At 41.3% G+C, this 144,179-nt stretch overlaps 5 protein-coding genes across 6 annotated transcripts; 3 read left to right on the top strand and 2 right to left on the bottom strand.

Moving 5' to 3' along the window:
* Positions 1–36,060: 36,060 nt before the first annotated feature.
* Positions 36,061–42,776, top strand: erlec1 (endoplasmic reticulum lectin 1). The gene is made up of 14 exons (XM_084561572.1): positions 36,061–36,449; positions 36,610–36,714; positions 37,981–38,061; positions 38,186–38,263; positions 38,351–38,414; positions 38,513–38,559; positions 38,660–38,883; positions 39,003–39,144; positions 39,220–39,381; positions 39,453–39,512; positions 40,493–40,617; positions 40,713–40,790; positions 40,932–41,007; positions 41,956–42,776. The coding sequence occupies exons 1-14, from the start codon at positions 36,312–36,314 to the stop codon at positions 42,025–42,027; spliced, it is 1,452 nt and encodes a 483-aa protein (XP_084417698.1). The 5' UTR covers positions 36,061–36,311; the 3' UTR covers positions 42,028–42,776.
* Positions 42,777–43,624: 848 nt separating this feature from the next.
* gpr75 (G protein-coupled receptor 75) lies at positions 43,625–45,638 on the bottom strand. Its single transcript, XM_084562132.1, has one exon. The coding sequence runs from the start codon at positions 45,570–45,572 to the stop codon at positions 43,929–43,931; it is 1,644 nt and encodes a 547-aa protein (XP_084418258.1). The 5' UTR covers positions 45,573–45,638; the 3' UTR covers positions 43,625–43,928.
* A 1,536-nt stretch (positions 45,639–47,174) lies between these two features.
* On the bottom strand, positions 47,175–73,391 carry psme4a (proteasome activator subunit 4a). Of its 2 annotated transcripts, XM_084561390.1 has the most exons (47): positions 72,703–73,391; positions 71,232–71,372; positions 70,753–70,869; positions 68,289–68,345; positions 66,839–66,883; positions 65,234–65,383; positions 64,266–64,329; positions 64,097–64,171; positions 63,662–63,784; positions 63,486–63,578; positions 61,813–62,078; positions 61,499–61,685; positions 61,291–61,380; positions 61,132–61,196; positions 60,497–60,647; positions 59,934–60,032; positions 59,763–59,832; positions 59,592–59,659; positions 59,285–59,500; positions 57,794–57,951; positions 57,534–57,629; positions 57,362–57,417; positions 57,197–57,253; positions 57,035–57,090; positions 56,682–56,780; positions 56,474–56,536; positions 56,286–56,381; positions 55,968–56,099; positions 55,664–55,873; positions 55,314–55,450; positions 55,087–55,140; positions 54,870–54,999; positions 54,671–54,752; positions 54,415–54,568; positions 54,250–54,319; positions 54,033–54,158; positions 53,787–53,939; positions 53,440–53,544; positions 53,245–53,336; positions 53,021–53,152; positions 52,709–52,917; positions 52,447–52,532; positions 52,209–52,337; positions 51,550–51,705; positions 48,994–49,156; positions 48,755–48,888; positions 47,175–48,649 (listed from the first exon to the last, which is right to left on the bottom strand). In XM_084561390.1, the coding sequence occupies exons 1-47, from the start codon at positions 72,897–72,899 to the stop codon at positions 48,515–48,517; spliced, it is 5,544 nt and encodes a 1,847-aa protein (XP_084417516.1). In that variant the 5' UTR covers positions 72,900–73,391; the 3' UTR covers positions 47,175–48,514. The 2 variants fall into 2 exon arrangements, with proteins under 2 accessions (XP_084417516.1, XP_084417517.1); XM_084561391.1 differs by lacking the exon at positions 68,289–68,345.
* Positions 73,392–74,294: 903 nt separating this feature from the next.
* Positions 74,295–113,507, top strand: wdr27 (WD repeat domain 27; the record flags this gene model as incomplete). The annotated part of the gene is made up of 24 exons (XM_084561185.1): positions 74,295–74,671; positions 75,321–75,462; positions 75,644–75,768; positions 76,031–76,144; positions 76,258–76,309; positions 76,546–76,616; positions 76,696–76,810; positions 76,889–76,985; positions 78,495–78,586; positions 79,211–79,275; positions 80,198–80,310; positions 81,232–81,305; positions 85,730–85,799; positions 85,967–86,035; positions 86,131–86,234; positions 86,519–86,608; positions 87,300–87,421; positions 88,730–88,863; positions 90,257–90,354; positions 90,904–91,025; positions 92,913–93,010; positions 96,348–96,450; positions 100,142–100,240; positions 113,394–113,507. The coding sequence occupies exons 1-24, from the start codon at positions 74,534–74,536 to the stop codon at positions 113,505–113,507; spliced, it is 2,421 nt and encodes an 806-aa protein (XP_084417311.1). The 5' UTR covers positions 74,295–74,533.
* A 13,649-nt stretch (positions 113,508–127,156) lies between these two features.
* thbs2a (thrombospondin 2a) lies at positions 127,157–140,917 on the top strand (the record flags this gene model as incomplete). The annotated part of the gene is made up of 21 exons (XM_084561653.1): positions 127,157–127,238; positions 127,397–127,950; positions 128,383–128,467; positions 130,692–130,891; positions 132,139–132,279; positions 132,366–132,459; positions 132,816–132,983; positions 133,736–133,912; positions 134,256–134,429; positions 134,987–135,114; positions 135,227–135,379; positions 136,390–136,608; positions 136,688–136,795; positions 137,514–137,673; positions 137,776–137,894; positions 137,973–138,207; positions 139,176–139,403; positions 139,499–139,770; positions 139,846–139,943; positions 140,123–140,262; positions 140,883–140,917. Exons 1-21 carry the CDS (start codon positions 127,172–127,174, stop codon positions 140,915–140,917), a joined length of 3,555 nt encoding a protein of 1,184 aa, XP_084417779.1. The 5' UTR covers positions 127,157–127,171.
* Positions 140,918–144,179: the final 3,262 nt, after the last annotated feature.

Raw genomic sequence — 144,179 nt, 5'->3', positions numbered from 1 at the left:
CCTTGCTTGCCATTTAAAAGCCAGTGAGCTTGGCTGATAATCCCTGTCAAAGGAGTGGGTCTGATCCCTGAGCTTCAGTCGCTATTGATTCCCTGTTTTATTGTTCTTTGATTTCCATTTTAGTTATTTAACAAGCGGATGATGGATCGGTGACCTTCAGCTCTGCCCTGTCTGCCTTCACTCCTGTTTCCTAAACTCCTGTTTGTCTGCCCTGACTAAGAGTGTTTTTTTTTTTTTTTACTCTCGGCCAGGAACCGTCGCCCCGTTGTTTTTTAAAAGCGCTAATTTCAAAAGTAAATATCGCCAGCTCGCTCGTAAAATCCCGACCTGTATGGCATCCATTTTAAAGAGCCTGAGCGTGAATGCTTGGCATGAATAGCAGAAATGAAATGAAGGTGATAAGAGATGTTTCATGCACCGATAGTCTCCGCTGTGATAGTGAGCTCAGGGGTGCAGAGCCTAATCCATTGGATTTTAGGTACGTGATGGAGAAGATTAGAGGGAAAACTGGTTCTTTTTTTTTCCTGAAGTCTTCCCCTTGCTTGCTATTCCCCACTCGTTCCCCCGGGGGCCATTGTGGTGTCAGAAAGACTGATTTGCTTTTATATAAAAGAGATGAAGGAGAAATCATTGCAGCGTGGCATTAAGGAAGCTGCCTGAGTCACCTGAATAAAAACAGTATACAACATTTAGATAAATCTCCAGCATTCTGCACTGGGAATTTTTTTATTTTTCATTTTTTAAAAAGGGATTTCTCAACATACGACACACAGCGCGGCGCAGTCAGGAAGATGCAGACAGTAATTAGTTGTAATTTCTTTTGATTCTGATTTGTTTTTACACAGGGAGGCAGCAGAGAGAATTATGCATAAGACATCATATGAGAGACGACTAATAACACGTTAAAGGCAGCTGAGAACAAGTTTCCCCGGCACATGCGCGGCATATTTATCACGATGGGCTCATGGTTTATTCAAGCTGCCATTTCAAAATAAAAGCTTTCTTCACCGGGCTTTGATTCTCCTAGAGGAAAGGTATTCTTCTGGGGTTAGCGGCCTTAGTTTTGACGCCTTTTGAAGGGGAAAGCCACAGGTAAAAATAGAGGGGAATAGTCTGATCAGCAGTTAGCGTCATGGCATGCGTGTGTGAGCTGTTGCCTTCATGTTAATTCATCAGTGACACTCACTGTATCTAGACACCCAGCCAGATTTTGCCTGCAGTCAGTAGCGCAACTTGGGTGCTAGCGCTGCAGCCGGTTGCTGAACATTTGCTCCCAAAATGAAAACATAATAATTCATTGGGTGTCCCCACCCTTCAGCTTCCCCGTGTCAAAATCCTTGCTGCTGTACACCTCATTGCCTCCCTGTGGGAGCAGCAGCAGGGCAGTCTCTGTCACATTTGATTACGGCCTCGAAGGCAAAAAGCAACAACATAATAACCTTATCAGTAACAGATGATTGAGATCTTCAAAGGCTCTGTTCTGCCTCAGTGCCTGTTCATCAGACTGGCCGGGGATGCAGGCTGATCAAAGGCCTCCAGAGCATGGTAGGCTCAGCAGCCCTGGTTCCCATGGACCACAGTTCATAACCAGTCAGCCGCTGAGACACGCTCACGCATTGCTACTGACAGGTGTCACGCATTAGCTTCCTAGGTGGTGCATTCTGCATGCTGATCAGGGAGAGTCATTATTATTTGATCTGCAACGCCCTTGGTGTCAGACACAAGTGTTCAACTTTTTTAAAATCTGAATGATCAAGTATGAGAGCGACGCATTTCTCAGATTCGACGTGCTTTTTTTATATAAATATCATCATCTCGTCTAGAGTGATGCTGCAGTGATGGTGCCAACTTGTCTGGGATTAGCTCCATTCCTGCATGACCCTTAATAACAAGTAAAAGTAATTACCAGGTAAAGAAAGTGAAAACAGGAATAAATGAATGTGTAACGAACTGAAACCGGATAATTAAAACTATTCGCACTCGTGCAGTTTAAAACACTTTTTTAAAGACATTCACAGATTGTTTTTTTTTTGTTTGTTTTCTCTGCTGTAGTGTGCTATATGAAATCCATTTTTAGTTGACTCTCAGCTCAGTCACAAGCCAGACAAATCAGGACTTGCAATGCACTAATGAACTTGCATATCTGTTTTGGTTTATTCTACAAAAACAGTTTGACCCCATATAGATATTTTTTGCTCTCTTCTGCTCACAATACCTTTACAGAATCTCATTGTGTGGAAAATTGTATTCATACTCATGTTGGACCCATTTATACTGAATTTAGATCGGTATTACAATTGACATTTGGTCCTAAATGAGTTTTTCCTCAGACTGGGCAGAGGTCAGATCACACGAGGGTCACAGCTGACTGGTTACACATCAAGTAAACAATGTAAATGACACGTTTATTTAAATGTATGGGGCAAAGTGTACAATCTTTTGGTAAAGGTCACCGGTAAAGGCATTTAATTACACACCAGCATAATATTGTTGCTAGATTTTACTGTTTTTTTGAGACTGATTGAGAAACTGAACCTGTTTGCCATGTGAAAAGCTGAATTTTTCCTGCTGCATTATGTTACATATTGAAGGCTTTGACTAAAATACCTAATTGCAGTTTCAAACATCAACTTATATTTGTATGAGACATGAAACTATTCCTTTTCATGCTACACTAAATTCCAAGATTATGTACCATATTTGAGAGAGGACCGGTTTTGCACGCAAGTAGGTATCCGTTTTCCGAACAAAAGCAAAATTATGAGTTGAAGAAATGCTGTCCCATCTGCAAACATTTTTGCACAAACATCTTTTATTTAAGATGCCTTCTTAGGCATCTTTCTTCTCAGAGGATTGTTGGCACAGATTTTCTTGATATAGCTGTTCTTCAGACTGCTTGCCTCATCTACCCCATAATCCCTGTAATCTGCAGAAAAGGAAATCCTTTTATATTTAATTAGAGAACGCGCATCGGTGTCAGAATCTGGTGATCACATGTTACATTTATTTTTTCTGACATGTCTTTATTACGCATCACCACACATGTAGCCTCGGTGTTTGCTCTCTGCAGCCCACGCTGCAGCAACTCTCCCTGCAAAAGCCGGTGTTTGCCAGTGGCTCCCATCTCCCTGTGTCACTACACTTTAAAGACATAAAGGTTAGCAGTGCGTAAGTTTGAATCCAAAAAGACAAATCTGCAGAGATCTGCAGCTGAACGTTGTACTTCACTGCACCATCAAACAAGTCAGTAGACTGGTAGAGCAGCACTTTGCATCTGTAAATATACTGGAGGTTTCAAGCCGCTGCAAACACTGAAGCCATGCATAGAAATCCCGTGCAATATAAGTTTGCTTGGTTTACTCTGCAACAGTAGTGTGAACCTGAAGTACACAAGCGGAGTGAAAGTGTAGTTATATCGTTGTTTACAATTCATACTACTTCCACAGATGATTTAAGTTAGGCACAAACATTAATCTCACTTTTTGCAAGTGCATTTTTTGCAGTATATTATAAAATGCAGACCTCTTATTGTTGAGATGATGCAATGCATGAAAACCATTAATCTCCATCTGAAGCATGTTTTGATTTGGACTATATTAAGAAAATAATTCAGATAATAAATTACATGTGTTTAAAACAGTGCACAGTGTATGTTAACCAAGTTTATATAAAGTATTTTGAGACATTGTGAGACATTGCGTCATTGCGAATAATTAAGCCATTACCTGAAGTGCCAAAAACTGCAGTTCCTCAAACGTCCACTTGAGGGTGTCTCTAAAAAGTGAGTCAATCCCCATAGACCTCCACGTCAAAATGTAAAACTTTACAGCAGAAATAAACATGTTTACAGCATGGTACAAAAACTGGTTTTGGTCTTTACACATTTTGTTTCTCCATTCGCTGTACGGAGGGTGAATTTTTAAATCACTCGCCCGCATAAATTACATCAAGGCTTTAACTTATGCATTATTAAGGCCGTTTATTAAGGCCGTGGCTGCTTTGAGGTGGGTGCCATCTCAGGTTGCTAGCTGTCTGTCCTCAGCTCCACTCACGTCCCAACCTTTTTTTTATTGCATTAGCAATGGAGTAAGGCACGTCTGAAGGTTTGCCCACATTTAAATGCAGTCAGTGTTTCTGGCTTAGCAAACATTTAACCCACGTGACTGAACAGCTGTTTCAGCTTCTAGAGAAGACGTTTCTCTCGTGTGTGTGTGCATGTGCCTGCTTTGGAATCATCATAAAATCCTCTATCCATTTTTCTCTTACAATGGCTAAAAAAAAAAAAAAGTTTACACCTCTGATTATTATTACAGCCATGCAAAACAAAGCCTATACCTCCACCTACACATGGTTCAGACGGTTGTATGGAAACATGGTAATTGTCAACTATTACCAGAAGATAATCCATTAGCCTTCTATTAAATATTATCAATTTAACTTGTCTGAACATTAAAAAACAATTCTTTGTGTCTTAAAAGTCGCAAACCCAAAGCAAGAAACACATACTTATTAAAGGTCTGAGACATAATTTATTGCTGCCTCATTCTCAGACAGACCTTTCAGAATCTCTCACTCCCTCCCTGCGTTGAAACCTCTCCGCCACAGTCATCTCACACGTAAGAGCTCCACTGATCTGAAGCTGTGAAAAGCCCTTATTGCTCTTCCGTTGCCTGTGCGTCACCGGGGAATTTCCATGTCTCAAATAACAAAATACGAGAACAGATTCGGGCCCTGTGAGAGTCCATCCACAGTGAGCATTGAGATTATGCTTATTGCATTTGACCAAATCTTCCCTTCTAATTGAATTAATCTTGATCTGTGGCTGTTGCTCTCAGTTGTATGTAGTTGTTTTGCATTCGGCGCAGTAACAATTATTACTGTTTGGTCAGCTTAATTTCCACATGAAGAGAAGAATAACGAATGTTAATGTGTGCCTGCGTCTCTCCGCAGCACATTTATATAAGATTTATTAAACAAAATGCTGAATGAGTTCTTCCCACTGTATTTCAGACTCCGGGTCTTTTTGTGATTGGTGTGAGAGGCTGGCTGCAGGGGGCCAACCCTCCGTAGTCAATGTTAACTGGGAGTTTGCCGCCATTCCTGTCCGCTCCTGAAACCTTGATCCGAACAGATATGCCATGCTAAAGCGGTTGCATTAGACAGACGTAGCCAGGGCCTGCGGACATCTCATTCCTGTTGGAGCCCATTTCCTCAACACGAACACTGCAGCTACCAGGAATGTGCAAAAGAGAATATCAAATGTTATTACAGAAGAGGGATTTTAGTTGCATGGTCGCCACAAATACGACTATAAAGATAGAAAATAGAAGAAATTTGGGTTATTTCCCGACAATTGTCGACACGAGAAGATTGCTAACACTCTCTTTCCTAGTGCATCATGCAGTGAATATTTTAGGATGATCTACTATCTTGAAATGCCACCCTAAGCTCTATTTTCATTATATAGCAACTTACTACAGCTTAGTTTGTGAATCACCAATGGAGTCCTGTGATTGCTTATCTATATTTAATAACCCCCTCAACGCCTCATAACTGCGAGGCTGGTGTCTTAATTGTGGATTTAACTGGATGTAAAGTTTCCTCTAAAGTAAAATTATCTGTAACTGAGGACTTGACTGCCCGGAGAATAATGATTTGTGACAAGTAGTTTCCTAAAATGAGAGAGAGAGTGAGAAAAGAAGGCATCACCACTACAGTAATTGGACTTTACCCACTTCTGCCGTGATAACATAACGTTTCATTATATTACTTAATTTTAATCTCATACAGTTTGTATAAAGCAGTTACGTTTGCCCTTCTGGACAGTACATGACTTTGCAAAGACAACTCCAACCTAAGTTCCAGCGTACACTACCAGAGTTTTTGTGTTCTCCACAGACCACTCACAACGCCAAAAAATGTATTGGTAGTTAACTCCACATGTTGTAAACATCGTGCCGCAGACCTCCTTGCTACTGTAACCCTGTAAGACCTAATCCATCTGGGTGTTGCATGTTGCATAAGGTGCGTGATGCAGCATTGTTTCTCATTAGTATCCAGCGTGTTAAAATGCCAACTGACAGCAGTCCTGGGGGATAGCTTTGTGCTGCTCCCTTATTTATGTGCCCACTGCAACTCAGGAACATCTCATCCTACATGCTCTCCACATCCCCCATCTTTATACATTAAGCTCAACCTCTGGAGCACCTCTGGCAAGGCAGAGCTCGGGTATATTTGTCTACCCACTCAGAGAGGCGACGACGAGGTCGGGGAAGGTTTTCAGACATTTCGGGTTTTATGTAAATGTAATTCATGACATGCAAAAACATTCATCTGAGGTTGTCTTAAAATAACAACTGATACTGTTTGAACGAGACGTAAATCTGCTTATGCAGACGTGGAAAAATTAAAAGTAGATTTGTCAGAAAGCTTCAGCTCCCTCGGAGGAGATGTTCTCGAATAGCCGGGTCGACTCAGTTGCTGATTGCCGGCGGATGCTTGTATGTGATTGGTGCTGATCAGGTAGGGAGGCCGGTTGGCCTCATGGAGAGGGTAAGAAATAAGGCTGATTTACTTCTGATTGCCATGTGAGCTCCAGCTTCGTTCCTCGCCTTGCATTTGACTGGACCAAACAAATTGATATGCTGTAAATGAGTTGGTCCTAGCAACCGCTGTAGCAACCACAGCTTAGGAACGGTTGGATCTTAGTTCTTTAGCATAAAATGTGGAGGCTATTGGTCAGCTAGGAGCAGAAATGAAGCCAACCAAGACTGATTTAACTCTGGGCTCAGCAGTGTTTAAAATACACACAAAACATGAATAACCCACTATTTACAACCAACATGTATTATTTGCCAGATGTCACTGCAAAATATGTCATGGTGAACCTAAAACAAAGCTAAACTGGACTTGAGTTTTCTTGAAGACTCATCCAAGTGGCTTTTTCAGTTAGTGCAAAATGTTCGATCTCTCGTTTCAACTGAACTTGCACCTGTGTTTTTTTCTCTTGCAAGCAGAACTGATGCAAAACAAGGACCTAATCGATGACATCAGTTACGTAAATGTGTTGACTGTGTTGGCAGTGATATTTGTCTGATTCTTGTTGGTGGTCAGTCCGGGGAGAAGGAACCCAAGATTCTCCACTCCAATGGCTAGCACAGTGCATCTCCAGTGCATTTGCAAGTTGCACCTATAAACCTATAAAACTAAAAAATGTAGATATTCAGTAAGATTTCCATTACGTGAGTGACCTTTTGCAGATGAATACAGCAGAATTACAATCAGCACAAGCAGCTGAAGTTAAATTTATACTCTAATACCCTCACTATCCAATGCATTCATTCATTCATTGTAACCGCTTGTCGCCCGGAGGGTCGCGGGGGGGCTGGAGCCTATCCCAGCTGTCACTGGGCAAGAGCCAGGGTACACCATGGACAGGGCTCTACCTAATGTAATTAAATCGTAAATTAAACCTTTTCCAATGAGGCTGGCATTGCAGAAATCTTACTTATTGTACTTAACTTATTTTAGGTGAATAATCAACGAATCAAACTAATAAAGTTCAAAGACGTGCAGATTTATGGTATCACTTCTCAAAGAAGTTCTGTTTCTTTACTAAACCCTTGAGTTGTTTGTCAGTCGGAATATGGCAGGCAGTCAGTTTCACAACAGTTTTGTCGGGATGCCTCTACCAGAACACCAAAGGATTCAATTTTACCTGCTGTCACCTATTTCTTTCCAGATATTTGATTCCAATCCTTGATTGATCACTGTCAGTGGAACCGGTTTCTGTTCTGTCGAGGCAGCTCGTTGATCATTCTGACGTGGTGTGACCAGTCGTCCAGATGCTCCTTGTTGGGACTGGGCACAGTCCATTGCCACTGCTGATGCTGCAGTGACGAGCTCAGAGGATACTGCCAGTATGCTGCTCGCTGGCCCTCCAGCAGATGACTGTTCTCGCTAAATCGAGCTGTAATTTGCTCGATTTGGAGACTGTCAGAGGGTCCTCCGCCCACCAGCTCTTCCAGGGCTGCTGCAAGATTAATGCCGCTATAAACAGTCAACTGGAGCAAGTTAAAGTTTGCATTTGACTGCGGTGTATTGTATAACCCGTGCTATTTTCAAGGTATGAGTATAATGTGTGCAGAACAGCAGAAGTAATTAGTGTCTTGGTAAAATTTAGTGAAAACAAGCAATAGAGCATAAACTGGATTTAAATAGTAGTGCGTGAAGAAGTAATGTTTTCCTAGTATAGCTTGTGTCCTAATTGTGACAACCTCGTGATAGCATTGGGGACGTTGAGTCTGTTCTTTGCAGACTCCTCCTGTGCGTTGCCGTAGGCTCTGTGTCTGGATCTGACAGGGAGGTCCTAAGTTTATGTGGCGTGGCACCAGGGTAGACACACACCATTACTCTGAAGCCCTAGGTTCACGCATGAGCATCACACACAGCCCTCATCCTGCCTCCCCCAACTGATGGCCTCCTGGCTCGCCAAAGAGAGGGGTTGTCCTGCTTTCCTAGCCTCATTGATTCTCGAGGGTCTCCATCAATTAAATCTGATAGACTTTCAACTCCAGTGAACCCGGCACAGCAGCTATTCAGAAAAACAGGAGGGCCGCTCGAACCTGAGAGACCACAGGCTCCTTCACGTGAACGTAGAGAGACACGTTGCTGGCTGTAAGCACATACGAACCACGGGCAGGAGGCTGCAGACATACATTTGATCTTGCAGAGTAAATCAAACACTACGAATACAAAGGAGCTACACTCCATACTCGCAAATAGTATGAATTGTTATTTAAATGGTTGACAGCTATTTCTTTCTAATGAACCATGCTGCCTTGAGGCAAGACAAGTCAGTATTCAGTTCACAGAGCCTACCTCATTTGAGATCAGAGGGAATGTGCAGATCATGTTTGCTTCTTTTCAACACCTACTTGCCTCTGCGTCGTGTTTCACACCGTGTGTGTGTTTGCGGAGAGTTAGCTGCCAAATAAAACTGGCATGTTTGGTTTTTGATTTAGCAGCTAATGCTTGATACAACAGTGACAGCTGCAATGTAGATTCTACGTATTTAATATAGGTCAATGTCACTCATTTGTACAAATCCTATTCATTCATGACATTTTTTTTCAATTCCCACGTATCTGATGCACTTATCTGAGAAATTTATTAATACTTAATGTCACTCATAATAAATTAGTATGGTAGGTTATAAATCACTTGCAAGGTAACTGCTAATTGGCTTGCCTTGTGACAACACATGATATAATGTATAAGTTAATTATTCGCCACTAATTTTTGTTTCCTACAAAGAAAACTTACTGAACAATATATTAAACTTTATATTTATAGTTAAACGAGGCTGACAGTACTCTATATTTCTGTCAACAAATCCTATGAAAGCTCATAACCGGTATTGTCAGTGTAGTAGAAAGCCTGTTATGGCTTCTTCACTCATCCACTCTTAAGAACCACAACAGCTTGCAAATGAGAGATGATATGTCTTTGGCTGACATGTTGTATTATTATTTTCAGATGATCTGAGTGACTCACACTATACCGTATACCACACTGAGAAAAAAAAAAGGCTGTTGGATCTACTTGAAAAAAGTATGTACATTGGTTGCATATATTAAAGTTATGTTTCCTTAAAATTATTTATTTACGTTAAATATACTGAATTACTTTTTGTTAAAGAAACATGACTTTTCTATGTTAATTCAACAATTTATTTTAATGTTAAGTGTATTCAATTACTCTATGTTAAACATACACAACTTTTTTAAATGTTACTTTAAAGATTTTTATGCTTGTTATATTCAGTTATCATCTGTTAAAGCAACATAAGCTTTTTACATAAATTACACTGTTGTTCTGTTAAATCTACCTGACCCGGACAAGTAAATCTTACACTATTAAGTTATAAAGCTTTTACATACTTTGCTCATCCATTGCATGATAAAATTATTTCTGTGCACTAATTTCTGTTACCTAAATAAATCCATTTTGTACATCCTTCTGTCTGATCCAACCGAAGCTCTTATTTACAGCATTTACCATGAAATTTCCAAAAACAAATAAGACATAAAGAAAAACTTTTACTTTTTACTAGTGATTTTATTTTGTCAAAGAACCCTGCAAGGTACATTTTGGAAGAAAATGAAAACACAGCATATATGCCACAGATAAAGAAAGTATAAATAAAAGGCAGTGCAACTATTTGTCCAAACTCCAGTACAACAGCAACAAAAGACCAACCATTGTCCATGGCAACAGCTCACCCACAGAGTCTGTTTTGGAGGACTTGGGCTTTCTTAGAGAGCGTGCTTTCGCCCAGCCTCATCACAACTTTCTGAAGGACTTCAAAAAACACTTCAGTTCAGGAGGGTAGCTGAGGTTCAAAGCATACATTAGGCCAAATAACATGGCAGCATCTAATGCAATGTTGTCCAGATCATGCAGTACCATCTGCCCTTCCAAGACAACCACAATGTCTTCAGGTTTACTGGTAGCATCATGTCTAACGACATATATTCCCCCACCACAGTCTCCTCAATGGATCCTTGGAATGAAGGCTTCATCTTCTGCCTGCAGAGCGCACAGTCACAAAAGTAACAAAGTGAGATCAAACAAAACACATTAAATATATACACCTGAAACATTATACTGAATGTCTGCACTAATAATATACAAATCTCTGAATCCCTCTGAATATTTTATAATAATCTATTTACGCTATTTCATCCTCCATTTATTCCAACGCGGTTTAAAACTCGTGCATGGACACAGTGAAGTATAAACAGGGAATGACGTTACACTTTCGGGTTCTGTCCAATCGGAAACAAGAAGTGTTGGTTGTTCCAGCCATTTCCAAATGTTGCTGTGTCTTTTGAAATGTTGTGTTTTGACCTTCAGGGCCACCGTACTAACTGGATGTGGAAGACAGGAATCCATGTGATGAATATAACTAAATGTAAATAACTAGCACCTGTTAGCTCCTCCTTGTCTCACTATCGGTCAGTTATTAGAGCAGTGTACAGTTTCCTCATGTGCTGAATATGAAGCCTTTACTGTGATATCTATCCAGCTATCCATGTATCCATCTATCTATCCATCCATACATCCATCCAGCTATCCATCTATCTATCCATCATCCAGCTATCCATCTATTCATCTATCTATCATCCATTTATCTATCTATCCATCTATCTATCCATCAATCCATCAATCTATCCATCTATCAATCTATCAATCCATCTATTCCGAATTCAATTCGACACCGAGGATCTGAGGATCCTATTCCCATAGTACTAGGATCCTGGCCTGGATTCGATCCCTTGTCCTTGGATGCTATCCTGGATTCAAACCATAGCCTGGATTCGATCCCTTGTCCTTGGATGCTATCCTGGATTCAAACCATAGCCTGGATTCGATCCCTTGTCCTTGGATGCTATCCTGGATCAAACCCTAGCCTGGATTCGATCCCTTGTCCTGGGATGCTATCCTGGATCAAACCATAGCCTGGATTCGATCCCTTGTCCTGGGATGCTATCCTGGATCAAACCCTAGCCCTTGGATCCTAACCTACAAACTATTAGTGAGTCCTATTTAAAAACTTTTGCTGGTAACTCGATGACGTCATAATGATGTCATCACGATGTGGCCTATTGGCCCCGCCCCTTACGGGCATGGTCATGTGATGTCATCACGATGTGGCCCATTGGCCCCGCCCCTTACTGGCGTGGCCAGGTGTCACATGCACGTTAGCACGTTTGCACGCACCAGAGGCAGTGATGGTCCTCTGACACCCGAGGCTCCAACACATGCACGGTAGCTCATGAAGCGATTGTATCGAACCACTGTGCCGAGGCGTGGTTCGGTCACGTGACTAGTGACGTTTGAAGCACTTGAGTGACGTTCGAAGCAGTTCAAGCGCTTCAGCGGGCAAACGAATCACCTGAGGTTCGATTTGTCATGTGAATCACCTGGTGAGATCGAGTGTGTTCAGGGATATCCCAGATATTCTATCCCTATTTAATGGTGTTCATTTAAATGTTTCTTTGCAGAGTAGGTTGGTTTGTTGCTGTTGCTGTTGGTGGTAGTTGCTTTGAGAGTTAGTTAAGTATTTTGTGGAGAATCATTGTAAATAGAGATTAAGAGAGAAATAGATAACATAGTTAGATAACACTAGATTAGTAGATAGACATAGTTACATAAATGGCACCATTTCAATGGTTCATTACATAATATACGTGAAGAGTATATAGGGTTACACTCTGGCATGCCAAATAGGAAACACGGTCTTCAATAACTAGTATCCTTATCATTATGATTTTTATTATTATTTTATCCACTTGAAACCATACAGTAGTCTAGAGCAATCAAACATAAATTTGCTGTACAGTCCTATTTTTCTAACTCTCACTCATACTCTGAGTCAGAAGTGCATGTATAGTTTTAGATTAGATTATGATTAGATTCAGATTCAGATTCAGATTATGAAGTGACAGTACATTGAAGATGTGGAGTGGTTCAGCTCTGGATGGACCTAGTGTGCCCTGAGAGATCGTCAGGTGTGCCGTGGGAAATTATCCAGTTTCACCTAATTGATCTAAAAACATTTTTTGAAAACAAATTAATTATTATCTGCAAATAATATGCCGTTGTCAAGTGTCTGTGTATATATATATATATATATGACTTTTTTCTTTGTGTTTATTTGATTCCTATTCAAGACACTTTGACAAGAATAACTTTATATTGTTAATATAGGCTACACTAGTTTCATTTTTTTTTTAACATTTTCAGTTGGTGGGTGTCTTGTGATTTTTTCAATGAAAATAAAAATGTACCTTGGCTCAAAAAAGGTTGAAAAACACTGACATATACCATCCTGCTACTGTAAATACCCACTACTGCAGCCAGCGAATGCACCATTTACTCATTTTCAAGTGGTATTTGCTGAGTTAACATTAGTTTCTTGTTTTTGAACCTAAGTGTCACAAACAGCAAAGAGAAATTGTAAATTATTGTGAGACAAACACGCCGGGTCTTCTAATTACATTTGTTTGGGCAGTAGCAAAAATACAGAATATCAGCCAGCATCATGCCTTAAGAATGAATGCATAACAATTTTGGAAAACATACATGCAGGATGTAGGCGCCTGTTAGTACGTGGATTCTTATTAGCGGCGAACAAATGAGATCATGGCTGAGCTGCGTAGTGGCCATTTCACTTTTCAGATAAGGGAAAACCATTTACAGTCAATGGGAAAACATGTAGCCAGTAACAGTGATCAGTACAGTCAGAAATTGACTGTGTTTTTCAATTAGTCCAATTTATTTTTGCGATTAATCTATCGATTATTTTTGCGATTAATCTATTGGTGATTTTTTTTATTAATCTTCTCGTCTCGTCTCGTCTCGTCTTTCGTTGAACTGCTCATGCATAGCGACTCTGGTACATCCATGTTAATTCTGATCCTCCTTATGTATGAATGAATTCAAAATTAGCTGTATTTTTTGTATTTATAACAGTCTTTATTGTTCTGTGTATAGTACAACCCGCATACGGCTCAACAGTTGGGACTATTAATACTGAGGTAGTGAACAGACATGAGGAGTGATGGGTTATTCATGTGTAAACAAACATGGCATGTTTGCTCAGGGGCAACCTTTTGGAAGAAATGTCACTCTGAATCGCAGCGATTGTAGATGACACATCCACTCCCCTTGCAGCGGCAGACCACAGCTAGATTTTGGTGCACATATATCCAGAGTGATCCCTGTCTTTGCTGAGCCGCACGCGGGAGAGTGAGGAGAGTGGTTGTGTGCCCAAAATGAGTGGGCAGGAGGCTAAACCTGCAGCTTACCAACATCTCACCAAAGCCATTTCTGACGGTTACGATTCACATGAAGAAGCCTGTTTCCCCCCTGGTGAGCTGAGGCAGGAGAGAAAAGAGCTAGTGCGAGGCCATCAAAGAGCCATCGATCGGGTCTGCTGCTCTTAGAGCCCAGCGGAACAGAGCCTGCTTCTTCTTCTCCTATACTGAAGACGAGGCCACCGCTCTCCTGGGTGGTTTCCAAATGTTCACATATGGAAAATCGAGCACTGGCTTTGTTTCACTTCCCTTGTTAGTTGCCTTGGGTCAGAAATTGCCTCAAAATTATTAAATTGTTTAACCACATACAAATCATATGTGTACTGTAACTGAGGAAGCTACACCCAGCAACCAATAAAACAATACCAGACAGTTTTGAAACCACTTAAACAAAACACAAATTAATATGTCTATAAAACAGCTGTTTTCTGCAATTTTACAATAACTTTTTAATCCGAAACTAGTGATATCGGATTGATGCACTTAAATTATTTTCTTCCATTATGTCTGGTTAGTATTAGGGCTGTCCACATAAAAATATATTTTGATTAATTTGACCCCACCTCATGTAGCCATATTGCAAAAATCTATATTTGTTCTATTGCGTTTCCTCCTCTGCCTCAGGACAGCTTAATGCTACGTGATATTACGGGATCGCATATAAATAGCACACCGCTTCTGTCACAGTTTGTGTGTCATGCTATGCATTTTAAGCTCTGGGTTATAGTTAGGGCTAAGGACCAAGGTTGGCAGTCATTCGCTGTGAATGCATGGCAAAAAAAAACAAAAAAAACGGCAATAACACAGAATGCCTACTGATAGCACGCAACACGAGTTTGCCTCGTACTCATATGCTATAAGATCATACCAGGCTGTCTTATATGACTTAAGTAATTACACTTAAAGCTTCTGCAGACAATATGTCTCCCCCTTTTGTCAGTGAGAGTAATTACACAAATACTGTAAGCCTGCATATGACGTATGCCTACAGCCGTGATTTTTTTTTTTTTAACCTGGAGCATCACTAACTTCTCTTTTTGTATTTAATTTTCTATTTTATCTTATTTCCACATCCTGACCCCAAGAGACGTTACATTCATAGAACCTTGGTTACATTCATAACCAAGTCAACATTATTTGCTTAATTGGTATTATGTGAAATCATCTGACAACTGACAAGGGCTTGAAAGTCCTGCACAATTGTCTTTATTATTATTATTGTTCTATATTGAATGTTTAATCCATGATTCACTGTTCACACTACTCTTAAGATTGTTTTTTCTTCTTTTATTGATGATATAGTGGAACTTTCTTTTCTGCAACAAACAGAGCATGGGTCAGATGGCATGGATTGCATGTTAGGAGCTGGAGTTCAAGAGTTCATGTCACAGTAGATCACATGTGTGATTTATCTCCTCATGTTCAAACACAAGTGCGAATTTCAGAGGAGCAGCACCTATTAATATTGCAGCCTATTATCCTTTTGAACATTAGATATGAAAACAGAGAGAAACCTTATTAGTATATGTGTGGAAGTTTGCATCGCTGCTGCTGATTTCTCTTTCTGGATATTTAATTAATTGCTCATATTTAATTCCTTCTTTGACCATGTGTTAAATTCAAACCTCTTTACCAACATTTGAGAGCTGAGTGACTCTGGACTTCAGTGTGTGATATTGCTAAAGCTTATTATGCACTTTTTGCATTTTAGCAGTTAGAGAGTGGGAGTAGATTTTTGGAGTTGGAGCTTTATGAACATTTCATAGAAATATGCTACTCTCTTCCTCAGCAACATGGTGATGCCAGGAAGTGACAATGGCTGTTGGTGTCTGGGTCTTTGATCCTGGCAGGTTTTAAGCACAGCAACAGAGTGTTCATCCAAGTGCCTGCGTCTCTGTGTATCCTCGGCTTCACATTTTTTTTGGTGGCGCAGACAGCTTTTGCTGCCACTAAAGCTGTTAAGTACTTTCTCCAGTATCATTCCTCTGCCTGTCCAAGCAGATTGACTGACAGAGCCTGTCTTGGGAAATTTAAATTGTCATTCAACAACTTTTGCGCACTGGCAGCCCTACGGCAACAAGAAGTCAACAATTTGATTCAGATTCAAATCGCTGCTTGCATGCTGCATACGTCGATCGGGATCAACTGGTAGAACGCAAAGGAAGTGCAGGCAGATACAGAACAACACTCAAGACAAATGTTCAAATTTTTATTTATTTTTTTATTGCAACATGGCCTCAGTTCATCGGCAACAACAACATCAACAACAACTCAAGACTACAGACTCATGATCCTATGGGACCACTTGCAGCGGCTGTCGTGGCATGGTTAGTCACCATAATGTCACATCGTGTCTCTATGGCGTTAAATAACTAACTAAAACGAAACTTGAACATACATCAGAATTATTTTAACTACCTCAAATGACAGAAACCACCCTTTGAAAAAACATTTATTGCCGTGTACTTGAGTGTTTTAGTTTGACCCAAGTCCCATCCACTAACATGGAGGAGGTGGTGTTTGACCTATACTGCAATCAGCCACTGGGGGACTCTCAACTCGTTTTAGCTGCACTTTTAAGGAAATGTCATGGCGTCCAATCTTTATACAGGCTATGGCTTCAATTTGCCCTTCCGAAATCCAATAGGTGACGTCACGGTGAGCTTGTCCGTTGTATGTACAGTTAGACCTCAGACCTGGAGGTCGCCGCTTGAACACGCCTCATAAACTTGGACTACATTTCCTCATCAACAGCCCAACATTGGCAGGTGACCAACTGGTGCGTCACAGCCCCACAACACTGCCCATAACTGCCTCATAAATTAACAGCAAACACAGCCCATCAGTTTCTTTTTTATCTCATGGTGTATGAATAAAATTTGTCTGGAAAGTTTTCAAAGAGGTGACCTCAAAGCATCTCTCAATCAGTAAATAATTCCATTCGAGGTGATAAACAGTAGAGAGCTGGCTTTTTGCAGCATTCTGTCAACCTTAATGTTGATCCTAGGGTCTGAATTATATCTCCCTCATTCAGTATGACATCCTAATAGCACTGAGAGTGATCCCGTATCCAGTGATAAGACTGTTTTGTACCATACAGCCCCTTATGATGCTCCCCTGATATTGGCCAGCGATCTGCTTTTTGCTTCCTTTTACAGATTAAATAGAAAAATGATGCAGTGTGACAGCGAAAGGCAGCCTCTAGTCCCCAGTAGTTCACTACACATTAAATGAATAGATATGTTATCCAAGATAGAGGCAAAGTTGTGGAAAGAAAAGAGACAAGGATTTACATTCCACGTCTTGTGGACTAAAAGATCTTGTTTTATGAACATATATTCACAGTTTGAGTCCAACTCTATTTATATTAAAGCCCAAATTCAAAGCAGATGTAGATGTTTAAGCAAAAGTGTCTTTTAAATTGAAAGTAATGCAGAAAAAACAAAAGATGAATTATTCATTAAACAGTTGTGTACATACTGCAGAAATAATGTCTGTTTAATGGGGCCAGTCTCGGAAGAGACTGGAAGGTTTTCCCCTGACACACTTCCCTCTGTCCCCAATCCTGCTCTGTTTCTCTGAAGGCGAGTCGTACCTTGGAGGATATGAAAAGTAGCTACATGTGAAAATTGGTTTTTGACACAAGTAGAACTTTCCAAAGTGAGGTTTAGTCCTTAAATGAACTTGTTAAGAAAGTTATAACTTCATCATGTATTCTTTGTGTAAAGCAGACGCCCTGACCAAACTCATGGCACACATCTAAGTGGTCGGCACTTCTGTAGGAATCTTTTCAAAGAAGCTGAGATGAAAACTGCAACAAAGAAGGAAAAAGAAACCGTCAAACAACCTTTTTCTTGCATTTATACTTGTGCTGTGGGTGTAACTCAATATATGATAGCATGCAGGTTTAATGTGAGTACAAAAGACAATAATGAAAGATTCACAGCATTCAGATCATCTTCTAGCAGGAATGTGTATTCTTAAATGGAAATCACTCCAGTTGCTATGGTTTTAGCTCATCTTAAACATGCTGCACTGAGATGTTGTTTGTGATGGGATTAATTGTTGTTTTCTGTCTCATTGTCAGTGCTTTGATTTAAAAAAAAAAATAATCTGATGCTAATGCTAATGTAAGTATTGATTTAAGAGAAAAATATTAAAGAAGGTGCACTAATCGATTGATTAAATTATCTAGTTTTAATGGAAATAGTTTTAATGCATGGTTTGGTTCCATTGGAGTAAAGGCTCATTGTTATTGAATTTGTACAACAAAGTTACAATTGGTGTCCACCAGTCCACTCAGTTTATTCCAAGGTCTTTTTGTGTGGTCACTACCAGAACAAGTGAAGAGTGGTTTCTGGGACTTCATGGCAATACAATCAGTTTACATCACTATTCTTATTCAGTTAAATAGCTATTTGCTTGGAAGTAGACTATCTCTATCTTGAAATGAAATTACTCTAATTTTATTTGTCAACAGATAAGGTAGAGGCCACATGTGTTTCCAGTTGAGGGCTTTAACAGAGCTGTTCCAGTAAGAAACCACATAAGTGACTGTATGACTTTGGTAGGGTACTCCCTTTATTCACCTGTTGGTGTGTGGAGATCTATGTCATCATCCAACTCCATTGCCTTTTTGGAGCCAGGTCAACGTCGCCGATGTGTTTTTATTCTTCTGCTTTTTCCCATCTATCCAGAAATTTTTGTTCATGATTTATGGCCTGAGATTATGCTTCTGCAAGAAAAAGAAGAGGCAAGCATTAGTACCATTATGAATCAGTAAGAGAGGGTGTGGACTGCTTGTGACAACTTCTGGTACGACCCGGTATGACAAGAAAACTCCCGGTATGCCAGAGGTTAAAACTGAGAAGGTACTGCTCAAACCATACCAACCCATTTAAAGTACTGCTTGTAATTTATTTATACACACAGCGGTCATGTTCTGCATATCTAAGAAAATGTCATGTTGATGTTTCAGAGAATATTTTATTTCTTAGTAATAGTTGTGTGCTAGCCCTCCTTTTTTGGGCGAATTCAGTATGGCTGCAAATCGCTCTCGGATCGTAATGCTCAGACTCTGGCGCCAAACTCGCAAGTAGCATCAGTTTGGCCAATGCAAGGAAGTGGCAACACGTTGTCCGTATTTATAGTCTATGGTTGAACTAATAAATAGCAGCCATCTAGTGGTTACTGGTGGTACTGTAACCACTAGTATTGCCGGTATAGATTTGGCAACTAACTAACTGATCCCGGCTGACAAAGAATTAGATTTTGTGTTTGAGTTTTTGACATCAGAACCCCTCCGTGTTTGAAGACCTTTCAATACAATAAAACCTCTGGATCTGTGTTCTGGTTTTACGCATGTGGTTAGGCAATTACGTACGAAAGTGTGCACCCGTTGTTGTGCACAACAAGTGGCAATGTTTCAAGACACCCAATGGAAAAGCACTCTCAATGTTGACTATGCAGTCTTAAATAAATTGACTAAAACTGAGCTAAAGGGAAAATTCATAAAAGAAGCAGGAGGGAAATAACAACTTACGTTCTGCCACTTTCCTTTAACAGTGGGAATATTGCAAAGTCACTTGTAAATTAACACAATTTACACGAGTTGAGCCTCTGGCAATCGAATATCACTACCATCTCATAGAAAGAAAGAAACACATGCGAGTTGACAACCAGTTCAAATGTGTAAAGAGTTTATTGTCTTTGCATGCAGGCATTATGTTTAGAAGACAGGAGGAGGTCTTTGTGAGATACTGAATAACTGAGGCACAGATCATTAAGAGAGAGAGAGAAAGAATGGTTTGATTTAATAGAAAGGGGCAGCACCCCTAAGGAACATATTAAGTAAGACACATTCTTATGTCTCGAATTTAGTACGGTATTTAATGGTGTATACTAATGGAGAAATTTGTCACAGTGATCATTCCACTACAAGCCTGATGATGCAGGTGATGACTCTTTGTTTTATCATTAGATGGCACTGAACCAGCTTTGCACAATAGCAAACAGCTGTTAAACACATTTAAAGCGTATTCAAGAAAACACTTTGCAGGAATGCCTCGCATTTATCCGGTAACGTTTTAATGTCCCATTAATGATCTTTTGGAAACTGCTGCGAAGAGGTACGGTAGAAGGAAAGAAAATTCCTCGGGGCTCGGACAAAAAACGAAGAGGGTTTCTCCAGCGAGAGGGAGCGTCGGGGGCCAACAGTGCCACCACGCTGGTAGAATTTACACTACTGTTCAAATAAGATTTATTATTTATTGCTCCTTTAATGTCAAAGCCAGACTCAATATGAAGAGAGAGCTCATTTCTGAACAGTGTGCCTGCACTGGCATATCTTATTCATTAAATGTCCCCTTGTTTTGCTTTGTTTTCAGGTCCTCCTCAACCAGAGCTGGGTTTTGTTTTCCCTGGCGGGTCAGCTGGGCTTTTCATTCGTGAAGCCTTTGGCAATGTGCACAGTGCTTAAGGGAATTATAGTATTGTCAAGGTTTGGAGGTGGTGTAGGACCCAAATGCAGAAGAGGACGGGACTAGGCAGGTATGTTAAACAAAACGGCTTTAATGGAAACTAACAAACAACAGGTAACTGAAAGCGCTGCACATGGAGCAGGGAAATCCAAAAACTCAAATACAAAAGAAACAGGTAGGAACTGGAAACCAGACGTCAGAAGAAACATGCGGGGAAGGACAACAGGACAGAAGTTCCACATAACATGTGAGGATTACAGACGACACGACAGAGAACAAAGGGAAAAGCAAAGTGGGCAGAGAGGTGACGAGACACAGGTAAAACTAATGAGGGTGGAGCACACAAGGAGAAACCAATGAAACGATCAAAGGGGGAGAACAGAGGAAGTAGCACTAAACAGAAAACCAAGGAAGAGCTTTACAAAATAAAACAGGAAACTCAGAACAGGTTCACAGGAAATCTTTAAACATGGAACCATGACAAGTGTGTGCCCTTTATACCATGCAAATCCCTAAAAGGCCTGCACATTATGTGCTCATCCACCAAGAAATACTGACATGGTTTCATACAACAGCGCAGGAATTTAGCAAAGTGAGAGTAAACCCCACACACACATATGTTTATAGTCTTGGCGCCTAAATTGCAAGAGTTATGACTAAGTTTACATGCAGAAAGTTTTGCAGTGCTCCTTAAAGTGTTTACATGGCTAATGAAAGTGAATATTCCACTAATGTTCCTGTTTACATGCAGCAGAACTGTTGTCAGGACCAGCGTCTGGCATTTTAGGCCATGCAAAGACAACCTTCCTCTTCCATTCCTTTGACCTTGTTCTGGAAAAAGTTGGTGTCGTCATATTTCTGCAAAAACTTGTAGCCTGTATCCAAACCTTTTACCATAAGTTTCTCCTTCTGACCAGAAATGTGGTCTTCTTCTTTTGGGCATGCATCTCTACCCCAGCCTTGCAAACCGTTGGTTAGTTAGTTGGTTTGCACACAGCACAGAGAGCTGTAAACAGGAAAGAAATACCAACTAATATCTGCATACCTCACATGTCTTCACTGGGACGTCAGCGCCAATCTAAAGCTGCCGACAGTCAACGCTTAATGAGCTAGACAAAGAGGGAGATCACACAGTGTAATTTAATCCACATTTCATTTTGAACTAAAAATAACCATGAATAAATCTGTGGTCTGTATGCAGAGTGGCGGCTGCTGGTTTGGATGCAAGTGAGGTAGGAGATGTGAGGGGAAGACTAAGGATAAACCAAAAAAGGTAGACGGTGTTGGCTAAAGAGAGCGATATAGAATAAGAAATGAGCATAAAATAAGTTAGAGCCAACCTGCCCTGGTGGAGGACATGAGTTTAAAGAGCTCCACCCATACCTACATGCATGTAACCAAAAGGATAGGCCAACACCCCTCTAGTAATTAAATACACATAATTTAAGAAGCTCAACTCAGTCTAAAGAAATATTATAATAGAATGTGCAAAACCCTTTTATCGTATATGTACTGTATGCGCTTTCAAGTATTGTGGATATCTTCTCGTACATGCCCGTCTCCCTAGAGATTCACATGAGCGGCAAGTTGCGAGCACGTCTGTGTGCAGGATTTTCCTGGCAGCTGCTCTCATATCACACACATGACACACAGCTCTGTACAGCTGTGATCAAAATTAGCATATCACAAACTTTCCCTAGGGTCCCGGAGCGCTCAATAAATCCTTCCTGAGTGTATCTAACAATTCTGTTATTGATCCCGAGACTTCACCGGGTCTTCAAGGAGGTAGCTGCTGAATCTTAGCGGCAGTATCGCGTTTGACAGGAAAACAGAATCTGAATTAGATGAGAGTGGTGTGGACTTACAGCGGGGAAGCTCACACTTGGTATCAAACGAAAACTGAGAATATGTTTTTGCTATGAAACCTAAAATATTGGTTTATATATATAAACACACACACGCACTGATCAGGCATAACATTATGACCACCTTCCTAATATTGTGTAGGTCTTCCTTGTGCCTCCAAAACAGTTGGGACTCATCAGAGAATGGACATGGTCCTTCTAAGGGTGTCCTGTGTCTGGCAACAGGGTGGTGTTAGTGGGGGGGCCTTTGTGGATCAGGCTTGTTTCAGTGCATCCAACAGATACTTGATCAGTTTGGGATCTAGTGGATTTAGAGGCCAGGTCAACACCTTGTGCTGTTTTTCATGTTTTTTGAGTTGTTCCTAAACCGTTTTTATGTGTGTGTCTGTGTCAGGCTGCATCCTACTGGGGATGGCTGCGGCCATCAAGGAGTGTCATTGCTATGGGGTGGGGGTGCCTGGTGTGGTCTAGGTGGGTGCTACATGTCTAAGTAAGTAAGTTTCCCAGCAGAACATTGTATTGTTACAAGATGTTCAATGTTGTTTACTTCTCCTGTGAGTGGTCATAATGATGTGGCTGTCTACGGTGATTTTCTATATCCTGCCTAAAATGAAAATATGACAATATTCCCAACTTTAACAATGCTTTGAAGAACATCTCCCAGTGTTCAGCGTGCGGCGATTCATCTCTGACAGCCTACATTCCTCTCAAGGTCACCTCTCTTAGCTTCTAATACATTTCTGTGTCCTTACCTGTCTCTCGTTTTCTGCGTAAAGCAGTCCTTTTTTTTTTTTGTACAACGTCTCCTTTGGTGCCTTTGTACTCCTCTGAAACCAGCTGGCTGTTATAAAGAGATTAAACTGTGAGCAGCTCCCTTCATCACATTTGTGGCTCTGTGATGATGGCAGCCATTAAAATGACTTCTTTCCCTAAAGCTGCCACATAGTGTCACTTGGAGAAACTCAAGTCACGTGCCATTGTTTCTTAGCCGACGATGTCCCTGTTTATTTTTGCATTCAGCATCAGTGATTGTCCTTGCGTGCAACATAACATTACCAATGTATTTAAAAGTTTGTGAAGCCTAAAATGGTAATTTTCCGAGACGGACATTTCTCATTGACATTGTAATGCTGTCTGTGTGTGTGTGCACTCAAGCCATTTCCTGCACAGCTGCAGCTTACTGCCCAACGATTGCAAGAAGAGCCGTGCACGTGCAAAGGAGCTCGACTCCGTTTTTGTATGCAAGCCCAGAAGAGTTCCCCGTTCACCACAGTATCTGCAGCCATGAGATGTAATTTGCTTCCCTTTCACCGAGCGTAAAGAAGACTTGCTCGCTGGCTGAGGAGATGAGAAAGGCGCGGTGCCACATGGCTTCCAGTCGGCTAAGTGAAGAGTGTCAGACCACTGTTGGCAGCCTTGGAGGAGGCAGCTGTCTTCCAGTCACTCAGGAAACAAAAGTTTCCTCCAGATGTTCGGGGCGCTTAGAGCTCAGTCTGAACCGAAGCAATTTGAATATGAATTGGTTAAATGCAGTTGGTTAATTTCAGTAATTGTCACATTCAGCTTCAAGTATTTGCTTTCCATTTGAAATTGCTGCATTCAGTTAAATCCGATTGAGCCACTCAATTGAAGCTTGATAAATTCATATTTATGCAGGTCAAATTCAATTTGTGCTCACACACTGATCTATGTTTAATTTAAATAAAGTCTCAAATCACATCTTATCACATTAACAGATATTACTGTATTTAAACTGATAGATATTTAACACATTTTGTGGCTATAAACAGGCAGAAAACGCAACTAATTTATATTAGTTTTTGTTCATTTTTGCTTGAACGAGCTTCACTGTGTTGATAAAGACTGAATTCTCCATCCAATGCTGAGATATTTTAATATTTTTATCATTAAAGTCTTTGGTATTTTAGCCTTGACCTCTGACTTCCCATTTATTAAACTGATTTGCTGTGGCAGAGAGATGTCAAAACTGAAGAACAAATCAGAATCAGAAAATATTCTAATTTCTATTTCTGATTCTTTATAAGATAATTTAAACAGTGCAGTAGTTTAAGTTTAAATGCACAACCCTTCATCCGGCATTGTACCTCACACTTTTTCCCCTTAACGCCCTTTCACAGCCTCCAGCATGGGCACAAACTCCATGGCATCCAGCCACGGGTTATCTGTGTGGGCGGCAATTGTAACAGAGATAGGAAAAACATACTGTAAGAGGGCGCAAGACTGCTCGCAGTAAAGGAGGTGTTACTCTGCTCTGTAATAAAATCAACATGACATTTGGTATCATTACGGTTTATTGTTTGCCGCGTGTCTGAATTTAGTCGTCTTCTCCTCTTTGCCGGCGGATTCCTGCTTCAGTGATTGCTGAAAATGGGTGTTTGTTCTTCTCTTTCATTCAGGTCCTCAGACATATATTTTTTGCATTTTATTTCTTCCATCATCAGCTCCATTGTGCTTAGACAGCCTTTTTTAAAAAACGCAATATGTTTGGCTACTCTGGCTCAGAAAATACACCAACAAAGAATGAAGCGGAGCCAAAAACAACCCCCTGTAAATCTTTTTTTGCGGACTGACTGCATGTAAGACATTGCGGATGCTGCTGCAGGAAGACTGGACTTTGTTTCAGCACATTATACATTATACATTATACTGTATTTTTGAATAATGATGGGTGAATCATGAGCTAAAAGTATCTGCTCAGCAGGTCATCTGTCAGGGTTGCTGACAGTACCAGCTGGCCCGTTTGGGCTGCCAGGGGTACAGGCAGGTTAGAGGGTGGGCCTCCCACAATCATGGCTCTCCTTTCTATATCGGGGGCTGGAAACACAGCCAAGCCTCAAGTTGCGGTGCACTTTCGTCCAGAACAACATTAGCACATCCAAAAAAAAAAAAAAAAAAAAAAACAACAGAAGGAAAGGAGGAGCAGATTAGCAGATTGCCCACGCAGCCATTCATGTCCTGCACATTACTGCAGGTCCCGAGTTCAAACTGGGTCAAGGATGAAATATCAGAATCACAGAAGATACGAGATCAAAGGTGCATGTGAGTGAGTGTGCATGTGTGCGTGCGAGTGCGAGTAAGTAGCCGGTAATGGTATTTTGTGGTCAGTCAAAATGATGAAAGTGTGGAGATGATAAAAAATTGAAAGCCTCCTGGACATTACCTCCAGGCACCAGAGTGGATTCATGTTTTTTTTTTTTTTCTGATTGGTTATCTGCGGTTATGTCCTCGAATAGTCCCTGCCATCAGCATGTGTGACAACCACAGGACAGACAGAAGAAAAAGAGTGCACGACTTTATCCTGTCCTAAAAGTTCACTGTAAAAGAGAGATTCAGCTGAAAAAGAAAAACGACTCCAACACAAGTCATTTTTACAAGATCAGTTACCTCAAGGTTTAATACTGAGTAAAGCATTTCTGCTGTCCAATGAGGAATTACTAAAACCATTCAGCAAAGGTGCGACTGTCTATGACTTCTCATTTAGAGTAAAGCTTTTCTCTAATTTACCGTAACTGACTGAAACATTTAATTATAATCAAATACAAGGACGTGCTGTCTTGTTAAGTTGCGTGTGCTTAGTTCAGTCTCTCACAGAGGACATCTCATTTAGTTTAAGATTTATATACGTGCATTGCATTTTAATGTGGGAAATTAGTTAATTTGCTTTGTTTCCAAAAGTTTCATGAGACTGATGCCTCTCATCCCTCTGTTCCATTTATGCAGAGCTGATATACAGCAGGAGCCTGCTAGCTTAGCTTAGTTTAGCATAAGACAGGAGGAAATTGCTTAAATACATGCAAATGCCAGCAAGCTAAAGGTCACAAATGAACACGCTTTATCTCAATTCAGAGAAAATGTTAAAAACACAACTCTGCATGCCTGGTTTAATCTCTGTTAGAAACACCCAGGGAGATACAAAACTCCATTTATCCCTGCAAACCACTGGTTTCCTCCTCCAGGGTAAGTAAAGTCAGACTTTTTAAATTTTTTATAGCAATCATTTTGGCTAATATTTCACCAATATTTTATGACATTAAAGGGGAATTAACGTTTTTTACAACCTGGACCTTATTTCTGGCATAAAATACGATCGTTTACTCACCCATATAACTTTGGTGTCATTTAGAGTCGCTCGACGATATCGGACGGTATTTAGATCCGCGTATATCCATATAGTGGGAGTGACTGGGGCACCGAAACGCAGCCTCTAAATAAAGCATTATTACCAATATTTTGTTATGATACGCTAGTGCTATTCCCCGTTGAGTCCGGAGTTACCTGTTATCTATTTGCGGACGTGCAGCGGTTTGTTGTTCTTTGGCCAACAACATGGGTGTCTCCGCATCCTCCTTTCAACGAGCTCCTCATCCGTATACTCTGGCTCAGAACGGTAAGGACATCCATCATAAACAAAGTCGTCGTCCACGCGGCGCTCAGAGATGACATCATCCAGGTTGATGATAACAGGTAACTCTGGACTCAACGGGGAATAGCACTAGCGTATCATAACAAAATATTTGTGAAATGAACAAGTTTCTCAGCAGATAATGCGTTATTTAGAGGCTGCGTTTCGGTGCCCCAGTCACTCCCACTATATGGATATACGCGGATATAAATATCTCCCGAAGGACTACAAATGACACCAAAGTTATATTGGTGAGTAAACGATCGTATTTTATGCCAGAAATAAGGTCCAGGTTGTAAAAACGGTAGTTCCCCTTTAACTAATATATATAAATTATTAGAATGGCTTTCTTGGAAGCTGTGTTTAAATTTTGTCTGGCTGTATCCCTTTCCCAGTCTATGCTAAGCTAAGCTAATAATCTCCTCTGTCCTTCTTTGCACTCATGCTAGAACACTATTTAGCTTTGCACCTTAGTCTTGGAGAGAAACTAGCTCAAAGTCAATTAAGTCTGAGTGAGCACATTCTTCTGCGTAACCAGGCCTGTGGGAAACAAATGAAAAATACGTAGAGAATCTCTACTTCTTGGATAATCTATTTTATTTCTCAGCAATACCAGAAAAGATCCTTTTCCCCACTTCAGAAATTAAATCTCATTGTAATAAGCCAGCCACCCCAAAACCCCATCAAGTCGAAATTACATCTTAAAAGCAGGAGTCGCAGCCAAATCCAACACCTTGAAGGAGGGCATGATTAAGTGTGTCCAAAAGTGAGGCTCTAATTTTCCCACAAAATTACCCGCCGTGAGACACTTTCTGGAAGATTTAAGACCTGACAATTAACTTTGTGATGTAACGACACCCTTCATTAGCTTTAGTATCTGAGGCCTCTCTCAATAGATCATTTTAAGAAATAGAATAATCATGTCGAGTAGGTGAAACCGCCCGGCAAGTGAAATGGGTGAGCCGGTAAGGGAGGCTGGAGTTTATTTTGGCTGCATATCTCTGCATCCCATCCTGGCCGCACTGAGGTGAGAAGCCAAGCGAGTCAGTTGTGAGGGTAGCCCAGGTAAAAAAAAAAAAGAAATAAATAAAACTGTGGTTGCATCATTAATTTATCCCAGTTTATATCGTGGCAAAGAGTTCAAAGCTTGCTTTTTTGTTTCTGTGTGTCTTCTGTCTTCCCTCCGGCCCCGACCAGACCGGCCTTTTGGACACTGGAGGCAGGCGGAGTAGCGGGTCAGAGTGGAAGGGGAGGCAGCATGGATCCTGCCAGTCACACAGGACCCAGAAGACTGAGCGGCCCGGCCCGGCAGGACCAACTGGCAGATGGCTGCCTCAGGATAATGACCAGGTGACATCTGCAGAGTGAACAAGCCATCAGGCTAACAGACTCACCTTGACCCACCGGGGAAGCCAAGCTGCCCGTTCTCCACCTCCTCATCCTCCCCCTGCAATTCCCCGAGGTTACACCCTACTACACGAGGAGTATAACTGAAGTTTATTGATTTAGTAAGTTTCTCAACTACCCCAAAAAAAGAAGAAGTGTGAGAATGTCCTGAAAAAAAAACAACAGAAAAAAAAACATTAACAGATTTTATGTGGGTGTTTTGAATTAAATTTTCTTTTATTCTCCAGAGATTCAGTCAGTGAGTAAATTTGTCTCTGCGCCATTCTTCTTTCTTTTCTCTCTCTTCTGTTATTCTAACTAACCAAAACTCCTTAAAGACATCAAATTATTGTCAGATAAACCAGACGAGTGGGAGCTGAATAACATCTGGTAGCAAGAATACGATCGAGTTATGAATTTGTTGTTTTTTTTCATAATTTTCCTCACAGTCTGATGAGTGGTTTTGTTTTTTAAAAAGACAACACTCGCCTTGTCTAAAGACTCATACACATCGACTGCGTGATGCTGAGCACAAAGGTCATCCTTTGACAGCGCTGAGATCATGAAAAGGTCAGATTCCCCGTGCCATTTGGGAAAGAGGCAGTGTGATACCGACCTGCCAATATAATTTCAGCATGTCTTTTTCAAGTGTTAACCCGTACATTGTTTACCGAACAGTTTACCGCGGCGGTGTGACTGCTGGCAAGCAGCGGTTGGGGGATGAAGTTGAAGGAGAAACTTTGGGAGGCTGAAAAAAGGGAGCGGGGCGCCGCTGAATGAAAATGAAGCGAGAATGGCGCGGCAGCGGCGGCAGTTGTGCACACTAAGCAAAAATGAAAGACGTAGCGTTTTGTGTTTCGGTTTTCAAGTGTGGAACAGACGACTTGTCAGAAGAAGGAGTCAGAAGACTTGAAGGGATTTAGGGCCTCTTGAGGGAGACCTCGAATAACTCACAGCCCAAGATTGTGCCCAGAAGTGCTCCTGAATTCTTTGGATAACGTCCCGGATGATGTGTATTATAGAAACCTCTTGTCATTTAGCAAATTCAACTCAGTTAGAGTCACTCTTTTAATTCGTAGAAGCTGTAAAGAGCATTAGCACAAAGTGTAATAAAGAAGAACGGTCTGCATACTAATTACACTTATAGCTTATGTTATTTTGTGAAATGCATACAAATATGTGTGGTTCATTAAACCCGTTCACTAGAGGATAGGAGAAAAAAAATACCAGTACTATCTGATGATAGTACTGTGATATTTGGAATCAGCCACAACATTATAACCACAAACGGATGAAGGGAATAACATTGATGATCTCACTGTCAATGTAAAGTCCTTTTGGGATACCAGGTATTTACTTGGATGTTACCTTGAATCGAATAAGCGAAGCAATGCACACGCCCCCAGCCATCCATATGACCCAAACGAAAAACTGATACATCATATTACCTTCTTCCATTGCTCTGTGGACCAGTTCTGATGCCTATTGTAGGCGCTTTTGGAAGTGAACCTAAGCATTTGCACCCTGACTGGTCTGTGTCAGTGCAGCCCCATGTTAAACTGTGATGTCTTTTGTGTTCTGACACCTTTCTATCACAACTAACCGTGAACCTTTTCTGCAATTTGAGCTACAACAGCTTGTCTGTTGGATCGGACTACACCGGCCAGCCTTCACTCCCCAAATTCATCAGTGAGTCCTGGCCGGCCATGCCCATGCTGACCACAGCAGACCAGGAACACCCCGCAAGAGCTGCAGTTTTGGAGATAATCTGACCCAGTAATCTAGTCATCACAATTTGTCCCTTGTCCAGGACACAGAAATATTGCTTCTAACACATCAACTTTGAGGACAAATGTTCACTTGCTGCCTAATATAGCTCCTTTACTGACAGGTGATGACAAGATAATGGGTGTTATTTACCAATCATGTCATAGCTAATGTTGTATAAATTAGTTTCTAGACAAGTCAACTATAGTCAGCTATATGGTGCTGTTACGGGCTGCACAGTGGCGAGGTGGTTATCACTGATGCCTCACAGTGAAAAGGTCTCAGGTTCGAATCGACTGGGCCTTTCTGTGCGGAGTTTGCATGTTCTCCCTGTGTCTGCGTGGGTTCTCTCCAGGTACTCTGGCTTCCTCCCACTGTCCAAAGACATCGTTAGGTTAACTGTTGATTAACCCAGCAACCCTTCACAGGAACAAGTGGTTACAGAAGATAATGAATTAATGAATGAATGAATGGTGCTGTTGCACCATTTGAATTTTGTTCAGTTGGACTAGACTTTAAGACAACAATTTATTGCTAGCCTGGTTTGTCAGAATAAGAGTTTGGTAAAGCTCCATTTAGATTTCATTTTGAGGCTTGTTTCAACAAAGAAAAAAACTAAATATACCTTGTCATGCAATTGGACAGTCCTATCCCTCCAATCAGAGCCCTTTTGTTGTTCACAAAATTAACTCCATGGCGCTCAGAAGACGTGTATTGGTATGTTGCTGTTACTCTTACGTCCATCACCTCAAAAAGTCCACTCAAGCGATTTGACTGGCCCAGCAGATCTTTGCCAAAAGAAATAATCAGTTGTCAACAGAACGGTTCCAGACCAACTTTTCTCTGCAAAAAAATGTGCGGGCGGGGAAGTTGGTCTGGCTCCCAGGTTAGCATCGGTTGGTCATCAGGGACTTGTAATGTAACATTAGTATAATACCTGCAGTGTCCTCATGTGGCCTTGATCCATCATTTTTAAAGCTGTATTAATGTGAGACATGTATAATAGATTACTAACGCACAGTATATGTGCACATATCCATGATAAGCTGCAGTTTTAATATTAATATCTGTTGTACTGCAGTGTGTTTTTTCTCGCTCTGTAAACACCACGTCTTGGATGCAAGTGCTGAAGGTTAAATGATATACATTTAACTTTTTGGCTCCATTGCCTCGACTTGTTTCCTCTCAGTTGTCCGATGCTTTACACATCAGCTAAGTGGGAGACAGCGGACTCATACATAAAATTGAAGAAGCCATCATCTCTCACATATCTCAGCCAATTAAACCCATCTGCGGTCCAAATTGGTGCCAATGAAATCCTGTGACTGCGTTCAAATGATGATGGATTGCGTAGGGTTTCTTTGCATCAGTCACGCAAGAGCAGAATATAAATGACTCGGTGGATGCAGTACATACTGTACTTCTCCTAGGCGAGATAAAGAGCTGTGTTGAGAAACGGATGTGAATTTATTTACTCTGTAAATAGCTAATGTGGGCCGTTGTGGACGGTTCCTTCTCTGGTATGATAATTTAGAGGAATCAATAAAATATACAGAAGCTTCCACCCAAGTGTTATTTGTCTGGAGGCAACAAAGTTGGGTCAGAATTTAGATATGCATCAAAATGTATTCGTTTTCACAAAGGCCTTTTGTTTATATTGATGTTCTGTTTTCTGATTTCACCTGATAGAAGAAGGATATAGCATGAAGGTGTTCACAATCCTGTTGCTTACTTACTGATCCCGCTCACATTTTTCCACATGTCTAGCTGCCGAAGTGTTGATATTGATGAAATTTCAGCAGAATCTCATTTTCCATTCTCCATCCAGTCAGTCAAGAGCTCTGTTCCTCACCTTGCAGTATTTGTGCCATTCACTGTCAAACTGTGAAGAGCCACTAAACGACTTTCACTCAAAGTCCTCCCGGCTCCACCAAGCTCTTATGGCTTATACATGCTGCTTAGGGTGCATTTTCAAAAAGTTAACCCACTTTTTCTTCTTGCTTATAGACAAAAAAAAAATACACTTCTGGGGTTTCACTGACTTCTCTATTCAGGACTCTCTCAAAGCCTCAGACAATGCTGACGGTATTTACGTAAACATCCATGGTCACCTTTGAGAATAGTGGGATGGTGCTGGTTTCGTTTTCATGAGGCTTCCCAAGCTGGATGTTTTCTGAAAGACAACCATTGCCAACTTTACATTTCTGCAAGGATTGGATCAGCTCACTAAGACCCACATACACGGATCAGGCATTTGCATAATATTGTGTAGGTCTCCTTCGTGTCTTCAAAACAGTTGTGACTCATCAGAGAATGGACATGGGTCTTCTGAGGGTGTCCTGTGGTGTCTGGCAACAGGATGTTGTTAGTGGAGGCCTTTGGGTCCTATGGGTTGAGGGGAGGGTCCTCTGTGGTTCATCCCACAGATACTTGATCAGTTTGGGATCTAGTGAATTTGGGGGCCAGGTCAACACCTTGTGCTGTTCTTTTTTTGAGTTGTTCCTAAACCATTTTTGTGTGTGTGCCTGTGTCAGGCTGCATCCTGCTGGGGATGGCTGCTGCCATCAAGGAGTGTCTTTGCTATGGGGTGGGGGTGCCTGGTCTGGTCTAGGTGGGTGGTACATCTCTAGGTCACATCCACATGAATGAATGCCAGGTCCAAAAGTTTCCCTTCTGCTGTCAGTAGTTTTAATGTTGTGGCTGATCGGTGTATACAGTCTAGACGTAACATCTGTCAGCATTTCACTGATGTAAAACTGTGGCTACAGGTTTATACTTTATGCATTTTAATTGCGGGCTCCGTTCCCTCATGATGCATCCAAGGACTGTGGGTTGTTCTGTCTCTTCCAAACCCCCTCCCCTCTGATATTCTCATATAAGAGTCACAGGCCTCAGTCACAGATGAACATAGCGAGGACCAGCTCTGCGAATATCTGGATGCCGTCCAGACCCATCCAAACAAAAATAATCTCTCATTACCTTCTCTGCAGGGGTGTGCAGAGCAGCATTCTGATTCGCTGGCATGCTTAAGCATCCATTTATTTCATGTGTCACTGACTTGTTGTTTTGCTTGTTTGCAGCATTTATTCAAGTGCTAGCCCCTTACAAGATTGGTTAGGCCTCTGGCACAGCGTTTTTAGTTTTGAGTAAAGTACAACAGGTGATCGAGGGACAAATGCGCCCACGCTGCACAGACACAATTAGGAGTGTTTGTTCAAGCCTCAGAGTAATATTTGTTTCCACGTATTTATGTTTTTCCTGTGAAAACAGAGCTGCAGCTAAAGCCTGTCCCCCGAAAAGGCCAGTCTGCTCTGAGTGGTTGGCCCTGGACAGAAACTGCTCCAACATGTTTGAGCCAGGACCCAAAGGGAGAATGAAGGACAAGTTCATTGGACACAAAATTAATAAACACCCCTGAGTGCAAGATGAGTCATTAACATTTTTAAATCATTTTTCAGACAGTAACAAAGTCTAAAGTACGGTTCAGGACCAGATGCTGGTATATAGAAGAGGTTTAATGTAAGACATTGTATAAAACCGCTTGAATATGACTTCACGAAGACTTTAAGCTTGTAAAGCTACCAGTCTGCTGAAGAGCCTTCACAACAGCGGTTATTTTCATCACTCCACAGCCTCAGTAAACAAATCAAGAAGAAAGGGATGATGCAACGTCGATAAATTTGGGTGCAAGATTAATGAATACCTCAATCAAACACAAATTATTTATGGAGCCGTATGGAGTCCGGGTTTGAAGTGGGAAATTTTGGGAAAAGCATTTTGAACAAGCCGAACCTATATAACTTAAAAGGAACTACAAACATGTGGAACTGCTTTACACAAATCAATACCGAATGTCATTAGAAAAACCTAGCAAAAGTGCCCGTATCGATTTGATGTCTGACATATTCTATGTATATTTTTAGGTGACAGCTCAGGAGATATCTTAATCTTTGCTCGAGACCTTCAAATGCCAGGATTCATTTCACCCCCGCTCCCTTTGGAATGATCCTATTATGGTTGGGGAGATGACAGTTGTATCAATTATGCATAATGTGAGGGTGTATGGAAGGCATCTATGCAAATCAAGTTCACCCCACCGATGACAGTGAAATAAATGGAAATGCTCATTTCAAAGAGGCGAGTTCAGGTGAGTTCCCACCAGTCGAGCTCCGGGAGAAGTCTTTCAACAACCAGGGAGGATGAGACGCTTTTGACTCACTTTGACTGGTTGTATCTCAACTACTAATTCCTTTGTAGGTTTCGGGACATTCGTTAGTGGTGTTATTCTTATTGAAGAGATCTATCTGTCTATCTATCTATGGCTGGTGTAAATCTTTCCATCCATATGTATGCACATAGGAGGCAGGTATTGTGTGCCTATAAGCTGTATGTAAACAGAGGAGAGCGGTTGCAGGAGGTGGATGATCCACTGGCGTGTTCTCTTCCTTGTATCCCTCCCTGTTCCTCCATATCCCTTTTCTCCTCCTAATCCTCTCCCTCTTTGTCTCAAAATCTCTGTTACAGTCTCCCTCCTTTCTTCTGGCTCTCACCATGCTGCACATTCTCACATCAACAGCTCCACCATCAGGTGGGGAAAAAAAAGAAAAAATGAAATAAATAAATCCCGTCTCAGGGTTACCGTCCACGGCTCCGTCAGTCCAAGGCACCCTCCTCATCTCCTCCTCCCCGACAGTGAAATGCAGCACGGCATATTTTTCAGGGTCTGTGTTTTAAATTTCCTGTTAGCTGTGGGCTGTTTCCATTTGAACTCCTCAGGTGGAGGGACATTACTTACTGCCTTTCAGTAGACAGCAATGCTGAATCAACAGAGTCACAGGATAATAGAATAAGGACGCTGCACACTGGCACAGAGATGCTCCTGTTGCTGCTTCTGTGCATGTCAACCTAAATAATACTTGGTAAATCAGCTTCTCAACAGGATCTATTATACAAACATGCTCATTCTGACTTTTACCCTGAGTCTAAAAATAACTGTGAGGCATTATAAAATATTAGATCAGTGGATGAGGCACATAATTGAAACTTCCGCTTCCATCCACTGGGAGGCAGAGAGGAGACGAGATGAGCTCGGTTTAACCCTGCATGATCTGGAAGCCAGATATTTCAGTTAAGGTCTCATCAAAGATCAATAACAGCTTCCTGCAGCACTGCCCTCAACAAAATGTGGTGACATTTCACGAGACAGGCATTTGACCAGTGAAGACAGCAGCAGTCAATTCACTTCTTCCACTATTCAGGAAACATTTATATATTATCAATTACAAAGGGACCTTTTTCAACAGTTAGATGAAATACTTCCTTCATTCCTGCATGACCAAACTAAATCATGTGTACATTGATAGGCATTTAAGACAACCCACGCTGACCGTAAGTAATAAATAAATAACTGAAGACAATAAATGAAGATTTATCTATTTTCACTTTATGGTTGATTAAATATAATATAGACTTCTGAAACTCACACGGTTATACCATACTGTAGTTAGTTTCTTAATAACTTTATATTATGTATTTCACTATTCATTAATGCCAAAATATCAGCTGTGTTGTGACCTGCCTGTGCCTCAACAGCAGAACTTTCATTTTCATTTGCATAATAGATTCAGATGCATGAATAGTATCTTAAAACTGCAAGTAGCTGCTTCCACCCTGCAAGTCCAGTTGCCTTTCTTTAGCTTTTTTGTATATAGCCTGGCCTGGATGACTGGCCATAGTCTTGACTATGAAAAAGATGAGATGTTTACAGCAGCAGCTTTACATCGTCGGACTGCTGAAGAAGGCCAGACTCAGACGATAGCCTCTCACCCGGGCCTACAGAGGACTTATTGATTGCATTCTCACTAGCGGCATCATCGTTCAGTCTGGAAACGCTACTAAGGTCGAGAGAAAAGCTCTTCAACGAGTCGTCAAGACCGCGGAGAGGATCCTCGGCTCTGACCTCCCCTCCATGGACACATTATACACACACAGCGTTGTAGGGAAAAAAAGCCCAAAGCATCCCCAGCGATGAACATCATCCAGCTGCCTCTCTGCTCAGGTGGAAGGAGACTCCACAGGCCAGAGAGCATCAGCACTCACCGGTCACACTTCTGCAATAGTACTACTTACAATTTTTACCTTTGTTTATTTATTTATTTTTCATAAAAAAAGCTGACTCAGGGAACTTCACACAAGAATTGTACCTGTTCAAATGGCATTGAAGTCTATGTAGCAAACGTTCAACGCCCGGTGTTGCCGCCAGGGGGCGCTGCCGTTATTTCGGCCCAACGCGCTACCGGAACTCGACGTGGCAAGTAAACGTTTCACTTCCTGTGTTTTGTTCTGTATTGACATCCGTCTCACACAGTCATATGTTACGTCTGTCAAACCGGACTTCTCCTCGGAGTTTGTACCATCTTTTAATTCGTCTTCCAGTCAGGTGTTGAGGTTGTAACTTGTACACGAGGAGCGGGCTTGCAGGAGCTCCGCAGCCGGGTTAGGAGAGACGATGTCTGGGCTGCTGTTGGTGTTGGTCGGGGGGCTGCTGGAGGTCTGCAGTGGCATCTCGGCAAACAGAGGGGGGTATCCCACCTTTTCGGACGAAGTCCCCTTTAAAATCACCTGGCCAGGCGCTGAAGTCACTCTGGTATGTGTTATCATTTAGTAACGTTTAGTTTAGTGTTTTTATTTGAGCGAGAAAGACGCTGCAACAAGTCCCGGAGATGTTACTGTCACTTCTCTTAACCTGTTCATTTAGCGACGACGAGTTTAAGTTGAAGCAGCTAACGTGTGTCTCTGGTTTACAGCCAACCTCGGGGGCACTTTACAACGAGGAGGACTTTGTGATTATGACAACAACGGAGAAGGAGAAGTACAAATGTCGCTTCCCTTCTCTGTCAAATGGAGATGAGGTATGAGGTGTCAATAGTGCCACCTGAATATGTGAAGACTGTGATAAAATGATATTTTCTCTTAATAGAGTTAGTTATAAGCACTCAAGGTCTTTGGCATAAAGAGAGCAAGCATACATACAATACATCACTGTTAATGGTTTGGTGTTTTACAAGAGATGATCAAACAAGCAAAGTTGGTGGATTATTCTGCAGATATCTTATATTTGTTCTCTGTGTTCCACCGAGTCCCTTTTTGTCTTTATTCACATCTGTTGCAGTGAGGTTGTGCTCCACAGTTTAAACATTTTGCTGATAAAAGTGGATGCATAGATCATGTTTGGCTGCGTGAGGCTTTATTTAAACACTAATTTGCCATTTAAATTTGACGCGACGCTCAAAAACAGATTTACATGACGTGCAGCGCTATTCTTTTGTCGTACCAACATAGCAAGGAAGCTCTTTACGATTTCATGTCGTCTTCTTTACCCAGAAGAGAAAAGTGTTGCTCTTAAGTACAATTCTGAGATACTTGCACTTTACTTGTGGAGAGTATTTCCATTTTATTTGCTACTTCAGTCTTCATCCACTACAATTAGATTTTAGATTTTAAGATAAAGATGTAACAAAATGGAAATTAGGCTCAACTTTTAGAACACATAGTTAAAGAAACCACCGGTTTAACTTCTCTATTAATAATCAGTGCCATTTACTCTTGCATGTCAGTTCATTAGGTACACTGGTGAAAATGAATGCATTCCAACATAAGGGTCATGCACTAAATCTCCCTTATTGACGCTTATAATGTGAAACTGCATTGGAAATGTGGTAATCGGTAATTAAACACAAAAGCGCTGGTAATATTTAGCCTAGCCCACTGACTAAAATGGGGTTGTCAAAATAATAGAAACGTGTCGGTACAAGACGGTATAATTCAACAGTACTACACACTGCAGCCTCCATAATGAAAACAGTTGAATTAACGGCTCTCTCAGTTATTTGAAGCAAATGCAGAACACTATTAACTTTATGAAGCTAAGATTTAGTGCAGGACTGTTATCTTAAAACCCATTTATTTTAACTAGTGTGCCCAACGAAGTGGCAAGTTAGTGTATATTAATATATCAGCCATGTAGGTTTTGCTGCTAATACCTCTGTATTTGTACTTTGTAATGGAGTTACAGCCGTGTTGGTACTTTTAATTCAGTAAAGGATACGGATAGTTCTTCCTCCACTGGTTGCTGTGCTGCTTTTTCTCGTCTCACACTCTTCTTCCATTTGTCTCAGGATGATGATAAAGAGTACGCCGGGCCCAGTCCAGGCGAACTGCTGGAGCCGCTATTCAAACGAAGCAGCTGCTCGTACAGGGTGAGACTGAAACTGTGTTCAGTTAGAATTTACGCTACGTTAGCAGACCATGAAAAAAAAAACATGTTTATTTTGCTGGGTTGCTGAGGCTGTTTGCTCAATTGAAGACTCACTCACTTTGCAGATCGAGTCTTACTGGACGTATGAAGTGTGCCACGGAAAGCATATAAGGCAGTATCATGAAGAGAAGGAGACTGGGCAGGTCAGTGATGTTTACATGTTTTATGTGACGTGAATGAGAAGCCAGCAGCTAGTTCAGTACTGACGATAATCATGTGTGTCTCCACAGAAGATTAGCGTTCAAGAGTACTTCCTGGGTAATATGGCAGAGAAGAGCCAATCAACAGAGTCAGGTGAGTCTCTGTGGTTGTCGTTGTATTGATAGTATTTGTACACAATACCGTGTGCGGTAGTCTTTTCTTTATCGTGCTAAACTAAGAATATTTTTCAGATCACGTTGAAGAAACTGAGAATCTCAAACCAGCAGCAGAAACTAGAGTAAGTGCAAAACTGAAACTTCACCAACCAAACCGAATCTTCCAGACTAGGGGCTCGGTCTCACGTTTGTTTCCTCTGTGGTTTCCTGCTGGTGATTTAGGTGCCCTCTAAGAATATAGAAGGTCAGCTGACTCCCTACTACTCACTCGAGATGGGAAATGGGACTCCCTGCGTGCTGAAACAGAACCAGCCTCGCTCCACGTCTGTGCTGTACGTCTGCCACCCGGAGGCCAAGCACGAGATCTTGTCCGTGGCCGAGGTCACCACGTGTGAATACGAGGTGGTGGTGTTGACGCCTCTGCTGTGCGCTCACCCGAAATACAGGTAGATGTGACAAAATCATTTAAATGTTGATAAAGCTCTGAAACGCTGGTTTACGGTAAATTTTTGGGTCGTATGTTTTTCATCTCACCGTTTTTAAACCTGACACATATTCCTCCCAGGTTCAAGTCCTCCCCGGTGAACGCCATCTTCTGCGAGGCTCTGGCAGGCTCCCCTTTACGACCTCAGCGGCTCATGCAGCTGGACAAGGAGCGAGAGGACCTGCTTAAACCACCATTCAGCGCCGCCTCCGACACCAGAGAGGTGAGACGCCCGCAGAAAATAGTCCGCTGTTTTTAAAGCAACCCGTGCCTCATTCATATCTTTGACGTGTCACAGGAGGACGTGACGCCGGTTCGAGAGGAGGCCTTCACGTCCACTCACAAACCCATGACTGTGGGAGGGCAGACTCAGGTCACCGTCGGCACCACTCACATCTCTCGCTTGACGGATGACCAGCTAATCAAGGAGTTCCTCAGTGGCTCGTACTGTCTGCATGGGGTGAGGCGTGTTCCTCGGCAGTATTATTAACTTATATACCATATGTGTAATCATCTTAATGTGTGTTTCAGGGTGTAGGCTGGTGGAAATATGAGTTCTGTTATGGAAAGCATGTTCATCAGTATCACGAGGTAAGGATGCTAGTGCGAGTGTGGACGAGTCTGAGTCATTAAAAATCTGAAGGATCAAATGTACTTTCAGTATCAGTTTAAATTGGAAAAACTCTGCAACTAACAATGGCTACCTTTCAAACTTAACTGATTAAGTGAGATAAACTACACTGATCAGGCATAACATTATGACCACTGACAGGAGAAGTAAATAACATTGACCATCTTGTGACAATTCAGTGTTCTGCTGGGAAACTTTTGAACCTGACATTCATTCCTGTGGCTGTTACTTAGACATGTGCCACCCACCTAGACCAGACCAGGCACCCCCACCCCATAGCAGTGACACTCAATACTCGTGATGCAGCCTGACACAGGCAAAAACGGTTTAGGAACAACTCAGAAAGACATGAAAAACATCACAAGGTGTTGACCTGGCCTCCAAATTCACTAGATCCCAAACTGAATGAAGTGTTTTTCTCCCCCTAAACATTTAATTCATTCAGTGGAAAAAGATGACCAAGACCGATCAGTGTTTTCAGAGCTGCTGCCCAGATTTAATCCTGCTCCGTTCGTCTTTTCAAACCATTGCTTGAGCAACTTCTTGTTTTGCTACCGCCATGTTTCTGTTCCTCCAGGAAACTTGTCACATCACCTGATGTTCGCCACATGTGGTGCTAACATGCTTAGAAAGAATAAATTAATCTCACTTAAACGTTCAGATCAAGTGCTTACGTCCCAAAGGCGCAAATATTTTTCTTCAGTGTATGTATATATATATGGCCCTGAGATCTATCCGATAGAATATTTCTGTCTGTTGTCACTGAGGTGGTCCATGTAAATGTTTTTATTATCGATCAGACGGTCTTCTTCTCAATTTGTCATTAAATAATAATAATAATAATAAAAAATACCTCTTTGGGGTTTGATGAAAAAAAAAATGGCCATTTTTAGATTTAATTTGTACAGTGTTAAAATAAAAATGTCATTTGTTGTCTCAGGACAAAGAGCAAGGAAAGAACATTGTGGTGGTGGGAAACTGGAACGCAGAGGAGCACACTGACTGGGCTAAGAAGAACGTCGCCCGATCGTACCAGCTCAAAGATGACGGAGTGCAGAAAGTCAAGTAAGCCATTGAGATTTTTTTTTTTTAAATCCTCCTCTGAATGCAAATAAAACTCTTAGCTGTTCTCTGTGTGTGTGTTTGCTCTTCTTTGATAGGTTGGTTTCTCATTTTTACGGCCACGGGGATGTTTGTGATTTGACAGGGAAGCCCAGGCAGGTCATCGTCAAGCTCAAGTGAGTTGGAACAGTCATGTTGATGAAACTATATTGCCCCGTGGTTTAGTGCCACGAGTGTTGACTGCCCTGAGTCAACACACGATTAAAGCAATATTTTACTGTTTCCCCTTTGATTCACCTGTATCATGTCTGTGGCAGATGTAAGGAGTCTGAGTCTCCCCATGCTGTCACCGTCTATATGCTGGAGCCTCAGACTTGTCAGTACATCCTTGGGGTAAGTTAACTTGTATTCACTGAGTCACAGTCACTGAAAAGAGGCTCAGTAGCATTGCACTGAACTTGAGCTAAAGTGTTTTAGTTTTATGGCTAAATAAAAGGAAAATAGTTAAATATATAGAAACAATTCACATCAAGTTCAGGGGGATACATGTGTCAAAAGAAAGGACAGCAGATGTTTTATCTTGTCAAACAGGGATTCATTTATAGCATTGTTGATTGTTGAATTGCACTGCTACAACTGACCCTTTGTTGGCCTTCTGATTGGTCCGCTGACCACCAACCAGAGGGCTCCGACCTTTTGTCAAGTCCAAACGTGCTATGTTAATGTTGTTAGGTTAGATAATGTCCTGTAATAGCAAGAGTCCAGAGATACAAGGAGGTGAGACAGCTAATTTTAGCAACCATGCTAGCGTTAGCAGACACTGGAAAAATGACTAGTCCTTTCACCATTTTTTAGTTTTTATGTTTTCTTTATGGCTATTTCCTCCTCTGTATTTTTATGTTTTTGAAGAAGCAAAATTACAAGTTTTAATTTAATTAAGTTTTTCTGTGGGAGTGGACCCCTGCATGGCTATTGTTTGTCCAACTAAGCAACAGTAATATAGGAAGTCAGGACTCAACATAAAGTAGGAGCCCTCTGGTTAAAGGTCAGCAGACTGGTCAGAAGACCAAAGAAGGGGCAATTGCTGTAAATTAGTTATTAGTTATTAGTTCACCTGTCCTTTTCCCTCTATGACAAGTCAAAATGAAAAGATCCTTGAGTGATTAATTTATTCAGCAATGATAAAAGACACTAAAATGCTCTGATACTACCTAAACTGCACACTTTCCACAGAGAGAATTGAATACAAGGGAGGAAGATTAAAGGTTCTAACTATTCTCGCAGTGTCAGATGAAATCTAGATTATTTTTATGTTTATTATTTAATTTTAATTTTTCCCAGGTTGAGTCTCCGGTCATATGCAGGATTCTTGACACCGCTGATGAACACGGACTTCTGTCAGTCTCCAGCTGAACTGACACATTAAAGCAACGGCGCATGAAGGACAAGCAGGGACGCTTATGAAACAGAAGCCTGCTTGGAGGAAGAGACGAGACCCCCGTGACACTAGCGCTAAAAACCAAAAACTGTGGTTAAACTTGAACCTGAGGCTGGACTTCATGTATCCCTGGAGCGTAGCCCCAGCCTGGCCCCGATCTGTCTGTGCGGCGGGCGATGCTTCAGCCTAATCCAGCAGGGCAGCAGACTAAATGCAAACAGTGAAAACGGGGCAGACGCCTCACTCCACAAGGCAGTGGATTTATTGCCTGAACTTCATATCTATGCTTCTCTGTGTGTTGAATAATTGCAAGCGAAGGAGTGATTAATCAGGGGATCTGTAATCATCAGGGGAATCAACAATATTCATGGTCGTTTTAATGTCTTTAAATGTCTGTGTTTGTGTGTGATACGAGTTTATTAGCTGCTTGGCCGTGGCACTTTGTAGATATGAAAAGAAAATAATTCTAAGGACGTTCTGCAGCAGGGCGAATGTGTGCTGTGTTAATTTACAGGATGAGTGAGTGTAACTTATGCATTAGAGGGTGCTGTGGAGTAACAACAAGAGCGAGTGACTGATTCACATTTCTTATTAGTTTGTAGGATGTGCCGAATGTCTGTGGGCGTGTTCTGTGGTTTTATGAAAATGAACACTGGGATCCTGATCACTTCACTGGGGGAAAAACCAATGCGTTTGCAGCAAAGAATAAAACATATGAAACCTCGTTTGTAGTTTTGCATCAACCTACAGGGGGAAAAAAAAAAAATGACTTGGCAGAGTTATAAGGACACCATAACAACAAATGTCTCTGCTTAGGGATGTCTTACTAGTTATCGTCACCTTTAAAAATATAAAAGTGTCTTAATTAAGTGACCTTAATTAAAAATGTGAACACCGATAAGTTTGCCTCCTGCATTTGTCCTATTGAATATTTTGGCCACAAGAGTGTGCTGATGCTGTGGGTGTAGCATAAGCTCCACTCATTCAACCTTTTGTAAACAAAAAAAAGGTCTGCAACCGCTTATTATTTTCACTATAGATTAATTTGCTCTCTGTCCTCTTTTTAATTGTTCTGTGCAAGAAAATATTAACATCCTAATGTATTCTGAATATATTTGCAAAAGATTAAGGTGACTTCTTGACATGTTTTGTCTGAGCAATAGAAAAATCCTAAATTTAAATCATATGATGAAGAAATTCAAAAGCTGAAGCCGGTGAATTGTTTTGCTTGAAGCATTACACTAATGATTAATCAACATTCACTAATTAATTTCTTGTTTTAGCTGAAGTTTAAGAATAAAAGCACAGCTCTCCTGCACTTGCCAAACATTTATTGTGTTAAAAAGTGTATGAGGCTCACAAACACATTTTTCTTAAGAAGCAAACGTCCATCGGGGTGCAACCAACATGCCATTCGCAGCCATGTGTGGTCCTGTGCAGGGTTTCACAGCAGCCTCAAGCTTCAGCTACTGGCGTCGGTGCTGAGCGACCAGTGAGGCCAGCAACTGCCGCCTTTGGCTTCAGTGAAAAACCTAGACTTGGGTTATTATGGCACATGCGTGCACAACATAGGGGCAGATTCATGTGAAATTTGTATATCTCTAAGAGCAAAGAAATAATAATAATTCAATAACAGTACATGACTTACCGGAACAGACATTTTTTCATTACAAATCTCTTGCTTGTGTTTAGTGTCCATGGCAAAGCTTATAATTCTTTAATTAGTCCACTCTAAGAAAACTTAACATGTCTTTCAGCTGGAGAAGAGAACAAAATGTTAATACTGATTTCAAACACATAACACGGGCTGTTTGAACGGTCCTCTTTTGATTCACATTTGATTTCAAGCCAAGGCAACAGCGTCCAAACCGTTCGATTAGACTGAGGGAATGGGAATCTGGTGCACCGAGGTGCTTTCAAAGTCTTGCAGAGTGTCTTGGTGAGTGTGGTAATGCATGGCTACATAAGACTTGGCAAAGGCAAATGTCTGAGAGCTGACGGGCTGCAGGCTGGTCGGGGAGCTGGGTCCTGCAGAGGGGCTGCTGTTGTATATACTGTAGTAGGGCTCAATGCGGGTGTTGATAGGTGTAGAGGTACTTGGGAGGCGAGGTTTGCGCACACCTGTGGCTCTTGGACTTCCGGCGCAGTCCCTTGAGTGACTGGGCCCACAAGCCTGGTCTACCAGCCTCCTCTGTGGCTTGGGCGACAGTACGTAAGCCGAGTTGGTCTCATGGTGGGAAGATTTATTGCGATTGACTTCCAGGCTTCCCTTCCCCATCGCGTGCAGGCGAGTCTTTTGTTTGCAGCAGAGGAAGCCCAGAGCAGCCCACTGAATGCAGCACAGCACACGGCGGCGGAGACCTGCGCTGTTGCGTGAGTACACGAAGGGATTGATGCCTGACTTGAGAAAAATGAGCACAAAGCCGCACAGTTCAAACTGGTAATGTGCGAAGCTACTTTCTGGTGATAATACGTCCTGCGACAGCGAAACTCCCATTGGCAAGCAGCAAAGCAGCACGGAGAACACTATAACTACACAGGTGACAACTGCCTTGGAGTCTTTGGCTGTGGCTAAGTTGACCGTAGAGACCAGCTGACAGCAGGTGGCTCCTTGGGCGGCCCCTGGAACTAAAGGCTGACTGGTCCTGTTGGCATAGGAGTGTGTCTGTACATTCTGCAGCTTGTTGTAAGTCTGGTTACGGTACAGAGAGGGGCCTTGAACAGCACACTGCATGCTCTCAAAGCCGGCTGCAATGAGCGGAGGAGGGGGCGGAGGGCATGTGGCATCTACACTGATGATGGGACATTTCCTCACTTGCGCATTCTTCCTCAATGTCTGAGCAATCATGAGATAGGACACAGACACCACAGCTACACAGAAGGCAAAGTCTGCCAGGTAGACATACAACACCACCCTGGCCTGTCCACCACCCAGGCCAAAGTGGGGTAAACAGGGGCCGTCTCTGCGGGGGTATGCCCGCATGGTAAGGAGGGCAGCCATGGTGAAGCTGGACGTCCAGAGCAAGGCAGTGAGAGCCAAGGTGCAGGGGAAGGAGGCGGTGCGGTTCGGCTGCTGCCCCAAAACCATGCGAAGCCTGTGCAAAGCGATGACAGCCACCGTCTCCAGGGACATGATGATGAAGCCCGAGCTGGTCAAGTGGAAGGCGAAGCAAAAACTCTTTGACACGCCGTCCCGGCCGCCTGCGTCCAGGAAGAGAACCAGCGCAAACATCGGAGCAGTCACACAGCAAATGAACAAGTCGCAGAAGGACAGGTTGAGGATCATGAAGTCAAAGTTGGTGCGAAACTTGCGGAACGCCGGGTCGAAGAAGGACAGGAACACCACCAGATTGCCATAAGAGCCCAGGAAGAAGATGAAGATGAGGAGGAGAGAGCAAAAGGTCAAGGTAGCGGTGTGGATCACGGCCCAGCCTGGGGGTGTCTGTGGGCCCAGGGTGACATTGAAGGTCTGGTGTCTTGGCACATCCACCAGGTCCGATGGTGTAACCGTGGTGTTCATTGTATTCTTGACAATTTATAAGGATTCCACGGTCGTCAATTTCAGCGTTACTCCTTTACACAGAAAAGGTACATGAGGATATCTGCTGCCTCCGCCATTGCTGCCACCTTGGTAGAGAGCTACAAAGGATACAAAGTCAGCTGTTAGCTTTACTGTGCAGTGGATTGCATTTAATGAATTCGCTAAGAAAAGGGAGCAATTATTTAATTTACAATTCAAGGTGAAATGGAATAGATTTCTTTAGAAAAAAATAAAAAAAAAGCTCTTAAATGCTAGACACAACCTACAAAAGGCTATGCACCACTGCATTTGGCCAATTATACCTTACTCCCCCTCTCTCCCCAACACACACACACGCACACACACACACAGCGTCTGGTGAAATCCAGAGAAAATCCAATGTTTCACTCTTTTCCAAATGTATGCCACACATTTAATTAATCTATAAAAAATAAAAATTACCACCTGTAATCGATCGCGCGTCCATCATCATCACCATCGTTTCATACAGTCCATCTTATTGAGCGCACCGCGGCTTTAGGGGGAAAAAACGCATTTCACCAGCATCTCATCCAAAGCAGAGCAGTCTGTTGACGAGCACCGATATAAACGTACGTTTCCTTACATGTCTGTGAGACTCTTAACACGGATTAAGCGCAAACAGATAGCAGCATTCTTGTTTTTTTTCTTCCTTGCCGATGAATCCATTCTAATAGAGGAGCGACGGCCACTGGACGTGCGCTGAAAAATGAGTATGAAGTCACTGTCTACGTATCTGAGCATGAGCGTAACCACTGCATTCAAGTACAAATTCACCTCACTCATAATAATACAGGATTTATTTTATTTTATTTCATTTTATTTTATTTTAAATTTGCGGTTATAATCTACAGTCAACGAATTTGAAAAAAAAAATAAATAAATACCACTGTGCCATATTTTTGAGCGATATCACCGCAGATTTTTTTTTTTTTTCTCTCCATCTTTTCACCATGGCAACATACTGCAGCTTATGCGGGAAGTAATAAATAAAGTAGCAAAAATATGGCGACATAAAACCGGTTCAGAATTATTACTGCCGTAACAGAAACTAATGTGCTAACATTAGGAACATAAACCCGCAACTAGCTAGCTAAAGTTGTTTACAGCGGTTGTTTTGAAACGTTAACCAGGCGCGTGCCATGCAAAATTTTGAACTGAAGCAGCAACTGCCACGAAAATAATTTAATAATTTATTTTTTTCTGGTTGTGAGGTCCTGTTCGGTATAAAGAATACATCAAAAAATAATTTACAATATTATCTTTTTTTTTTTTTTTTTTTTGTATGTGTATACCCACTACCGTCCTTGGGAGATGCAGCTCAACAACGTGGTTGCTAGGCGACACAAAGAGCGCCGTTTGTCTGTGAGCTCGTTAATAATAGTAGGGACAGTAATCATGTGCCATACAGGAGGATACACTTTCAACATGTGTGGATTCAAATAATAATAATAAAAAAACAATATTGGTAAAATATCACAATACTACAGTTACAATTATTTCTGTATATAATAAAAAAAATACTGTTACATATTTATAAAATCTTTATATCATCAATAACTGAGACAAGCAATAATACTGAGATTTCCAAAAAAAACATGCAATGGTTAACTGGACTTGCCTTTGGTTTCTTGAAGTCGTTTCCACACTCATCAAAACTATCTTCTTCAGTTCTCAGGACTCAAGTAAATCCAGTTGCCTTTATTGTTGATGTACCATGTCAAAGTTAAAAGAAAACCCTCGAAAGCAATTATTCATTTTTTTGTTAAAAACAATTTATTGTAAGCTCTGTGGACAAGCAAGCAGTGTATCTAAAAAAAACAAACAAAACAAAAAAATAATCACTGCAGTTTTGGCACTACACTATTCGTAAGTGAGGTTCTAAATGCTTCAATGCTTCGCCTGGTTTCAAGTCAACAGGGGAAAACATACGCAAACCAAAGTAATTTTGTCTCACCTGTGTGGTTTTCAGAAAAAAAAAAAAAAATGATGCTGAGGATAAGTGGAAACATATGGATTTCTTGCACCGTGAACACATGACATGGTGATCTAACTGTCCTCAGGCCCTCACAACAAACGCACCACACAGCACAGCAGCGGGGAGCTTGAACTCTCCCTTTCTTTGCAATATTAAATGAGAATAGGCTCTGTCGCTAACAGCTCAGCCGTCTACTTCATGCTCATACCGTCTATGAAAGGAAAAAAAAAATGAAAAATTAGCACTTCAACAAAAAAAAAAGCAAATAAATAAATGTTTGTGCACATTTTCTATCCATGATATATATACATGCGCGATGCATATAATCATGTATAGATCAAACAGCCACACAAACACTGCATGTTGCACGTTTAAGTCTGATCTATAGAAATCATCGTTTTCTGTGTGTTTTCACTTCACTATTGGAAGATAGTAAAGAGTATGCCCTACACTGGACATTGCGTTGGCTCAGAGCTGATACTTGGGATTAAATCCTGAGAAATGTGTGGGACACCGGCAGATGTCTTCAAGCATCCCATAAACGCGCACACACACACACATACACACACCTGTGTACGTGCACACAAACAAACCAAAAAAAAAAAAGGAAAAATCTGTACAGTAATGTTACAAACGGCAGGTCATTCGTTCCTGCTATGATTGATCCTTAAATATTAAGTATAGTAGAAATGGAAATGAGCTAAATACATAAATACACATCAACTTAATCTTTCTGTGTGCCACAACACTGCTCCATTGTGTGCCACTCTTCTTCTGCAGCTGCAAGGATGCTTGTGTCTTTTTTCAGTCAGGAATTAGGGTCTCCTCCCCAGTGCACGCTGGTGTCTCTACTGTCTGGTGTGTTCCCAAACTGATGGAAGTGAAACACAAACAAACATCTTGTGCCTAATACCTTTACCAGGTATTAGGCATAATAACAGGGGGAGACAAGCAGGTCAGTGAGGACCAGCAGCTGGTCATCTGTGAACTGCTGCTTATGTTGCTGCCAGTTGTCATGGTGAGTTCGTCTGAAGTTCGACAGAGTTTTCTTTACGGTCATCTGAAAGGCGACAAGGTTGAAATTAAGGACATGCAACAACATACTGTAAGGTAGAACAAAACGTTTCCTATTGGACATGCAACAATATGACTTGATGACACATACTTCAATGGGCTGTGTGTCATTGAGGTGAGCACTTAGGTCCATCAACAGCTGGGGCATCCAGGTGGGCACATCATACGGGCTGGAGAGAATACAAGCACTCAACCCCAGAACACCAGCATGGCGGCGCACCAGGTCTGCAAACACAAGCAACAGAAAGAATTACGTTAAAATGAGCGTGAACCGCAAAGTGAGTGTATCATCTTGTAGTCGTGACTAATCAAAACTCCCAAGTTCTTTACCAGCAGAGGGTATGGTGTCCACTATAGAGCCGAGCTCCCGCTTTCTCTTCTTAGGCAAGCAAGTCTTGCAGAGTGCCTCAAAATGTGCCTGCATGGGGGCATCCATGGACAGGAAATTGCACTGAAGGAAGCCACTGAGTGTAGTGGCAGCCATTTCTCTTACCTAGAAATAAGGGCAGATGGGAAAGTGTATTGCGTCACGCATAATAATCCACACAGGGTTTGAAAAACACATCACTGGTTATAAATAATGGCCACCTCGTGACATATTACCAATACCAATACTAAACAACAAATGGGATAGCTCCCCCCTGCAACACCAGACTTAATATAACGCCTCACCCTCACCATCACCTTCCACAGTCACTGTTGCAGACAAGTGGCTTGTAGCCACACCTCACACCAAAACCATCACCATCACTTCAGCTCAGATGAGGCTCCGTCCCAGCAAAGCAGCCGGCCCAGATGGAGTGTCGATTACTCAGGGCCTGCGCTTCTGAGCTGGGGGAGCCCCTCCAGCATGTATTTAACCTGAGCCTACACCTTAGGAGGGTCCCCAAGAAGTTACACCAGAGGGAGATGAACGTCTACAGACCGGTCACCCTGACATCCAGCATCTTGAAGATCATGGAGCGGCTGCTGCTCCATCACATCAGGCCCCAGGTCCGCCACGCTCTAGACGGACTGCAGTTTGCGTACCAGGAAAAGGTGGGGGTGGAGGACGCCATCCTCTACCTCCATCGGACTCTCTCACACTTGGACAAGGGGAATGCTGCTGTGAGGATCATGTTTTTTTTTTTTTACTTTTCCAGTGCATTCAACACCATCCACCCCCTGCTGCTGAGAGACAATCGAACAGATGGAAGTGGACTCACAACTCACTTCCTGGACAGTGAACTAACTCACTGGGAGACGTCAGTATGTCAGGATGGTGGAACTCCACGCCCAGAACTATTGTCAGCAGCACCACAGGTGACCGTGCTCTCCCCTGTCCTATTCACCCTGTACACCTCGGACTTCAAGTGCAACACAGAGTCATGCCATATGCAGAAGTTCTCAGATGACACTGCAGTTGTGGGGAGTATCAGGACTGGACAAGAGTGGGAGTACAAGAACAACTTTGTCTCATGGTGCAACGCGAACCACCGTCTGATCAATTCAGACGGTAGAGGATTTCCGGAGGTCCAGGCCCCACCTGCAGCCCGTAACCATCAGCGGGGAGCGTGTAGAGGTGGTTCAGACCTCTAAGTACCAGGGTCTACATCAGGATCACAAACTGGACTGGTTGGCTAACATAGACTCAGTATACAAAAAAAGGTCAGAGCCGTCTCCATTTCCTCAGGAGGCTAAGGTCGTTTAACATCTGCCGGAAGCTGCTGGACATGTTCTACCAGATTATTGTTGCCAGTGCCCTCTTCTACAACGCCTCCCTGTGAGGAACCAACTGCTGATACTACTGTATGTTTGAATTATTATATGACTTAAATATCTTTCATATCTGTTTTTATGTGATGATGCTACTGTCTATCTATCTATCTATCTATCTATCTATCTATCTATCTATCTATCTATCTATCTACCCTGCATGTGATAACTCAAAGTAAGGAAGATTTGCAGAAAACACAAACATCATATTATCATAAAAGCAATACTAACAGCTACTGCAGAAGAAGGAAGAAGAAGAGCTCTTCTTGGATATATTTCTTCTCTAAAAGCAGGCAGCGTGTGTATTTAATTTTTTAAAAAAAATATTAGATTTTACTTGATTTACTTTAGTTTACAATTCAGAAACACAAATATGTTTCTTGTAACTTTGCTCTGTATATTTTTAAACACAAATAACAAACAGGTAATGAAAGCTACTCCTATTCTGGCCTCCATGGCATAATTTTACTTACCGACAACCTCTTGCTGACCACAGTGAACACATAATAAAGCAGGGTGTCATACTAGAGTGTGTACAGTGGGCAGCTGGATGGAAATAGCAGCCGACTGGGGACTGGGGTGAATGTGAATATGTGGAGATGCTTCTCAATATAGAGAACTAAATGGTCTGAGGCACATTTTCTCTTACGTTATATAATCCAAACATTAAATAGAAAAAAAAAAAAGTGCCACATAGCTACAGCCTATAATTCAGGTTTAGGTTACTTCAAGAGGCCAAACAAAAATGGCTACTTCCATCCCCCACTTCTTCTTTGTCTCTAGTCCATCCCTCTGCCTCTCGTTCTCATTCAATCTGAACGTTATTGCCATGGCAACAGATTACTGCAGCCTGTAGTTTCCATAGCAACCACTAAAGAACTAAAGGGGGGGACGGGGTAAGGCAGTGGAGAGCCAGGAGGAGAGTGCTGAATCACTACAGTGAGGCTGAAAGACGGCGAGGGTGCCTGCTAGCATAAACAAGCATGTATCGGCCAATAGCTTGGTGATTATTATATAATCAGAACGCCATGTGTTTGCTCATCTCCCAGCCGTCTTCCAGTTACTGTCAGTGCCAGACTCACTGCATGTTTCAGCATTTCGGCACAGCCGTGAATGAACGGTTGCTTTTACCTCCAGCTGCTCGTCCTCCAGCAGCCTTATCACCAGAGCCCGCACGTTTTCCACTGCTTTCTGGTCACTCATGAATGTGAACAGGTTGTAAAACACCATGATCTGGAGGTATGTGAGCACCGTGTAGCGGGCATGCCAGGAGCTGCTGCCAGCAATCTGTAACACACAAAAACAAATCAACAAACAAACATCACACATCCATAACATAATCTGAGCATTTGTTTCTCTCTGTAGAGCTCACCACCTGCGTAACTACATGTTCAGATTTATTGTAATGAGCTCAGATTTGGGAGAATTCCACTATTTTTTTATTTTTATGTAAATGTAAATTTGTTCCTATTGCTACAGGTTGTGCAGAAGAAAATGCATGCTAATGTATGTCCAATGAATCCTCCACAATAAGGTTATAGTTTATCATTCGTTTTCAAGGAAGCTGCTTAGTCAGTGTGGAGAATTACTTAATATACTGACTACAAAACATTACATCAAAGCATGTCGTATATTAATATAAGAAGACTCGGTTCAGTTGTCAGTCCCTTTGAACATTTCTTCTTTTTACATATTGATCTTATAGGATATAAGATGGTGGATGTCTGTACAAAAGCCCAGTCATGCGTGATGCAGGTAAATAATGGAGTAACAGCTGCCAGATAACTCACCTCCTGCAGGGCACTGAGGACCATGGGGATCTGTTCTGGGTAGAGGAGACCCTGGGACATCAGAGACAGGCAGGTCTTTGCATCCCTCTTAAGTTCATCGTAACTGTCATCATTCTCAACTGGAGCAATCTGGAACAGAGGACACGAGGTAGGTTAATGCTCAGGAAGATGCCTATGGTGCATACATTACATTTACGTTGACAGTGATGAAGCTAGTGGATCAAGGAATGTACTTCACCTTGAAGAGCAAGGGAAGGAACCGTAGTTGTTCCGGGACAGCAGTGGAGAAGGAGCGGCCAGCACTTGCAATCAGCCACTTCAGCACTGCAAACATTTGAAAACAGACATTTTTACGTTTAAAGAACGTTTTACTGCGTTAACACTGTGTGTTTGATATAGAGTCTTTTTATGTTCCGAAAATTTACTTCTATAGTTCCTTCCACCATTCATACAATAACCAGTGCTTCTTGTGGGTTAACGGTGACATATGCTTGACATACCTGTTTTTAATAACTTGATTGCTTGTGTCCTCTCATCCTGCACTCCCACCTCATTCTCCTCAACCACATGGTTCTGGATCTCCTCATCGCCCTCAGTTAGGGGCTTCAGTTGCAGAAGCATTCGCTCTGTGAAGTCTGAGATGCGTGGGGAGGTGGTTGGCTGAGTGTATGGCAAGCGGACATCAATCATGAAGATGTACGTCAGCACGCTGGAGGGAAACAGAGAAGATGGGATGAGACAAAAAGAAAATATGAGGCTTAAAAATTTAACCTCAAATGATATATTCACTAGGAGTGCAAAAAGGACCTCACCTGCCGATCCGTTCCCGCACATTCTTGTAGACCTGTGTGAGTTTGGGCTCCAGGTATTGTAGCAACCTGTGCAGGAGCTCTGGTACCCGCCACTCCTGCTGAGCCAGACCTCCCTGCAGCACATAGAGTCGACTGGACAGGAAAAAAGCAGCACATCATCACAGATTCTTAGTCTCACAAACAACAGGAACATCTGCTTTAGACGGCAACGTGTGTGTCCTCACCAGGCATCGACGAAAGAGCCGCCCTCTCCGTTGACCGGAGACTCCATTAGCATCTCAAACAGCCAGTGAAGCTTGCGTGGGTCTCTGCTCTCCTGTTTAAGCCAAGAACAGTAGTCATTTGGAAGGAAGGATGAGTAACACCAGTTTAAGTACAAGTTGTGAAAGATGATAGATATATATGACCAAAAGACTTACACATGCTGTAGCTATGCAGGTGCCCCAGTCTGCGTAGGTTTCTACAGTGATGTTTGAGAGGGCAGTTCGGAGCAAAGGGCACAACAGCTTCCAGAGGCTTTCAACCTGTCAAAGAAGTGATTGCATTGCAAAAGAGGAATCAAATAACATCCGATGTGGATAACAAGAATAGAACCATAGTTGGTAGGCAATTAGGTGTGGTTATGTAGTCAGTGAATGGCATTCGCTAATATGGCTACACATATAATTATAATAAAAATGTTCCTAACCTAGATTAATCTAAAAGAAACTCCAAGAGATTGACTGAAAGAATGTGGAGGTCCAGCCACCTTGCTTTAAATCCATACCTGTGAGTAGCTCCAGTGCTTGGAGCCTCTGATCAGTCCAGAAATGATCTCCGCAACACAGCGCTGCTTGCTCTCATGGGAGTCTGCCACTAGGCGTTCCATATGGGGCCGCAGCAGAGGCAGAAAGGCATCGTTGAAGTTGCGGAACAATCCCTGGAGGTTCAGGAGAAGGCTAATTAGTTTCTGTTATTCAATTAATTTGCATCTCACCCCCTGAATCTGAAACTACTGTCGGGGAAAGCTCACCTTGAACAAACAGAATCTGCGAGGGCTGAACTTGTCTTTGCCCTTACGGTCCTCAAGAGAGAGGAACTCGATGAACTGGTTGATGAAGACCGGGTCGGAGAAATGGTCAAAGATGATCTGCTCCCGCTGTTGAGAATAGCATGAAAAATGATTGTACTATATGCAGTTAACATGATTTTATACTATTATATGTGCTAACTTGTTTTTGTGCGCAAACCTCTGTCATTTCCTCTCTGGTCTTGCTCTGCTGGGGTTGCTCCTCAAGTGGTGCATACATCATCAGTTTTCTAGAGAACGATTATGAGGTGAGAAAGAAAAAGAAAGGTGAATTATCTTAAAATAATAATACCAAAGAGAAATACAGGCATTATAAAATAAAAACCTTGGCCAGCAGTAGTATCCCCAGTGAGTCTTTTCCACAAACACACACTGATCCCAGTCCTGCTGTGTTTGTGGCAGTTTGCTGCTGTTATACTGGAGCCACTGGTTGTCTGGTCGGTCCCCTGCTACAATCTCAGTTGGTTCCTTTACTCCACCTACCAAAGATAAGACCAGATTCGTTATATGATTTCTTAAATTAATATAAAATACAAAAACTGCATAATAACACTAGAAAAAGAAAACTGTATAACGCTTACAAAGCTCAGAGGGGCTGATGGGGACTTTCTTATGCGGTTTCTTTATTTGTTTCATGATCCCTGCCACAGCTGATATCGCCACCTAATGGAGAAACGGAGATATTTCATATAAAATGTCCACAGAAAAGGCAGCAGCACATTCATAAATTACAGTTTAAAAACAACTACTACAGTGTCTCGGACATTGTTTATACCACACCTTACGGACGTAAAGAGAGTCATGGTTGAGGTTTTTCACAAAGAACGTAACGGCGGCTGGTGGGAGTTGCTGGTCGTCTCTTAGCAGCAACGACAGGAATCCTATTGTGATGTGTTCAAACTTCCAAGGCCTGGGATATTGATAAAGCAGAGGTCACAGTCAGTCATATATGAGTATAGAAATGCTTTTATCCAACGTATATATTAATTTAACCTACATGTTCCTGTTGCCGAGGCTCTCCAGCAGATCACCAATGAGCTGTTTGTATTTCCTAAAAGAAATGTAGAACAAATATTAGTATTTACATGTGTTAGGTAAGCAAACCTCTTCTGCACACAGTGAGGTTTGTGTGCAAGATAAATGCATCTATTTGACTGGCGCAGTGAGCTGAGAGGCAGCCGGTGCATTGATGTTTTTTCGTCTCATTGGCAGTGCAAAACTTACTTGACGGACTCAGAGTTCTTGAGCTCCTGACGCTTTAATCCGTTCTCTGCTTCTTCGTCTGAAAGAACAGGTTCCGAAGGCAAAGGCTTTCCAGTGGTCATGAGTAGCTTGGCCAGATCACAGCACTCATCAGGAATCTACAGGGATAAAGAGAGAGAAGGTGAATTAAGTTTAACTGGGCATCTGTACCAAATCTATTACTTTGTATTTTCATTAAAGAAATGGACATTACATTACGCTAAACAATTTCATCACAGCAGTGTTTGAGATATTGAGCTTCTACTTCTACTACTAGACACATATCCCTGTTGTTTTTGATTCTGTGATGCACGCCTTAGCGCCAAACTCACAGAGAAGTCGATGCCGATGGTTTCATACTGCCGATGGATTTTGTCCGCAAGGTCATCGAAGAGCCGCACTATGGAGGGCTTCTCCAGAGACATGGCTGAGCTGAGGCCAGAGCGAACAATGGCGGGCCACGTCAGAGAAATGCACTCCCAGTCGTGCAGATTGGCCAGACACACTCCACTGTGATTACCCAGAAGACAGTACAAGGCACCCTGGAAACAGAAATTGCATAAAATATACATTCCTAAACATGTACACATAAATAATTGTGAGAGATTTTTTTTGGTGCAGAGAGGACTGTCATACTTTGAACTGCTGCTGAGTGACACTGCTGTTCTCTGGGTTGAGGAACTCTAAGACGCTGGGGATCAGGTCTCTGCAGCAGAAATTGTAGGTTCCCAGTCCAGTGAACAACACATTCTGAGCTCGGCTGCGCACCTGGTGGGTAATAAATAGTCTCAATTAATAGGTTACTATATAATGGCGTATTCAAGTGTCTTTCCAATTTATAATGTGCAATGGCTATGCGGCCTTTTACCTAAAAACAAAAAGCTAATAAATATATTGATACACTGCCAATCCCTTAATAAAATGCTTTACTAAAAGGTTTTCCGTGGGACTCACTTGACTGTAGGTGCTTGTGGAAAGCCTCAACAGATCTCTCATCAGCTCCTGATGAATGCTCCTGTACTGGCATCCTTCCACCGTCAGCTTTCGCAGCTGATACAGGACAAAGATTCAGAGTTGTAAATGGTAAAACGAGAAGATACTCAAAAATTTAATTTATCCATCTACTACTAATATCTACTGACCTCATGCTGGAGCATGACCCTGTCTATTAGAAGAGCTCTGATGTGCTGCTTTCTGCCATGAAGCTGCAAATACAACAGAAAGGAATTAGAAATTCTCAATTGCTTGCTTTAAACACATGACATCAGCGTCTTTAACGTGAATGTAACTTTTGACGATGGACTGTTTCCAACATTACAAAAGTAACAGAAGAACCACAAATTATCTCACTCTGTTTTCCATCGATTTCTTCACAAGGTTGAAGCTCTTCCAGCGGGAGTCAAACTCGTGCTTGTGAGAACCTTTGAAGTGCAAAAGGTCGCTGATAATCTGGGAAGTACAAGAGACAAAAAAATATTGATTAGTGTTGGGGCGATAGGATCAATACATCAACATTTGGCAACGGTCTGAGTAGAGAGTACGAGCGATTCAAGACAGTAGACGGAATCCAATTTAAGTCATTAAGCGCTGAAGCCTCCACACTTTCCCACACAAGATATAATGACGTACCAAAGCTCCTGTGTGGCTTTCAAAAAGGTATCATGTGAGTTTAAGTTTTGCTTACTATCTTAGTGACTGCTCACCTTGATGATGGAGAAAAGAGACTTGGTGTCATCTTCAGAGTGCTCCAGGATGTAATCTGCAAAAAGAAGAGAAAAGGGAACTCAAACGGCGTGACAGACACCTACAGTATACTGTGAACTTACTCGCCAATGTGAGCAAATTATGAGAGGGCAAATACATACGCAGCAGCTTTCTCATCACTCTGCAGATAGCATCTCTGTAGTTCTCTCTGGACTCATCTGCAAGTGGAGATAATATTACATTGCAAGATTTTACTCCAACAAACCACATATTGTGAAAAAAATAGCTTTAACAGTTTAACAGTTGTTAAAAAATTACTTGCGTACCATACACCATTCCTGTATAGAGAGTGGTCTCATCTAGATTCACCATGCTCTGAACCCTGCAAGAAAAAAAAGGCAGCAACTTAAAATTTTAACAAGTTTGAAAACAAAGATTTGTTTTTTTGATTTCAGGACTGGTATACATTTCTTTTATTAAGTGAATGCATCTACTTACAGATCAGCAATGGGCTCTCCTTTCAGTGGAGGCATCAGACTCCCAGCTCCCAGGAGGCAGTGCTGAACAATGGTGAGGCTCTGTAGGACATCATCTCTGGAAAAAAACACAAATGATCAACACACACATCTATCGTGTATATACAGGAATTAAAGACCAATCAACATAAATAAAAATGGACTGCATACAGTCAACGGGCAAGTGACAGAAATCTGAATGATCTCTGTAGAGGGAACAGAGGGGCGTTCAGAGTCCCTTACCTGCTCATTTCCTGTTCTCCTTGTGCGTATCTCTGAAGGCGTTGAAGCTCTGGCTGGAGGATCAGGTCCAGTATATAGAAAGCCAATGAGGTTTCCTCAGCACTGGGTACATGCCACCGGATATCCAAATTCCACAAGTCCCCAGGCCGACCCCAGTCCTGAATGGACAATAACATCAAGGAAACAAAGATATGTGAATTTCTAACGAATTATAATCTCACAATTACTCAGTTGTGGAAGTTGAAGAACAATTTCATGAATACACAGAGATTTTCAAGATTTGATACGCAAAAGCCATCCCTGAACTATATACATTTTTCTCTTGTCAACCACATACTACTTTTGTTTATAGGCTTGTTATTCCTCTTGAATGAAAGTTAATAAAGTAAATAATTCTTTACATGACTGAATCACTTGCAACCCGACAACTGACATCCCTATGAGTGTTTAATGACCAGAGATGAGTGAGATCATATAAATTGATATATGATATGTGATACGACATGTTAAACTGACAAAACTGTATGAACCATAAGCGTATGAATGCTGAAGAGATCAAGCTGAAGTCTCAGGAGCTCTGAAAGCTACCAAGCAGTCAGTGTAGCTATCTGTGTATTTAGCAATGATTAAAAGAGACTCTAAGGAGATGTGGTTCCTCACAGGATGCTGATTCGTAATGAACAGCATTTCACTGCATTTATAAATATCTGACTATATTATATCTGACTACTTAAAAACTGATACACATACTGTTACGCAATCCTGTTACTAGCAATTTGGTAACCACAAATGAGACAACTAATCTCTCCTGCAGTGCAGGAAGCAGTAATCCAGCCAATTGATCTACTATCTACTCCCCGTCTAAGCATGAGACTTAATGGGATCAAACCATGGGCTTCCTTCACTGACTTACTGCCTAAAGAGAGGACAATAAATCAAGCCAGGTCACAATGCACGCCATGGAGGGATGTCTGATTTATCTGCTTTAATAACAAACGTCTGTAATTTTTGTTTTGTTTCTGAAAAAGTTCCCTGATGATCAGAGCAACTTTCGGTTTCAAAGAACAAAAAATACCCGGCAGACATGATGTGGGATGTCCTGTTTTCTTACTCATAATGCACTACTGGGCCCAGCATTTGGGCGGTATGTCAAAATATTTCAACTGGCCACCATCCAATAACGCAAAACAGTGCGTGGGACGTTTAATGGCATTCATTGCAGTGGTCCAAACTGCATCAGAATTCATGGTTAATAGGCTTAACAGACCGACACTATTGTATAGAGCCTGGTGGCGTCAGATGAAGAGTTTGAAACTGCATATACAGCGCCAAATAATATGGTTCAACTGCAACTGTCTTTGAATTGTACTTCAAAAGTTATTTATTTAGGAGACGGAGCACTAAATGAGCAAAATTAAACAAGAAAAAAAAGCAGAAAAACTTTCCCAATCCCAGAAGGAACACGATTATTGACTCAGTCAACATTAGTACCTTGATGGGTAGGTAGTCGCTGACTGGTTTGTGGAAGCCTCCTGGCACACTGCAGTACTCGGTGGGGTAGAGGAGGGCAGTGGAGCGGAGGATGTGGTGCAGCAGGTTGCAAGCTAGAATGTAGCCCTGCTTACATTTGAGGTGGAGCGTCAACTGCAAAATTTGGACCAGGTCAGAACGATAGGGCAGGAGCTTGTCACCGTCAACCCGAGTCACCTGAGGTGCACATGTCAAGAAAGTGAATATAGAAGAAGATAGACAGGAAGGGATTGTAAATACAGGAGATGTGTGATGTGAGTTAATTCACCTCGGAAAGCAGCTGGAGGTTCCACATCAACTCCTTGTCAAGCTCCTCCTCATTCAACACTTCCTCATCTGTTTTAAAAGAAAAGTCTGTGTCAGGCTAATGAAAGACTAATAAAGCAAAGCCCTTTGGTAACCTCTTCTAATATGCTTAAGCTGTGTGTTGATCACTTACTGACAGCAATGTGGTTTATGGCATTGCAGCAGTGCGGCACAAACATCTTGAGGGACTCTGCAGGGTGACACTGAAACCAGGAGCACAGCAAGGATGAATATACTACATTTACACAAGAAGTAAAACATTTTTTTGAAACTTAAATGATGATTCTGGATGGATAATTCTCACCTTGGAAGCAGCTCTGCACATGTCAGCCACCATTCTTCCAGCTACACGTGTCTCAAAGATGTTGGTGGTTGCAAAGTTGAACACTTTTTCCAGAGCAACCTGGTAAAATATTAAAATGTGTGTTCACATGTTTTCATACGGTATACAGTGTACATACAGCATACATAATATATATATGCATGTTTGGATCACATCAAGCAATAACATTAGAGACATCTGTTTGGTCCCTATTCACTCTGCAACATGGCAACAACTCAAAACATACAGACTGAGTCATTAAAAACTATCTTCAGCATATGAAAGAACAAGTAGTGCTGCAACAGATGGTATAACCCCCCACAGAGCCCTGATCTCAATGTCCTAGAGTGAGTCTGATATTACAAGAACTGTGCAAAGTTCGCCTACCTGTGCGTGTGATAACCTTGTCGAGGTTTACGATATAGTGATGACACCAAATTTTGCAAGAAACTGACATTTTCACTTCACTTTATGTGCCGAGAACGTTACAGCGTTATATGAACACAAATGAGTGAATGTGGATCGAGACAAAACTGAGTCCTAACCTTGAAGATGTCCAAAGAGCACTGAGTGAGGATGGTGCTGAAGGTGGAGGACAGTCCGAGCTCCACCAGACTCTCTAAATGAGTCATTTTCTCCGTTTCAGTTTCCTCTCGAGTCTGTTCCAGAGTGCTGCTGTCGATCAGGGCGAAGCATCTGTAATGAAAAAACACACACGTTGAGATACGTACGTTACTCTCGAATACAGAACAGAGAACAAACTGCTGGTTATGAGGCTTGAACAGCTCAATGAAGTCAAATTATAAAATGGTGATTTATAATTCTACATCTGATCCCACCAACAGCTAATTTATATGTTCAAATAAACTAATCTTAGAGAGCATTTATTTTGCTCTACTACATCTACTTATTATTTAACAAAAGAAGAAATGATTTTACAGATCTGTCCATCCTCTCTGCTGTAAACTAAAAAGTGGGAAAATACATCAAAGCAACAGAGATGTTCTCTCATACATGATGTGAATTCAGTTTTAGCTAAAAATGTGTTGACCAGTATTTTATTACAGGTAGGCGTTAAGTGGGTGATGCAAGTGACACAGGAAGGTAAGACCTATCATGACTGCGTTACTAAATGCAGCTGCTTCACATGACCTGTCTTTTTCATCAAAACTCCACATACCTGTCCATGAACTGAAGAACAAAGTCTTCAAACTCAGCTGAGGCTGAGCACATCTCTCTTTCAATCTGTAAATTGTACAAGAAATATGTAAATGTTGTAGAGGGATCATTTAGCAGCTATTTCAATAATGAAAATGTGAGAAAGATAACAGCAGTTCACCTCTGTCAAGTCGGTTCTTTCATGTAGGGCAGACGAACAGTCCACCAAAGGCACAAGAGTCACAAATGTAGCAATAAACTGGAATGTGATCTGTGGGGACGTGAATGATGTTTGTGTCAGATTTAACAAGTTTAACCAAGAGCACAGCCACTGTAAATACAGCGAGATTTCAGCCAGGAGATAAACTTTTAACAACGGTGGCACTCACCATGCACTTGCTGAAGTCATTTGGATCGACGCCTGGCAAAGCCCTCATGAGGAGGGGCAGCATGTGAGTGGGGCCCTCAGGAAAGCGCTGCCCACCTGACACTAGGCTCCGTGCCACACCAATCATGCAGCTCAGGGTGGCGGTCAGCTGGTGGGGCTCTGTTAGAGTCTCCAGAGCAGGGTATGTTCTATGGTGGAGGGAGAAAACAATTAGCCCTTTGTCTTTCATTTCAGAATGTGTCCCTGTCCCAGAAAACTGGCATCAGTGCTGCAGTTTACTAAAAGGGATAATTCTCTAGTTCAGTCCAAACTTACTTCTCCAGCACGGGAGGAATGACCAGTTCAGGCCTCATCAGAGCTAGGTTTTGCAGGGCCTGGGCTGCGTCAAGACTGCCCGTCTTGCTGAACATGGCCAGAAGAACTGGCTGCATCATGCTCTTCACAAAGTCTGTGATATCCTCCTCCGTGAGCTTGTGACTGTCGGGTATCGGTGTTAGCCACGTGGGCTTTCTGTAGCGCTCTCTGTGCAGCCGTCGAACCACACTAGCTGGGAGACGCTGGAGCAGCTTCATGAGCTTCATCTGGACATGAGGACAAAGGGACAGAAGGACAGATAGATGACAAAGGGGTGACACAGAAGTAGGCAGTGTGACTCCATGTAGATGAGACGCAGATGACAAAATGAAAGTACAAAGAAAAACCAATGCACTGCAACACAGTTTTGCATCTTTGTGGTAACTGCCTGTAATTGTAGGCTCACTTTAGTAAAATCAGTTGAGTTACATGAATGAATTATATCATAAACAGAAGATTTTCTTTTCTTTTCTCCCAGTGAATGCACTTCTTTCTTAGCCGATTACAAAACACCGTTTACAGTGTTATAAAACTAGAGCTGAACATCTCATCCAAGCAACAGTCTAAAATATACACAAACTCATGCCTGTTCTTAAAATAAACATTTGTGTACAAGGACACGTTGCTGCCTAGTGCTTCAGATCTAGTAGAGGAGGGGGGGTCCACAAAACAGAAAGGCATGTGGTCCTGATGCCAGTGACCTTTAATAGCGCCGCAACCATCTCACTCACATGGCGTGCCGTTATTTCACAGCTAGATACCGATGTAAACCTAGGCAGCCAACAAAAGGAAGTTTCCTAGAAAATGACGATGAGTGACTTTGCTCTTTGTCATTGTAAAGGTTGACGCTATGCGCCATGCTCTGCTGCGCTAACACAACACTGGAATTACAGGAGGTACAAAGCGGACGAACAAAGTTGGAAGATCACAACTCATGTTTTCCATGTTAGATCTCAGACTCTCAAAGCAGGTGTTTAAAAAGTAAACTTAGGAAATATAGATGTCTAACCCCATTGTGTCACTTAAAAATGTTGTTGCTAAGCTGCCAGTTATAATTAACAGCTGCCCGCGTGTTCAGACATCCAAAAGCAACTGACTCCAAGTCATTTTCAACTGATAATCAACACAGCATTGACAAGCACATGAGCAACGCTGCGACAAGGTAGCCATGCAATCGATTTTCTGAACTGATTCGATCCCAATTCACAAGGATTCGATGTTTTTTAAAACAATTTTGCTTATTACTGAAACAAATGACACAAATAATGTTCTGAGATTTTAGGTATTTCCACAATATTTCACATCTGTCATACGGCTTTGCTTTCACCCAGCTCTTCAATGACGATTTTGAAATCCAAAATTTTGTTGCGCAGCCTCGTGAGGCCAGTCATGCGAAACCCTCGAGCATTGAGATTTCTAATAAGAGGATGCAGGATATGGCATATATTTAAAATAATCGATCCAAGGATTTTGTGAATTGATAATGGTTACTGTGACGATTGATTTGATTCGGAAAAATCGGTTTATTACACCCAGCCCCAACGCTAGCATCAATGGGCTGTCTAATAAAGAACCATTCTTCACGGCTCCTTAAATTCTGCAGAGTCATCCACAAGTGATAAGACGTGACTCACCAACCAGCGGCCGTGGTTCGATGGGTGGAAGAAGGATGTAATACTGTTGAAAAGGCCACTGAGCTGTGCTTGAGCTTGCTTGCTGGGTCCTCCCTGAAATTGGAACAGTAAAGAATTTTTTGTGTACACTGATTGTAAATACCATAGATATGAATACTTATGATCACTGAGCTAACCAGGAGGGACGACACCCAAAGAACAACATGGCTGATGTCGTAGGCATTGGTGATGTATCGTGGTACCATCATCTGACTGGTCCCCACAGGGAGATTCAAACTCCTCAGAATTCTTGTGAAAATCTGTGATGTGAGAAACAAAACAGTGTGGGTTTAACATTTTTTATTATTTTACTCGATTAACAAACAAGTCAAAGAACGCTCTTGACAGTTCACTGGGCAATCAGGAGTGTATGTGTTTGTTTATTAGTGCTGCTGCATGTTCTAGTCACTCAGTAGAAGAACAAACATGATGCAAGTCACTTCCCCCCCCTCCAAGACACTTGATAGTTTGTTTCTCTGTCAAATGGCAATGGCCATGAAATAGGAACCATGCGATCACATGAGAGCATGTGCAACAATCCTCAAAACAAACAGAAAAAGAGGGCAACAAACCTTTGGGATATATGGGTCCCAGTCAATGTAGCCAATGTTATCGTTGGCTAATCGTGCAAAGAGGTTGACCAGATGCTGCAAACATGTAGGGCAACATGTTACACGAGGAAGGCAAAAACATCTGACTGCTCTTGATTTGAAATATTTTTAAACACACTGATCTACTCACAACTTCCCAGCTTGGAAGGTTTTGCACAGCCACCCACAAGCTGATCATCTCATCGAACCACAGCCTGCCAGACACACAGAAGATTATGAATAGTTCTTAAATGCTACACCTGAATAATTTCCATGTCAATGCAGTTTGTTGATAAAATAATAATAAGTGCATATAACAAACATACAGTTGTATTCAAAAGTTTGGGCAAATCACAGTTATTGAAAATGAGTAAATATGTCCCCTACAGTGAAAAGACTATGTAACTTTACATGACACAATAACCTTTTAAAATGCAGACACCATACTATATGAGTATGCTCACTACCCCACTCCATTTGGCAGATACCACAACTTTCAAATAAAAGTCCTGACTCGTGGTTGGTGTAAGTTTCAGAAGCAAAGACCTTTTTGCCAGTGGCCTTAAAGAGGATGTGTTTAGTCATTTAAGAATGGAAATACTTCTTTGATGGCAAACACTTAGACTTATCACAACAGGAAGAAAAAAACACAGGTGCAACGACTGCTCGGTTCCTTTAACTATTCTTGTGAAAAACCTAAATGAGGACTGCAGCTATCAATAAAACACATGTGGTTTTACAGTAATGCCCAAAATCTGTGTCGCGAAAAAGAACTAAAATAAAACGAAGTTGTGTTTTAACTGTTTTTAACAATAAAATCCATTAAACAGGAATCAGTGTGTATATTTTTATCTAGCCAATTACGAACCCTCGGTTCTCTTTTATAACACTCGTTTCAGTGTCTCATTAGGGGATATGCCCCCTCATATATTCACATGGGCGCTTATTTCATTGTAGTTGCAAGCCTTGAGTGGCCGTCACGGCGTCTGTATCTGTATTTTTGCAGATGACTGGCACAACATTTCTCCACAGACTGTTCTTTACTGTATCACAAGACCAACCAAACAAGTGATATCTTAGATGTCATCTATAGATATGAGAGGGTGAGCAGTTTCTTACTTAAAGCCTTTGTAATGCAGCTCCGGAGGCAGAGTTGTGGGTAGAAAAAGTTCAAAGTAGCTGATTGCTCTCTGCATGGTGACATCAAAGGGACAAAGGAGTGGCCTCCACTCATCCAACATCTCCTGAGTTGCAGACTCCGAAAAGTATCTGCATGAACGGAGAAAGAATGACAATTTGTTTGTTTGTTCGTAAAAGTCAGCCAATTACACAAATGCTTTTACTCACAAGCTTATTAAACAATATATATGCTGACACCTGAAGCATCAACCAGCACAGCAGCTTAGACGGTGCTACAAAGATCGACAAGCCTCTTAGGTCACTTACAAGTCATGTCCTCACACACCTGAGAAAGCTCACCAGCTCTGGAGACTGGCAAGCAGACTACGCTACATTCATGCAACTACACAATAAGACTTTGTACACATTTTGAACATACTATGCATCGACTTTAACAGTGTATTGTGTAACCAGAGTTTCTTGTTTTGTGCATTAGTTTTGGAAGAGGTGATCTGGCAACGAGCCAACGCAGCTTGCTTTTTATCAGCCGTGATGAAACCGTGATGTGCTGGCGAAGCAGTTCATGATTAACACACACAGTTGCAATAGCACCATAAAAACGCACCGCACACCGCGTGCTAAGAACTTCACGGGGACTTAAAAAAAAGGTGTTGCACAGGATAAACCAACATTTAAACTTATTTCAAAACCATGTTGAGTTTAAAGAACATAGGTGACACCTGAGAAAGCTCATCAGATCCTGAGACTGACAAGCAGAGTACGCTACATTCATGCAACTACACAATAAGACTTTGTGGTGCAGCTCTAAAGCAAAAGCATTCAACTCTGCGTTCATTTAGACCATCTCTGTTATGTTTTTGTTTTACAGACTGAAATACTCATGAAGCAGCAGCTACTGAAACATCAGTGTAGGAACACAATGTCCCACAGAACTGGAGATTACAAGTCATACACCTGGAGCATTTTTAGCAGTTGGGGTAAATCCTGTGGTTCCAATGGGATCGCAGGCCCACAGAGGGATTTTCATGCTCCATTATGTGCTTGTCTAAACCCTGCAGGTCATTATAAGTCAGCTAGCCTCCCTAGAGATTCAACATCCACTGGAGGCTTTGAAAAAAAGGTGTTATTTCCCTCTGCCTCACTGCTGACACAGTGTCTCAGCAGCTGACCACAAATCACTCTTCCTACTCACAGTGACAGGAAACTCTAGTACAAGACAGAATTAGATGAGATAATAGGATTATTTGCGTAAGTGCACACCAAGGAACGAGTCCGGGTGCTTGCCTAAGATATCTGCATGCGCATAACTATGAACGGAATCAGGGACCTGCTGGTGGAAGCAAAGATTTCTGCTGATAAAGCATTTTTTAGTGAAATCTTAAACTGGGCTTCTTTACCCACATCCATTATTCAAGGGTTACCTTTCAGCACAGATATACAACTCTTCATGTATCCATGCTAATATATGTCCTTTCAAGGTTAGCAACATATACATATACAATTAATGAATTTACAGAAACGTACATTACTGCAGGAGTCTAAGGCACGGGGCATCCATGGACAGATATATCAACATGTACTTACGGTCTGCAGCTTTTCACGAGTGTTTTCAACACGCTTTCCACAGAGCTACGAGAAAAAGAAAACAAACAAATGTTATTAACATGCCAGTGAAGCACTGATGTTAGTGACAAACAGCCTTCACGCCAATGTGATTCGACTTTAATTGCATGCACACAGAAGTTTCCCAACACACCTGACAAGAGTACCGTGAAAGAGAACATTTTATGGGGGTGGTGTATAGTCATGGCATTGTAATAAAACTGTACTACGACCTAAGATCCCTGTGGAGAAAGTAAATGTTGTAAATACTGGCTGGTTTCATGTTAATTTACAGATTTTTATGTTAATTGTTCCCTAACTGAACATTGTGTCTGCTGTAATAGGTTATTAGAGGTGATTCTGGATTTGCTACTAATAATAAAACATCTTACGCATTACAGATTCCTGACATGATTATCTTCATATATAGGGTGCAGATGCAGGACTTTGGTCACATAACCGTGTCGAAAGCCCAGGACGGATATAACCACAGCTTTTGAGCTCCCTGCCCACAAACCCCACCGCTCTGCTCACATGCAAGCTCAAGCCATGCCCTGCTGGAAATGCCCTGCGAATCCCGCTCGACAACTGGTTATTTACCTCCACCTCGTTCAAGTCGTCATGTAGCTGACACACTTCACATTCAGTACTGAAACAGTTGCCGAGTTATGTGCGAGACACTGCAAGCCAGGCGGTAACTGTCTAAATGCATGGATCTAGCCCAGTGTTTAACACCATAAGCCCACAACACACAGGCCACAGACCGGGGGGTTAAACACATGCAAATCCAACAACAAGGCCCAGTTGCATTGGGTGTCCCATTACACAGCGTTCATACACTGAAAGGAACCCCAGACTGAACTATATGACCTATGTATTTGAGCGTAACTGAAACCTCACACATTCCAGGAGGGGAAGAAACGTGACGAGAACTTGGGCTCCTATTGATTACTGAAAAGTGCCGTTTAGTAGTGCAGAGATGGATCACTTCAAAGCAAACTTAGAGGGCGAATATGGAACAGAAATAAACCTACATAAATGTTGAGTGATTATTAATGTAAATATTAATAACACTAGTTTATGGCATGATGAATGTAACACAATAAAACATAAAACTTCTTAATAATATAGAATAGATGAAAACTGTGAGACGAAACCACTGAAAATAATCTGAAAAGGAGCTATTCCATTATCATTCTCTCATTGCTGATATTGGGAATAGGTGGAGGATAAAAAAAAAACTGTTAGCTGCAGTGCGACAGTCTCCAATATGGGTGAAATGTTAACATTGAATAAGTCTTGATTTTTTCTTCTATCACAAGCTGTACATGGGGTGTCCAGTTTTTGTTTTCACATGCAATGTATGTACAAAAAAAAAAGTGCCTCAAAGGATGAATTCAAAGTAAAACACAAAAAGAAGTATTGTCCTTACCACCTCTGAACCAATTTTAGCATTACGTGTTTATAGGATGAACGAGGCCGTGGAGAACTGAATGTAAAGGGAGACAAAGGCATAAAGAACACATTCAGCACACGACGCAGAGCCAATCACTCCAAATATGAACATACTATGCATCAACTTTTAACAGTTCATTGTGTGACCAGAGTTTCTCGTTTTGTGCATCAGTTTTGGAAGAGGTGATCTGGCAATGAGTCAAAGCAGCTTGCTTTTTATCAGCCGTGATGTAAACGTGATGTGCTGGCAAGGCAGTTTGTGATTAACACACAATGTTGCCATAGCACCATAAAAGAGCACCGCGCACTGCTTGCTAAGAACTTCACAGGGACTTTCAAAAAGGTGTAGCACAGGATAAATCAACATTTGAACTTCTTTCAAATCCATGCTGAGTGTAAAGAACATAGGTGACATTGTGATTTGTAAATCGTTGTGACGGATATGCGGCGTGAAGCATGATCCACTTGTTCCCCCTCATTTGATCCGTTTAAGCAAACACAAAGATTTTATTCAAAGTACTGAAATTGTGACCTCAAATATAACAAGATTTGCTTTTGAAAATGTACATATTACATATATAATAATGTGCAAACTTAACTACGCATATAAATATACCCTCACTTGACAAAACATTAGGTACACTAAGGTAAGTACACATTAGATAAGTGAAAACGAATGCATTCTAATATAACAGTTCTGCTCTTAATCCTCCTTGATGACTGCTATAATCTTCCGTTTATGTTTTAACAGCATCAGAAAAAACAGCTCTGTCGGTTATTTTGAATACCATAACTATCCTGAAGCTAAGATTCAGTGCAGTACTATTATACTAGAATGCATTTGTTTTCACGAGTGTACCTAATAAACTGGCAAGTGTGTGTAGATATCCATCTATAAGTTATCAAAGCACAACAGACTTGGCTAAGTGAATGATGAAGAGCCTTGTTTTCAAAACAACTGTTAATCTTGGGACAAGGTTTAGTAACATGAGTGAAAGGGCAGCCAACGTTAAGTATCACTGACAGTGGTTTAAATATTTTTACAGTAAATAAAATCTGAGTAATGGAATTGCAAAGGAAAATGTTATATTAGACGTGAATACGTGAAGAAAGCCATAACCACTTCAAATATTTCCAAATGTGGATCCTAAAGGCCAAGTTATGAAACGAGTTCTTTAGATTTTGGTCAGCCACATCGGAAGGCAGTGTGAAAAGCTGGACATCATGTTTAAGGGATAATTGAATTTAGTACAATAAAGCCTTCTCTGGTTGGAAACGGGAGCTTCTTCCAAGCCACCAGACTCCATTGACAAAAACAGTAATTTTACCTCACAGAACATGAGTTGGTTGGTCTATCGTTGTGTGAATCTGGTGCTTTAACACACTAATTTGGATGTAAACTATGTGTCACTAGCTCTGTGTCAATTCTTATCAGAATATGAGTCTGTTAACACGCCATTTGAATATCATTACGAGGCAACCAATAAAGAGAAAAAATATGCAACTGGACAGTCCTACAACCAACCGAAGCCAATTTGTTATAGATAAATTCAACTTCACAACGCCCACTGAAACGATTTGATTGCCCAAGTGGACCTTTGCCAGAGCATAATCAATTTGCAACTGAGGGGTTCCAGACCAACCTTTGTTGGTTCCCCTGGCTTCCAGGCTATGCTAACACAACAAAGTCACACAATGACACAATCAACCGACCATTGAGGCAACTCCTGTCTTCTGTGTGGTTACTGTTTTTTTTTTTTTCAAAATGCAGTCTGGTGGTTTTGAAGAAGGCCAACCTTCATACAACTACTTCCTTTTGCAGTCAGAAAAGACTGACTGACAGCCAAGGTAAACTGGTCATAATATTCTAAATATAACACACACTTATACTGACATTTTTAAATTTTTTTGAGGTGGCCCTTCAGCGCAAATACGTTTTGGTGGTGATCTCATTCACAGCAGTTCCTCGTTTAGCTTTCATGCTTGCACTGATGTCTGTTTTCCCAAACTGGTTTGTGCCAACCATCATCTACTGACTATGGACAAGAAACCCATACAATCCTGCTTCAAATAACCCAGACTACCCCAATTAAAATGAGCATATCGTCCATTTTAAGACAATATCTTCAGGGAGAAAACCGCAGTGTTGCAACTGGCTGCACACATAAAAAATGCTACAGATAGTCGAGGGACGAAAGGTCAACAGCTGTGTGAAGTGGGTGTGAATTGTCACACAGTTCCCTTTCTTGTTGCTACTGATAAGGATGCTGGGATGGGCTTTTTCGACCATTCGACATGCAGTTTTCGTGCTGCCTGATATAGATTATCTAAAATTATGTATTTCATGAGAAGCACAAATAATAATTAATAATTTATATGTAGTGAATACATCAATAAAAAACAAATAATATTAACAATATCAATAAAGAATACAGGCATACTTGGGAAACCAGTTGAGGCCTAGATGCTCCGTCTTGGAGAAAAGAATCCTATCGTACAAATCATATAGTGGTCGCCACGGCAACTCAAGGTCCTCCCTTGACAGCAGCTCTCTTTTCCTGTTATAAGACATACACATAGATGAGAATAAACCCACAGATACTATGTCATACTACAAAAAAAAAATCCACAAGATTACATCATATGAGTTCACAGCATTTTTATCATACAATATAAATTTTTGGAAAAAGCAAAAAGAAAAGCACGCACAAACACAAATTTTATTTTTACTGCAAAATGCAAGGTGTGAAATAACTGAACTGCATGTTTAAGATGCACAGGAGTTGTGGGGTAAAAACCAATGGGGCCCATTGTTACTTGAGGAGGCTGATAAGAAGCCGAGCAATGCACGGTGTGAAATAACTGCATGTTTAAGATGCACGGGAGTTGTAGGGTAAAAACCAATGGGGCCCATTCTTACTTGAGGAGGTTGATAAGAAGCCGAGCAAGGCCCTGCATCATGCTGATCTCCAGTTTGGGAATCGTCACTAGCTCGTACAGCAACTTGATGAACAGCACATGGTCTTCTTTGCTGAATTTCCGCCCATACAGTCTCATATACCTTAATAAGAAGGACAGTTTTAGGAATAATTGCTCTACTTTTAATACACATTGTGGATAGTCTGAACCCCAGGAAGCAGAATGAACCACACAAAAACAAATGAAGGAACAATATTCACATATTTAACAGGTCAATAAATGTATATATATATTTTTTTTTTCTTTAATACCACAAATAAAGCAGAAAAGTCTTTGTGGGGCCTTTAAAACTTATAATTAATGATGTTTCTATTACTGTTAAAATGCGAAAACACCAGTAAACAGAATCTGGGTCATCCCCACAGTAAACTTTCCATCTCTCTGAGCCGGTAGTGAGTCACTCTTGGACAGAGCAATGTGCCAGCACTGGGGACTGAAACGGATTACCCAAAAAAAAGAAAAAAAAAAAAGTCCAGCAACCAAGTACAACAAAATTAAACAGCACTAAGTAATCCACTGTCATATTCTCACATCATTTTTCCATGTGGGGTATGACTCATAATCAGGTGAAAGCTCAGAGCAAAGGGTGGATAAAGTATGTTTTAAATGTATTGTAATTCACTGTAAGTGTGTTCTGAGCTATTAGTTTGACAGTAAACTTATAACAGACATGACAATAAACCAAAGGCTGATTCCTTGTACGCCAAACATACTTGGCAATGAAGTAAATTCTGGCTGGAGCCTAATGGAACCATGCAAATGGGATCTTCTCCAAAAACACTGCATATCAACAGCTGCGTACAAATAAGGAGACGGCTGCATGAAACTTATTACTCGAAGGACAGTGATTTAAAGTGTGTTGTTTTTCCTTTTTCCATAGTTTATTAAAGCTGTTGCCTGATTGAAAAAGAAAATGTTCAATAGTAACAATGACCTACTACTGTGCTACAGTGACTTTATATATTTTTGTATTACTTTTATTCTATTGTATTTGCTCTTTCAACTAGCAACTGTAACTTTAGGGGAGCAACAGCAACAAAACCATTTCCTTGAAGGATTAATAAAGTATTCTGATTCTGAAGTTGTGTGTTTGACACTCTAATGTCATCATTATGACAGCAGCGTCTGGGCATTAATATATCTATATAACGTTTCACGCATCATTTAAACACACCAGGCTACAAAGAGGTACTGTGACATAATCATCATTGACCAGTGTGTGGTCAAAACAAACTGTTAGCCAAACTGTTAGCCAAAGCAGCAGATCCAATTATACCGAGCATTACGACACAATGTTGCACAAATGTTTGTTGACGTTGCCTAATCAGACTGCAAGTTGAAAACATTATGAATGAGTAAGCAATTAACTGTTGACGCCACATTAGGACAACCAAAAGATTTGTGTTACTTACGTGGAAAGTTTCCTCGTCCAAAACAGGACACCGGGCCATATCTCTCTGAGTTGAACGGCTCGGCCCAAATTTCCTTTAATTTTACTCAAAATATCCCTGGACTCATCATCTAGCCTGTCCGCGTACGGAAGAAGTTTGTTGTATACGATGTCTTTTTGAGGGACAAAATCCAGTGTGTCAGACGGTGCCCCTTTCATGTTACAAATTCCAACCGGCTAGCTTCACTATGCTAGCAATTTCTTTTATTAAAAAAACTTCACCGTGCACGTTGTTATGCTACCTGACTAATAAAAAAATAAACAAGCTAGCACTCCCACGGCTAGCTTACCCCAATAATGAAGAGTCGGGTTGTTGTATGACCCACACAGAGACTAAAGTTATGTGATTCACAAGTTGATGTCACGCTAGCTAGCTAACCATCTAGCCTGAAGTTAACTTAGCTTCCTTTAGCAGAAAAGGTGTTCGGGGTCATCTTATAAAGATATTAAGGTTAACGAAAATCACGACTTCTTTCACAAGAAAAAACGCCTTGGCACTTGAATTCCTCGTTTTCTTCTAACGTAACGCTAAAAACCCGGCAGCCAGCTAACGGTCCAGCTAAAGTTAGCTCCCTACTACAAAAGCACTGTCATATCCCAAGGACTGTCAACGTCGACTGATTCATCCAACTACGGCAAAGCAGACTGCAGACGACACCCAGCGACCCGCTACACAACACCACGTCATATCCGCCAGCGGTTTTGAAGAACTCCACTTCCCAGAATGCCCCTCTCCATTCATTCTTTTTATAAACCGTTAGCCAACAGGATGACTCGAAATCCACTTAACTCCTCGTGTCCTCTGATGCCTTTTCTGCCGTTGTTTGTTTAGGTCAAATAACACCACAAACTATACTTATTACAATTCAGTTCAATGTATATTATTTATTTGCAAAACTATCCATCATAAAACAGTTGCAACACACAATAATAGTAATTTGAGTGAGTGAAATGGTGAAACGCAGATGAAGTCACTCTAATGACAGCTTCTCTGGAGCTATAAATACTTTAAATTAATTGCAAAACACACATGCGCACGCATTAACTAAACAATCCTTTCAAAACTGTTGCTTATTCTAATGAGTATCAAGATTAATTGATACAGTTTTCAGAGTCTCTATCCACAGTGCGAGACAATTCATTCAGCCATATATTTTGGACTTGGAATTGTTTTATTTATGACCAATTTACAACTATATTGTCTTTTGAATTCTCCTTACTGACCATGTAGGGTAATAACCATACAGTCAATGGTAATAAACGACGGTAAAACGTCCATGAGCGCTGATAAACATAAGTGGACAGTGACCGCCATCTTGCGGTTGAACGGAGAAGTACAAGTATTGACGTGTCAATAGAGAAGTCTCACTCTACCAGTGTTTCTAAATACTTTTGAGGTCAAACGCACTGGAGCCTACTTTAAATCGGCAAAATGTATCCTTTACGTTCAGAGAGGTGTATCATAAATATATATTTCTGAGCGTTTAGGATGCCAAACATTCAGGAGAGACTAACCTAGAGTTAACGACCGCACGTTTACCTGATCAGGTAGCTTTTTTTCACCAAATCTAGTGCAAAGGTCTGGCTTTCATAGACGATCTGTCGTAGCGGAAGTCGCTGTGGTATCTTAGCAACCTGTAAACCAAACGCCGAAGAAGTCTCATGTCCTAGTAGCCTACAGTTAGCTCGACGTAACACAGTTAAGTAGACCTTTGCACAAGACAAGTAAATTAAATGGAGACTGTGGTTAAGAATTAGTGGTCAGACAGGAGTTAATTAGCTTTATTTCCGAGATGATGACTGAGAAGCTCAGGCTGACCGGTGATAGTCTCCTGTCACACCGGCAGCTCGCATGCTGCCACTCTTATTGTGGCATACCATTACACGGCAAGGACGTAATGGTTTACAGTAATGTGGACGTACGGCAGAAGGTTTGTAAAAACATTAATAATATTTTTTTTCTGGTTCATTTAGATTTCTTTTTGAATATATGTCTGTTTCACTATTACTGAATGAGGCAGCATAATGGCGATTGAGCCAATGGCCCACTTATAAAAGTATGGTAATATTTATTTATTTGTATTATTATGGACTGGGTGTCTGTGGCGACATTCACAAGAATAAAACTGCATTAAGTCACTGCTAATGTAATCTCTGTAAACAAATATTTAGCTATGAATGCACAATAAATCACTGTCAGATGGAAAAGGGTTAAATTCTCAATGAAAACAACAATAGTTTGCTTTGCCGAACCCAGTTTATGGGGACATGTGGTATTATATTGTAACTGATGGTATCACCATGCAGTAACAATTATATTTAATCAGCTAGCTACCATACCATGGGTGCAATCAATCAATGAATTTGTTATTTGCACACACGTGTTATTTACATCATCCTACAAATAAAAAATACATAGCATATTGTAATATTTGCTCATATATTGTAATAAATATGATGCTTAATCAGTCATCAAAATATGGCTTGGTGTTTAGTTCAAAATGTATATTTCAGGAGCCACAGAAAGCACGAATATGTGAGAAGTTCTGGTGTATTTTACTGCTGTATGTTTGTTCACAGCCCCTGCTGCTAACTGGCCACCACGGTGACATCAGTGCCATGGCTTTTGGAAAAAGAAGCGCACCTGTTATCCTCTGCTCTGCCTCTGCTGATTATATCATTGCCTGGGATATTGAACTATGCAAGAGGAGAACACAGGAGGGTAAAGGAAATAACGTGTTCAGTCCATTGCAGTATAGAGTTTGCTGCACACGTAACGTCATATGTTATGCTGAATGACCACTTTCCTGTGTCAAAACATTAACAAGCCTGCCACCTGATGAAATGTTCCCAGAAAGGTTTCTCATGTTGGCTGAGGTATGGACTGACTGATTTGTTTGCAGGTAAAGTCGCAGCCGGAAGAGTTATTGGGACTTTACTGGGCGAAGTCGTCCATGTTTCCTTTTGTTTCTCTGATGAACGAGTGGCTGCATGTGCAGGAGCAAATGTATACGTTCTCAACTCAAAGGTACAGGATGATTATATTTCATAGCTTTTGTTTGTGTACATAGACACTTGATGAATATGGTTAGGCTCAAGAGTTGTCTAAATAGGCTGTTGCTCGTATGGATAACAAATGCAATTAAATACCTTGTTTCTGCGCACTTTGCTGCAATTATGGTTTTGGTGTTTTAACATGTCTGTTAAAAGATGTGTAGTATTTCTTTACAACAGTTTAGTACCTGTCAAAGGTCAGCAGTCCAAGTTTCACTGTTTGGTTTCCCCATTAGAGACAGGAAGTGATCTCTACCTTGACTGGCCACTTGGGGCCTTTAACATCAGCAGAGTTCTGTCCCTGGAACAAAGATATTCTTGTCACCACGTCAGAAGACCGCACTTTCAAGGTACTCACTTAAAATTCAGACCTTTGATTTAGTGATGATTCTTTCACAGAACAAATACCAAATATTGATCACAGCGTATTTGATTTTAAAGAATTTGTGTTATCTATTTTCAGGTTTGGGATTTAAAAACTGAAGCCATACTCTACCAGTCATTTGTTCTTTCAGGTATGATGTCACTAGTTTAAATCATGTTCTCAGTAACAGTTTTTTGATTTATATGGTGACACATTCACTAGCATTAGGGGGATCTAGTCAAAAGGGTATGAGTATTCAAATATAGATTTCAAGTATCACAGTTTTTAAATGTCACTTGAAATGTCCAAATGATATGTGTCGTGCAGTGGCTTCTGCAGAATGCCTTTCCAGAATCACTGAAAATATTAAATCCTTCTATTTCTCAGCCTCTCCACTGCTCAGTGTTCTTTTTCTGGAGGAGGACAAACACCTTGTCACTGGCTCGACTGATGGACAGGTCGGTGACTAAGGCACATAGCACTCAAAAGCTCGAAATCCGGAAATTGCACAAACTTTGCGACACCTATTTGTTTTAGGTGTGGTGCTTTTCTCTACGCGATGACAGCAAGTGTCACCTGGTGACCAAAATGGACCTTCCGAAGATGGAAAAAAGACATCAAACGCACAAAGAGATTGAGAGCCATCGAGCAGGTGATATTGCTAAACATTAAATATGTAGCACAGCTCAGTGAACTACTTTGACTATACGTTTTGGATATTTTCTTTCAGGAGTTGCTGAACAATCAGATGAAGTGGAGACCTCAAAACCTGTGCTCAAAATGGCGCTATGTAGTCCATTTACGGACACTAATACCGAGCAAACAAAGTAAGTAGGGCATCTGGAGGAGTTGCAGAAATTATGATTTGATGCTGTAATGTTCCAGGATTGTTTCCTTTGAATTGGTAGACTTACATAAACCCTTACAAGATGGATGGATAAGTAGATGGAATGGTTGGCCAAATTATGTTTTAGAACTGTGCTTTATTTCATTCATTAGTCACGAGAAATCTCTCACTTTCAAGGCTCCACAGTGGATTAATGAACCTTATTATTCGACGTAACCACGGGGAAGAACTGCTTTTCTTCATTTGTGACAGGGGATCTTAGCGTTGAAGCATGATACTGTCAGCACTGTAACCTTTCTCAAGGGCTCAGTTTTGTTCCTATTTCTGAAAAAAAAAAAAAAAAAAAGGTACAATTTGTATGCGAGCCAGGAAAATATTAGAAAATCTATTCAAACACAGTTGTCATCAAGCAAAACAGAACTAGCTGCATATTTCTGCCATTAACACGGTATAGGCGTCACAAAGAAAAACCTGGAAAAACACCAGATACCACATCTTTGTGCTGGGCTAATTGCTGCACGCACTCACACAGTCGCAGAAAACATCAAGAGGAAACTTCACACATCACAGGAAACTGCGTATCATAAACTGCTTCAGACTGTTAAAACATCTGATGTTATGACAGGAAGCAGGCACTTAAAGAGCACAGACATAACTCTCTGTACTTTTTGGACCACTGTTTAATTCCTTAATGCTGTGAGGAGGGCGTGTGAACTCGCCATCTACACCATCTTACTCTTTAGAGTAAAATCCTGTTTACTTTTTTACTGGCTTCTATTTGATGGGCTCTCAGGTATCAGTGCTTCATAATGTGTGTTGGAGAGTGAAGAAGAGTAAAGGAGTAAAAAACAAGAGTAAAAATGCCATCCGTGTTCATGTTGGTACAGCATATATATTTAAAATACAAATGATGTTTATAGGATTACCATCTTAAAGCCACTGGGTGTAGAATTCAAAAATTGCACTTTGGCGCCCCCTAGTGAGATGCACAAAAAAGACATGAACACATCAATTCTTTCCACGTACGGCCTTGGAACAATTTGAATTAAAATCGCACACCTAATGACTTTAATCGTCTCCATCCTGCACAGGGGCACACGCTCAGCATGGAAATAACGATGCACTACAATGTAAAAGTCGTGTCATAAAAACTTTGCACAATATTATAAACTCAGCATGTAGCTCAGAGTAGGAAGTGGATAAAATAACAGCACTCCTTTCTACTATGCTGTATGTATGTGGCAGTAGTTTCTGTCTCGCTGGGTGGATATAGTTTAGACTACATCAACTGAAAGGAAACTTGAATAGAAACGTATAGCCTTAATGCTGTTAATGCTGTGCATGCCTTGCCACGCCATCACATCAGTATGTTTTTCTTTGTGGTTTCGTTGTCTTTTCCCGAGTGATCTGGAAAAAAAAAAAAAAACGCTTTTAAGGGAAATCCTGTAACATAGTTTTTCCATATGTTTTCTGTGTGGGGCCCCTGTAGAGACAGCAGCTGGTTTTGTATTGGAAGCGCTGATGGCCTGTATGTGGTGGATCTGGCTACCTCAGAACTCCTAACAGCACTATATTTCAAAGGTAGGCTGCTGGTGGTATGATTTCTCTAACTGCTCTTTTACTTTCCAAAGCCTGACAATGATTGATATCATACTCTAGGAGAATAGCAGCATATCTTCCTGCAAAAGTCCTTTACATTGCTAAAGTGCAGTATATCGTGCCAAAACATGACCACATGCATTACAACTTTCTGCTCAATATATGTATTTCTTTCTGAGTGGAGCTATTGCTGCTTAGTACGTTTAGCAAACACTCTCAGAGGCAGAGAGACTGCATGAATAGCTGGTGTTGCTGGTATCACTGTTTTATCATCTCTTAGGTCAATACAGGAAAGACCTTCACCTCTTGTAAAACAGAGGATTTCTCTTGAGTGATGTCGATAGGGGGACACTCAAAGACAGGATAATGGGATAACTTCTTGACAGAACTAGACAAAATATCAAAAAAGCCTCACTGACTAATTCACAGCGTCATCACAGTTTCAACTCTGCAAACTTTACAAAGACAGTGTTTATGTATTTGCTGTATGTATGCTGCAAGTAGTTATATGTTTCCTCACATTCTTTTTCCAAGTGCACCTGGTTCTTACTGTATGAATTGGAAACCAGATGCAGCCAAACACATGACTGGTGCTCTTTCTTCTAGATTACCCTGACCTGAGCATCAACATGGCCGGGTCGTGGTCATTCTCCCCAAGCTGTGATAACTCTGTGAGTAATTCCAATAAAATGTTGATAAACAAGATTAAGCCTTATCAGTCAGTCGCCCTTTCTGCTCGACTTCTATAATTGAATTAGATTGTGATATTGCGTGGACCAATCAATCTCTGGTCTAATTTTTCTCTTGTTGTAACTGAAAAAACTACATGTAAAAGCAATCTGGACTTTTTTGATCTTCTTTCCCATGTTATGTTTACTATTATAAGGTGCTTCTATTCTTCTATTTTTATATTTTCATGCCTCTGCACCTGAAATAGCCATGGGTGCGGGCATTATGTATTCAGGTTGTCCATCCATCTGTGTGTCTGTCGCAGTCTGACTGCAATGTCTCAGGAACCAGTGGTTCAGATGTGACGATGAGTCACTGTTACCTCACAAAACTGTCTGACAGCATAAAGTATAAAGGATCAAGTGTTGCCATGCTATTTTCAAAAGATCATTGGCCAATTTCACTGTCGTGCAACATGTCCTGCAAAAACACTTTCATTTAATTACCTCAAAGCCTCCACTGCATACATTATATTATATCCGTGTGGACAAACATAGAAGCAAACTGCACCGTGCTTGGCAGAGGCATACAGCTGTGAGGCAGCAGTTCCTGTTATAATGCTGCAATTAGCACTCTCCATTTTCAGAATGTGCTCCAGGATTATGTGATTATGTACATTTTTACAAGATTTGATTGTGTGTGTGTGTTTGCTGCCTGAAGCAAAGTGGTATTTATTGTGTTCCTACAGAGAAGCAATTATGTGTTATAATGCAGCGTAAAAACATAACACCCTCACTTACAATAGTTCCTCTTGTCTGAGCAGTATTCATAAACCTAATTCTTAAAAAAGGAAAAACATAATTTTGGACAAATGCAGTTATTGTTTCATGATTTAGTTTACTAATTAAATTCTTTGTCACGCAGATGGTGGGTTTGGTGAGCGCTTTGTTTACTCCATGCGTGGTCCTGTTGGAGTTGCATCTGTGTGACTTAGGGAGGATTCTGGCTTGTCGGGAAGGCCTGTCCGTGTTCCCTAGGTAAACCAGGAAATGGGAATTATAAAAGAAAATTAGAAGCTATAGTATTTTGACCTCCTAGTTTGTCAATTGGAGTAACAAATCAGCGCAATTAATAAAATGCTAGTATGTTGCTCTACAGAACCTTGTATACATAGGGCCTGGTAGCCAGGTTTTCTTGTTTAAGAACCACCTGGTTAGTACCATAGGATGTTACTCAGCTGTTTGCATTATAAATAATATGATGTTCCGTAGGTTTAATAAATCCAGAAGTTACCTAAATAAGAGAAAACTACTGTTTTTCTGTAACCATGTGCCTGTGAAATCATTTATTAAAGCCTGGAAGCTATTTATGCTTTTAAACTTTTAAAGTTGCTCAAGTTTTCATAAAGCTGTCTGTTAGATTTACTCCTTAATCCATACAATTATACATATTACCGTTGCAATAATGCTGCTTTTTATATGCCAAAAATTCTAAGTTGCCCCCGGAGACATGAACAAAAATCATTCAGGTATTACTTGTACCTCCATAAATGCTTATTTAGCAAAGCCCAGCTGCACCAATGAGCGCTAATTTCATTAACTTAATGTGTTTTTCTACTTTAACAAATTTGCAAATTATGAGCCAAAGCATAATCACGTCAGAAACAATGCAGTTATAGACTTTTGTTACTTACACTCAGAATCTGACCTGGCCAGCAATGGGACATGTGAGTGTGGCCTGTTTTCCAGTTGGCCTCCTGTCTGTAACTCCTTCTGACTCTGACATTTCCATATTAACTTGCTCTGTTATAACCGTTCATGCCATTTGGGTTTTCATGAGTCAACAATATCAGGGTACTGAGAATTAGGACTAAAAATCCATAACCGTGGAAAAATGCTGTGCTCCTCCATTTCCAGTAACTCTTTCCCCCCATTTTCCCCCTCCTCCTTTATTTTCAGTTCTCCTCCACTGCTTGAATCTCCTCTGAGCACCGAGTTAAAGAAGAAGGAGCCCGTGCAGCCTAAAAGGAAAGGTCAGCCTCTATGTTGTCATCTAATCACTCACCTCTCGCTTATGCTCACGCACATGAAATAAAAAAGGGAGCTACTGCTGTTTGATGGCTGTGGGTTTTTGAAACTATGACCCATTTAATAGCTCGCTCCGTGACTGGCTCGTTGTCTCATTTTGCTTGGCCACCGACGGTTCTCTTAAATTGTACGCGTAGGTTTATAGAAAGTCTTCTTGGCTGCAGACAGAGCTACAGAGAACATCCTCATTATCTGTAAATATAGTTTATAGAAAAGATTCCATTCCTTGCATTGTGGTGAATGTCCGTTATTACATTCCCCTCAGTTTTCATTTGCCACATTAACATGTACATCAAGTTATACATCAGTGAGTGAGTTGGTCCAGTGTGTTGTATGGTTGCGTTATCTTTTTTGCAGTGGTGGATTCATAGGTAAAGTGAGCCTTTTAGTGTTCCTTTGGTGTATCGTTAAGACCTGGCAGCTTGAAACTATTCTGCTGGAGACGTACAGTATTCTGAGGTTTACGCGTTGCTCTTACAGCGAGTTAGTGCTGAGAGAGCCAGTATTAGCTCGACTCCCCACCGCTGGAGTGAAGGTTTTTTTTTCCAGTGCCAGGCTATGTAGGGGATCTTCTGCGGAGTCTAGAGTTGCCGTGTGACTGCAACGTCAGACGAGAAACCACAAACATTTACAGACTCCCCCCGTGCATCTCTGTATTCTTAAAGATATTTGCAGAATCACATACAAATTGGACCATAAACCTCTGAGACTCCTGGAGAGGAAAATGTTCTTCCATTGTCAGTCTGGCACAAGTCTGGAGGAGCTTTTTTTTTTTTTTTTTTTTTTTTTTAAAAGAGCTGTGAGTGAGGATTAGATATCTCTTGTCATGCCACATGGCTGTGTAACACAATCATGAAGTAAACCAGGACTGTTGGCTTTGTGAGATGATGATAATCAACTGCTTTTTGTATGATGTATGATGAATACACTGTTATCCCTGTTCCCTGGATTAAGTTGTTTTATAGTCAGGATTTCAGGGGACTACTAAACAGCAGTAAGTATTAAATTACCTTGCATGTTCTGAACTCACTTTGGATCTTAGTTTTCCATACAAAGCGATCCAATAATAAAAGGAACACAAAAAGTCTGATGAATGAATGATTTTTTTTCCATTCACTTTTTATAAAATGGTGCCTTAATTTATTCCAATCGAAAAAAGGAGTTAGATTTATAGGTTTATGCGCTGGAACTCGTATGACAAGGATCTGTTGAAGGCCAGATGCTCCCCTGCAATCAGAGGAAGTTGTTCAGATTAACCTGGGTGCCGTTCTGCGTTTTGCACAATGACTAGTATTCCAGAAACTCCAGACTCGATCTGTGATTGGGGATGAAAAGTTTTAGAGAAAGATGTTTAAAATGTGTTGTAAGCGGCTGATAAATTGTGTCTCAGTCCTCACGGTTCAGTGAAAACCACACACTGAACAAATCCCTCTAAACATAAGTGAGTATCATGTTGTTATGGACCCTCAGGTTAGCACCACTCACAGATGTCCCTTATAAAAAAACCTACCTACTCCCGGCAGTCATTTTGACCTGAAGGAGTCCCTTGGATGAGTGGTGAAACATTTTCAAGAAAACTAAAACAAGACACCTTCCTGCAAGACACTCTCTTACTTTTACATGATGTGGAACATTAACCATTCCTGTCAGTTTGTTTTTCAGAGCCCCTTCGCTTGTTTTGGCTACAGTCAGATGGAAAAACAATCTGTAAGACACATGCACGTAGGAGGCTTTGACTGGCCTACTTGGATGAAAGTGGAAAACTTCTTACTGTTGTTTAAAGAGACATTGTTTACGGCTGCTGCAGAGCAGAGTGTTTTATCGTGCTCTCAGTTTGTTTGATATTGTGGTCAGTGTTGTATTTGTGTAGTGCAGTAGTGCATTCTTTGCCCTCGTCGTACATTTCCCCTCAGTGTGCTACGCACGTGTTCCATATGGTCAACATGCGCCGATCAGCCAAAGCAATAAACTCGCTGACAGGTGAACTGAACAGCATTGATCATCTCATTACAATGCAATGTTCTGCTGGGAAACATTTGTCCTGGCATTTATGCAGAGGTTACTGTGACACGTACCACCTAGCGACGTTGCTGCTGTGACCAGGCACGACCCACCCCATAGCAACAACACTCCCCGACAGCAGCTGCCTTCCTCAGCAGAGCAGTGCGGCTTACCACGCCGTACAAACTCCTCTAAGAACAAGAAAAATAGCCCAAGGTGTTGACCTGCTCTCCAAACTCCCAGATTCCAAAGTGATGGAGCCTTTGCGGCACACGCTGGAACAAGCCAGATCCACAGGCGCCCCCTCCTCTCAAGCCACTAGCAACGTCCTGGTGCCAGACATCACAAGACACTCTCAGAGGGGCCCGTGTCCATTACGGAACAAGTCAGAACTGTTTTGGAAGCACAAGGAAGACCTACACAGTATCAGGCAGATTAATGTTGTGGCTTTCCACCTGTATCTGGAAGATGACTGTAAATGAAATGTGTAAATGCAAACAGAACCCATTGGGATCTATATATGATCAGATCAGCCAGACTGTATTTGGAGGGGGTCAGGTTTGTGTAGTGACTGGATCTTACCTCGATGTAAATTCATTCCAAACAGTAGTGAGGAGATACAGACCCTAAAATATCCTGACAAAACCTCATTATTATATTATTATTATTAATTTTTACTACTTTACCTGTTGCATTAGCAGGTAAACATCCTAATCATCCATATTTAAGGTACACTGATGCTTAATCTTACGCTTAATCTTACATAATGACAGCCATAAAAAGGGCAATCAGCAAACCGCTGAGATTTTATGCAGATATGGCTCGACTTGGAAATTTGTCTGAAACCCTCACTTTGCTTCAAATAACATCTAGTGTAAAGTCAGCGCAAATGATGAGATTTTTACTGCCCCATAAAACTAAATGACCATTATACATCAGCGGGTGGTCAATAGGGCTGCTGAACAATGCCAAGCGATTGTGTTGCCAGGTAATTAGATCTCTGGCCTAAAGTGCTTGGTTTTCTACAAGTAATATGTTTATGAACAAAATCTATTTCCAATACCCGACCTCTCAAACAACACAGTAGAAGAACAGAGGAAGGTTTGACAGAAGTTAAATACCAGGTTCACTAAAGATTTAGCATTTTAAATACCTGTAAAATTAGAAAACAAAAGTGATTTAGAGCTAGAAATTTGGAGCTTAGGATGGAAAATACATTACTGATATACTGTATATCATCAGTACTCTTCTTTGGGGCTGAGCAGATGAAAAACACACATACCAAGAGAACCTCAAACTTAAATTGAAAATCCAAGGAAGCTTAAGTAATTGTCCAATGGATGCTCAAGAATGCTTTACAGGAAAATATAAAAAAGTACTAGCAAAAATTGGCACTGTTGATCAAAGATGAAAAGCACGTCCAGATGAGAGAAGATTGCAAGGAGATCCAGATGTGTTTCTTTAGTTTTTGACTGGATGGTTTCACTCACTTAAATGTCTTTATTTTTGTATTGGGACTGTGCCAACACTAAGTTTGTGGGAGTCTGAAAGGGTTGATTTATAGTTAGGTGGACCGGTAGCCGTTCAAGTTTTAGAAGTCTTAAGAAATTACTTTATGATCAAATATAAACTACTGACTTCACTAGTTTTTGTGAACCCATTTTAAACAGTTTTGCAGTTATTGATCGTTGTGGTATAACTGGATCAGACAGTTGGCCCAAGTCACTGCAATCAGTCACTGCAAAGCGTTAAAGTGAGGCACTGTGAGTGTCACATGTCTAAAATATATATTTAAGGAAGGAGCTTCAACACACACCACTAATCCCACTGTATAGTTAATATTAGGCCTGAGGAATTCCATTTTGAAGGTTAATTTCTCTTCATTCATTTTATCTCTGCTGTTCAGAGATTATGTGACTTTTTCTTACTCTGCCAGTGTTTGACAGGAGAACAGTTTTTGGAAAGCCTCGCACATTTTAATGGCTGTGGAAAAAGTGAGCTCATTGTAATATAGAAAAAGGCACTGACAGCGAGCAGGGAGCAGAGTGAACCATCCCACAGTGTGTGGCTGATGCACTCAGTGGTTGCCCAATAATCCAGAATCCTCATTTTCTAGCATAACCCACAAAACCCACTTTAGTATAATGATTAGTTGTCTTGTAATTATAGGACTAATGTACACAAGTATTTTTTCCATTCTGACCTTTAACTCAATCTGCTATTGTAACATTTACTCCTTCATCTCCTTTCATTTTAGAATATTTAGTATTTGTTTTGGACATACTGTCGATCATACAATGTTTACTCCTGCAAGTACTTGAACTTGTCAGTCTGTGTCTTACTGAGCATCTTTTCTCTTTTCACAAAGGAGGTATAAAGGAACAGCCTCTGGTTTTCCACTCGAAAGTGAAGTCATCTGGATACACCAGTGCCCCGAGGTATGTTGACGGTACCTTTTTGCTGGATAGAAAATCAAATTGGAATTTATTGTCATAAAATAAAAAAATAAAGCATCTATTTAAGAGACAGAAGGAATGAAACTTGAAAAGTTTTCCTCAAGTTAAAGCACTGCACAAATATTGTGGTTGTTGTCTTTACTTTTCAGAAGGACCATGTTTTCCCCCAAAACAGGCGTTCAGAAGAATACTTACTCTAAGAAGACAAAGAAAAACATGTGAGCAGTCCATCTTATTATTTATCATTTAAAATACCAGAGGTGAGAAGTTTCTTATCTTTGATATGGACAGTAAATGTGTTTTTGTTATTAAGTGGTATACACCTCAGAGATTACCCGGCGGACACGGCGCCACCAACTATTCCATACATTGATCTCAGGGTTGTCCACAAGCAAGTGTCGAGCCTTCAGTATTCAGGTGAGTAAATTATCTTAGCCAAGCAATTATTCAAACAGTTTTCCTGTTTTAACTTTGCATTATATTTGTGTTTAACATTGCAAATAAACAGTGAATAATCTATCTGTCATCTAACCATCTGTCTGAATTACTTGAAGTACGTGTGATTCCTCAGTTGCGGACCCAGACCAAATATTGCCTTGAAGCATTTATCAAATAATTAAAAAAAAATGTCCGTTCATAACATCCATAACAATTTATCTGTTGACTGCAGAATCCTAATAAAAATGTTCTTTCCTTTCCAGGTGATGGGAAACAAATCCTGTGTGGTCTTGGCGACAGTTCAGTATTAATGTACAAGTCCTGCCTTACTGGCAGTCCAACTGTCTACACAGGTGCGTGAAACAGACCCAAGAATCTCTACCTGTCCTTTACGCATGTATCTCACATCCATGACTTCAGTCAGATTTACATTTGGAGTTTCTTTAATGGAAAGAATGATTCAGATTCAATTGAAATACAGCTTTATTATCTGACTCAACTTATGCTCACATTTTACAGTAGAGTTTCTCAAGGTTAAGACTTTACTGTGACTTTTCTGAAGAGACAAGGAGGGTGTTAATAGTAAGAAAATCACCCTCGACATAGCCATGGCTTTAGATGAAAGCTTCAAGAAAATCCTGGTTCACTTACCGAGCAATAACTGACGAAATTGTGGATAAAGAATTCTCTTATACCAGAGGTAAAGTTGAGTTACGTTGTCTTTGTTTTTGTCACAGACAGAGGCACATTCTCCTTTGAGACCTTCTAGGTTTGAGCTATTGTTATTCCTTACACAAGGAAAAGAAAGGCCACTCACAATGTCGAGCATCTGTTTCACACTTGTTAGCACAAATGCAGCTGCTGGAACAGAGTGTACACAAGGGGGCAGCAGAGATAAAACGACAAAATCTGAGGTGACATGTAGGTCACCGTGATCCTCTTCTCTTCAGTCTCCCTGGCTCTCCGAGCAGCACCATAAAAGTAAATGTTGCGGCCACACACTGTCATACCAGGTCAATTTCAGGCTTCTCTCTTTGCATGTAGGGCATGACAAGCCAGTGAGGAGTGTGAGTTGGAGTCTCAGCCGGCAGTGGTGGTTGAGTGCGTCAGAAGACCCCTCGTTACGAATCTGGACCCATTCTAGCTCTGAGCCTGCTATTGTCATGGTAAATGCTGCATGCATTTACGCACACCCTGTCACCCTAGTCTTAACCTACACCACTGCATGCTCTACCTTCCCTAAGCCTTAATCACAGTCCAAATGCTAAACATAGATGAAAAAAGTGAAATGAGGACCCGCCATAGTGACCTCACATTACAAAACAATGTCTCATCTCTGAAGTAAAACCAAATGACTGCAGACACATGCCACACACAGCGATGGGAGTGTTTGCTGGAAGGGTTTTGTCCCTACTGTTTCTAATTTTACAAGTGTGGGTGGTAGTATATGCACAATTTGTCTAATGTTGTTCTTTGTCTCACAGTTGGATTCTGTAAAAAGTTGCATGCTGTATTAAGAAACATGTGGAGCATTGAGATGTAGGTTAAAAAATGCATTTGAAACTCAGTCACTGCAGTTCTCACCATGTTCCTTCTCCAACAGATCTGAATCATGGCATTAAAAAGCATGGAAGCCAAATTGACGTTGTGATGAAATTCTGTGTTTCTTGGCTCAGAAACAGAAACTGTGTCATTCATTCAAAACATCTGGTGGATCTGGAGCATCAAAAAACGTATCATATTCAGGCCCACCTAACTTCTTTGAGTATCACATACAGTAAGTGGGTCAGTCAGAAGCGCATCTGCTTTCCCACGCCAAGTAAAAACAATGGCCTGCACTCAAAATCTAGGATCTCCCCAAAGCTGATGTTAAATGTCCCTGCTTTGTTTCACTCAGTGAGATTGTTTTTATCTTGGCTACATTTGAGGCCTCTGAGTGCTTGGTGTTCATGTGGAACAACCTGGCAAAGAAACTGAGATCTTTGCAGGGACAAGGGCTATGTCGGAGTGAGCCAAAATCACAAATAGTTTTGCAAAGTTGGGCTAGAAAACGCTAGAAAGAGATAACCTCACACGACCACACGATACTCTTAAAAGTACTGTCAGTGGCAATCTTTGCATTTCAGATATGGCAGATTAGTAAGGGTGTAAACCTGGACAGCGAAAAATATCCGCCTCAAGGGCCCACCTCATTACGACTTTTACATTCTCATAATACTGTATGGGAAAATGTGAATGTTGGTGGCCAGGGACATCTGAACTGCGAAAACATTCAAGATTTACTGTTCTGTGTTTAATGGAGCAACTATACACTGTTTATGCAACTTGTAAGTTCACAGTTGAGGATTCCACATGTATTATATTGAGCAAAATCCTCAAATTGTGTAAGTTTGCTATATTGAAATCATGAAATAATCAATAATAAGATAAGATAAGATATTAACTTTATTTTTGTCTCTTTATTTCTTTGTTAGGGTGACAGTAAGTTCTCCAAACCCATTAGAGGTGCTCAGTTTTATTACCTGGACAAATTTGTACTCCTGGCATCTGGACCATCTCTATATTTGTACCTGTACAATGTGGACATCACACGTGATGACATAAAAAGGTAATCACAAGTGGTCAGAGTTCTGCATGCATACTTGATCGTGCTGCATAAACTAGCTGTTGATTTTGTATTGTTTGTACTCAATCCTATGTAGTGTATTATTCTAAAAAAAAGGTTTATTGTAATCTGTAAAGAACGCTCAGATCAGTAGCTGTGCACCACTTGGTTTTCAAGGTGTTCCAAAGGTGATCCAAACGCAGGACACAGAAGGCAGGATTCAAAAACAAAAAGGTAGTTTAAGTCATTAAGCTGGTAAAAGATTATATAAAAAACAGTCAGGAAAACACAAGGTGAGAATGTGGAGGCAGCGTCAACAGCACAAAAACTGAACACGGTAATACAGGGGTGTCAAACTGATTTTAGTTTGGGGACCACACACAGCCCAATTTGATCTCAAGTGGGTGGGACCAGTAAGATAATAACCTATAAGTAAGGACAACTCCATATTTTTTCAATTTGTTTTAGTGCAAAGAAGAACAAGTAATTTCTGAGAATGTTTCTTAAGAAAAATAAGTGCAATTTGGCCACATTGCTGTCTGCTGTTAAGTCCTGCTTCTCAGTGTTGTGTTCTGTCCAGTTCTCTTTCTAAAATATGGGACAAATTAGGGATGGCGGTTACTCTCATTGAAAAATTGCAGTCTTCTATGTAATTTTCGCAAATTCACACTGCGGGCCAGATTAGACCCTCTGGTGGGACACTGTTGGCCCACAGGTCGTGTGTTTGACACCTGTGTGGTAATAAGTGAACAGGAGACGAGAAGAAAAAATTATTTAAAAAAAAAAAAAAAACAGCTGGGAGACACACAAAAGCAGGACGTGCTCAAAAGGACCACAGTCGTGTTGACCTCTAAACAGTAACAGTGCTTCCTAAGAAACATTAACCATGCATTTTCCAGATATTCAAACCAAAGATCTGCCACTTCTCAACTTCAGTCAGTGAACTAGTGTGGTAATGACTACCAATGTAACACAACGTTGCTACAATATTGCAATTTGTGCCGAAAGTGGAAAATACTAGATAGATTGATCTGTTTTTAGACTTGTGCAACCTGTTTAGGAAGCATGCTTTGTTACTTAGGCTAACTCTGTTCCTGAATTGATGAGGGCCTGGCTTTATTTAGCTGCTACTGCACACACTGCTGAAACACATTACCACCCAAACTGCTTGACTGAGTACCACAAGCTGTCAGGGCTTGTTCTGAAAGGAAGGAAAATTACAATAAAGGGCCTCCATACCCTCTTTTAGCAGTGCATGCTGCTTACTCACATTTTTCCTCTAGTTAGCTGTGGGTAGGGGCTCTTACTGAACCCTCTCGTTCGGTTGTAAAGCTCAGGCAGTTCATATACATATTGTTAATTTAAAAATAATGCATCAAACTGTTTTTCTTCGTAGGTATCAGCAACGGAGCGTCATCAAAATGGCAGGATGCTTCTCAACAACATCTGCGACAGACATAACTGCCTTATCTGCAATCAACGATTTTCTGTCTTGTATCCCTTTTCTTGTTGTTACTGTTGTTGCAGCAGGAAGTGGTATAGTTTACGCTGCACTGATGCTGACAAAGTGGCCCTATCCCTTTTATTCGAAGCATCTGGTTGGAGAACTTCCATGTCAACCACAGCAATCAGTCTGCGCCTTATAAAGTCTTCGCATGTTGCCTCGGGGCTTCCACTCCTGATTTTACCTGTAAATCATTTAGGTGTCTTTCATTTTTTAGGAATGTCTACATTCCAACCCCTTGTTAAGGTTTACAATGCATTTATCTTCCAGTAAATCTACTGAATTTAGGTCCGTTGGAATGAGTGGGATCCTATACAAATAAAAATACAATGATTACATTAACATATTTTATATATATATAAATCTTCTACATCTGGATCCTTTGGTAACACAGCAGCGAATGATAGGAGCTGTCTAGTAGAAAGCAAACTGATGTATTCAGCTTTTGACCCCTGCTACTGGGACTGGTTTTCTTTTTCATTTTCTTTTACTGTGGTCCCCCAAATATATGTCCTAACTTCTCTTAACAGCTGTTTCAGACATTGTCCTGGTGTGTGGTTCAGATCGGTCCATTCAAGTGTTTGACATGAACAAAGGTACGGTTGCGTCAGAGCTGCCCGATGCCCATGGCAGAGCCATCCACTGCATCGCACAAAACAAGGTGAGGCCGTTTATGTTACAAAACAGACTGTTCATATAGGGATTAAAATGGTCTTTATGCTGCATTATGTGTAAGTTTCAAATCAGATTTTTCCTCATTTATAGTTTTTTTGTTTTTGTGAATTTACACAGGCACTTAACTCATCACTCCACACTGAATGACATTTAGCCCTAAACCTTGCTTGCCTTGGCATCATTTCTTACTGTGAGCCCCATCCTCCATCTTACTTTTGAAGGGTCTACTATTCGGCAGATGTCATATTGTTACATAAGACAATCTAAGAGTGTTTTGCGAGTTACATAAGGCGCAGCTAGTCTTTGAGGGAGTAAAAGTGTTAGTTTGTGGTGTGAATGTAAAAGGTCATGGTTATTTAAAAGTTTCCATGACAGTCAGACAGGACAGTATCATTCATCTTGAATGTAAGTCCCTAGTGCATCAGGATTAAGACTGCCATAGCGGATGGCAGGGGGAGATTCAATGCTGGATGATGGCCTTGGAGTAATTCTGTTCCATGATGCATTTGGGGTTTTTATGTGGCCTTACTCCCACATCACTGTCTTGGACTAATGTGGACCCAATTTGCTGGTGTCTAACGAGACGACAGCTCCGGCCCGTGTCCAAATCCGTTATAGTGCCATGAAGCATTATTGCATCACACAAAATGAAACTATAAATTTAATCCGTTCAAGTGTGTGTTTCTGCATATTATTTATGTTTCTATCACATTAAAATTTTACAGCGGAACGAAGGTTATGGTTTCTCTACATATATAGTCATATGAAATTTTTCCATCTTTTCAATAGCAACTAAATCATTCATTTTTATCATAAAAATGATGGAAATGTTGACTCATCTTACAGATGTTTATGAAGCTCGCTGGAATATAGAAGTGTGCGTTTGTGTGTGAGTGAGGCTTGTACTGTGTGACCTTTGAGTATTGACTTTAGTCACTTCTGGATGTTGACCTCTACATACTTGACACACAGGCCAGCCTGGATTAGCTGGATACTCTGCAGCTAGTGGCTCGGATTAAACGCTTTACCCATTCAACTGTGATTCACTTCACTCTTGCGCACAGCTGACTGTATTCCTTCAGCCCAGAGGTGCCTGCTCTTTGTCACGGCAGCTATTGTGTGTTATACATTGTGGAAAGCCTGCGGCGTGTTGTTTCAGCTTGGCTATTGCGTCAATGCTGGGTTCTCCGCCTGGGTGCCCGGGGGCCTTTGGGTGCTGTAGGGTTAGTGCCTGCAGATCAGAGGGATTGTCTCTGCCTTGAGGCTGCACGCTTCCCTCCCCTGCTGCTTCGCCGACCTGCGGCACACCAAACATCAGGGACTGCAGCAGGAGAAGCAGCTTCTCCCACTTCAAATTTCCATGGCCTCTTCTGCAAAATTCACCTGGAACTCATCAGAGCGGAGGACTTCTCGGAAAATGGAACTGGAAATGCCCTCTCAGAGTCCCGTTCTCACACTCTTAATGGAAATCTAAACAAAAAACACCCCCACCGCTGCTTTCTCTCTCTCTCTCCTCTGCTCTCTGACAGACACTTCTGACTATATCCGATAACTTGGTTTGAAAGTGATATATGGAATTTATCTGTAGATGTGCAGTGGAAACTCTACATTTTTGGCTGGAGCCTCTCTCAGGGTGGTACATAGTGGATGGAAAACGGCACAAAAACTAATTATCAACATTTTTGTTTCAGCCCCAGTACCTACAATGTGTCCCCTCCTGCATTTGACTAGCCGTATACAATAATAATGTACAGACTATTTATCAGTATAGGGTACAACAAAGCAACTGTATTTTCCAGTCCTAGACAAAAAGAAGATGATTTACAACCAATTACAGTCTGTTGTTGTCTTTTTTATTGTTTATATTTTAAAGGGATCCGTGTTCAGCACTCAAGCTCCAGATTCATACAACCTTTTCCTCACCAGTGCAGTCACAGACGGTGTGAAGATCTGGGACCTTCGTACACTAAGGTTTGTTTGAATGTATTGTGAGACTTTTAATGGTAATGTTAAAATACTTCTCTACATTTAACTGTACTTCTTCCATTTCTTCGGGCTTTTCAGAATTTAAATCGCTGGAATTTAGCAACTTAACCAAAACAACTTTCATACAACTCTAATAGTCCTTCTTCGTTATTAAATTATACCGTGTTGACATTAGTTCAGCCTTTTTTCGCACCTTACTTCAACTTTACACACTCTCTGTGGAGGCCTTGCTCTGGCTATAGGGTTTCTTCATCAAATTTATCATCTGAGTAATAAATGCCAAAGCACATTAAGAAACAAGCCATTGTTGTTTTTTCCATTCCTCTGCAGAATGACCTTATATTCAAATTACGTCAACATTTTTCTTACACAAACATTCCTAAGGTGGTGAGTGAATCTTCAATAGTTTCATTTCCAAGGTACGAAGATGAGAATATTTTGATTTGGCCCTCAGTAGCAGATATCCATATAAGGCAGATAATTCAGGTTTGGATGTCAGAATGTTCTTTTTGGCTCAGCAGCAGACATTATTGAGTATTTCATTCTTTCATGTCTGAGACTGCTTCCATAATAAACTCCTCATCCCAGACTCAATCAAAACCTTATTTCTATCTGATAAATATTTGTGCCTCGTTTCCAGGTCAACTTCTGGTTCTGGGAGCTGCTATCGTGCATCCCTCAGCAGATGCAATTCCTCTGAAGTGAACCATATGGATGTATGAAACATTTTTTTCGGCCCGATTTATTAGAGCCTCAAGTTCCATTTTCCAAGCGCTGAGCACGAAACAAGTTACAGCGCACCTAAATTAACATTTCTATGATTCCCTTTATGTGAGGTTTACAACTAATGGAAGCAGTAAAATTCAGATATTATGTTAATCAGAATCTTCTCACGACATCAGAAGTGAATCAGCAGTAAATCATACTGAGATACATTATCTCATCTTTATCTTACATTTACTATTGTAATGATGTTAAATCAGGCCAAAAGAAAGTTAATTAAAGTGGATTTTATGCAGGCTAACTTATACATAAATGCATGGATTTCTAGTGGAAAGGCAGAGCATAAGATTAGTCAGAAAATCAGCGAGAGCAAGCACTCTCTCACAAATCTGACAGAATAAGCAAAGAGCCATGTTTAGTTTGAGAGCTGCAACTGAACTGAATTTAATAATTTTATGAATATTATTAAATATCTTATTAAATATCTTATTGGACAGAACCACTGGATTACTTTCAAAAGCCTGAAGGACTCAGCATCATGCATTTTGAAATGATATGCTTAAGTATGCAAGGTTTCACTTTAGGGGGTTCATACACCAACATTTAGCACAGTTTACTATGAGACACACACAGATTCAGATTCTAAAGATGAAGAACAGATGGTGACCTTTGGTGATATTCCCCTTAAATCAACTTACTGTCATTTGAGAAATACTGTCATAAACTCCATGGAAGTATATGCATTAATATACGTTTATGCTAAATAATATTAAATGCTCCAAGAAGAGTCAAGCCTTCACCTGATATGCACCGACACAGTTAAATACACAGGAATCTGTTGGCAGACAGTAATGAGCTATGATTAGCCTGCTGATTACCTTAATCTGACATTGAATACCCAGGTGGGTTCAGTAACCGTATATTCTCCAGCTCCAGAGGATCAGACCCTCCAGTGCAGTCTGCGTTAGTCATCAGGAAAAATCCGGATAGTCATCACTCACACAACACGAAGTGTGTGTGTGTGTGTGTGTGTAACAGACACCAGCATCTCCCCTTCTACAGTCAAAACATTACTGTAGACTCACGTTCTGACCTAGAAAACCATGAGTGTTTACGCTGACCTGTTAAAGTGCTTTTTATGAGAGTGATAGTGACAGGTTGTGTCAGCTCTACTCGAAGGCTAAAAGTGTGGTAATGGGGTTTAAGAAAAAAGGCAACAATTATTATTATTCTTGCCAATATTTGGAAATTCGTAGCCTGGGAGCCAGACAGAAGTTCCCTGACATACATTTTTTTTTTTTTTTTTCTTTTGGTAATGGGGAAATTTCGGTCTGGTTTGACGTTATTCATGGACGGAAGAGTAACAGTCACGTACTCATGCACATCATCTGAGCGCTGTTGAGTTGAATTTGTTTACAACAAAACGTCTCTGATTAGTTGTAGGACTATCCAAATGCGTGCGTAGGTGGGTTTTTTTTTTCGCTGTGGAAAGAATTGAGTCTTTCTATGCCAGGTTAGTGAATTAAGCTAATCTGTATAAATGCAGACCTTTTCTTCTTGCTGGCTTTAATATTTTTTTTGTTTTATTTTAATTTAATTATTTACACTGTCAGTCATGCCTAATATTCATATGTTAGCGTCTTGTTTTACTTAAAAAAGAAGAAGAAAGAAGATACGCTCTTACTCTTAAAGGACTTGTAGGTCGATTTCAGAGATTTTAGAAATAGTGGTAAATAGTATTCAGTCTGTCATGCTTTTATTAGTGTCAAGTCACCTGTCGCTGTGAACCTTTGGGTTTTTGTCAGCTCAGAAAACACTTCATATCTGCATGGAGTGGGGGCTCTTCCACTGAGCCCCCAATGTTGCGCCACTATGTTTAAATGTACAAACACAACACAGCCTCTAGAGAAGTGAAAAGCCATAGAGCTGATTCAACACTTGTCTGGTGAAGTCTTAAAGGGAAATTAACATTATAAGCTCCATACGTTTTATATGCATTGCTTAGCAATTGTACTTACGTGCATTTTATTATAATGTTTACCCTTGCGTCCAACTCACGTATGTTTCAAGAGCTCACTGGTACCGGGGATCAAGTTTCTTTATGGTCACCAGTGAATATGACCTACTTTTAGTCCAGCTTAATGACATTAGCATGTGAATGTAAAAGACACGCTGTCACCACATCCAGTCAAAGCGCCGGCCTGCCAACATGCCAGCCCATATAGCGACCCTAGCTCAGCTAGTCGTTAGTGGTATTGTAAAGACATTACATGCTGTTGCAAACCAAATGAAACAGCGCAGAAGTTGCATGGGGGAACCATTCATCATTCACTACTCTCTCTCTCCCTTGTTTTGCTTGAGTCATGCTGAACTCCTTGTCCTCTTCTGCGATAGATTCTTGTACAACGCGATGTCTGCAGAGTAGAATGAGTAGAGTAGAATAAAAGAATGACTGCACTCATGTGAAACACAGTTCATGCCAAAAGCCTTGTTTTTAAGATTATAACACTTATTATAGATTGTCAGTTTGACTTCCACAACAATTTAACTTTTAACTACAGTGTACACTTTCCTCTTATTCCTTATTTTAACCCACCAGTTGTGTTCGCCGCTATGACAACCATCTAAACCGCTGCCATCCCTGTTCTTCTGCCATCTCACCATGTGGCCGGTTCATTGCTTCAGGCTCTGAGGATAACTGTGTAAGTTATAATCTGGATTTCCTTATACAATGTGGGCTTTATTCTCTCTTTCTCTCACTGTGCTCTCACTCAGCATCTTACAGTCAGGTTTATTTTTTTAACCATTAGTCATTTTCTTTGTTTATGAGATATGAAATGAGGTGACGAACCAACCAAGTCATCTCTTAAAGCAACCTGTCGATGAAAACCAAGACGATAATCCTGTACAAATGAAAGATTGATATAACAAAAGAAGCACTGTAAGATTTTTAAATGCGACCCAGGTGGGCAACAATTTGCCTGCTCCTCAACTTATTTTAGCTCTAAAAGAAAACAAAAACCTAGGCAGCACAGACCAAATTAAAAAGACCATTTGACTTTCTCAAGATAGCCAAATGGTCTTGTACATGTTATGTTCCTGCTGGGATTTCCATGGCAAGGAATTTTGGAATAGCTTTTCATAGCTTAGCCAAACCACACGGCATCTTCAGCTCCTACACTTGGATGGCGTACTATCTAAGAAAGGCATAATAGATCCACACATTAAATGCTGCCGATCCTAATGGTTTAATTTAAGTTCTGGATCTTGATTTAAATAAATGTAAACAAGACGGAGCAGCCACAGTGAGCTGTTAGATGAAGAGCTGCAGGTGACAAGCTCCACACCTTCTCTTCTTTCACTGTGTCCTGCTGTCCACAGACTCAATCCATGTGAATCATAAAATCCGATCTGCTCACAGAATGATGGAGGAAAAAAAAGTCAATTATTGCTCCATCAGACAAGTTAAGACTGTCACCACAACTTGCTTGATCTTGTAAAGGTGAAATACAGCAGGAAAACAGCTTATTTTTACCAGTTTTACCTCCATTTAAGGTGATGACTGTTTGTGCCTGACTCTGAGATTTTTATTTGGATTCAAGACTTTTTCCAAAAAAGCCAAATTCAGCGTTCCTGTCGAAGCAGAACTGTTTAATTGTTTTTCCAGGCCGTGCCATATACTTTCTTTCAAGACGTTTTCAGAAGACAGCCTCCCTTTTCCTTATCCATCTCTCTTTTCTCCTGGTGTACGTGCTAGTTCAAAGCAGTGGAATAATACATGCATGCTGCCGGTTATTATTAATTCAGCACAGAGCGGACATTTGAGAGCATCTCTGTCGAGATCGGACATTTCCAGCGCTTCTTGGAAATTGGGAGAGTATACGGTAGTGAGCTACGCCGTATTTATTTGTAGCTGTCCTGAGACTTGTATAAGCCAGACACATTTGTACACGTCTTAATATATCAAAAAGCAATCATGGAAAAAAAGAGCCTGAATACTCTAAAAAGACTCCCTGGATCATATTACATATTTTCCACAAAACACAGGCCAAAAGCAATCCAAGTGGAATATGATTTCAGTGTGGTCCACATTAACCTGTTATACTATATTCAGCTGAAATATCTACTTTCACCCTCCTTGTGTTCCTTTCCGTATCATCTGATGTGGAATTAATTATTTTGAAGATTTATTTTGAAGATAACGGCTTTCCTTAATAATTTGGAAATGAAGATGTATGCCTGGTGATTCAGTTCGCACTTTATTGCCCCTGCTCTCTGCCTCTGTTGACATAAAGTCATGCATCAGGGGATGTGTGCGATACTTAAGCATTCCTAAAAGAAGCCATTTTTCTTCCAAGTATATCGTTCACTTTAGGGCATCTCACACCTCATATGCGTTAGACAGGAGTCACTCTACCCGTGGACATTTAGACAGAACTCGCCTGAAGCTTTTCTTTTTTTTTTTTTTTTTTTTCAGGACAACATAATACAAAACAGCTGCAGGAATCTGATGAGTCGTCAAACATCCCCACATCTGTTTTTATCTGTGCTGCTCATGGCATCCGAGCGAAAAAAATTGTCTTAAAACTTACTGATTGCAGTTAGACAAAAAAACTGTGCTAACAAACTGGTAACACAACAACAAATTTGAGATTTCAGATTCTTATATGGCTACATACGTTGTATGCACAGGCTTAGTGTAAAGTCCACACCTACTTAACACCCATAAAGATATTAACATGGCTTTAACTAGCCCAAAACAGAATATAATTGAATTATTGTACATCTTCACAAGTCCCTTAGGATTGTTATTATGCTTTCTAGTGTTTTCCCCCTTTTCCTTTAATATGTAGCATTGTTTAAATAACGATGCTACACGTTAAAGAAGAGTATGTTAAAGGTCCAGATCAGGGGTGTCAAACTCATTTTAGTTTGGGGGCCACATACAGCCCAGTTTGATCTCAAGCAGGCCAGACCAGTAAGATAATAGCATAAGAACCTATAAGTAACAACAACTCTAGATTTTTAACATTTGTTTTAGTGCGAAAAAGTAAATTAGGAGAATTTTCTGGGCAATTTTGGGCAGATTAGACTCTCTGGCGGGCCGCTTTTGGCCTGCGGGCTGTATGTTTGACACCTGCGGTCTAGATACAAGCCTAGAAGAAGTTACTATCTTACAAATAAAACACTGACAAATAGTCTGGTTTGCAGTCCTTCCATTCCGCCTGTGACTTATCTACATCGCTATGTAACACAGTGCAAAATGCCAACCTACCGAGTAGTTTACCACACAATTAAATGAAGCCATGCATGGAAGACTCCTTAGGATTAACCAACAGAGGAGTGACCCATGCCCCATAATAAAAACCAAATGGGGTGTTGGCAGACTCGTATTCTGAACGAGAATTGATTCTGGCTATGCCCGGCAAGGGGTATGGCATTTTAGAAAAAACTGTTAAAAAAGGATCTGCAGTGTTTTTTTGCTTTTTTTTTTTAACATATAGGCATTAGGGGTTGCACAATGTCAGATTTTTTTTTTTAAAGTTGACTGTTATGCGATGAAAGATGAGGGTGCATTGCAGTAGGACTGTGGTTGTATTTCAGGACTGACATACTTTGCATGTCATGGTAGTATGGGCTTCATCTTTAGTGTAGTATTTCACTTGATGTACCACTGCTAGTTTGCTGATATAACTCACTGGGTTCCTCATCTGTCTTCTCTGAGGCGTCCATTTTGTTAGTGACTAGTTGACACGATGCTTAAAGCGACATGGCGAAGCTGTGAAGTTGACTTTTAATACTACACTTTTAGCTATTTTTAAAATCTGTTGCTTTAAGATTGCAAGAAATTCCAGCACACTTTCTTGCTCTGAAATCTACCTCCAGTGATAAACAAATGGCTCTTGGCATGCATTACTTTTCTTTTTCGGAAAATACAAATGAAACATCGGAGGAAACTAAGAATCTGGCAGGGTATTTTATGCAAACTGTTTTTAATACATTACACATTTCAAACATTCTGTTGAACTTATCTCCGGAGTCTTTTGGGCTTAGTGCAGCAGTTGCAATAACTCTTCCTGGCACAGATATCATGGGATTTTATGTGTCTCATTACTGATATCAGCAAGAGTCAGGTCCCACTGTCTAGTCAGTCTCTGAATTTAGTCACAGACGTCTGGTGCTCATCAAGAGAATTTTAATCTGTGTACTAGTATTTACAGTGAGCTCTAGCAGCAGTAAACAGGCTTCGAGTTCAAAAGGTGTCTTATATGTTCTGTGTATTTTACACCAACCTTTATATATATATAGATATATTCATCATGCCCCATTCTTTATCTGTACGTCACTGCGTTGTTTCAGCTCATGCTTTTGTTTGCTTCTCATTAACCTCAGGCTTATGTGTATGACATTCGTAGCAGCACCTACCTTCACAAACTTCAGAAACACTCAGACACGGTGCTCAGCGTGACTTTCAACCCTGCCACACCAGAGGTGAGATTGTTTTTTTCTTCTACCTTTAGCCTGTAGGTCTGTTATTATCTTTCGTCTGCTAATTTCTCTACCATCCATCCATGGCCCCATCCTACAGTAACGGAATAATCCAATCATCTTAAATAAATCAGATTTCTTTACATTTCTGCAAGCTACTTGCCAGAGTTAATACTTTGTGGATTGAGCAGATTCCTTACGTTCGTATACTGACATGGCATAACAGACAGGCAGAGTAAAACCGCAGACTGCGTTTGTTTTCCAGATGTTATCTCTGCATAAACACCCTGGGGTTTACCCTAAACTCTGTCTCTAAATCATGTATACATTTCCACTGTTAAATCTTTGCATTGTACTTGGCTTTTTTTTTTTTTTTTACCTTCATCCAAAACAGGAAACTTTCAAAATTACATTTTACTTTCAAATGTTATTATTTATGCAAAGCACCTTGAACAAAAAATAGATAAAAGCAACGATAAGAGGTCATACTGAAAAGATGTGTGGGTGAGAGGTAATGCCACCTTCAGTCAAAGACATTGCTTCTCTCTGTTTAAGTGTTTTAAATGATGCATATTTTTAATTTGGAAGTGGAATATAAGTGCTCAGGATACAGTGCCTGAAACTACACTATATTTGATAAATGACAAGTTGGGTGATTGGGAAATCCTATTGCCTGATTTGAAAATAATAATTTCATAGTTTTCTTGTAAGGTCAGTTGGTTAAACAGTTCTTCTCTATCTCTACTTGCTCTGTTCTGCAAGTGTTGGAAGAGAAGGAATGATATCCTCAGGCTGAGGTCACATAGCAGGGCTTATGGAGCCCATCCCAAAGCTGGGTGGAACTTTATGTCAGCGACTTCACAGGAGTCCTGCTAGTAGCCACGGAAAATAATTAAGATAAACAAAACATTGTGCTTGAAATAATAAGGTTCGTTTTTCCTGAAGGTGGATCTGTTTGTATGTTCTGCCGAGAGACTGCTAACAAATTATTCTCCATAAAAATCTGAACAACCTGGAACCTAAACACTACTTAGGCATCAATCTTTTGTACAGATGTTGGCCTCCATTTAAACGAATATCCCCCATCTCTCTGGTCTCTCGTCCAATCAGATAATGACTACCTTTCTTCTGTGCCATAACTGTGGGGGATCAATTGGCCTCCTTTGTGAACTGTGCTGCTGATCCACTTGTACGGCTGTCTGACTGCGGGGTTGTGACTGGATGAACCATTACACAGTTAGAAAACAATGCGTACGAGGTTGTTTGTTCAGTTCCGTGGCTCCTTTCCATCTTTTCTGATTAAACCTATCAGCTGTGGTTAAATCTCTCAGTATATCTCTCAGTATGCTTGATCAATGGTAGCAATGCATTTTGTAGTAACCTGCAATAATTATTTTCCCAGAGCTGAAGAGGGAAGCATGATCAAGAGAGAATTACTCATATGCAAAGATTGTGAAAAAACACTTGCGAGATATTTAAAACCTGAAGTTTATTACATCCAGCTAATGTCTGTACACACGTAAACAAATAATTCGGGCAAAAACAGTCCATAAAAAATACACAACAGACAAAGTCATTTAGGGCTCAGGCAAAAATCTAAAGTCAGGAACAGGTGTGGTTTAAACACTGAAATGCTTAACTGAGAGGTTAATATATGGCTGGATAGATAATATGGCTACTGGATAGTAAACAGCAAAGAGTATACAGTATTCTGTATACACAGCTGCATGTTTGACTGATGCAAAAAAGTGGAGGGAAACTGAGCAAACACGGAAAGTAAAAGTGACAGAAAGGCAAGAGGACAACAAATAACAACATAAAATAGGAAAACAGAAACAGATACAAGAATTTAGGGGAATGTCCACAGTTTCAAGACAATAATCTAGTATCAGCCTGTTTAGGAGCAGTAAGTTGACATCTGTGTCTGTCCTCAATCATTTCACTCCGAAAAGGAGAAGTCACGTATAAATATAGGTAATCTGAGGTTATGTATCTCAGATTACTTGAAAGCCTCATCGTTAACCCAAGGTTGCGGGCGGGTGCATAATCAAAGTGCACCGCATTTGTTTCACTCACTCTCTTACCATATGTTCAAGCTGTGTTTGTGCCTTGGACGGTCATAACATATCATGTGACCCATCAGAGGTGAGTCATATGCATATGCACATGTTGACAGTGTCCGTGTAATTAGTCTCAGTGCTGGAATGGAAAAAGTCCTGCACTGTAGCTTTAAAGCTGTTTTCTCTGCTTGGCCTGCTACCAATAATCTAAAGTGGTAGATATACATATAAATTCAAGGGAGTATCACCAAAGAAAACTATAAAAAAGACTCTCTTGAATTTCCATTACAGGAAAATAAGAAATCAAGGTTTGTAATGCTACCTTATGCTTTATACCAGCAGCCTTTCAGTGTCTCTAAGAAAACCTCTAGATCATGTCTTATCGAGCAACAATTCCCCTTGGAAATGATTCATTGCTTTTCCTTTGGACTTGTTCAAGAAACATTTTAAATTATAAAATCCCAACCTCTGCTGGATGCCTCATGAGACTTGTTGACTGTCCTCTTAACTCTAGGCACCTGTTTTAGATCTGCATGTCTGTCCGTGGAACTTCATTCTGTTAAAAGTTTCCAGCGCGAGGATACATTCAGATTTCTGAGATCGAAAGTGGAAAGTTTGGTTCACGGCCATCGACTGGCCAAATTGCAGAAATCTGCAGAATTTGAAGACGCACGTAATCAGTCAGAGCACACTCGCTGCACATCAGTACTCGAGTGCTTGTTTTTGATAGGGCGTGTGGTCAAAGCATGAACTCAAAAATTGTGGATTGTTCGTCACAGGTGTCGAAACTGACATGATAAATTGGGAAGCAAATGTGAACACATACTATCGTAGTATTCTAGTCATACCTTCCACGTGAACATAATCAAAACCTTTTTCACTGTGAGTAGGAATTGCAGATCTGAAGTGCAGATTCTTTACTCTAACTCAACCTTTTACACTATCCCGTAAGAATGTAATTTTCCATGGCCGTCTCATGCTACAGAAACGTGCAGAGTGAAGTAAAAGTCACAAACGCATGAAAACAAACTGAGCAGCTAGCTAAATAAATAGCCAAGACAAGTCTTCACCACCTTGAAAATCAACACGGGAATATTGTGACTCAAACTAGGCAGAAATTTGGTGTAAGAATTACTTTGATGCTGCTGACATGTTCTAAAAGCTGCGGCTTTTAAATGTTTACTTAAGAATAGTTTCTGGGCCTTGTGGGTGAGGCCAGTCATTGTTGGCTGTCTTGTTGAATTTTATCAGACCTCATGGGTCTAGTTTCTTATTACACACGCTCTGTAAAGGCAAATTGTCTTCTTCATTGTTTTTCTAGCAATTATCTGAATGCAGTTAGCGCACAGCTGGGGACATTGCTTTACATTCACCACTGCATTCATCACAGATCCTATTTTAAGATGCTGTTTTCTTAAATAATTTTTCAGGGTGGTTTGATGAAGCCGGTTAGGGGAGGCAGCCACTGGAGATGGATCTCTTGACATGCAAGCTCGGTGAATGTTATGATTTAATCCACAGCCCTTTTACGACTTCTCTCGTGGTAAAAATGGAAGTTCCGTGCTCGTTCTCGCGAGGCCAGCTTACTAGCATTTTCCAGAGTCACATGCTCTTCATCAGCAGATGCAGTTTGCTCACTTGTCATGCAGATGATTTGTTTTAAAGGTATAACATGCACCATTTAAAAAGAAAATAAAAAATCTGTCTGAAAGATTTTTTTTATGATCCACTGGACGTGTATGGTGGTGTCTAGATCTGCAAAGATCTCGCTTGCAGTTCCAGCTGCAAACGTTTGACACTTGGTATGTAGTCCCCAGCCAGTAACGGAGCAGGACAGCTTACATCTGTCCCTATCTCTCTGCTCTGTCTGTGTTACGGATGTATAAAGAATTACAGGTGTATGTTTAACCTTGCTTGCTAACGCCCCTCCCTCTCTTCATTCACTCTCTAGACCAGGCTTGAATATTCTGTTGACAAACGGCAACTGACTAATGCTACCTGTAATACCTTTAAAGGGGAACTACCATTTTGTACAACCTGGACCTTATTTCTGGCATAAAATAAGATCGTTTACTCACGCATATAACTTTGGTGTCATTTGGAGTCGTTCGTCGGATATTTAGATCTGCGTATATCCATATAGTGGGAGTGAATGGGGCACCGAAACGCAGCCTCAAAATAACGCATTATCTGCCGCGAAACTCGTTCATTTCACCAATATTTTGTTATGATACGCTAGTGCTAGTCCGGAGTTACCTGTTATCATCATCCGGGGTCTGTAGATTGACCTACTAACTTCTGACCTGGATGATATCATCTCTGAGTACCGGCTTGTTTACCTGTAATTTGCTACTGCTAGGCATTTGCAACATGGCTGAATATTTTTCTGATTCTGAGGTTGTGGACGACGACTTTGTTTATGATGTACGTCCTTACCGTTTTGAGCCAGAGTATACGGATGAGGAGCTCATTGAAAGGAGAATGCAGAGGCAGAGAGAGGAACAGCTGGCCAAAGAACAACAAACCGCTGCACGTCCGCAAATAGATAACAGGTAACTCCGGAATAGCACGGGGAATAGCACGAGCATATCATAACAAAATATTGGTGAAATGAACGGGTTTCGGCAGATAATGCGTTATTTAGAGGCTGCGTTTCGGTGCCCCAGTCACTCCCACTATATGGATATATGCTGATCTAAATATCTCCCGAACGACTACAAATTACACAAAAGTCATATGGGTGAGTAAACAATCGTATTTTATGCCAGAAATAAGGTCCAGGTTGTAAAAAACGATAGTTTCCCTTTAAGCCTTTACAATAGTGTGCATATAAATACATGGGCACCCTTCTTAATACTGATATAGGATGGCCCATACATATATTATACATATTGTACATAGAGAGTTACAGAAAGCTCTACTTCACATTAACTGAGAAGTGTGTCTTTCCAGACAGTTAAATTTTCTGCTGATACATGGAGTGCCTGGCATAGCTCTATAAACTTGACCCAGTTTATGTCTGACTGGAACTGATTCATGCATAAAAATCTTTATTTTTCTTTTTTTTGGCCAACAGAGATGCGTAAAAATAATTATAGTTGAAAAAGTCCTGGGAAATGGCTGATCAGTGTCAAAGCATGTCATATAACAGTAATGTAGCTGTATTTCTCGAGCCTGTACTTTCTCCCCCCCCAAAAGAAAGTTGGCAAGAAGTGTCCCCAACCTGTGCACACCTTGCTATTTAGCCACACTTGAGGGCCAGATGTTCTCCATATTTACTGCGAGAAGAACCCTCTGATGTAAGACACAGACAGATAATGCACGGCATATTTTCCACTCATTTTTCACTCATGTTTTCCGCCCCAATACTTAAAAGAGAGTCAAGCAGGCAGATCTACCTCTGAGGTTCATTCCCTCAGGTTTATTCCTGTACTCTAGACTCTAATGAGAGGTCCCAGCTTTTATTGTCACTTCACTTTGTTGTCTTGTAAAATCTTGTGGGAGTTCACGTGGCATGCCTCTGTAAAATTTTGCAACCTTCCCTGTGTTGGAACTAGATGTGCTCCTGTAAAAGCCAACTTGAAAATTTGAGCAGAAGTATTTTCACTCTTTTAACATGAGAGCCGTTGTCTCTGCTGGTTGGACCTACACTGATGATGGATGTTTGTATTTTGCTTTGAGGTTTGAAACCAAGCCGTGTGCAATCCCTAAAATAAGACAGTCATTTCCCCTTAACTCCCATAATATGGGATAAAGACAAAAGGGGTGTAGCCAGAGATGAATCAGCTATGACTTAGAGAAACGGGTTACTAGGTCAGAGTAGAAAAAAAACAGACTTCGTAATGCTGTTTCTCAGATCTCTTATTGTCTCATCCCAAACCGCTGATCGCTCTAGTTACATTGTTCCACATCAGCAGTGGAAACATCTTTCTATTTGCCAACAAAGATCAACTTATTGGTGAAGATGTGTTCCAACAATCGAGCATCCCCTTCTTCGCCTTTATGCATATATAATGTGTACATATTTGATAGACAGTATGTATTAGGGGCTGTACCGACGAGTCGACTTTACTGCTGTGCCATGACGCTTTAAGCAGGAAGTCGACTAGTCGCAGATCGCGTGATAACAACAACAACGGGAACGCCTACGGGAAGACAGGTGAGGAGCAGCAAACTAGCAGCGGTTCATCGAGTGTGTGGAAATATTTCACTTAAGATGAAACCCATTCTCTCATGACATGCAGAACATGTAAGTCAGTCCTGAAATACAACAAATACTACTGCAATGCACACTCATCTGAAAAGCCATCCGCTAACACTAACAGAGGAATGGCAACGACAATGACAGTCAGTTAACAACTTCATTAAACGTCTTACGGTAACAGAGAGAAGGAGGCTGCAAATCAACAATCTGATGGTAAATTTCATTGTCTAAAATTATTAGACTTTTAGCTACTATACGGGAAAGAATTCAGAGATATACTGCATCTTACTTTTTACCCTGGCTACATTATCCTATCTCGCTGCACAGTGGAGAGGTGGTTAGCAGTGATGTCTCACAGCAAGAAGGTTCCGCGTTCGAATCCATCGGCCGACTGGGCCTTTTTGTGTGGAGTTTGCATGTTCTCCCTGTGTCTGCGTGGGTTCTCTCCTGGCTTCCTCCCACCATCCAAAGACATGCTAGTCAGGTTCATTGGTGATTCTAAATTGGCCGTAGGTTAGCCCTGTAATAGACTGGCGACCTGTCCAGGGTGTACCCCAGCCTCTCGGCCGATGACAGCTAACCCTAACCCTTCACAGGACAAGTGGTTGCATTATCCTATCTTCCAACACACTGTGAAGTACTATTAAACGCTATTGGCGGTGTAGATTTATATAGGCTATACATATCTGCAGCGCACAGTATTGATAAGCATATGTGTTTATGTTCAGTTCTGTTGTGTTCTCTTGTGTCAGACTGACGGTGTTTAAGGTGTGGGCTACGCCCGTCAGGTCAAGAATAAAGAAGAATTTGATTGTTGCAAAGCATTACTTTCTATTGTGTGTCTACTTATGTGTGACGTCATCAACTAGTCGTCGTCGACTCGACTTTCACCACATATTAGTGTATATACAGTATATATACAGTGTATGTACTGTGTGGATTCCTTATTGGCATTTTGCATTTGCAGTATTAACTAGTTGTGAGGACTTAGAGCCTGCGTCCATTGCGGTTTTCCGGTCCAGCGTGTAGGATCTGAGGAAATCCATACGCATAAATAAATTATCTTAGACTGTGACCTTTATATCTACTGAGTGAGCAAGTCTTTTGTGCATGTCCAGGGCAGGGCTGTGCTGCTGCTCCTCTTTTATATGTATGAAAGAAGAATGTTGAAGCAATAAAAGAAGTAAGAAAACTACCAAACCGAAACTTTTAGGAATCTGATCTGAAGAACTGCTTGTTGTTAAAAACGTACCAACTAAAATCAGGTTTCCTGTTGTTTAACAAGGGTGTTTGTTTCTGTGAAAATATCCTCGAGCTAGACACTCCACCCCTCTCCGTTTAAGAGATAGTGCCGCACTCTTGACATATTTGGTCATTTTCTGAAGGCATTCATACGTGTGTGTGTCTGCTGGAACGAAGCAAAGAAGTTTTCTGAGCTTTTGCTCCCAAGTACTTTGGATCTCATTTGCACTTCATGAGTTAGAGGACCGTGACCACTTACTGACAAAAGCAGCTGTCTGTAAAACTTAACACGTACAATCATCCAAATTGAGATGGACGACGAGTGAATCATCTCGGTGACTTTCATGCTCAGCGCTACTCTTATCCCCCATATGTTAGCATCCCCGGAGTTTGATCCACAATAAGAGCTGTAATTATTCGTTAGAGAATACATCACTTGATCAATAGCAAAAAATTGCTGGAACACATCAATTAATCACTAAGATGCTCCGTGCCAAGAAGCCTTCAGGTTCTCATATATAAAGAATTCCTGCTTCTCTCTGTTTTATATCAAGTCAAATTGCATGCTTTCAGAGCTGGGACATATTCTTGGACAAAACAAGACATCTGAGGCCTTCACTTTGGATCCTCGGAAAGTGGGATGGACATGTTTTGACATCTTATAGATTATATCATTGATCAGTTATTGAAGAAGATTATGTTCAGATTAACAGAAGTGAGTGTTAATTGCAGCCAGTAAGATCTGTGTAGACAGATGTCTCAAAACCCTAATTTTGATGACACCATACAAGTTGGACATTATTGCGTTGGTATCACAGCTGCAGTAGCATCTCAAACATCAGTTTATACATGCAGTTGAACAACATGACTTACTCAGGCATTGCATGTGCCAGACGTCCTGAATAGACATATTTCAGATTTGATCAGATTAAGTCACAGTAAGACTTGGTTGTGTTCTTTAAAATCAAAACCTAATCATAATCTTCACACCAGTCTTGAATATGAAGTACACATATGTGTTTGGGTCAATTAATTTACATTTTATAGCTAAAGGGAGTGATGCACTGGCCAACTTTAACACATTGCCAAAGCTAGTTACATGTTTTCCTTTACGTGCCACCAGTTTTCTGGTGATTGAGGCATGAGATTTAAATGTTTTCAAGATGTTGTTTCTCCTACTCAACCTGTCTTCTACGTTCCTGATTCTTCTTTAAGAGGTTTACTTAATTAAAATTACCTAATAAAAGTAGCACCTAAAAATGCACAAGTAAGAAAACTATCAGTAATAATCATTACATTGCTTAGATCCAATAACATATAAAATAATTATAATTTACAGTGGCATGATGTAGACAGGCAAGGTTTGAACCTTTAAACATAATGTTATGTTATTTAATCTAGTTTGGTCTAGTGTCAGTAGAAACGGGAATTATTACTCTGCAGGTGTGTTCGACAAGTTCAACACCCTTTGGCTGTGTTTAGTCAACTGCGTGTCCTAAACCCTGACAGAACCTCCAAATTTGTCTTTCTCTGCTGCCCAATCCCTTTTTGAAATATTTCATCTTTTCATTTCCTCTTTTCTTGACCCTGGAGAGCAAAACGCGCTCTTCTTACTGTAGTGACCAGACAGCAAATACAGAGGTGGACTCTGCTGTCTGCTCCAGAATGTCACATCAGAGTGAGACACAGACTGAGCTGAGACAGCCTCTCTGAAATCATCTGGCCCGTGTTCAGCACAGCTGGAACTGCGATGAACAGGAAGTTGCAAAGTCACAAGAGGCATTTTTGAGAATCAAAACCTTTCACATGTAGTAGAGAGATTTTGGTGTTGGCTATCATGCTGTCCTTCCTTTGCCTGAAAGCACAAATTTAAAATTTGTACAATGTACCTTTTGTCTACTTTAAGGCATTGAAGAAACTCAGATGTGACAATATGCACATTTCTATTAACTGTTAAATACCACATATGATGTCTTTAATAACACTTAATCCACATTAAATTTATATCATTCATTCATTCATTCATCTTCTGTAACCACTTGTCCTGTGAAGGGTCTCGGGGGCCTGGAGAATATCCCAGCTGTCATCAGGCGAAAGGAGGGGTACACCCTGGACAGGTCGCCAGTCTATCACAGGGCTAACACAGAGAGACAGACAACCATTCACATTTACATGCACACCTAGGGCCAATTTAGAATCACCATTTACCACCTAATGAGCATGTCTTTGGAGGAAGCCAGAGCACCCGGAGAGAACCCATGCAGACACAGGGAGAACATGCAAACTCCACACAGAAAGGCTCCAGTCGGCCTATGGATTCGAACCCATAACCTTCTTGCATCAGTGCTATCCACCACTCCACTGTGCCGCCCTAAATTTATATCTATCCCTTCATCATCTGTGTCAGACAGAACACCAGTATACTGTAATTTAAAAAAAAACGTATTCGTTATTTATTGTTCTTTAAAGTTTTTCAGTTGCTGTTTGCTCCTGGTTATCAACTTTATGCTAAACTAAGCTCGATTACTTATCTTACGGACACAAGAGTGGTATCATTATTTCCATCTAACTCCCACGAAGGAAATAAATAAGCACATTTTAAAACTAGAGTGTGAAAAACATGTTTTTCATGAGCTGACCACCTCAGCTCAAAAACCCAAGTCAAGGCCGAGGTGCACCTGCAGTTTATCAAATAACCACTTGAGGCAGTAAAAGTGAACGTTAAAATACCCAACTTTACTGCAGACATAAAAATGTTTACAGCTCTGGCCCAAAAAAATGCATAAAAGCTACATATCTTATTTCTTCATTCATGACTACCGTCATGCAAGATAGGAGTCGTAAGGCGCTGCCAAGATGATGAGCCTCTAAACGTCCTAGATGGTTTGTCCATTTTTATATGCAGTCCATGATAACATCACTGAAGTGTCTCCACTTTAATAAATCTTCACTCATCTTTTTATTTTGAGGGGCTCGTAGCACTTTTCTTCAAGAAACCTCTCACAGATACCCTGGAGTGATCACACGGAAGCTGCATATTTCTCACATTCACCCAGACGGGCCTGTCTGTGTATCTAAAAATGAATCTGTAAAGATTTATAGGAGGTAAAAAAAAGATCTCAGTGTCATCGGATTCATAAAGCACAACTAATTCATCTCCACTAGTAACAGACTATACATTTCTTTTATCGATTGCTTTCAAAACTTGTCACAGTGATAACCGTGATGACCGTCTGCTCCTTTGCCCCCCATCTCTCATGCGGATCTTCTTTTCCCTCTCAGCATGTTCAGTGCAGAACATCTTGGTATGTTGGCTTTAGAGACGTTCGTTCTCTACGGTTGATGAATGATATCCTTTGGGAGGGAAAACACATTTCGCCCCATATTATCAAAGCCTTACCTTTTGTTCTTACCAGTCTCTACAGACGGGCACTTTCTGTCATCCAAAGCATTCACCATTGAAAATCGAATCCACATTGCATTCTTAATGGTCATTTTTATTCCTGCTTTTGAACTATTGATTTGTGGCCTTTTTTCCGTGGTGCTGAGCCAGTACACCCGACAATAACTTAGATTACATAACATGCATGACACACCATGCGGATTCTCAATCTGATTTTACTTCTACAAAGTTTTGAACGAGAGATCGAGGTATTAAACCTTAAAACAAATACACAAAAATCATAAAAAGAGAAGATGTAGGCTGTATTTTTGACATTGTTTCTCATGCGTGACCAGCAGTAGGTCTTTGTGATTAATAAATGTCAAGTGTTCGGAAAGTCTAAAACATCCCGCGTATGTGTATGAGTTGAAGACAGTGGTAACAGGATTGCATAAGGACATCTGACACTGCAGATAAATCCTTTAACGGAGATCAAACTCATGAAAAAATGTGTTTCTCAGAAGTGGGGTTTTCAGGAAAACCAAATAACTCACTCACGATGGCCCGCCATGAACCCAGTCTACAGGTCTACAGTAAATCAAGAAGCTCTGACTTCTGACCATGAAGGTCAGCCAAAAACTTCACTCCTCGTGAGTTTTGTTTGTTTCAGCCTAATTGAACAAAGGTTAAAGGTTACAGAGGTGGAATGTGATGGATTACAGATGTCCGCAGCAAGTGACATATGAAAATTCAAAAAACATTGCCTTTTTGGAGAATCTTTCATATCGTTTTCACTCTATGCTGCGTGTTTACATGAGTGCAACACCTTGAAGAGAGAAGTGAGCTGTTGTTGCTAATGGAGCTGCTCTCTGACCCTCTTAAGTTTTAAGCACCCATTTTAGCAGCCTGGGGGCAGGACCCAGACAGCAAGGCTATTGTTGATTAAGGTCATTGAGGCAGAGGTCATGGTGAAAGAAAGCTTGGGCATAGAAGAGAGAGAGAGAGAGAGAAGAGAGTGAAATGAGTGCCTCAAACATCTTTATACACCAGAAGCACACATGCTCATATAGATATGACGTCTGTGACTTTCTTGACTGCTTTCTTGACTTTCTGTGTGTATTTAAGGAACAAGATTGCATCTTTTAGCCACCACAGATGAAATCCTCCCCAGTTTAGTATGTTTGAGTCATCCTCAGACCCCGGCTGTTGTGACTCCCTTTCCCAGCACAGTCATCTGCTTGCTGGTAAAAGATGATTTCTCCTGCATAAAACTGCCTTAGTACGTGGGAAAAAATGTTGGACCATTGTTGCACCAAACTTTTACCAAATGTGGTTTTTATCACGCTTGGCGAATAGTTGTTTTCCAAGATTCCTGTTGTTAATATACTTTAAAAATAAACTCTTTCTTTACGGCCTCCTAACATCTCGGAAATCACCACAAATTATATTAATCCCAGAACCGACGAGTATGCCGATTTACTTTTGTAATTAGTTTCGTTTGTTTGCACGTGCTTGACATCGTGTTCATCTTCTGAAGTCCTACAAGTATTCTAGGCATAAAGCTAGAAAATAAAGTCAAAATATAGCCATGCCTGAACTTTCTTGAAGGATTGGTCAGCCATATCAAAAGACTCTATTTTGAGCATCTGCAGATATGTATCGCGTCGTATCTGAACTCCAAATGAAGGGTTTTTTAGTTGCTGTTGCTGCTGAGTGACTGTCGGCGTGTCGGAGCCAAGGCTTCCCTCATCTGCTCTGCTGGCTGATAGAAAGGGATGAGATAATGCACACTTCGCGCTCAGAAATATAGTCAAGAACAGGCTGTGCACAACCAGCATGTGCAGCATCCACATGCTGGTTGTGTGCGTGAGTGTTTGCATGCAGGGTGTGGATCAATTGATGTCTTATTAATCTGTAAACAGTTGACTCACCACGGCTAGGGCTGGCAGGAACCTCGATCCCCGCATCTAATTAAACAAAGTTATATAACTGAGTTTAGATCTTGTTACAGCGGGTTGCTCTTTTTTTTTTCATGTGTGTGTGATAAATAGCAGATATGGAAAATCAAGACTTCCAAAGGGAAACACAGCATGGATCGTGACCTCAATAGTGCTCATCTTCTTTTAGCAGGTGTGCTGTTATGCAACTCGGTCCTCTCAGCGGAGAGTGGCTGAAGAGAAAGTGATGTGTGACACAGTTCCCGGGAACGATCATCCACAGGAGTAAAAAGCTGAATGTGATATCATTCTTGTCCTCTGCCTCTCTTAGCTGCTGACTGGAACTATGGACGGGAACCTCAGACTGTTTCGATCCAGCAGTGGGTCTCGTTTGTCTCATGAAACCGGCGCTGCTTTGCACAGCGTCGCCAACACGACTGCATAATTACAGCCCCCTGCCGCAGGTTTCATTAAGGCCAACCCAGTGGCCGGGAGTTCACTGGGAAAAGGAGAATGTATGTCTTGGTTTGAACTGTTGCTTTAATAAAGATTAAAAACAGATACATGTTTTTTTTCGTTATTTTTTCAAAGTGAAATTCTCTTTCAGTGCTTCAAATTGTCATAACTATCCGGCAGTTTCCGCTCACTCACCTTTGTTAAACTTCCCGTATTTTCCTCTGATTCAAAAGCATACAGTGTTTTTCTTGAATCTTTCGCCGGATTCATTTAACCTCATTACCGTGATCCAGTATTTACTCAATTAGAGATAATCGAGGCTCGAATTGTGCCAGAAACAATCATATATTCATTTGTATTGCTCCCATCTGTCGTGCGTTCTGGATGATGAAGCGTCACATTTATTCCGTCCAGTGCGTGGAACAGATGTACTTCTATATCACAGGCTGCGATCGCTACTTAGCAGATCAGCACGTAGGGCCATGACATCAGCTGGGTGTGACCGGAGTGGCTGCCAGATGCAAAGATGCTCCTACTGTTCGTATCGACACACCCTTCCTCATTGTTTTGCGTTTTCTACCTCAGTCACAAGATTTCAGCCACGTTGATGTGTAACAGGACTGAATAAAATCTCACCCTGAAGTTTTTGAAAGGGCTACGTTGTTGGTGATTCGTTTGTGGAAGATCGTAACTGGCTAAATCTAAAATGAATTACCTTTCATCACTTTTTGTCTAACTGTTGCGTTCATATATATGCTGATGATACCGTTTTATACGTATAGATAGATCATTTTTGTACCATGAATAGGAAACTTCCTTGAGAACAGATCTGGACAATCCGACCGCTAGTGATTAGTTTTAGGTATGTGTGTTCAGACATGGCATTAACATGTGCCCCTGAATGCGTCTTTATTTAGCCCTCAGGCATCATTAGGGACATTTTTGTCCATTTGGGCAAATTTGTCCTGTTCAACTGGCCATCATTTTGTCTGTGTTAGTACATGTGGCACATGTTTTTGTAACAGACTCTCTCTACACAAAGCTTGAATAAAAAAAAAAGGTCAACAGAACACTGTTTGTTGTTTTTTACGAAAAAAAAAAAATACCACAAAAAATTTGTTATTTTCCACAAAGCTAATGTTGGGGGCTGGGGCATTTTTAATATTTTTTTTTCAGATCAGTTATCACCAAGATTATCTAAAATATTGACTTGATTGTATTTTTAGTTTTTGTGTAGCATCAGATTTAAAATTTACTACCCTCTTGTGACCTTTGCGGGCAAAAATGTCCCATTGACTCCCATTATAACTAACATTATAACCTCTCAGCCATGACACAATACAATCATTCATTCTGCAATATTAGGGTTTCATTTTTTAGATAAATGGTCAAATTTGCTGTTTTTAGTGTTTAACACTAAAATCAGCCATTTCCCCATTATAGGGCCTATGCATATGCATATAAGGCGTGTGTGTGTGTCTGTATGGGTGTACACACAGCCGTATAAGCACTGAAGCTGAAATGACAGAATCATTTAAAAGGCGCTCATTACTAATGAACAAACATCACTTAAGGCGCTTTTTCCTTTTCAGGTGATCATTAATAATTGCGGTCGTATGTTTTTTCTGATTGAATGTGAATCAGGACTCACTGTGTTCACACAACCAAAGGAATGTGGACACCAGACCTCCACCTCCAAATGTGGTCAGAGATCGGATCTCTCAAATGAGAATCTTAATGCGTCCTGGGGCTGTTCACACGTGATCGGTTCACCAGATCGGATCTTAATGCAAAGTCTTAACAGGTCTAAAATGTGACTCCTTAAGATTCTAACGTGTGTGCTCTTTTGGGGGTGTTTTTTCTGTCTAATATCAAAAGTAGAATCCACATAATAAATCCTGGGTACATTTTGGTAAAACTTTACTTTCTTTAGATGTCAGAATACTCTACTATCATCTACTATGCAGCCGTTATCACTGCTGGCGTGTTATAACCAACAACTAAGTCTACAAAGATACTGAAGGAGAAATCTGCCTTTCTTCATTGGAATGAAATTTTGAGCTTCACTCATCCCCCGTCTGTTAGGAAAAGATACTCTGTTTGACGCATTACGTGACGCTGAGGTTGATGATAGAATGATAAATCCGCTGATAGGCTTTCTGCTCTTAACTCCCTCAGACGGAGGTGCATTTTCAGAAGAAGAAGAAAAAAAATGAATGCCTTGTCCTTTGTCCAATATCCTGAATTTGATTTACTCTTTAGTCTTTTTGGACTGTGCTCTTTAATTAATACCAAGGCAGACTGCTCTCATTGCTCGATCAGCCTCGGCAAGAAATATAGCTTTGAAGTTGCACAATATCAGCTGCCAGATTTCTTATCACAAAAACGGGTGGTATTCTTTAGGAGGAGCTCGATTCATGGGGTGCTACCAAGCGTTTTGTCGCACGCCACATTCTATATGTATTTGTATGTATGTTTGTTTTTATGCCACAGAGATGAGATAGGTATGTACTGGCAGGGTTGAGTCTACCCTGTCACGCCGAGCTTTAGTGTTCCTGCAAGCTGCAGAGGCTTGCAAAGGAAGATGTCATAAATTGTCTGTCCGGGTGAATTTATGCAGCCATGTTCTTTCTCCATTTGTCTGCTGGAATGTGTGTCTCTGTGTTTAGGAGTCAACATCTTCTCTTGAATGAATTAACCTGCTCCACTATGACAGTCAGCGAGCGCACTCTCTCAAATCTTAGTAAAAATATTGCTGCGCGCACACATTCCTTGTCTGTGTGAGGTCATTGTGGGTGCGCTCCCCGCATTGATCTCACTAGCAAAGAATGACGTGTTTATGCTTGAATATAAAGGGATTTCAAAGATAGACACACCCGTACATCATCATGCATTCTTGTCCGAAGTGTGATCTCTCACAATACATACAGTTTGACACGCAGAAGAACATAGTCTGCCTCCAACTCTGGACAGTACTAGGACACTGGATATATATGACAGCACTGAACTGACTGTAGAAGACACAGTTATGAACAATTAATCAAGACATTCATTTTTTACGTCAGTGCCATATATGACTCAAACATGCAGCTGTTATTGAATGCCTGCAACGTGGCTTGGTAGTCGGACTGCCTCTCGGGCCTCTGAACTCAGGCCTTCACTTTCCCCCCTTGTGATATAAGATATACATCATGAGCCACGTACAGTTTAATGATCCCCCGAAGACTTCTTAGGATCTGTGCTCTTTTGTTTTCATGAACTCAAAGTTAAGGGAGGGACGTATTTGTGCTCATGTCAGAAAACTGCTGTCATATAGCTGTGACTCATGCAAGTCAAAATACTTTACTAACACACAATGTTCTGAGAATCCATTAAAAGAAATAAGCAGCCAAACCGATGAATATTGGAGATGTTCTTTGACATGTTTAATGCTTTCTTTACTAAGTTTTAAAGCTGAGGTTCAGCTTGATGAGAGCTTTCCAATCCTGCTTCTTTAAACACCTAGCGTACGCTAATGCCAGCAGCAGACTATGTGATATTAGCGCTGTCATAATAACTTCTTTTTGCCATTCTCTTGCCACAACTTGGAAGAGTTGTGTGATGCTGATCCACAGGACAGATCACACATGCTCAATAGTAAAAGATCTTGAAGCAGAAATGGTGCTGGCAAGTGGAATCGGGAAGTCTGTCTCCTTCTGATCCCCCATGCACTTCGCTTGAGTCGAGAATGGTGACCTATGATTGGCCAGCGTCCAGCGTGTAATCGGACCATCACTCACGCCCGGAGATTAATGGCTCTTTGATGAACTATCTGACACATACTCGTCATGAAAAAGGAAAAACATGTTTGCATACATTTCATATATACAGTGCTGTAATGTAACTGGAATGTGGTATTGATTGCGTAATTTCAACTTGAGATACTTAAAGTGCTTTTTTTTCAGCACTGAATTTGAACAGCACCACTAGTTCACTTGCTTGGAAGGCTGTCTTGGCATTTTAGAGTTAGGGCAGCAAGACCCGTAAACACTCTTCAACACAAACTGCAAAGAGAAATCTTTTGTTGCAGCACTCAGAAGACATGAAATGTGCAAGAACTCCACGCTAGTGAGCATTGTGTAACATTATTGACCTTCTTCAAGAGGACAAACCTCCTTCTGTGCAATCACGCAGACTCATATTTTTGCCTTGGATGGTACAGAACGTATCCCGTTGTCCAGAAACTCTTTGTCACTGTAGCAGACAAGGTACAGTTACTTTAACACATTGAGCATTGATGACAAGCTGCAGGGTTTCTGGTAAATACTGGTGAGTTGGAGCCACACATGAAGACAGACGGGGAAGTTAGTGTCTTTATACTTGACTCTGTCCCGAGCAGATCTGGGCTGCCGTGTGCAGACGACGACGGAAATACAGATTAGTAGCAGATGGTGTCATCCAGCGTACAAGGCATAAACATTCGAGCGCTTAACACTCCGATAAATCAGCGCGGGACCCTTGTGGAGTTAGCGGAAAAAAATGGGGAAAACAGGAGCACGTAAGACAAGGTGCCAGATCGCTGAACCGAACTGTGGCCGCTTCAGAATTCACCTCAAATAGCATTTTAAAACTTTTTCATCGACTACACATCACAGCTGAACCAATGTATTATCAGATACGCGGATCAGGCATAACATTATGACCACATTCCTAACATTGTGTAGGTCTCCCTTGTGCCTCAAAACAGTTGTGACTCATCAGAGAATGGATACGGGCCTTCTGAGGGTGTCCTGTGGCGTCTGGAAACACAATGTTGTTAGTGGGGGGCCTTTGGGTCCTATGGGTTGAATGGAGGGCCTCTGTGGATCAGGCCTGTTCCAATGCATCCCACAGATACTTGATCAGTTTGGGATCTAGTGAATTTGGAGTCCAGGTCAACACCTTGTGCTGTTTTTCATGTTTTTTGAGTTGTTCCTAAACCGTTTTTGTGTGTGTGCCTGTGTCAGGCTACATCCTGCTGGGGATGGCTGCTGACATCAAGGAGTGTCATTGCTATGGGCTGAGGGTGCCTGGTCTGGTCTAGGTGGGTGGTACATGTCTAAGTAACATCTAAACGAATGCCAGGTCCAAAAGTTTCCCAGCAGAACACTGAATTGCCACAAGATGGTCAATGTTATTTACTTCTCCTGTCAGTGGTTATAATGTTATGCCTGATCGGTGTATGTTTTGACTTTGCCGCTTTAAGTGTATAGGTCTTTTCCCAAGTATTTTCACAATGTTAAGACACTTTGTCTGCTCCATTAAGCCAAGGTGCAAGGGTGAGATAAGACGATGGCTTGGCATGTTGAGTATAAACCATCAAGTCTCGGCACATTTCTCAGATTCATTAACTCACCCCATCAACCCGAACTCCAGACTGAAGAAAGATAGCTTTTCCAACATCCCACCTCTGCCATTAGCAAATTCCTTTGTTTTTATGACGGAATTTATTTCCTCAAAGAGGCAATTTTATGTTTTCCTCTGTAATCACAAATAACCAAGCGGGGGGAATTAACAGCACATGTGGTGGAGCTCCACTTTGAGGGTATGGATGTGATTGGTATTCATGCCTCCTTGTTTGGCTTGTTAATCTTTATGCTGTCAGTTTTTGATGTTGCCTAAAACTTGGGTTTGGTTCGTTATCTTTTACTTTTGCCATTAAATGAACCATTGAAAAGAAGCTTTGAAGAGAATGATGTGATCACATTAGCGATCGAGTTTAGTGCGCTGGCAGCGTTGAAGGACACATGAAAGCGAGGGACGTAAAAGTTAAAATATATCACATGTCATCCTGTATTTGAACCCGGGTTTTCAGGTTGTGCGGTTGCCAACTAACCGTGTCTATCACCTGCCTGGCAAGCTTAAATCTGAGAAATAACCTTTTATGCGACAGCGCTCCTTTCCCCATATTGTGCCAGGTTTTCGTACCCTGAAATGAACTCAGCAGTTCAGCAGCAAGGAAATTGTTTCAAAATCTAATTTGCTTCAACACACTGAACGGGTCGGCTTTTTCAGGAAACCGTGGCTGCGTCACACTAATTCACCCTGGATCCTCACAACTGCACAGACAGAAGTGGGATGCCAGCTACGAAACCTGGAGTCAATAATGAGCAGGAAATTCTCTGGAACACAGCACTCCTGCCGACTGCACCTATCCTCAGTGTGTTTTCAGTGGTTGGGCTATTGTGTCAAAAACCCAACGCGCAGTACATTCTCTTCTCAGCTTGACAACATGTACAACTCGGGTGCTTCATTTTCTAGCCGTGCCAACAGAACACAGTGTTCAGTTTTTCTGTTAAGCTAACGTAAGTGATTACTTGGACTCGTGATGACTTTTGCCTTTGAAGGATAAATCTGGAAGTATTTTCTATTATTCTTATCGCGCTTTATAACCACCAGCAAATTGCATTCTCCTTTGTCTTTGGTCAAATTTAAAGCTCGGTTTTTAGGAAATTAGTAAAACTACTGAAGATACTTATGTATTTATGACCCATTTTATAGGTTTATGTTCATATTATTGACTGTGATTGTAGATTTGATATATTACGGATCACATACTGGGCTGTGCATCTCATCTTGCACTTCAGATAATAAGTCAGTACATCACACAGAGTTGTTGGAAATTAATGCATTTCTTTTAGGGTATAAGAAAATGCACAGTATCGTCTACCAAAATGCCAACTACAGCTACACGGACTGCTCGCTAGCTGTCCAAATTCCTCTTCGATGTTCTCCCACTACTTCATGGGTCATTGATATGATTGGTGGAAGTTTGCTTGACGGTACTTGAGCTCATCACGTTATTTCATTATTTCCAGTAAGTTGAACAAGAGCCCTGTTTGTTTTTTGTGTCCGATAATCAATCTCATTTCAGCACTGCTTTGGTCTGCGCCAACGTCTCAGGGAAATGAGTGGCTCATCAGTATCAAAACGCTCCAGTGTGTCCGCCTGCGAGTTTCTAACCTTGTCTTTTTTTCTCTTTGATGCAAGGCAGGCGGTATTGTTATAGCTCTGCCAACCGCGGCTGACGAGAGTGAAACTTAGTTAACGACCAAATCGACAAGTTGAAAGACACCAAAACTAATTGCAGCAGTGATCAGACTTGCAGAAAAGACTTTCCTTTGTTCTATTACCATTAGTTCAAAAATTTTAAAAAAAAGTATGACCTAGTACAAATCCCCTCTATGTCCATGACAAGAGGAGCCTAAAGCAAGCACCTAAACTCCCTAAACCTACCAGTACTACTAATATTATATAGGTCTCCCTTATGCTTCCAAAACATTTGCGATTCATCAGAGAATAGACATCTGAGGGTGTCCTGTGGTGTCTGGAAACACAGTGTTGTTAGAGGGGGCCTTTGGGTCCTATGGGTTGAGGGGAGGGGCCTCTGTGGATCAAACTTGTTCCAGTGCATCCCACAGATACTAGATCAGTTTGGGATCTAGTGAATTTGGAGGCCAGGTCAACACCTTGTGCTGTTCTTCCGTTTTTGTGTGTGTCTGTCTGTGTCAGGCTGCATCCTGCTGGGGATGGCTGCTGCCATCAAGGAGTGTCATTGTATTGGGGTGGGGGTGCCTGGTCTGATCTAGGTGGGTGGTACATGTCTAAGTAACATCTAAATGAATGCCAGGTCCAAACGTTTCCCAGCAGGACACTGAATTGTCACAAGATGGTCAATGTTATTTACTTCTCCTGTCAGTGGTTCTGATGTTGTGGCTGATCAGTGTATACTGATGCCTCTGAAATGTAGAGAAGTACAAATATAAAGTAGTAACAATTGAAAACTGAATATAAGAGAAGCACAAGAGTTACAAACTATCCTGGAGTAAATGTGTTTAATTTCCACAACCTGAGCAAGAGGTTTTGCCATAAAGAACATGTTGTACTTTAACATAATTATTCACTTAAACATAAACACATTTAATTCGCCCACGATGAGCCACAACAATGCAGGATGAGTTTGTATAGGCAGTGCAGCTTCAGCTATGTTGCAGCACCTTCTGTGCCCAGGGACCCAAGGCCAGAGCTCCTCCTCCTCCTCCTCCTCCTCCTCCTCTCCTCTGCACTGAAGAGATCTCACTCTCACTTTGTTCTCTCCCTCACACGCAAAAACACAGTTTATGCTGCTTGCGTTTACTGTCCATACACATCAATCTCTTTGTCCGTGGGCAACTCCCTCAAGACTTCTTAGTCATACGTGCACACGTTTTCTGTAAAATGAACCCAGAATTCTCTCCGATCTTAAGCGCTTATAAATTTGCTCCATATATCTTGCTGGTCTGCCATGACTCCACACATCCCATCAGCGCAACGGGGAAAATGGGAATCTGGAAGTCATTACCAAATGATTGCATCTCAGAAATGAAAGTGCAATTGTGAGAAGAGAGAGTGGAGGCAAAATGGGGATTGTTCTTATGTAATGACCCGGCCATTAACCTAAATGTAGGTAAGTATGAGTAAATTCAGGGAAACGTCGCTATTAGGACTTCATTTACGTTGTATCTCATATTCAAACCTATTTTTTTTATTTCAGACCTGCAGTTTGGGGACATTTTGCATGTGTTCAGGTCCAACAGTTCAAATGCACATCTGGGAGTAAGCCCCCTGAATCGAATGAGGCCTAATTGCATCACTATGACGAGCAAACGCTTCATAAACCTGGCAGCGTCGGACCCTCGCAAAGCATGAGCAACCAACAGGCAATTAGTGTTGTTCTCACAGCCTGCCATCCTCCAACAGTCCTGCAGGCAACAAAGGAAGTAAACAAGAGTCCCTCTGTTCATCCTTCCGCTTAGGATGCGGCCGGAACACAAACAAAGGTTTGGCAGGTCTGCATTTTTACAAGAATCATCTGATTTTTGACACAATAAAAGCCCAGTAAACGATGCTCCGGTGCTGTTATGGTCCCAAACATAATATCACCCAGGAAATATTCTGCTGTGTTGAATTAACAAATCCTGTATCAACACATCCCACCCACGTAGGTCACATATAAACCTTTGAAAGGAGGACAAGTCAAACATTGGCTATCTCACTTTGATGCAATGCCTGGTCTAAGCCAAGGTATGCGCGCCGTCTTTATATGAAAAAAGGAATTAGATGCTTTGAAAGAAAACATGTGGTACCCTGGAAACAATAGCTCGAGCTCTTCGTCGACTCTTCTTGTTTTGTTGTAATGCATACTTCCCTAGTGCTCGTCCTCCAGCATATCCCCGTAAAACCCTTTTTAAGATAGTAAAAGTCACCTTCTCATAATAACACTCCCGGTTTGTTGAAAGGATGGCTAGCTGCATTAGCCTGTCAAGCGCAGCACAGTTAGACTTTCCACCCAAGCCAGAAATTCAAATTGGACGTCTTGCGGTGTTGTAATTAAAAGATTAATGGTGTGTACAGATCCCCTTGAATGTTTTCCACAGTTTTCTCGCTCCCCTGTCGATTTCTCAGTTGCCTCACAAAACCTTAGAGAACAATTCACTGAGCTCTGTTCTGTAAAAAAAATAAAAAATAAAAATAACGCCCTGTCAAGTGACTCAAACGTTGCAAATTACTACCTGTAACGATCCATCTCAGTATGAGACAAAGTACGTCCTGTTAGAAATAAGGTCAGGACTTCGAGGTTGGGATATTTATGCTGGAGAAACTCAATTCTTAATAACTCACATACTTATTTTGCTCGTGAAAATGTATCTCTGCACAGGACCTATCTCAGTTTTCCATAGCTTTCCGCAGCACCAAAGTTTTGACTGGTGGTTGCTGTGATGTGGCTCCATAAATGAGAAACTGGAAACCATAAACTTTGTCATCAGGTCAAGTGGGAAGATCCATTTTGTCTCCAGTCTGCAGAAAGAAAATAAGCCTGAGCACACGAGTGTTTAAACTGAAGGAAGAGACAAAAACAAATGAAGTCAGTGGCAGTGAAATTTAAGTGACCTGTGTTTGGCAGAGGAGGCACTATAATATTTTGACAATGGAAACTGGTATTGTGTGAACTACTAAAGAAACCTCCACGTCTCAACCTTATGATGGATCACTAAACAGTTGTCAACGGCAACGCTACAAGTTGTGTGGCTTTACTTAAAGCTGCAATGAGGGACATTTGTCTCTGACAGCCAACATGGGCACATCAGTCCTTTCTCTATTTTTAGTGTCCTTCAGGAAAGCCACCCTAATGGTAATCCATTTAATTTGTCCTTAACACTGATCACATTCATTTTTATCAGTTATTTTTCTTGATTTTGTCCTAAAATTTATTTAATTCTTCCTGATCGCAAGAAAAAGTGAACTCTTAGAACCCAAGTTACATCCATAACTTTAGTTTTTTCGTCATAATCTCTGTTGTACTCCAACTTGCTACTCAGCCATCCCACTTCAGCTTTGTGTACAATCATTGCTGGATTACTTCAAACACATAGTGCTGATTTTCATCTCTGGTATACTGCGGCCAGTAAGTACAAAAACAATAAATAAGTAAAAATACTTAGACCATACTTAACAGTTCTCAGTGAGCAGGTTCTCAAGCTGCAGTTGATTATTAGACAATCAGCATTGTGCAAAATTGTTAATAAACAGATGTTTAGCAGATAGAAAACAGTGATGGCAAAAGTGAATGCTTTCCACTCCTTTGTAACTAGCCCTCTTGGTGTCAACGAGCCTAATGGTGCAACTTTAGAGCTCTCTCTGAACTAGACAAGTGAACATCTGCTTGCCACAGCACTGAGAAGGAAACATGCATGTGTCAAGAACAGGCCCTATACAAAAAATGTGCGTAAAAGGTGCTGTATGAATGGAAACTTTTATTCGGCTACGACTGATAATGCTGAACTCCTCTTATATGCGTAAACTGGAATAGCCTCAGTGGCTTTGGAGCAACGAAGATTGATTTGATGACGTCTCCATGACCGCAAGTAAACTAAGACCAGCCACAATTTGAAGAGCACACGACCGTAGAAAATGCTGCTTCTCTCCACATGTTTAAATGCATTCTGTACATTATCGAGCAATTGTCATGCAAACGAGGCCGTCATTCCTTTTGGGAGATTATGCAACTCTGTTTTACAATGCCAGCCATTCTGGCCAAATTTGTTTCATGGGCATTACTCAACTTTTGGCATGATTAACTTAAAGGGGATATTTGAAGTAGCGCTCAACAAACAAAATACCATTTCTACCTATCTTTTTTATTGTGATCATACCCGAAACATTTCTATTTTACAGAATTTGGAAGATTTACATGTTACATGTGTCCCTCTCTCCACTTCTCAGTTCTTTAAACTGTTTAGGTGCCAGATTTCCTTCTTGGATTGTGGTCCTGAGTCACACTGAACCTTTTTTTTTTTTTAGTTAAAAACACATAAACCTCTGTGGTGAAGTCAGAGCTTGGAGAGGAGAACTGGAAACTATAGTTGTTTATCAACCTAACTGACATCCATCACCTTCATTTCATTGCTCTTCCAGATCTCTGGTGTGTGTTGCATTAATACAGCAGAGTTTGAGTGTGGATCTCTGCTGCTGCTGCATACTAGGTTAGCACTAGATCATGATGCGGTCCAAGTAACCCAGAATTTTTTCGAAAATATTCGGAAAGCGATGGAAAACTTCATGCGCGAAGTCTGTGTTGTGACCACAGTTTTAGGTCAGTTTGTTCTTGACTGTCTATTTATGGCACAGCTTGGTGTAAACAAGTCTGTCATGGATTTGTTGCTACCTTTGCATGGATGCTCTGCAGTCGTTCTGTTCTTGATTAAAAGTGATGCTGAGGATGACACCGTGAATTTGAACTATTTTCCATCCCTCATAACTCGGTACTAGTACTAAAAGTCTGTAAATGGAGGTTTTAGAAACGAAATATTTCAAAGAAGTCTCCTCGGTGACGTAGTAACGTTCGTAGAATAATGATTATTGTGTAAAAATTTGGGATCTTTTGAGTAATTTTATTGAGTTGACCCTTCTTTGCACAAGAACAGTGACATTATACATTTTATGAATCATTATTGAAACAGAACATAGTAAAATCATCTTCAGAAAACACATCTGACTACAATTCGTAATGAGCCAAAGTCTGTGGACTATTTCAGCTTTTTCCACTCCTGACAGGTTTAATCTGATGTTCTCCGGTGTCTGCAGAAAGCTTTTATCGTCGGCAGACATCATTATATCCTTGTATGTCTGACTAACCGTTCACTACTGTTTCTAATTTCTGTCAGGTTAGTGAATCCCTGTTGCTGAAAGACAGTCACCCCCTACTTTCTTTTTTTCTTCCTCTAAATGGAATGCACATTTCCAGTTGACGCAAACCATCCCTGAGATGTATCCCGTCGGTGCCGCCTGCCAATGTTCGACGCTAAGACCCTCTACAGGGCTCCAAGTAGGAGATATTGTGTCAGCTTTTCTTTCTCTGACACCGCAGAGGGAAGCCTTGGCAAAAATCCCGACGATCTCCAGACGCAAGACAGTGCTTGCCAGCAAGGGGGAAGCATCCAAAGTATCTGTTGTATTAGAGGTCATTTTCGTGGCCTTTTTTTGTCTCACATTGCAGACATAGCTGGGATTCTCTGGTTGAGTTATTGATATTTTGCAAGTCGCCAAATATCCGTCATCAATACCTTTTATTTTAAGCTTGAGGTTGGATATTTACAAAAAAATGACTAAATGTCAGACTTTTAATATTAAGTAAAGTGCAGAACAGCTTTGCTCATAACCCACTTTTATTTATTTTTTTTTAAATCTCCCATTGTTAGTTGTTTAAAAATATATTTGTGGAGTGCACCTATTGGTATAAGAGCTATTTAAAATGCTATAACTTCAGTCACTGCAGAGCAAAACAGCCCATTTTCCTCCATCCCTCCCTCCCAGTGAAAGTGAATTAGCTCCAGACAGAGGGTGAAGGTGGGCTTGACAAGGAGGGGGGCAGCGGGCATCACGGTGGGAGACGGGACGAGAGGGGAGAGGGGAGGGGTCGCGAATACCAATCTCTCCGTGTGTGTGCGCACGGATAACAAAAATTACGCCATCGGAAGATAATTATATAACCCTGTCTCTTAACAACCGGTCACAAACTGTTCATACCGACAGATTTTTGATTGACAGCCTCCCTGCGAGCCTCTATATAAGAGGAGGGAGGTGCGCGCTTCAGTCACTGTAGTGCCTCGGGTCCTCCAGACTGTGGATGTAGAGAACCAAAGTGGACTTTACGCTTTTTACGCACGGGGTTTGCAGGAGAAAACTGCTTCTCATTCATTTAGATTTCGTCTCAGATCTCCACTTAAGTTATTTTTCGCTGCTTTTCTTGTCGCTGGATATCGGTTTGAATTAAAAAGAAATAAAAAATTGTATATCCGTCAGGTAAGTGGGGCTTTGTGGACGGCACTGTAGGCTGTTAATCGCAGAACTTTTGCCAGTGGATGCGGTTCCCAGTTCATTAGCAGTTATCTAAAAACTCCGATGGATATTATTATTATTATAATTATTAAGTTTGACATGATGTAAAGTGTTTCTTATAGCTTGCAGAGTTCATACCCTCTGTTGTTCCTTTTAATTTAACCGAAAACTCAGCATTTGAAATGCACTCATGATGTCAGGAGAAGAGAAGAAGGAGCAAAGACTAACACAAATATTTCTTTGTCTTTTGAAGGAGATATGATACTCAGGAGAAGTCTCTTCTTGTTGCTCTTATCATTTAATTTTCTTCAAGCATTACCTCAAGGTAAGTGGAAACGTGTTGAATACTATAATGCCATCTAATAATAATAAGTATATGTATTGTTATTTTAATGACGTGCTAGAAGTTAGTTAAGTATTTTTTAAGGTGACTGAACATTCAGAGACCTATAAGCATGTCATTTGTCATTGTGTGATTTGTAGATGGCGAGCAGGAGGACGAGACATCCTTTGACTTGTTTGAAATTAGTCACATCACACGCAAGACTCTGGGGGCCAAACAGTTTCGGGGCCAAAACTCAGATGTCCCTGCCTACCGCTTCATCCGCTTCGACCACCTGCCCCCAGTGAGCCCCCCCATACTAAAACAAATACTACGACAGATCCAAAACAATGAGGGCTTTGTGTTTGTGGCCAGCATCCGCCAGGACCGTGCCTCGCGGGGCACCCTGATCGGTCTGGAGGGCCCCGACGGCCGGCGGCAGTTTGAGATCGTCTCCAACGGACGTGCCAACACTCTGGACCTGGTGTACTGGGTGGACGGCTCGCAGAACGTGGTTTCGTTTGAGGATGTGGACCTGTCTGACTCGCAGTGGAAGAATATCACGCTTCATGTTCACGGGGAGAATGCAAACCTGTTCGTGGGCTGCAGCCTGATAGACAGCTTCATCCTGGACGAGCCTTTCTACGAGCACCTGAAGGCTGAGGGAAGCCGCATGTATGTCGCAAAGGGATCCATTCGGGAGAACCACTTCAGGGTAAGGAGGAGACTGTGACCATGTAGTTGCATGACAAAGATTTCCCAGGATCTGGGAGCTACTTTTACAGCATTTGTCACTTCTCTTAGGGTTCAGGAAAACAAAATTGTGGTCTTCGTCAAGCTTATAATAAAAGCTCACTTTAAAGAGCAGTTTCCAAAAGTAGACACTAACATCCAAAGAGTGGCAGAGCCGTTCACTGCCCTGGTCCTTTTAGTGTGGAAAGGAGTCCAAATTTAGACTGTAAATTCCCCCTTGTGTGCAAAAATGAGGCCAAATGTGTGTGATTAGGTCAAGAGTAAACTTCCGTGCTGGAGTGTGAATGTGTTTGTTTTCTGGTCACGCTTGAATTTGGCAAAGAAAACAAGACACATGCCAAATTAAAAAGAGTAGCCACAGTGATTGAGAGACATCTCTTTTTTTACCCAACAGGGTCTTCTGCAGAATGTGCGCTTCATCTTTGACACCTCTATGGAAGACATCCTCATAAGCAGAGACTGTGAGGTCACAAAGCAAGGTAAGAGTGTATAAAGTGTTTAAACCACTGTTCATACAACAATTCCTGCTATGCTGCATGAGTGAAACCCCCCAAGAGATGAGTCAAAATAGTTATTAGAAAACAGTTTCATACCTGATACTTTGCAGGTTCGGAAACTTTTTCACAAGCAATCCTCCCAACACAAAGTATCTGTGTTTTGTTAAGCGTCAACCACAGCAAACAGTTTAGCATTCTCTGACTGCCTTTGTATGACCGGATTTAGCCGTTTCTTTTATGGGTCAAACAAGCTTTCAGATTTCATATGTGGCAAGATCTCCCACCATGACTTCATGTTTACAGAAACAGCAGCGGCTTGAGGTCAAGCAGTGTGTATGGTGAACGAAAGGAGATACAGATGCGTACATTTATTTCCATTGGCAGTGGACTTGGGCTAATACCCTGGGAAAGAAAATAGAAAAGAGAAAGTGACTGCTATACTGCGGAGTGGGGAGCTTCCACTTCCAGCTGCACACACAAGCGCGCACACTCATAGTGAAGTCATGAATTGGCTGATTGGGTTGCTTTTTCTCAGCTTGAGCTTTGCTCGCATGAGGACAAGGACCTCGGGATCCTCAGTGGGTCTCACGCGAGGATCATCTGCAACTAAAAAAACCCAGATCCACAATCGTGCTCTGCAACAAACCTAAAGGCTCACCAGATCTGGAGCCTTTGATTCGCTGTGACAAAGCAAATCCATATGGTTTTGTGCATGGTAGAGCGCTTTGTTGCATCTCTGTTGCCACATGCAGCGTTGAATTCCAGCTGAATGAGTTTATTTGTTTAACAAATGTCACCAAAAGCGGGGAGTTTCCTGCGCGTTTGGCTCGTATCAGTCAAGGTTCTACGCTGGTGGAAATCTGAACGCCAAAAGCCACTCATAAACCCACACAACCCACTCTCATAAAAACTGTCACACTAGACATTAATGAGCAGTATTAAAATTACCCAAGCTTGTTGCTCTTCTCCAAAATTCTTCCCTCTATCTCTCTCAAAAAAAAAAAGTCCATCAGGTATAGAGGAATGTGGAAATGCTTTCACAGACGGGCTAGCACGCATGCACATCCACACACACTGCGAATCCCTACTGAGTTTCAAATGAATCCAGCAGACTGAAGAGGAAAGAAAACATAGCGTTGGCTTCAGTGGGACATCACTGGGCAAACTGGATGACTTCTTGATTTAGAGTCCCCCGGTCTGCTATTAATCTTCACCAATTTACATAGCAAGATCCAAACCAGTTGCAGATATGCGCTGTGCTTTGGCGGAGTGACAGGCATTCCTCCGAGCTTTGCTTCTTGTATGTTTGTTTTGGGCATCACGCATCCATATGAGAGTGGTTTGACACAGAAACTGAGGTGCAACTTGAGGGAATGTAGGTCGTCAGTTTACCATGGGGTTTAATGGAGACAAGAAAAGCTGCTCTGGGACTTAGTTTTGCCTGTGTATGTTGTGCAAAGATCACAGCTGGCAGACACGTTAATCTGGGCTGAACTTCCTGCTCCAGATTCGTTGATTGTCCAAAGAAAACGTAACATTTAGCCTTATTACGCCCTTCAGACAAGCATGTCAGTGAAGATTGCGTTCCGTTTCACAGTCTGCATTGAAGGAGAAGTCTCCCGGTGCGAGTAATTGAGGATAAATGTTGCAACTCTGGGATTTTCACACATTGAATTCTGTTGTGTTGATGTTCGGTCAAAGGCGCCACTAATGTCTGTTGATGAGCTGTAAGGGTGAGACCGGGGGTTTGACCTTGTAAATCCGTCTGTGTGGTCACTCCAGTCTGTTAAATTCATATTGGACGTGTCCACTTATTTCAAAGGTCAGAGAGATTTACAGCTAACGGTGTGTTTTTTTCATCATGTGAGGAACACCCAGGTTCTGCTCAGCAGTGCCATCCCCGCCCGCCTTCCTACAGCCAACTCTGCTGTCATCTCAGCGAGATTTACCATCACCATGTCAAACATACATTTGGGAAATCAAACTGTGCTAACCTGACATCTGGTTTTGGGAACCTAATAAACAATGCAATTACCCAGTTGTTGTGATCTTTTGGACAGCTACAAGAAAACAGGAAATAACTTTGTTTCCTCGTCAGAGTCCTTGTGTTTCAGCCATCATACCTCTCAAACATGTTTTCCATTACCATGTTTTCCATTGCTTGCTTTCCTGGTTTACCCTGATATCTCTCGTTTTACTCTTCCAGACGATGCCAACATCGTGAGTGAGAGCTCAGAAGTTGTGGATGTCAGTCCTTCCATCACTACAAACATCATAGGTCAGAAGACAGACGACCTGGGAGCAGAAATGTGTGAACGCTCCTGTGAGGAACTCAGCACCATGTTCCAGGAGCTCCAAGGACTTCGTGTGGTCGTCAGTAACCTCATTGATGGCTTACAAAAAGTGGTAGGTGACAAATATGTTTACTTGACTGATTCTCTCCTAATTAGTGCAAACCATTGTAATCCTGATTTGTGTTTGTTTTAGAGAAGCCTGTTTCTTGTAGTTTAAATGCCAGTTACAGTGATGAATGTAAAATTTACAAACTCTGTCTTGGTTTGAGTAAGGATATCTGACATTTTATAAAAATAAATGATACAATCCTTGCTGGTAGCCAGCAGCTAAGAGGTTTGAATTAGGTTACTAGGTAACCTACTTTGGTTTGAAAGCAAACAGTAAGTAGCAGCAGGGCTGCTTATAAAGTCGCCTTTGATAGCTGAACCCATTTGACTCCTGCTATCTGTGACAGCGTGAGTTAGACAGATTTTATGACATGTTACATGTGGATATAGGAAGTGTTCCCCTGGCAGTGATGGGGTCCAGTCTAATGTCTGGCTTTGTTTAAACAGCCCATGTGTTTCCTCTGGGAGCCTCCCAGCAATAAGAGAGTCTGGGCATGAACCTTGGGAAAAAAAAAGAAACGGCTGGTATGAGAAGGGTCCCTGAGGCTCTTCCAGACCGAGTGGTGTCTTAGATTCTAGTCCTGCACGCTGCTGTCTCACTTTTTGAAAAGGAGGACACACACACACATACACAAAAATCCTTGGCAGTAGTTTATCGACTGACAGCTCCCAAGTGTTGAGGAGTCCAGGCAGAGATCCCTTGGTCTCCAATTGGGTTGGAGGTTGTAATGTGCTAACTAGGCAGTACTTTTCAATGGACTTTTTTTTTTCCTGGAAGCAATAGAGATGTAAAGAAGTCTAGTGTATGCTATTTACAGCAATGAGAAGCAAAGTAAATTTGTTTATGCAACTGAGCAGCATTTTTGTAGGTAGAACGTTTTATTCTTTCCATAATTCTGTCTGTCCAAGTTTTCTATTAAGTTTTCTAGAGTTAATTAGAAGGAAAAACATCCCAGTTTTTCAGAGCCGTCCAACTCAAAACATTTCTGAGCTGGAGAGGGAAGCATGTTTGTACGCTAGATTAAAGTTGACAACAGTTTGCAACTGCACTACACGACTACTGCTCTACAATAGTATTGTGTACTCTTCCTCTTTTCCATCTGAAAAGCAACCTGCAAAAAAGTGCCTATAGGTGCACCTTCCACCCCATTAGTGGCAATATGCCTTCGTCATGAGCAGCATCCTAATCATTTCTGACTGGTCTCCTCTCTTCCTCTCTGACTGCAAATTTTTCTCTTGTCGTATGCTCAGACAGAGGAGAACACGATCATGAAGGAGGCCCTTGGGAGGATGAAGGACTCTAAAGAGAAAAACATGTGCTGGCAGGATGGCCGCCTCTTCGACGATAAGGAGGACTGGGTTGTAGACAGCTGCACCAAATGTACCTGCCAGGTAGTGCTAAGTCATATGGAAAGATGTGCACATTTACGGTGCATATGAATGTCCAATGAAACATCTCTAATATTCGCTGATGACAGGAGTCCAAGATTGTGTGTCACCAAATCACGTGCCCCCCGGTGGCCTGTGCCAGCCCCACGTTTATTGATGGCGAGTGTTGCCCCGTGTGTATCCGTAAGTAGTCCGAACCTCTTCTGCAAAGAATAAACACAATTGCAAACATGCACACATTTTTATGTGACATTCTATTTTAAATTAATTGTGCAATATGTCGTAAAAAAACAATATTCCTAGCCTATTAAACCTACCGCTGCAGCCACTTTGTCTTTGGGTGCAAACCGCATATTTATTGGAAGACATTCAGAACGTCTACTGCGGGTCCCGCGGATGATGTCATGTGATAAACAGGCGGACATAAAGGATAAAAACTGTACTTATGATCTTTTTCCAGCGCTTTTATTATTCTGTTGTATGAGCAGATGTGGGTGTGTTTCTTGTGTAAAAAAAAAAGTTGCATTTATTTCTTCCAGCTGACAGCGAGGATGGCTGGTCCCCGTGGTCGGAGTGGACAGAGTGCACAGTAACCTGTGGGATAGGAACTCAACAGAGGGGTCGGTCGTGTGACGCAACCAGCAACCCCTGCGTCGGCGCTTCTATCCAGACCCGCAAGTGCAGCCTGGGCAAATGTGACAGCCGTGGTGAGGATAGATTCTGAATTTTCCCGTTGCATCTAGTTGAAACTGCCTTAGCGCGGTGATCTTGATGAAAGTATCCATTAACGGTAATCTAAAATAAGCAACCGGGATGGCATGATGGAACTGTGGAAAAACTCATCTTTAAATATGAGATGAGATCCTTCAAAGAGCAGGAGAGTGATTTCACGCCCCCATAAATCTGGATCCATGTGGCTGAATCTGAGTGAAGAGCTGGATCCCATGGTTGCAGGGTGTGCCCAGTTAATTCCAGTTAATTCCATATAAATCAAGAGCTGAGAGGGTGTTCCATAGTTCAGTGACTCACCACTGCCTTCCATGCAAAAAATAAAATAAAATATAAATGAATTTGATGAGTGGATGAACAATATACGAGATGTGTTGATTTGGCTAGTTTGTGTTGGATGATGATAATGATGAATTTGGTATTTGATAGGTCATGGGATTAGTGTGTGTTATTGCTTGCTGCTAAAATTACACTGCATCTGTGTGAGTGATTGAAAGTCTAACCACTAGAAGATAGTTTAACCACAATGACATAAACTCTGGCGCAAGCCTTTCTGAACATCTTTGAACGTAAGCCATCGTCTCCAACTGCACAAAATGTTTACTTGTAGAAAATGTGGTGGATTATTTTTATTTCTTTTTAATTTCGCAAATTACACTTGTCTGCAGCCATTTGACTGAGTGACAAATCTAGAGGATAATAACACACATGTTTGGTGTTTGATACCCAGTCCGCCAGGACGGAGGGTGGAGCTTGTGGTCGCCATGGTCGTCCTGCTCGGTGACGTGCGGAGAAGGACAGATCACCAGGATACGACACTGCAACGCGCCCGTGCCTCAGCTGGGGGGCAAAGACTGCGAGGGAAGCGGGAGAGAGACTCAGCGCTGCACCGCCAAGCCGTGTCCCAGTGAGTATTTCAACTCCTGTGACGGACACGCTGTTAGACGGGTTAGCTTCTCTGTCCAACAGCCAGACTACCCCGTGCCCCGTGGCTCCCCTGAGGCAACATTCCCCATGTGTTTTGGACTGGCCTCCTGTCAGTCTTTCAGGAAATGTTGACCCAAATCAGCCCAGTATGTTTTCTCTGGTGGTATTAAGTTCCAAGCCTCTGACTCTGAGGCTGCTTTTCAGATTTTCTGCTTTTGATGTTTACTTAGGAGCAAAGATTTGAGATGTCTATGGAACCAAAATAATGAAATACGTCATGTCAGAGATTAAGAACTAAACATTTATCTCCTTTCTTGTTTTAGTTGATGGTGGTTGGGGACCGTGGTCTCCATGGGCGACCTGTTCAGCAACATGCGGGGGTGGGATCAAAAGTCGCTCGCGTGAGTGCAACAGCCCTGAACCTCAGTATGGCGGCAGGAAGTGTATTGGGGAAGCCAACGACAGCGACATCTGTAACAAGAAAGACTGTCCTATTGGTAAGAATCGTTCGCTCAACATTATACTTCTAACTGTGACAGCAGCAGGTTCTACAGACGGGAGAGATTGTGGTTTTGGTCAGTTCACCTCTTCAGACCAGTCTAAAACATGTCAACAGCTTCTGGAGCCACTGTGAATAAATTTGCCCAGACATTCGTGGTAGTCTAATTAATTTCCCTGTAGTGCCACCGCAAGATTGGATTAAACAGAAGCTGTTGATGCTTTAAACTTTAGAATTCAGCTATGAACTTTATCAACATGAACCCCACAAACAGTGACCACTACTTTAACCATTGCATCTCCTGTGCTGGGGCGCAGCCTAAAATCCAAAACCTGGGCAAATGAAACCAAAACAGTTTCCATGACTTGGCTGAATAAACATTTTTTGGGGGGTGTGAAACAACCATTTATAGTCTGGATCTAGATTCAGTAATTATGTCGTAGCTTAAAGCATCAAGTTTAGCTAAAAAATTTGGAGACAAATTATACAAATATGTCAGTGTTTATATCAGCTTCCTTTGTTTGTAACCATTCTTATCATTCAAATGCCTCACAGATGGCTGTTTGTCTAACCCATGCTTTGGGGGAGTGGACTGCAGCAGCTCTCCGGATGGATCCTGGGAGTGCGGCCCATGCCCTCCTGGTTTTCGTGGAAACGGTACCCACTGTGAAGACATTAATGAGGTAGACTATACGGTTTTTCCTCGCGTGCAGTGAGCAACAGTTGCATTTGACGCTCGTTCGCTCGTGTAATCATTTGTTTGCATATATTCCATGCATATATTTCCTCTTCCAGTGTGACATGGTGTCTGACGTTTGCTACAAAGTGAGTGGAACGCAGCGCTGCGTCAACACCGACCCAGGTTTCCACTGCCTGCCCTGTCCAAAGCGCTACAAGGGCACCCAGCCGTTTGGCATGGGCGTGGAGGCGGCCAAGAAGAACAAACAAGTGAGCTGGTGTTACTCTCATTCAGTGCCTTTTAACCGTTGTAGGATGTTGGTCAAACAGGAGTAGCCTGGGCCACCATATGTAGTATAAAAGTGACTCACCATGACCTAGTATCAGCAAGCAGAACTACAAGAACAACAAACATATGTTCCATATTTCTTGTACTTTCAGAGTATGATCAGTTGGATTGAGACATTTCTTAATTCTGTATTCCTACTGTAGTCGTTGAGTGGATTACTCAGTAATTTGGGGTGTGTATTTTTCTCTTCTGGCTTTACCCACCAGATCTTTACAAGAGCTCAGTATTTCCACTCTCCACCCCGCCATAGCTGTATTAACTGTAACATAATACGTCAAATATATCACATTAGCTACTTGATTGGAACACACCTCAAGTCTCGTGTGATGGCTAAATTCACGGAGACCCTAGAAAATGGAAAAAACCTGCCGTGCCACTCTGACCGCCACTTGCCTGACATCCCTCGTGGACCGGGTTGGCCTCCACAAGCTGCCCTGGCTTTGATCGGTTGCCCCAGTTTTGCTAATTGATTTGGGAAAAGGGGAATTGTCTCATTGCTGGCATTAAAGAGGCTCTATTTCACAGTTTTGATCAAAGGCCTGTTCTTGCTGTCACTTTCTGCTCTATGAGCTCATAGAGTGGCATCCAAGCTGGAGTTCGGTTCATCCTCTGGTAATGGGTGGCAGCTGTGAATATGTTGAGGCAACGGTAGGTCATACTGGGATGTTGGGTGCATTAAGCCGGCTCTCGAAAATCAACCGTGGCCAGGAGTGTCCCAATCTTTGGCTTTGTCCTGAATCTCTCCCTTAACCCTTAGCTTTGATTTGAAGTAGCCCTCAGTGGCTCTTCCAAAAAGAAAGCTACTGGGAATAGGTTCAATAACTGCTCTTCACATGACTGGGCGTATCACAAAAGTGATGAAGGCCATGTTTTGTCTATTAATGTTGATTAGGGACAGCGGCAAATGTTTTCTTCTCTTTTTCCCCCTTAGGTGTGTGAGCCAGAGAACCCATGCAAGGACAAGACGCACAACTGTCACAAATATGCCGAATGCATCTACATCAGCCACTTCAGCGACCCAATGTACAAGTGCGAGTGTCGGACCGGTTACGCCGGAGACGGCTTCATTTGCGGCGAAGACTCCGACTTGGATGGGTGGCCCAATCAGAACCTCGTGTGCGGCGCCAACGCCACTTATCACTGCAAGAAGGTATTTTGTTGAGCTTTGTCACGTTTGAGTCAGCCTACGCCGCAGTGATCCCAAACTAAACTGTAAACCTCTATGTCAGGATAACTGCCCTAGCCTCCCCAACTCTGGACAAGAAGACTTTGACAAAGATGGCCAGGGAGATGCTTGTGACAAGGATGACGATAATGACGGAATTCTGGACGAAAGGGTGAGAACATTTTTCATCTGTGCAACTGTGTCACAAAAACAAGCATCACCCTCTGGGAGTGCGTTTCAAGTTTGTGTTTTACAGTAGAAAATGTCAAACACCAGTGTTGCTCTTGAATAGAACCTGATAATTAAGTCAAATACCTCAATTTAGCTTTGCAAGAAGGCAGCAACTACTGTATGTTGTAGCTAAAGGTCAATGTGGCATTAAAGGTGCATTATAACTGTAACTGTAAGAGAAAACTACACTACTTGAGCATACTCCCACAAGCTGCAATATTTCAAATGGAAACATGGCAACAATTAATACTGAGTAACACACACAGTCATGCTGTATACTGTAGTTTCTGTAAAATAGTTATCCAAAGAAGCTTAGACTCAGTATGAGTCACATATACAGTGAGTGTGACTGGTTTGTCTTTAAATAAGACAACTGAGATGTCTCGTAAAACTCTGCAGATTAAATCACTGGCATGTTCATGCTCAAGGATTTTATAGTCTGGCTGGGGTCTTCTAAGTACAACATTATAAATACCTTATAAATGTGTAATCCTCCAGTTAAAGGGCAGTATTTATTGCAGTTTCCAGCCCTCTACCTACTTCATCTATTGTGATTGGAAGAAAATCGACTCTCTTTCGACACCTGGACACATTTGATTCTAGGATTAGATTCCTGGATATCAAATATTGCCTCAACATGCATATACTTTCTGCCACAGGACAACTGTCCCCTCCTCTACAATCCACGCCAGTTTGACTTCGACAAGGACGAAGTGGGTGACCGCTGTGACAACTGTCCCTATGAGCATAACCCTGCCCAGATAGACACCGACCACAACGGAGAAGGAGACGCCTGTGCCATCGACATTGATGGAGATGGTAGAATAGCCATGCTTAAATAAATAAAATACTCTATTCAGTCCATTTTGGGGGAGCTAATTATTACATATAAAGCTTTAATCTAAACCTGTTTGTTACCAGAAATCCTGAATGAGAGTGACAACTGCCCCTACGTATACAACACTGACCAGAAGGACACTGACATGGACGGAGTCGGTGACCAGTGTGACAACTGTCCTCTGCTGCACAATCCGGATCAGGTAGTTCACATACAAACTGCAAATTAATGACACATCCCCATTACAGTTTATATTTTAACAGTTGTATTTATCCAACAGACTGACGTAGACAACGACTTGGTGGGAGATCAGTGTGACAACAACCAGGACATCGACGAAGATGGTCATCAGAACAATCTGGACAACTGTCCCTACGTGGCCAACGCCAACCAGGCCGATCACGACAAGGACGGCAAAGGAGACGCGTGCGACTACGACGATGATGACGACGGCATACCCGACGACAAGGACAACTGCAGACTGACGCCCAACGCAGACCAGCTGGACTCTGACGGTGAGGATGTTGCATTGGGTGCACGTCATGTGCTTTTCAGTCATGTGTGAGCGCAGCCGTTGATGTTTGTCCACTTGTACACACGTCAGATTAAATGGAACTTGGCCTGATGTGAGAAACTCCAGCAGTACTCAGTCTGGGAGCTCATCATCCAACGCTAACTGATTGTATAATGCTTGTATAATGGCCTCAGTCTTAGTTCTTATTCCTAGTGATGTCCACATTTCGCTTTAGTGTACCTTCTGTTTTCAGAGTTAGCAATTAGTTTGACTGCAGCAGGTGTGAAATGTGGCGGCTGTGGAAAGAGTCAACCAACGGGTCGGTGATGTCATTCTTCTTGACTTCAGAGAGCTGCCCAGGAGGGCACACGCCAGGCTGTGAAGTTTTTATTTCCTTTAGGCTTTTCCCGTGATTAATCCACAGTGCCCAATTTAAGCTAGGTTACCTGGAGTTTGTACAGCTGTCCGTAACTGGAAACAGACCGCGGCCGAAGGAAGGCCCCGCACACTGACGCTTTCACACTCTTCGCAGCTTGTCAGATAGTGTTTATTTGATAGAATCGTTTGCGCCCCTTGTGCAATAACAAAGATGGCAGCCAGCTACTTCCATGCAGTGGCCCCTCATTAGGCATCCTTTCCACTGCGAGTTCCTGGCTCCAGTAGACTTCAGGCTTGAGATAGTCAAAAACATCAGTGAGAGTTGTCACAGCAAGAAAGGATGGCTCGCTTTGGGAGACTTGGCAATGGCATTAAAGCCAGTTTTCTGGTAGGAATTGGAATTTTTCCACTCATTTTTAATATTCACTCCTCAGCAGTCAACAGAGCAGTGGGAGTAATGACGCTCACAGCATCTGACATAGATATTTTCCCAACCTTTGGAAAAACAGGGGAAAGAATCGTAGTTTCTGTCATACACTTCTAATTCAAATGAGGTCAAGGCTAATCCTGTTTGATGTGTGTTTTAAACAGGTGATGGAAGAGGGGACGCCTGCAAAGACGACTTTGACAATGACAGCATCCCAGATATTCTTGACGTGTGTCCGGAGAACAACGCCATCAGTGTGACAGACTTCAGGAAGTTCCAGATGGTCCACTTGGATCCTAAGGGAACCACTCAAATTGATCCCAACTGGGTGGTCAGACACCAGGGCAAAGAGCTGGTCCAGACTGCCAACTCTGACCCAGGCATCGCAGTCGGTGAGCAGCACACACTTCTGTTTATCCTCAAACAGATAATCTACTGTATGTTCATTAGCTGCTTGCTAAAAGACTTGAAACTCCGCTCATCACAGGTTTTGACGAGTTCAATGCCGTGGACTTCAGTGGAACCATGTACGTGAACACAGACAGAGATGACGACTACGCAGGCTTCGTGTTCGGCTACCAGTCGAGCGGGCGCTTCTACGTAGTGATGTGGAAGCAGATCACACAGACTTACTGGGAGGACAAGCCCTCCAAGGCCTTTGGCATCTCTGGCGTTTCGCTCAAAGTCGTCAACTCAACCACTGGCACTGGAGAAAACCTCAGGAATGCTTTGTGGCACACGGGCAACACTCCAGGACAGGTGGGCCGCAGTCTGAATGCTGCATTTTTAAGGCTAAAACTTGAATATTATATTAATATGTACCATTTTACACAGGTGCGTACTCTGTGGCATGACCCCAAAAACATCGGATGGAAGGATTACACAGCCTACAGGTGGCATCTCATCCATAGACCAAAGACTGGATTTATAAGGTAGGAAATAAACTTGACCAGGATGCAAGAACCTAATGCAACATTGGCCGCAGGCTTACAAAGATCTACATTACGTATTTTGGTCATTTTATAAAATAACTGCTGGAGAAATTTTCTGCACATCAATAAACATCATAACCTTGAATTGCATATTAAAAAGCTGGTCTTGCATTTTGCAGGGTTGTGGTCTATGAAGGTAAACAGATCATGGCCGACTCGGGACCAGTTTATGACAAGACGTTTGCCGGAGGAAGGTTAGGCCTGTTCGTGTTCTCACAAGAGTTGGTGTTCTTCTCCGACCTCAAGTATGAGTGCAGAGGTTAGTACAAAGTCGCATCCACAGTTGTTTTTTTTCTTGTGTTAGTCATGAAAAACTACATGTATTTGTGTATGCGTGTGTGAAGTGCTGCATACGCATGGAATCAATTTTGCAGCGTAGCCAAAACCTTACATGGTATGATCAGCAGAGATTACTGTGTTTAGATGTAGATTTTGTTTTGATTTGACTAGCTTTTAAGCTGAAATAAATTAGATAAATTGATTGACAAGTGTAAAATTGTTGCAACCAGATGCAGAGAATTAAAGGATTCACCTTCCGGGGAGCTCTCTACAGCTTGATTAATAATCCTTAGTTTGATTTGGCTAGTGAATATAGTTTAGTTAAAAATTAGGACATGATCATCTTTAAATTTTACCATGTGTTGCAATTTTTACAATAACCTAAGGGCTATACAGTATGTAAATGTAATGATATGTTCATTAAAGGGCTTGTGTGTTTGTATGTGTGTGTTTATATAATGTAAACACATATGTGCTCCACATATGTCTATACATATATACGGCACAAAAAGACCAGACGGAGGAGAAAACCTTCTCTACGTCTGAATAATGTGGGTAAAAGTTTTTAAACCTTCGACGTCTTTTTCCTCCGAACCTCAGATAAGCCGGAGTTTCCAACAGTGTTCGTAAGGTAATGGTGAGAGGGGGGTTTATTTGTTGTGTGTTGGCTGAAGCAAGACAAAGATGTTGTTGTGCTGTGTTTCTGCTTGTCAGCTTGCCCGTGTACAGTACAATGCCCCAGATGCATTGTGAAAGGCCTTGTGTCTTAGTCCAAGGACCTCAAATCTGCTGCTGAGTACTAAACAGTGGAAAATCAGCCTGCAGCCTTTTTCACAAATCATAGCCACGTTACTGAAGACACGCTTTCTGATGCGCACAATACGCACATGTTGTTGCTGCTCTTCTGGCACTTTTAATCTTTGTCCCAGCTCTGACTACGAGCGTGACGGTAATGAAAGCTGTCTTTTGTTTGCAGATAACTGAATCAAGTCGGGTACAAAGCCATCAGAGGGCAAAAGACGAGAATCTCTCAGAGTAAACATCATCGCCGAATCCTGTTCGGCGTAAACGAGACTTTTCACATTTCCACGTTTTGTTTTTTTTGCCTTTGATCCATCCACTGGAGGAGAAACCACGGCAGATTTCAGTTTTCCTGGTGACTTATATACACTTCCCAAGCTGAGAAAATAAAAACTGATGATTTCGAAGGTTTTTAAAAAGCCTCTGCAGAATATCTAATTATACCTAGTGTACCTATTCTACATTTTTAAAATTCATTGTACAACCACTTACATGATGTGTGTGATTTCCTGCAGTTTCCTACTCGCTACGACTTGTAAGTGACCCAGTTGTTCCGCCTTTAATCCTCTGTCCGGCCGAACAGCTGAGCATACGGCGTCTTACAAACATAAACTGTAACCAAAGCATAATCATTTAGCTGTCTCAAGTCGATTGCTATCTCTCCTCATTCTCTTCATCCTGTTTTTTAAAACGGAGAGCTCGAGTGATTTATTTCAACAGTGCCAAAGATGTTTATACTAAGTTTGTACTGTAATTGCTTTTGTAAATTATTTATGCTCTGCTCGTTTTGTTGGTTTCCATTTTTTTTTTTGCTAGCTTGTAAATAATTATTTATTTGTTGACACTGACAAAACCTAGAATTGAACATCACAAATGTCAAGGTAACACATTGTAGTGCCACGGGATTTCCAGTGTTGTCGTGCACTTCCTTTACTTGTTGGTTTTTCAAATACTCCAGACAAACTGTGGCGTACAGCTGCTTTTTAAAATAATCATCTACGGAAACACGGCAGATGTTTATGTAGTCCCTGCCAGAGAACGTTAATGCTGGTAGTTTATTTACTTAGCTTTCCTCAAAGTGCTACATCACTTGGAATATTTCTCATTTCCCATTCTCTGTGTCTATAGCAGCTTTTTAAATGGCCCATCACTAAAAAAACTAGCTGCACATTGAGCTTCTGGCCCCACAGCAAGCACCTTTTTCTTACTCAATACTAAAACGCATCAATAAAGAAAGGGAGTAACATCTGTTTAAAAGAGACTGGAATAGGCAGAAGTGCATTTTAAACACCAGATTCTTAGAAAACCTAATATTCTGTAGTTTACATCTTCACCTGAATCCGAGGTTCAACAGTCCGACGTGCGATGGAGCCACGAAGATCAAATGTAGCGAACATTATTTTACACGAACTTTTCATTCTTATGTTAGTCACAGATGTCACTTGTGAAACTTTATCGCGTTGGTTTGACGACGAATCCAAACGATGGTCTCTAAAAAAAAGAGTGTGACTGTGTGACTGTGTAGTGTGGATCGAGGACGTGTCGGTGTGCAGTTTGGTTGTCGTTAGTCTGTACAGTGTTCTTCCATTGTTTGGTTTCCATCTTGCTCTTTTTTGTTGAGAGTTTGCAATGCACAAAATGTAAATGTGTTTTTTTATTATTGTATACTTGTGTTGTTAGATATACATTTTCTACAAACTTTAGTGTAAGATTGTTCTATTTCATAAATAAAACACTTGTACACCACTTTGTCGCTTATGTATATGCAGAGTGACAGGAAACCCATTATAATTACTGTCATAATATTAATATGATAGCTTTTGACTAGCGTTACATGTACAGTATAAAATATTAGACGCTAGCATTCAGACAAATATCTTCAAGCGCTTTTTTCTTTAAACTCAATCATTTCTATAAACAGTAATTGGTGTATTTTTTAATAGGATTTTGGGATTAGAATAATTTATGGTTAACTATATTCAGCTTTGGATACGTCTATGACACATGTTAGCGGTATGAATTCATGGTTGTTGACAACAAAAACGATATAGTGTATCACTAGGGTTATTATTTCATGTATGATTCCAAGCAATAATCACCCGTGGCTCTTCTGCAATCTTTCGCTAAGTTTGTATGTACAATACTTTCTTCAGCCCATTTGTAATCCTTCTGATCAGAGATCCAAAATGAGCAAAACTGAATTTAATCAAGACGGACCCACGTTTTCAACAGTGCTACCCACATAAACACAAAATCCTTGTGGTACCAGTCTGTTCCTGTCTCTCCTGGAAACTCGTCCCATGGTGCGATCTGGAGCAGAAAGAATTCATTTATTCCACCCAGAAATTGAATCAAGTGATTACATTAGGCAGTAGTATTTTCATCCCCACTTAATCTCAATGAAGATCTGACCCGTGTGGTGGTTACATGAGGCCTCTTTGTTCTGACTGGGCTGTCACGCTGGTAATTAGTGAAATACACTGCCTGGTCAAAAAAAAAAAAGTTGCACACATTTCCTGTGGCATTGTTTCAATAAGCTTCTGCAATGTCAGCAGATTTATTTCCATCCAGTGTTGCATTCATTTTTCACCAAGATCTTGTATTGATGATGGGAGAGAACCCCAAAGATTCTCAATGGGGTTAAGGTCTGGACTCTGTGGTGGCCAAGCCATGTGTGAAAATGATGTCTCATGCTCCCTGAACCACTCTTTCACAATTTGAGCCCCATGAATCCTGGAATTGTCATCTTGGAATATGCCCGTGCTTTCAGGGAAGAAAAAATCCATTGATGGAATAACCTGGTCATTCAGTATATTCAGGTAGTCAGCTGACCTCATTCTTTGGGCACATAATGTTGCTGAACCTAGACCTGAGCAACTGCAGCAACCCCAGATCATAGCACTGCCCCCACAGGCTTGTACAGTAGACACTAGGCATGATGGGTGCATTATCTGCCTCTCTTCTTACCCTGATGCCCCCATCACTCTGGAACAGGGTAAATCTGGACTCATCAGACCACATGACCTTCTTCCATTGCTCCAGAGTCCAATCTTTATGCTCCCTAGCAAATTGAAGCCTTTTTTTCACTGATTAGTG

This window comes from Chelon labrosus, assembly GCF_963514085.1.
Source record: "Chelon labrosus genome assembly, chromosome: 15".
NCBI lineage: Eukaryota > Metazoa > Chordata > Actinopteri > Mugiliformes > Mugilidae > Chelon > Chelon labrosus.
This window is presented reverse-complemented; position numbering and strand designations above follow the sequence as displayed.

Excerpts from the sequence above, each read along its gene's own strand:
- erlec1 (XM_084561572.1), top strand. The coding sequence starts at position 36,312 with ATGTCTGGGCTGCTGTTGGTGTTGGTCGGGGGGCTGCTGGAGGTCTGC. Across the intron at positions 36,715-37,980 it reads CTCTGTCAAATGGAGATGAG|GATGATGATAAAGAGTACGC; the intron begins GTATGAGGTGTC and ends CATTTGTCTCAG. Across the intron at positions 39,382-39,452 it reads GCTCGTACTGTCTGCATGGG|GGTGTAGGCTGGTGGAAATA; the intron begins GTGAGGCGTGTT and ends TGTGTGTTTCAG.
- gpr75 (XM_084562132.1), bottom strand. The coding sequence starts at position 45,572 with ATGAACACCACGGTTACACCATCGGACCTGGTGGATGTGCCAAGACAC.
- psme4a (XM_084561390.1), bottom strand. The coding sequence starts at position 72,899 with ATGAAAGGGGCACCGTCTGACACACTGGATTTTGTCCCTCAAAAAGAC. Across the intron at positions 60,033-60,496 it reads GCTCTTTGGACATCTTCAAG|GTTGCTCTGGAAAAAGTGTT; the intron begins GTTAGGACTCAG and ends ATATTTTACCAG. Across the intron at positions 57,254-57,361 it reads CTATACAGGAATGGTGTATG|ATGAGTCCAGAGAGAACTAC; the intron begins GTACGCAAGTAA and ends CTCCACTTGCAG.